Source organism: Hemiscyllium ocellatum, chromosome 38, assembly GCF_020745735.1.
Source record: "Hemiscyllium ocellatum isolate sHemOce1 chromosome 38, sHemOce1.pat.X.cur, whole genome shotgun sequence".
NCBI classification, from domain to species: domain Eukaryota; kingdom Metazoa; phylum Chordata; class Chondrichthyes; order Orectolobiformes; family Hemiscylliidae; genus Hemiscyllium; species Hemiscyllium ocellatum.
In genome coordinates this window covers 19,405,775-19,549,953 of record NC_083438.1, presented here as the reverse complement: position 1 = coordinate 19,549,953, position 144,179 = coordinate 19,405,775, and positions in this window count along the sequence as shown.

Sequence of the window (144,179 nt, the reverse complement as noted above, 5' to 3'; positions counted from 1 at the left end):
TTGTATAATTGCAGGTCTATTGCATTCAATCTTGGAAGTTATAACTTTGATGGTAATTTATTTTCTGTTAGTCATTGCTGGATTCAAATTGTGGCATTTCCAAAAGAAAGAAAATGTAGAGAGGTGCCTATACAAAATGGAGTGCAACGATCTAGAACGTGACTCTGGATAAGGGTTTTAAGAGAAACTGGAAAGAGGCATAATGTGATTAACTCACTACTATTGACTAATGTTGTTGTAGCGCGAAGAAGCGTGACTGAAGGGAGGAATTTAAAAAAAAATAGTTTCAAGCATTAGAAATAAAGTTGATAAACCAGGTAACTCCGAACAAAAATTAATATTTCAAATGGCCATGTCTGAGAAGTGACTATCACAACTTTTCAGATGGCAATCCACTCGAGTAGCTTGCCATGTCTCTTTGTGCGATAGATTTAGTAAATATCATAGCCAACAATACCACATAATGTAGCATAACTGAAACTTCGAAGTTAAGACAAATGCAAACTAATGCACAGAGACAAAATATCCAAGATGTATGTAAACCTTTGAGTTGTAACAGAAAGGATGTGAATGTGTATTTACTTTAATTTGCATCTGTAAAAAGTGTAATTCTGCAAAACACGTGTATATGTCCAAATGTTAATGACCTAATGGGCTAATTTGAAGTAATATCGTTAACATCATACACTTAAGTGACTTGTATCATGCCTGCTGATCATGAATTCTGACATTTATTTATTCAAAGAAATAAAGACATGTTGCTCCAATACTCCTTTACAAATATTTTTAAACATCTGAAGTAATATTTGTGGCAGGTTTCTGCATACTTATCCTGATATTGTTGGATATTCCAAGTTTCAGGACAATAATTTCCGAACAAGCAGTCGAAGTATTTCTTTAAATATTTGAGTTATATTTTGTACTATTTCAGGATAATATGCATGTTTTCTCAGTTACATCTTCCAATAAGTACTGAAGTATGCTGAAGACGTTGGTTTTCCGATGAGTTCAAGATTTGCTTCAATTTGCAAACTTAAGATACTCACTCCAATAATTCTGAACATTCATTGCATTTATCGTTATTTGTGGTATTTCATTTTAGATTTATCATGAACCTTGGTCCTTAAAAGGATTTTGGCTGCATCAAACCACAGTGGGCGCAGTAATGAAGCATCTGGGAAAAAAACTGACTTTTCAGCAAAACATGAATTGTATGTGGGACATAATTAGCTGATAAAAAAAAATCTTCAATAAAAATGCAAGAAATGCGAAGCTGGAATTCGGCGAGAGTTATTCTCCGCAGTCGTCGATGGAAAGGTGTACATTAGGATCTGCGTTTTTTTTAACCGTATTTATCTATTTCTGCCTTTACATCTACGACAAGGAAAACAAAAAACAACCTAAAATCTTTAGTAAGCACATACTCGACTAAAAAAAAACTTGTCAACTTTATCCATTAGGGTATTTGAGTTTCGTTTACTCTTTCTTTCACGGAATCAAATGCATAGGCGTTGGTATCACTATACCTCCATGTGCCCTTATTCTTCTATGGGTTTCTGGTCAGTGATAATGAGGAATTCCTTGATCAGTTTTGTTTTGCCTTAATAATGTACATAGCCAAGAGAAAGGTGTCCTAGTGACATCAATTTAAAATGATATATTGGTCTGCCGTTTTTTTTTACTTAGACTTATAACGTATCCATGTCTTATGTTTGCCAGTAAAACATGATGGAAATAAATTTGGTTTGCAAATTGTGCATGCGATTCAAGATACTTATACTAAGTGAAATACATTCTGAATGATGCTCGCCGATTACACACGATCCAGTCCATAACAGTGATTGAGAAATGTACATAAATGCACAAGTATGTTAATTCATTTAGGATATGTTTCTCATTGATTCTGCATTTTTGTATGAATAGGCAGGGATTGGAAGTATATGGTCCGGTTGCTGGTTGGTGGGACTAGATTGCGTTGGGATACTGGTAGACATGGACGAGTTGAATGAAACGTTTTGTTTCTGTGCTGTACATCTCTATGATTCTATGACTATGTAGGCTGCTCGTAAGAAATCTCTGAAAGGTACCTATTTGGAGAAGGAATTGGTGCAGGCAAAATGACCGACACTGACCTGGAGAGCAGGCCTTCAGAGGAAGATACAAAGTAATAATTCGACATCTGGCCGGTTTTGAAATTTGAATATTTCTGTAAACCGTAATGCAGGTGGAGGAGTTTATAAGACTTTATTTTTGCAAGTATTTTTCATTGGATTGCAGCATGAGTTCCTGCACTGAATACGTTCAGTGTTGCAGTTTTATATTAGCAGGGGACTTTGTGGTCGTGGTTTGATCTGTTTTAGACAGATTTGAATTGATTCGGTGTTATGATAGATTCCAGAAGAATTATAAACGTGTCAGTGTCCCAAATCAATAAATAAAACTTAGGTTAGTCAAATTGTTTAATTTTGGTGATTTTTGGTCGATTAAATTAAAAGTGAGGAAATTGACTCATAAAATTGATAAAGAGGTTCTGGAATTTGAAGATGACTTTGACGTTTGCCAAGAAAGTTTAAAAAATAAACGAAAAATAAGGCCATAGCTTTAGAATTAGCAAATTAGATAGTTTTGGCTTTAAATTGGACAAAAGTGAAATTGTAAGGTAATTACATAAACAAAAACTTACGTTGATTGGAGAAAAGAAAAAGTGCACTAGAGGTAGAAAAAAATTACAATTGTGGAAAATGTTGTTAGAAGAGACACAAACCGACAGGGAAAGAGAACGAGGCAGAGAGAAACAGGAACAGAGTGACAAAACAGAGAACGAGAGACAAAAATAGTGAGAGAGAAGCTTCTTACATGAGAAAATAGAGAGAAGAAAGAGAGATCGAAAGTGAGAGTGAAGAAAGAAAAGAGAAAGGGAGAGAAGAAATGGAGAGAGAAAAGGCAGAATTAGAAGTTGAGAAATTAAGCCTTAGTTAGTAATGTCAGGTTAACAGAATGGATTTTATAATATAATGTAGGGACATGCACAAAAATATCAAAAAGCTGCCACATTGTATTGAGAAAGCTGTTGAAGCCTTCCGTGTTTCACTTGAAAAAATGGCTCGGTAGATGGAGTTGTCGGACGATTTATGGGTAATGCTTGTTCATTCTAAACTTGCAGGCAGAGCTAGTGAGGTATTTGCAGCACTGTCAGATGAGGCGTCAAGCGATTAGGAAGAGGGTAATCAGGCTATTTTATTTACTTTTGAGTTAGTACCAGTAACATACAGACAGCTGTTCAGGAACATTAATAAGGAACCAGGTCAGACTTATAGTTAGCTGTAAGAACTACACATAATCATTTTGATAAATGTGTCCGTGCTGTCAATAGAGATAAGAACGGTCATCCACTTAGAGAGATTATCCTGCCAGAGGAGCCTAAAATCTTACTTACTCGGATAGTAAAAATTCACTTGATGACATAAGAATTTCAAGACGTAAGACGGGGCAGCTCAATTAGCAGATGAATATATGTTGGTGCATAAGAAGATTCTAGCCAGAATTCTGTCCTGTGAGAAGTTGGGAAAAGGGGCGATCCTATGCTATGTAAGCAAAATTAAAGAACACTGGTAAGAATTTCTCACAGTTTTAAAAATACCAAAAGGCTGGAAAGGAGGTGAAAAGCCTCAGGTGTTTACACTATGATGAAGTAGGGCACGTGATGTCAGAACTTTTTATAATTAAAGAAATGCACGGTAGGAAAACAATTGGTATAAGACGATAAGCAAGATGAATTAGTGAAGTTAGTAAAAGAGATGCAAAGAAGAGCCGAGGTGCTGCAGGAGAGTGTACAGGGGCTGGGTATGGAGTTAGTACTTGAACTCGACAAGGGATTTGCATCTGTGAGTAAAGTTTACTCTGAAATAACAGGGCACACAGGTAAGAAGTCATAATTTTGAGAGATACAAGATTTAACCAGTCGCAGATACTAAGGGATGAGCGAATATGCACCTTTTTTTTTTATCTGTTACCGGAAAGTATGGCAATTTGAGTGAAAAGGTAGGCAGAAATATAAGGTTCCCTTATGTAAGATCAGGTTGGAATGCCAACTCATGACTGGTGAAGTAACAGTGGAAGTGACAGTCCCAGTGTCAGATTCCAGGAATTCAGTGTGTTCTTGGGAATGATTTGGCAGGATCTAAGTTGGGAGTACAACGACTTCTTGTGGAAAAGCCCAAGGAAGACCAGGAAACTGACAAACATCTTCACAATTTTCCAGATTAAGAAGTAACCAGATCTCACGACCATAAATCACAGCACAAAGGGAAAAGTAAACAAAGACATGAAGGAGTTGTGTTTCATTTAGTGAACACCCAGTTTGACGTAATGGTACACGAAACCATGAACAGGTAGCGTGAAAGCACGTGTTTAGTCCTGAAAGTCTAAGGGAATTTCAACAGCAAGGCAATCTGATAAAAGATTTATATTTGAATGCATTCTCCAAGAACGACGTACAGAATATTCCAGAGTTTTGTTTTATCTGAAATAAATAATCCTCAGCCAGAACTTGAGATCACGGCATGTGATTGTAGAGGATAAAATGGACTGAAGTGCGCCAAACTGTGTTGCTGCTACCATACAGATAGCAGGTTATGGTTAGCACATGAACGATCTGTAGGAGGTAATCTAGCGGTAGGAAAGACACAAGCTAAGTTACAAAATCATTTTTTATTGATCTGGAATGCACAAGGATAAGGATGTGGTTAACTTTTGCTGCACCTGTATTAGCCAATGGTAGGTGAACCACTGACGGCAATATACCCAGCATATTTGTCACCTCTTACTGGATTTGAAGAACCATTCACGAGGTTTATACATGATTGTGTAGGTCCCCTCCCGAGAACTAAAAGTGGGAAGCAGTACTTGTTAACAAAACATGATTTGGCTACTAGGCTTCCGCAGGCAATTTCATTGTGGAGTATCAAGGTAAAGAAGTTGTCGGAAGAGTTAATAATCTTCTTCACATGGTATGGGCAACGCAGAGAGAATAAGTCAGAAAAAGGATCGATATTTAATGTTAGCATGATTAATGAGTTATGGATTACTTATGCATATAGCACTTGAAATCCTTTGTGTGCTGTCCTGAATCCCAAGGAATTATAGAAAGTTGGCTTCCGAGCTTGAAGACATGTTCAGTGCATACTGTCAGGATTAGCCAAATGATTGTGATACAGTTATCCAATTCGTATTGTTTGCCATCAGAGATGCCCCAGCCGATTTTCCTCAGTTCATTCCCTTTGAGTTAGTATTGGGCATGAAGTGAGAGGTCCTTCGAAAATATTTAAAGAAAAAATGACAGAACCAAATTCCGAAATCTCACACGTATATTATGTACTGGATCTCATGCAGAGACTAAGTCGAATTATTTAAAAAATATCTAAAGAGAGCATAGTATACAATGTATCAGGTGGCAGATAAAATCCCTGAGACTCGTACGAGTGGATGACCTGTTAATACTTTTACCCGTGATTGGTGTCCCTATCAAACTGAAAAAAAAATGTTAAATCAGAACTTTCTAGTAAAGATGCCAGATATAAACAAACAAGTTATTGGGGTTGCCGTGGGTACATGTTGACACCGTGTTAAATTAGAGAGAAATAACTGAAGATACAGGTTTAAGTTACTGCCCCTCAGAGTGAGGAATCAAATCCACATGAAGTGCATTTTGACATGCCTCAAGAAATGATTAAATATGAAGAAGTGGGATAGATCAATAATCTGACTGAGGAGCATAGAACAGAGTTTTAAAATCTGTTACTGCAGTGAAAGGACATATGTAAGAGTCAGGTAGGAGGAATAATGCTATTGTACATGAGGTAGACGCAGTGAGTACTGCTCTGATAAAACAACACCAATATTGCTTTAATCCGTTCAAAGCCAGACAGGTCCAAATGGATGTGGAGTCCGTGCTCGACGCTGGCATCGACAAAGAAAGCCAGAACGAGTGAAGTTCGCTGACCGTCTTCATTCCCAAACTGGATGGACTCAATGGACTTATCAGAAGGTGAACACTGTTCCAAAATTAGACTCATATTCATGGACAAGATTGGAGGACTGCATTGAGAAAGTCGGTAAAGGCATTTACATCACCAAGTTGGACTTAATGCGCAGGAACTGGCAGATGCCTTTTCAGAGATGGTGAAAGAAATTCCTGCATTTCGAACCCCAAATGAGCTATAAAATTGTAACGCATGGCCCTTTCGAAGGAAGAATGCACCTACTACATTTTAAAGACGAATGAATAGAGTTGTGGTTTGATTGACAAATTCTGAAGTACGATATAGTGCTCTTTAGTAAGTCCTGCAAAGATCACAAGTAACAGTTATCAGAACTCTTTAAATGGCTACGCGAAGAAGGAAAAAAAGAACGGCTTATAAACTTAGAGTCGTCGAGTCATAGAAATGTACAGCAAGGAAACAAATCCTTCAGTCCAATCCGTCCATGCTGACCAGATATCCCAGCCCAATCTCGTCCCACTGCCAGCACCCGAAACATATCCATCCAAACCCTTCCTATTCATATACCCATCCAAATGCCTCTTTAATGTTGCAATTGTACCAGTCTCCACCACATCTTCTGGCAGCTCATCCCGTACACGTACCAACCTCTGCGTGAAACAGTTGCTACTTAGGTCTCTTTTATATCTTCCCCCTCTCACCCTAAAGCTATGCCCTTTTGTTCTGGACGACCCGACCCCAGTAAAAACGACTTTGTCTATTTATCCTATCCATGCGGCTCATAGGTAACCCTCAGCATCCGATGTTCCAGGGAAAACAGCTCCAGTCTGTTCAGACTCTCCCTGTAGCTCAGATTCTCCAACCCTGGCAACATCCTTGTAAATCTTTTCTGAACCCTTTCACGTTTCTTAAATAAAACTGAATTCGCAAAATCAGAGGCGAAGTTCTTGGGACGTAACATCGTTCATGGAAGTTCGACCCGTGGATCGCAAAAAACAAATGCTATCAAGGAATTTCCACCACGAAGAAAGATGTGTTTCGATTCTTAGGACTCAGCGGATTCTGTTGGTAGTTTCCTCCAAACATCAACAGTGGAGTACTTAAAAGATGCACTGAGGAAGCACATCCATTTTCGATGGACAGAACCATGTCAGGAGGTATTCGAACGTTTTAAAGCAGTAATAACCATCAATCCCGTTTTAGCTACACCAAACTTTTTAAAACGTTTTAAAGTGGCCATCGACGCTAGTGACTTAGTAGTTGGATCTGTGCCGCTACAGGAAGAAGGGAATGGAATTGAACTGCCAGGTGACTGCACTTGGAAGATCATCATTCATCAGAGAAAATACTCCACTATCGAAAAAGAGCTGTTGAGTTTTGTACTGGCCTTACAACAGTTTGAAATGTATGTCACAAACAATGTGTTACACGGATCACAAGCCTATTATATCCTCAGAAAGCTTTAAAGACAAGAATATGAGACGATTTCATTAGAGTCTTACGTTACAGACTTTTAATGAGAAAAAAAATCGTATATGTTGTGTGTTGTAAGAATGTAACCACAGGTACGTTAAGGTGAACTTAGTCTAAAGTCGTCCGTATGGTAAGAGCAATGTGTTTGGAGAAAAGAAAAATTGAAACCATTGTTTCATTATGTCGGTTCGTTTTTCTTCGAGAGAGTTGTTATGGAGGTGTGAACGTGTACTGTACTTTTGCAAAAGTTAAAAGCTGGCAGAACTGCATGACAGCACCAGAAGTACTGACCAAGATACAGTATAACTTTTTGATCAAACAGCTAGAGTTACAGGTTGCCTGGAGACAAAACAAAAATCGAATTAATCCAATAAATTTAAATTATACCCTCAATAATCAGAATCTCCAATCAAGTTTGAATTTTGTATGTTGACAACATTAAAAACCAATGACACAATCCGATACTTTGAGATATAAAGCCGAAGCAAAATTGAACAGTTGGGGGACAAATTCCGAAGGGCCAAAACACGCAGGCTGCTCGTCATAACTATCTGAAAGGTACCCTCTGGAGAAGGTGCTTGCTGAGAAATAAATGATTGACACCGACCTGGAGAGCACAGCAAGATACCAAGAGAAGATTCAACAACTGGCTGCTTCTGAAAAGTCAATTTTTGCATAGAACTTAATCGGGGTGATTTATCGATCCAGTATTGTAGAGGAGAAAGTAAAACATCAATCTAGGTAAATGAGTTGCAAACAGGGGTTATTTAGTTACCCTGTGTTCGACTTTAAAAATAAGTAACTTCTTAATTTAATGAGTGACTATTGAGATAGATCTCTGCCTCTCAAATTTTAACAGTTCACAGTAGGGGTAAGATAATTTCTATGTTGCAGGTTTAAATTAGCAGAAAGGGGGTTACACCGTATCATAGGAGTTTTACACCCTGTTGTAACAATCTCGCATATGGGAATATTATAATCCATGTCTTGTATGGGTAAAACTCCTGATCACTAAACGTTGGATGAATAGAATCTGGATTTAGTTCTCAAAGGTTTCCTGGAACAGTATGTCATAAGTCACTTCGAGGGCTACTAAGACTAGGTCTTACGAATTGTCAAAAACTACCCGTCATTGACATTCTTTGTTTTACAATATTAAGCAATTAATGATTATGACATGAGAGAAGATTGCACTATGACTTAAAATTAGCTGAATAATTATGGAAAACATACTCAGTACATTTGTTTGTTAATTATCAAGGACAAAGACTAAAAGTATCTGACTATTTCTATTAAAACACATTAAACTCTGTGCCAATCAGTGTACAACGGATCTACATTAAATAACGGTTGCATGTAATGTTGTAAAGCTTTCACTATATAACTTATGTTACGATTCAAGAGGAGAGGGCAAAACAATGTATAGATAGAATATCTGTCCTCCTTGCATCTCTATTAGAAAAATACTCCAGGTTAAATACGACATGACTGTATCGTGGAAGACAACAATCTGCTTGGACATAATCAGCATCAATTTGCGCTTGAGAGATTATGTCTGACGCACTTGTTTTTGGTTTTTGATTTGAATATATTAGGAACACCTGCTAATGGAGACTCGCTGAATCTGGCATACATAGCTCTTCAGATATTTTTTTCTAATGTGCCCGAGTTTTGGCTACTTTGAAAAAAATTCAAACTAAAATACATCTTAACAGTGCTCAGGTATGACTGATCATTGTTTACTAACATATGGGAAACAGAGAAATAGGGTTAATCAGTCATTACGAAGGTGAAGACTGTCGCAATTGAGTTTCCACAAAAGAATGTTATTTGTTGCCATTTGTTGAAAATTGCTATGATAATTTTGGATTTTTGGTAAAAATGTGATATCCCCATATTTCCTGTTTATACACATTCAGTGGAGGTTTTTGTTTGTTTAATTGATTCTTTGAGTTTTCCAAAGATTTGAACAGACTCAATGAATGCACAGCTGAATCGGAAATTGATCATAATATCGGAACATTTGCATGTAATCTTCCATGAAATGAATGACAAAAGGATGTACTGACATAATCCAACTGGAGTTCTGAAATCATGAGAGATTCTACATGAGCGTTATAAAGGGAGTTTTAAGAATGCAAACTGAAGATTCGCTAAAGGCTAACATGCTCTTGCAGAAATATATCAGCCAGGCTACTCGAATGTACGAAATTATAATTTATGGATTTGTATAGAGGAGTGGTGGATTGTTGTCCCGATTCCATCAGAACGTCGCTACACTTCATAGGAGGCACCATGGGAAATTTTGGCCTCTTTATTTCAGGAAAATATGTCCTCGTGGTTTGCAATTAATTTTCAACAGATTTTCTAATCAGAGCAGTGAGCAACCTGGAATCGGACAATCGATATACTGGATCTGAATTTCTGGAATCTCGACTAATGAGAAGTATTCTGATTAAACTTATAACTTTGAAAATGGATAGATAGCATCCATATTCTAAAGTATGTGGATTATAAAATGAGAAGATATAAATGCGCATATTGTGATTAGTTATTGTGTCTCAGATAGTTGATGCTTCTATTTACTCAACAGAGTGTGCATGTTGAAATTCTCATGTGATGGAAAATTAAATTTGTCTTGTTCTAAAGGAGAGAGACGTATATTGGTTTTCAGTGGTGTAAAACATTATAAAAATTGCGTGGGCAAGAGGCATTCATAGCTTCAATCAACCCTGGTTCGTCAAATTCTCAGTCAGGCTTGTCACTGCATTAAATGTTTCTGTTCCTTTATTTATTCTGAATATTCACATCAAGTAAGTGGTGTCAATTGCACTCTGAAAATGGTCACAGTTTCTTTATTTTTCCCAGTGTGAATTTTTATAAGAATGACAGTACATAATGAAGAGTATTTTTTTAATCCATACTGTCGAAATTTATCAAGACATTAAACAGATAAGCTTTAAATGAAAATATTCGGATATAATGTGACTCCAATATAATATGTCTTTTATGTCACTCTCTGTATGCAAGACAGTTGCAGTCATATTTCTGCGTCGAATTAATTGTCAATCAACATAATGCCAACTCTCTCTGATGATCAAATTGTTCACCCAGGATTTACTATCTTTGTAGTTGCATTTAGATTAGATTAGATTACTTACAGTGTGGAAACAGGCCCTTCGGCCCAACAAGTCCACACCGACCCACCGAAGCGCAACCCACCCATACCCCTACATATACCCCTTACCTAACACTACGGGCAATTTGACATGGCCAATTCACCTGACTGTGGGAGGAAACCGGAGCACCCGGAGGAAACCCCGCAGACACGGGGAGAACGTGCAAACTCCACACAGTCAGTCACCTGAGGCGGGAATTGAACCCACGCTGTGAGGCAGCAGTGCTAACCACTGTGCCACCATGCCACCCCAACGTAGGGCCTTACTTTACACAAGTTAGCAATGCTAAGCACTGTGGAGAACGTGGGCTATGTTGTGACAATCAAGGACCATTAAAAAAATATTATCCCGTTCTTATACTGGCGTTGCTTTGCACCTTCATTTGTCAACAGAAAGAATGTGTTCAGAAACTTTACCTTCTTTACACTTCTTAAATTCTGTATTGCATGGAAGAAAGAAAAATAACAGTCATTTCCTTATTATTGCTCTAAAGCGATACGAAATTCATCATTCTACTTTGATTAGGTTGAAAATAACTGTGGCATTTATTTTTCATGTGCCAATGTCATTTCATGCCTTTAGAAGCAAAACTGAAGAGATTGTGTGAGCGCAGCACTGTTCAATACTCAAAAGAAACCCTCTAACTCAATGTTCAAGTATTAATGTCAGCGAGGGGCAAGCTTGTAACTCTTTGTATGTTACTAAAACCCGTCAGATGTTTGTACTTCAGTTGTTCGAAATATCCCCTCTCTCCAAATTAATTATTGAAATTCAGAGAAATAAAGCTATGTTAAATATGTCATATCAGATTAGATTACTTACAGTGTGGAAACAGGCCCTTCGGCCCAACAAGTCCACACCGACCCGCCGAAGCGCAACCCACCCATACCAATACCCATACCCATACATATACCCCTTACCTAACACCTGGCCCGCACATCTTTGGACTGTGGGAGGAAACCGGAGCACCCGGAGGAAACCCACGCAGACACGGGGAGAACGTGCAAACTCCACACAGTCAGTCACCTGAGGCGGGAATTGAACCCAGGTCCCTGGCGCTGTGAGGCAGCAGTGCTAACCACTGTGCCACCGTGCCACCCTAAATACAGGCATACAATTTTAATCTTTATCCTTTGTACCAATAATCGTCAATGGAGTATTTTCCTTTACTATGGTGTGACGTCCAAGTTTCATAAATGTATTTTTTGGAGGAGGAAGAACAAGTTTTGCTTATGCTGCCCACAAGCTGTAACAACGGCATCAGCTCACATCTGAAACTGTTTTCGCACTTGTTACATTTGGAGAAAGCAACCAAAAGCTAATGCTTCAAGCATGTCATTAACGTGTTATGCTTATAACATTAATAATGTGATTATCAAATCCTTTGCCATTTGTTTACAGCAGAGATTTCAGAGACCTAACTGGCCGATTTTTGGAAATATCTCACACTTGCTGAGGATCATAAACCATTTGCATTCACAAATATGAACTGGATCTATTGATGTCCTCTAGCCTCATTCAAACTTACATTCTACTTCTGTTCACACAATGAATTTGCCTGCACGTTTATTATTGAAATTTTGATCAATGCTCCATTGGAATTACCGATGTTATTTGTATTCTGATTTTTTTTCCTATTGGAGAATGTTCATAACACAAACGAGCACATCTTACTTTTCTCAGCTTTATTCCCAAAAACGATATTTAATTCATAATTAAGTTTTTAGTTTTGAACAAGAGGTTTTGCTTTTTCTTAGTTTGAAATATGTTGAGAACGATGGTTGAATTTTGATTTTGGAACTGACGTGGAATGTTCATGCAGTTTGTCAATTGCTGTGAGAACAATTGCTCTGGACCAGGCCGAGCCCCCTCAAAACATACCAAGAAAGTAACTCAGCCGCTAAATTGGCTAATTGTTTTAAGAATGCGTACATGGATATTCAGGGAGGGATGGATTTGATCAAACTACTTAGTTTTAAACAAAACAATTTGATACAACATTATCGAATGAAATGCAAACAAAAGAGAACAAAATGCTGATTAATATAACAGACTGGAAAATCCAGTCAATCGTCCCTACTTAATTATGCTATTACAAATATTTGTAACAATCCCCATAACCATTTCTTAGCTCAAATGGCCAAAAATCAAACAGTCAGAATCTTCCAGGAGAGATGTCAGAGAGAGTGAACACGAATGGACTTGTTTCCTTGGGTCCAGAATCTTCTCCAACTGTGTGACTGCTTGCCATGAACATATCAACATATCAAACCAAAGAAAAGCTAAGCTGACAGAACTGGCCATTCTCTTTTCATTGCACAAATTATTCTTATTTTAAACATAAACGTTTTTTAACTGAAGCAGTATCAGTTAAGTGTAATTAAATTGGCGCTAAATCATGCCAACCCAGACTTTTCAGAATATGTGCCTTTTTGGCCTCTTTGAAAGAAGCGCCGGGAACAACATAAACTTGTTAAAGAAGGAGCATCATTACAAATTGTCAACGATCGGTTGCATACTCAGCATCTGGCAGCTGGATTGATTTTTAAGTTCGTGAATCAATATCAGAGAAGTGTTGGTATATCAAGCATAAGACTTTTGATAAATCAATAAATACCCAAATTCAACGGCTGAGCTATATCTGACTGGATCAGATTTTTTTTTTTGCGAGAGGTTTTTGATTTGTGTTAAGAAGTGCTAGATATGGCATTTGTTACGTTTTCCTCCCCTTCATTGTTCTCGCCATTTGTTCTACAGTTTTCGACATCTTAGACGTTCTGAGAAAAATAATCCTGTATAATAAATTTTTTAAAAAGTCTCTGCAGTCATTGGCAGAAGCTGTTTTAATTGACCATTAGCTTCATATATCAAGCAAGATATACTGTTGTAAATGACTTAAGCAGAAAACTTTGACAAATAATTTCATGTAGAAGTTACATTATTCGTTGAAGCAGGAATAACAATTGCAAATTGCTGTTATACTAATTTTCTACTTGGAAATTGTCGCTTACTTGGGCCTTTCTGGATGTATGTGAGTGAGAAGTTTATTTCAATAAACATATAAAATAATAAACATTTCGTAAACGTCAAAATGATTGTCTTCTAAATTTTCTGTGTTCTTGTAAGATTATGTTCTTAATGTTTTCTTGATCCGGTTCTTCAAAAAGATAAAATTGGTGTTCAAAATTTGATATTTGCAATGTTTGGTTTGCAACAATTAAAGATATGATCACTGCACTGTCAGTCCAGTGATGTCAGCTGATTTTGTTTGTGTTCCCATTCCTTTCATGTTACGATGGAATCATTGAGAAATCCAACACAATATCTTCATTCTTTTTCAATCATAATCAATTGGGTCAGACCTGCAATGCAAATATAACGTAACACATATGTTCTGGTGTGGGGGCACATGGTGCCAATTCAGTTTGTTTGCATGGGGGCTAGAGTGCTGGATGCATGACATGTCAGAAAGCAGAAAGGAAAACTAATGAGTGGACTGTTTGAGTAGATTTGAAGTATTTGACAGGTATCATATCACGTTGTGTCCTTGGGAATGATGTTGCATCCAGGGCACTGTGAGTTACATTCCTGGGTAGTGCGTCTAACGCTTGACTTTTGTGGCCAGTTGTATGTTAGGATTTTTTTTTTCTTTGTTCGAGGGGGCTTTCTTGAAACCTGATGAAGGATAACGGATTGGATTTAGCTGCAGATTTCTGGTCGATCTTAATTATTTGGGCCAGCATGTTTGCTTTGAGTCTGTTTGAGGCTAAGTTTGTCGAATGATCTATGCGTGTGGTGGAAGTCAAATTAAAACCAATGGCAGTAATTTCCAGTGAATCAACCTGTCGTGTTCTTCCACTCTGTTTCATGTTTCACACAAGTCAACTCTTTTCTAATTCTAACTCTTTCTCAACTCTATTTTTTTTCATTTTGCAAACATTCAAAAGTCATGTGGACCTGACTTGATACACTGAATGGACATGAACACAGTTTAAGTCGTAAATACATTAAGAAAATATTATTGAGCAAACTTACAATCATCATGTCGTTGTTTACAGTGAATAACAGTTGATTTGTCTCCAAAACTGTATTTTGTTTTGTTATTGTGATCTATTTGGACTTCAGTAAGGCGTTGGACAAGGTTCCCTATGGGAGACTGATTAGCAAGGTTAGGTCTCATGGAATACAGGGAGAAGTAGCCATTTGGATACAGAACTGGCTCAAAGGTAGAAGACAGAGGGCGGTGGTGGAGGGTTGATTTTCAAACTGAAGGTCTGTGACCAGTGGAGTGCCACAAGGATCAGTGCTGGGCCCTCTACTTTTTGTCATTTGCATAAATGATTTGCATGTGAGCATAACAGGTACAGTTAGTAAGTTTGCAGATGACACCAAAATTGGAGGTGTAGTGGACAGTGAAGAAGGTTACCTCAGATTACAACAGGATCTAGACCCGATGGGCCAATGGGCTGAGAAGTGGCAGATGGAGTTTAATTCAGATAAATGCGAGGTGCTGCATTTTGGGAAAGCAAATCTTAGCAGCACTTACACACTTAACGGTAAGGTTCTAGGGAGTGTTGCTGAACAAAGAAACCTCAGAGTGCAGGATCATAACTCATTGAAAGGGGAGTCGCAGGTAGATAGGATAGTGAAGAAGGCGTTTGGTATGCTTTCCTTTAGTGGTCAGAGTATTGAGTACAGGAGTTGGGACGTCATATTGCGGTTGTACAGGACATTGGTTAGGCCACTGTTGGAATATTGTGTTCAATTCTGGTCTCCTTCCTATTGGAAAGATGTTGTGAAACTTGAAAGGGTTCAGAAAAGATTTACAACGATGTTGCCAGGTTTGGAGGATTTGATTTATAGGGAGAGGCTGAAGAGGCTGGTTCTGTTTTCCCTGGAGCATCGGAGGCTGAGGGGTGACCTGGTAGAGGTTTACAAAGTTATGAGGGGCATGGATAGGTTAAACAGGCATAGTATTTCCCCTGGGGTCGGGGAGTCCAGAACAAGAGGGCATAGGTTTCGGGTGAGATGGGAAAGATGTAAAAGAGACCTAAGGGACAACTTTTTCAGGCAGAGGTTGCTATCTGTATGGAATGAGCTGCCAGAGAACGTGGTAGAGGCTGGTACAATTGCAACAATTAAGAGGCATTTGGATATTTACATGAATAGGAAGGGTTTGGAGGGATATGGACCTGGTGCTGGCAGGTGGAAATAGATTGGGTTGGGATATCTGATCGACATGGACGGGTTGGACCGAAGGGCCTGTTTCCATGCTGTACATCTCTATGACTCTATAACTCTATTACACTAGCATTCTTTGAACTTGATAAGATTTCTTGCTGCAGTTAACTAAGGTAATATGTAAAAACATTGTGAAAATGCCAAAGTTATCAAGTTCAGAAAAAATAACAATCCTGCACTTAAGAATCCAAATTCACAGGAAATTAAGTAACATTTCAGTCTTCATAAATACTGAAAAGGCGGAGGTACAATTTGCAATTTGTTCAATTAGCTAAGGTGAACTGCATGAATGGGAAGTATCCTTCCCACACCCACCTCCATGCATCGTGACTCTGATTGTGACTCTGTCTGTCTCTCTCTTTAGCTGCCTCCCAGTGACACACACAAATGAGCACTGTGCATACACACACACACACACACACACACACACACACACACACACACACACACATAGAATCGGAGAGATACACGTGTTCAACTCCATTCCTGAATTTGTACCAACAGATACAACTATTTCACAGATTCATGTGTATCACTCTTACCTCTCCTGAGATTAAACTCTGTATTCATTTGTTTTTTATTGAAAGAACCTGGGCGTAATTTATGTTATTTGTTTTGCAAAAGTTCCAAAACCATCTTTGTTTAGGATTATTTAGGCTGTCTTTTATGGTTTCTGTGTCTGTCAAATTCTAGCTGAGTGCATGAGGATATGTGTCTTAGCACAGAAAAAAAATCAAAACTTACTATAATCATTTTTGTTCGAATACAAGTTTTATAAAGTTGCATTCTCTTTATTACAATCACAGCGTCAGCGAAAAAAGCAGATCTTTGTGTTGCCCTGTCCTTACTAAATGAAAATTTGAAATACATAGTTCTTAATGTGCATACCTGACTTTTCCTTGACAAGAGCTGCATGACAGATAATAATATTAACAACAATTCCCTTTGAAATGTACTGGGAGGAAACAAAATATCACAATGCGTAATTTGCAAAACAGAATGCATGTCATTCCAAGAGGACCAATCGAAACATACATTTTTTTTTCCAATTCTGACTTTGATACAATACTGCTCTTCCCCCTCTTTTTTGCTTCCCACACCTGACAAATACATTTACAAGGAAACAGTCACACTCAAATGTTCGATTTTAGTTGTTTTTTCTGCACGTTTTGTTTCATATATATTTTCATCAGTCCAAAAATTTTATTTTCGTTCTAAATGGAAGAGTTTTACACATCTGCTTCCTTTTTCATTTCTCGTAGAATTCTACTTTATCCAATTTCTTTAAATCTATTCATGTATCGTTATTCTTTATGTATGTGTAATCAGTTCTTCCTGTGCATCAAAATATGAATGTTATGCTGACTGTATAATTATTGTTAAATACTCATCCTGATAGCTGCGAGTTCCCCAGAAGAATATAACTCTGGGAATTTTAGTCACAAACAATCGACAACAATTATACATTTTTTAAGAATGCCAAGATACAGACTATTGCTCTAGATGAGATTGATTTTCATAAGGAGGATGTGTTAGCAATTCTGGAAAGTGTAAAAATAGATACGTTCCCCTGAGCGAGAATGGATTTAACCTAGGATCTTCTCGGATTCCAGACTGTAGATTACCGAGCCTTTTGTTTTGATCTTTACATTGTCTTATCTATAGGATTATTGTGTGCAGTTGGAGGAAAGCAAATGTTGGTCCATTGTTCAAGAAGGAAAGTACAGACATCCGTGGAAATTGAAGACCTATGAGCCTTCCTTCCGTTCTGGTTAAAATTTCGGAAAGGACATTATGTGATCAGTATATACAATTTCGAAAGAACAACATGGTTGGTGATAGTCAACACTATTTTGTGAACGGTATGTCGTGCCTCACGAACCATACTGAGTTCTTTGAGAAAGTGACCAATCAGGTGGATGAGGGTAAAGCGGTTCATGTAGATTATGTGAGTTTCAGTAAGGCGTTGATTAAGGTTCCCTACGGTTGGCCATTGCACAAAATACGGAGGCAAGAGATTGAGATTTGGATCAGAAATTGGTTGGCTTAAAAAAAGACAGAGTTTGGTGGTTGATGGGAAATATTCATTCTGGAGTTCAGTTACTAGTGGAGTACTGCACGGAGCTGTTTTGCGTGCTCTGCTGCATGTCATTTTTATAAACTACATCTGTAAGTGCTTACAAGGATGTGTTGTTAAATTTTTGGATGACACTAACGTCAGTAGATTTGTGGATATTGACGAGGGATGTTGTATGTTACAGAAGGACATAGGTAATGTAGAGCTGGGATGAGAGGTGTCAAATAGAGTTTAAAGTGAAAAAATATCAGGTGATTAACTTTGCTTACAGGCCCGTTAGTCTTACTGCGGTGGTAGGCAAAGTAATGGAAAGGGTACTGAGGAATAGGATTTACGAGTATCTGGAAAAACACTGCTTGATTCGGGACAGCCAGCACGGATTTGTGAGGGGTAGGTCTTGTCTTACCATTCTTATTGAATTCTTTGAGGAGGTGACGAAGCATGTGGATGAGGGTAGAGCAGTGGATGTCGTGTATATGGATTTTTGTAAGGCATTTGAGAATGTTCCCCATGGTGGGCTTACGCAGAAAGTCAGGGGGCATGGGATAGTGTGAAATTTGACCTTTTGTATAGAGAACTGGCTAACTGGTCAAAGTCAGTGTGTGGTAGTAGATGGTAAATATTCAGCCTGGAGCTCAGTTATACGTGGAGTTCCGCAGGGATCAGTTCTGGATCCTCTGCTGTTTGAAAGTTTTATTTATGATTTGGAAGAGGGAGTCGAATGGTGGGTCAGTAAACTTGCAGACGATACGAAGATTGGTAGAGTTGTGGATAGTGAGGGTGGCTGTTGTCGCCTGCAAAGGGACTCCGATACGATGCAGAGATGGGCTGAGGAGTCGCAGATGGAGTTCAACCCTGTCAATTGTGAAGTTGTCCATTTTGGAAGGACAAATAAGATTGAGGAATACAGGGTTAATGGTAGGGTTCTTAGTAAGGTGAAGGAGCAGAGGGATCTTGGGGCCTATGTTCATAGCTCTTTGAAAGTTGCCACTCAGGTGGATTCAGCTTTTAAGAAGGCCTATGATGTATTAGCGTTCATTAGCAGAGGTATTGAATTCAAGAGTCGTGAGATGATGTTGCAGCTGTACAGGACCTTGGTAAGGCCACATTTGGTATACAGTGTGTAGTTATGGTCGCAGCACTTTGGGAAAGATGCAGAAGCTTTGGAGAGGGTGCAGAGGTGATTTACCAGGATGTTGCCTGAAATGGAGACTAGGTTGTACGAGGATAGGTTAAGAGTGCTAGGCCATTTCTTATTGGAACGCCGAAAGAGGATGGGTGTCTTGATAGAGGTTTATAAGATGATCAGGGTAATAGATAGAGTAGACAGTCAGAGACATTTTCCCGGGTACAACAGAGTGTTATCAGGGGACATAAATTTCAGGTGAAGGGTGGAAGGTATGGGGGGATATTAGGGGTAGGTTATTTATCCAGAGAGGATAGGTTTTACGAGGAAAGGTTGTGGATCTTGAAGCTGTTTTCATTAGCCAGAAGAAGTTTGGCAGGTGTCTTAATTGAAATATATAAGATAATCAGAGAGTTAGATGAGTTATTCAGTGAGAGACATTTTATTGGCTGACGATGACTGGCACGAGTGGACATAACTTTAAACTGAGGAGAGATAGATTTAGGACAAGTGTCAGATGTAGTTTATTTACTCAAAGAGTCATAGAAGCTTGGAAGGCACTGCCTACAACAGTAGTAGACCTGCCAACATTCAGGGCATTTAAATGATCATCAGGTAGGCATATCAGCATGAATAGAATAATGTCGGTAGGATGGACTTCAGACTGGTTTCACAGGTCGGCGCAACATTGTGGGCCGAAGGGGCCTTTTGTTCGAGGTACAGCAAGAATAGAGTAATATTTGACAAGTCTTAACTATGAATTCATTTTCAAAAGCCAGCTTACGAAACGTAGACATTTGTTTGAGATTTGTCTCTGATATCCACCTCGAAACTAACAAAAAAAGTATTGATATTTAACCAAAATAAATCAACATCATCAGCTAGCTAATTTGATGTTAAATGACTTCCACTTTGCAGTGTTGCACACAATCTAGATGGAAAAACGGTTTTCTTTTGATATTGAGAGGACAATTGTAATAAACAAAGTCTCCACCATCGTTTAGATACATTTTTTTCTTCAAACTTGCTCATGTCCTGTGCGGGACAAAAATGTAGCTGGTCCAATGTACAGCCGAGTGATAAATATTAATCGGCAAGGACTTTTGATCATCAGCCGTGAATGAATGTTGATCATGAATTGTTTACTCTTTAACATTGCAGGAGAAATGAAGCATTCACATTCTTTGTACTTGTTAAGTACTATCAGAAATTTAGTTTTTTGTTGCAAAAGTTTGTTTATTTCTCCTCCATGACAAACGTCTCAAACCCAGTGGCTAATTATAATAAATCTACAAGTCCTTGCAGAACATGCATATTTTGAACAGTACAAGCGATCAGTGAATTTAATAGCAGAAACACTGCGTATCCTTAACGTCTTTCTTCCCCTCTCAACCATGTAGTTTTCGGTAGATTGTTGAATAGTATTTCGCTCTAATTTTAGTAATTGCTCATTTTGACGAACAAATATGTCCTCTAGAAATCCAAGGAAACTTTTTTTTGTTTCTGGTTAGTGATTCATTCAATGTATGTGAAGAAAACAATCGATACACTCAGAGCAGCATGGATATTATTGGCATTTTTTTCTTTCAAAGTACATTTCTCAACAGACCGAACCAGTCATGATGTCTGGTTATTTTTATGTTACAGTATTTGATCTCTGAAAGCAGGGCAGAGCTGTCTGCAAGTCTCAGAAATATCTCAGCAGGATAAGTAAATAGAATTGTCAGAAATACCGTGAGGCAGGAGTATCTTCAAATGTCCTAAATGCATCTTTCTCACGTATGACTTGTCAGTTCAGTAAGTTTATTGATTGCCAAATCTTTATCGCAGCATTTGAACAATCACAGTTATCCACAAGAGGCAAATGACATATATAAATAATATTTCATGGGAAATTCAGCCTGCAATGCGTAAATATTCAGAAAATAAAGGGAAAAAGTGGAGGAGACCAATGTCACGCAGACGCATAACATACGTTGAATTCAGTAATACCAAGACTACTTTCAACCTGGACATCGTGGACACAATAAAAGGTAAATCAAAATGAATACTGCGAGCAGCATCAGGTTGGAAGTTTCGACTCACATTCCTCACATTCTTGTTTAAGAAATGGCAAGCCAAGAAAATTCAAAGATCAATTCACATCGAGGGCCAGAAGAATGTTTATGGCTGGAAGTGGAGTCTACCAGTGCTGAATCTGACTTTAAACTTTCTAGATCATCTTGTTTGCTTCAAAAAACCGCTGTGACAGCCAACATACAGCAAATATTTTGCAAGGATTGAGTGGCAGATCGACTTAGAAAACGTGAAACATGTGTTATATGACAAAGTTCCGCTTATTTGTGGTTGCATTTAAATAAGTTAGTTCCTCAGTTTGAAAGTTAAAGTTTTCAGAGGATTGATATTTCTAGATGCTGATTGAGTGATCTGTACAGATTTCAGGCAGTGAGATTGGATTTGGATGCAGGGCAGTGCTTAGTGGATGTTAGTGATTGTAATTGTCAGGTCGACTTATGAACAAACAGATTGTCGGTCAGACATTTGTTTATCTTGTATATCTGCTCATTCGATGAGTGAAGTGGAAATTTAAAGTGGACTTCTGGAAAGTGGATGTGCCCATAACCTGACAAACGTGCAATCGCACATCTGTACTATGTGGAGATAGCAAGTCAGTTGTTGAGCAGTGATGTCACGTTATACATGAAGTGACATAGTTTCTGTGAAACGCTGGAATATTGTTCTAGAAAGTGCTACTGCACACCTGCTAGTTCTAGGAAGGTCCAACTAAGAGTGAGATTTCTGCAGCTTCCGAAAGACGTTATGAATCTCTGTCGAGTGTGGACGTATCACATTAATTGTGAGACTTGTGGTGACGTGTTCGAAACATCTATGCCTGCTGGTTTTTAACTCTTTGTGTGGACGTGCTTTCTGATGCCTCTGCGGGAAATATTACATTTTGGGTAAATGCCGATTCACAACAGCAACTCGCAAGGGTTGTAATGTTGGGTCCTATCTTGACAGCTTGAGTGTAGAGATTTTCGTGAACTGCACACTTTTGGAGAGTTAGTCCTTGTGCTATTTCATAAATATATTCCTTTAACTTTCGTGGTTTGTAACTAAATCAAATGTTCGTGTTAATTGACTTGTTCCCTATCTGGGAGCATTTGTGAAGGATAATTGGATCTCCGTTTAGCGTGATGAACGTCCTTTGGATGATTACAGGTGATATTGTTCATAACGAGTATTAACTTATACTGTAAAATATCATTCTGTAGAGCCCCTAAACCAGCCCTAGGTTTCTTTCTGTAGGCATTCAATGCACTCTTAAAGTTTCAGAGGATTTTCATACTTCTTGAGCAATTCCAATTCAGTGGGTGTGACACAACTGGAATGTTATCCTGAAGCAAAGTTAATCACTGTTCGAATGATGTTTCTTTTTTCATTCTTTTTTGTATTCCTGTATGAGGTGCACTGACAAACATAGAGTCACAGAGATGTATAGCACGGAAACAGAACCCTCCGGTCCAGCCCGTCTATGCCAAACAGATATCACAACCTAATCTAGTCCCACCTACCAGTACCAGGCCCATATCCTTCCTATCCATCCTCTTCATATAATGTTGCAATTGTACTAGCCTCCACCACCTCGTTTAGCAGCTCATTCCACACACATACTACCCACAACGAGATAATGTTATCCCTTAGTTCTCTTTTATATCTTTCCTCTCTGACCCTAAATCCATTCCCTCAAGTTCAGGACTCCATTACACCACGGAGAAACTTCTATTTATGCTATCCATGCCCATCATGATTTCGTAAATCTCGGAAATGTCACCCATCAGCCTCCAACACTCTAGGGAAAGCAGCAACAGTGTGTACAGCTGATCCCTCGAGTTCAAATACATCAACACTGACAACATCCTTGTTAGTATTTCCAGAAACCTTTCAAGTTTCATAAAATACTTCTGATAAGAAGGAGAACAGAATTCCAAAAGTGGCCTAATCCATGTCCAGTGCAGTCGCAACATGTCATCGCAACTCCTGTACTCAATACTCTGACCAAGAAAGGACATCCAAACAAACGCCTTCTTCACTATCCTATCTATCTGTAGATCTACTTTCAAGCAGCTATGAATCTGTACTCCAAGGTCTCTTTGTTCAGTAACACTTCCTCGGACCTTACCATTAAGTCCTGCTAAGATTTGCTTTCCTAAAATGCAGCACCTCGCATTTATCCAAATTAAACCCCATCTGCCACTTCTTGGCCCATTGCCTATCTGATCAAAATCCTATTGTAATCTAATGTAATCTTCTTACCTCTCAACTACATCTCCAATTTTGGGGTCATCTGCAAACTTACTAACGACACTTCTTATGCTTACATCAAAATCATTTGTATAAACGACAAAAAGAAGTGGACACAACATCGATTTTTGTGACATTCCACTGAACTCAAACATTCAGTCTGAAAAACAACCCTCCACCATTACCCTCTGTCTTCTGCCTTTGAGCCAATTCTGTATCCAAATTCCTAATTCTCCCTGTATTCCATGAAATCTGACCTTGGTAAATAGTCTCTCTAACGGGAACCTTGTCGAACGCCTCACTATAGTCCATATAGATCACATCTACGGCTCTGCCCTCATCAACATTGAAAATATTCAGCCAAGTTTGTGAGACATCATTTTCCGTGCACACAACCATGTTGACTACCACTAACCAGTCCTTGCGTTTCCAAACACGCGTACCTTCGGCCCTCTGAGGATCTAAACCCGGGATTTAGGTTATTGCCAGAACCAATACATCTACGTTAGATTTTATTAACCACAAAATGTTTTTTTTTCCAAAATGCAGTAACATAGCAAAATGGCTTCAGGATTGATACGGTGCTAAAATGGTTGGAAGATGCATTCCTGCTTTGCTGAGCTAGCTGAATTAAAAGATAAAGCATAAAAATAACTCTTCATAAAATTAATCATAAGACATTAACTGACCACCCTGAATAACTTTGAGCCCTAAGCACGAGAGGGTAATGTGCATAAGACAACACTGTTTCCCTGGATATATAATTGGATTAAACTTCTGGCTATTATGTAACCTTGGTTTTCCGTTGTAATTAAGATTGTACAGTGTCTGAGGAAACATATGAACATGGTATATTGCTCAAATTCAATTGCACAGTTTTCTCCATGTACACAGAAGCTGTTAACCTCGGTGTTGCTGGACAAACCTGTGTCCGGTGTTGGAATAACGTGTTGAACCTTGCTGAAGCAAACTGCACATCTAGTGATTCTTTTCACCGATCATGGAAACGAGAGGTCCATCCCGAGTGTCTAGATCTGCACCTCAGGATACACTCCAACAGGTTGACCACCACGGACATCAGACTTACTGGTCTATAGTTCCCTGGCCTGTTCTTATCTCCTCACATTTGTCAACATTCAGTCGTTTGGCAATTCATCAATCACTTCGCTAGACTCCCACTGATTTCCAGGGAACACCAGATCAGGTCTTGGGGATTTATCTACATTTATGCGTTTCAAGACATCCAACATATCCTTCTCTGTAATATTGTCATTTTTCAAGTTGTCATCATCAGCTTCCATACATTCTATGTCTTCTGTGACATTTATTTTTAATGAACTGTCACACAAAGTCGTCATTGATGTCAACACCTTGGCACGTTGGTGAGCATGTCGCTAAAAAAAAACGATATCTGTTTTCCTACAGATCAAAGCGTTTTATAAAACTAACCATATCTCTTTGCTTGTGTTTTTTTTGGGAAATCTTCTCCACTAAAAACCCTACTTTCTCCCTTAATTTAAAAAAAATGACGATATCTTAGTCTCCATGTGTCTAATTTTGGGAAAATCTACCACTACCCAAAACGTATCCTTCTCGAACATGTCAATGATCAGTTCATGCTGTGTGACTCCGGACTATCTTATTACACTTTGAACACATGCGTTTATTCACGACCTCCCAGTCCCATTTAACAGTCATGATTTTTCAAATTTCCTGTCAATGATTGATTCGATCTGAATTGTGTACCTTGTGGTATGCTTCACACAAACATTATAGAACATAGAAAAATACAGCGCAGTACAGGCCCTTCGGCCCTCAATGTTGCGCCGACCGAATCCTACCTAACCTACACTAGCCCAATAACTTCCAAATGCCTATCCAATGCCCGCTTAAATGACCATAAAGAGGGAGAGTTCACCACTGCTACTGGCAGGGCATTCCATGAACTCACAACCCGCTGTGTAAAGAATCTACCCCTAACATCTGTCCTATACCTTCCACCCCTTAATTTAAAGCTGTGTCCCCTTGTAACAGCTGACTCCATTAGCGGTAAAAGGTTCTCAGTGTCTACCCTATCTAAACCCCTAATCATCTTGTACACCTCTATCAAATCTCCCCTAAACCTTCTTTTCTCCAATGAGAACAGCCCCAAGTGCCTCAGTCTTTCCTCATACGATTTTCCTACCATACCAGGCAACATCCTGGTAAACCTCCTCTGCACTCGTTCCAATGCCTCCACATCCTTCCTATAGCATGGCGACCAAAACTGCACACAATACTCCAGATGAGGCCGCACCAGAGTCTTATACAACTGCAACATGTCCTCAGGACTCCGGAACTCAATTCCTCTGCCAATAAAGTCCAGTACACCATATGCCTTCCTCACAGTACTATTTACCTGGGTGGAAACTTTCAGAGATCTGTGTACATGGACACCAAGATCCCTCTGCTCATCCACACTACCAATTAGCCTACCATTAGCCCAGTAATCCATCTTCTTGTTACTCCTACCAAAGTGAATGACTTCATTCTTAGCTACATTGAATTCCATTTGCCACCTTTCTGCCCAGCTTTGCAACTTGTCTATATCCCGCTGTAACCTGCCACATCCTTCCTCACTATCCACAACTCCACTGACTTTTGTGTCATTCGCAAACTTACTCATCCAGCTTTCAAGCCCCTCCTCTAGATCATTTATAAAGATAACAAAAAGCAATGGTCCCAAAACAGATCCTTGAGGTACACCGCTAGTAACTGCACTCCAAGATGAACCTATACCATCAACTACTACCATCTGTCTCCTTCCAGCCAGCCAATTTCTAATCCAAACCTCTAATGCACCCTCAATGCTATACCTCCGTAGTTTTTGCATTAGCCTACCATGGGGTACCTTATCGAATGCCTTACTAAAATCCATATACACAACATCTACTGCTTTACCCTCGTCCACCTCCTTAGTCACCTGCTCAAAGAACTCAATAAGGTTTGTGAGGCACGACCTGCCCTTCACAAAACCATGCTGACTATCCTTGATCACGTTATTCCTATCCAGATGTTCATAAATCTTATCCCTTACAATTCTCTCTAAGACTTTGCCCACCACAGAAGTCAGACTCACTGGCCTATAGTTACTCGGGCTATCCCTACTCCCCTTCTTGAACAAGGGGACCAAATTCGCCATCCTCCAGTCTTCTGGTACTATCCCCGTTGACAATGACAACATAAAAATCCAGGCCAATGGCTCTGCTATCTCCTCCCTAGCCTCCCAGAGGATCCTAGGATAAATGCCATCAGGCCCAGGAGACTTATCTATTTTCATCCTTTCCAGTATTCCCAAAACCTCTTCCCTACATACTTCAATGCCATCCATTCTAATCACTTGTGAATCAATATTCACACCAGCAACAGTGTCCTGTTCCTGAGTGAATACTGACGAAAAGTATTGATTTAGTGTCTCTCCAATCTCCTCCGCCTCCACGCACAACTTCCCACTACTATCCTTGACTGGACCGATACCTACCCTAGTCATCCTTTTATTCCTGACATACCTATAGAAAGCCTTTGGATTTTTCCTAATCCTACCAGCTAAGGACTTTTCATGTCCCCTTCTCGCTGTTCTTAGCTCTCTCTTTAGATCCTTCCTGGCTACCTTATAACTCTCAATTGCCCCAACTGAACCTTCACGTCTCATCTTTACATATGCCGCCGTCTTCCCTTTCACAAGGGATTCCAATTCCTTATTAAACCACGGCTCCCTCACAAGATCCTTAACTCCATGCCTGACTGGTACATACTTATCAAGGACACTCAGTAGCTGTTCCTTGAACAATCTCCACATATCATTAGTATTCTTCTCTTGAAGCCTGTTTTTCCAATCCACACATCCTAAGTCATGCCTCACCGCATCATAATTTCCCTGCCCCCAGCTATAACTCTTGCCGTGCAGTGCACACTTATCCCTCTCCATCACTAAAGTAAAAGTCACCGAGTTGTGGTCACTGTCTCCGAAGTACTCACCTACCTCCAAGTCTAACACCTGGCCTGGTTCATGACCTAGAACCAAATCCAGTATAGCCTCACCTCTTGTTGGCCTGTCTACATATTGTGTCAGGAAACCCTCCTGCACACATTGGACCAACATCAACCCATCTAACGAACTCGAGCTATAGCTTTCCCAGTCAATATCTGGGAAGTTAAAGTCCCCCATAACAACCACCCTGCTACTTTCACTCTTCTCCTGAATCATCCTCGCAATACTATCCTCTACTTCTCTCGGACTATTAGGAGGCCTGTAGAAAACACCTAACAGGGTGACCTCACCTTTCCTATTTCTAACCTCAGCCCAAACTACCTCAGATGGCAAGTCTTCCTCCATCGTCCTTTCCACTGCTGTAACACTATCCTTGACAAGTAATGCCACACCTCCCCCTCTTTTACCCCCATGTCTGACCCTACTAAAACATTTAAACCCTGGAACCTGCAACAGCCATTCTTGCCCCTGTTCTACCCACGTCTCTGTAATGGCCACAACATCGAAGTCCCATTGAATTATGTTTGATTGCTTTGAATAAGAATGAACAGTACTCAGTCTGTGAGTCATGCTACGAACTTTAGTGCAGTAGCACCTATTAGTTTTGCGCTCCCCATTGGCATTTTGCAAAAGTATTTGTGGATTATCTAGCAGTCAGAATTATTTGCTTAACGTTTTTGTAAAGTTGATCTTTAAGGCTCAATCTTTCAGATTAATGATGTTTCATGTTTTTGTTTCTTCTGATGGAACTGTGTGCTGTTTCTGTGGTGTATCTGCTGCATTTCCTGTTTCTATTTTGTTATGAGTATGAAACTTCACTTTTCTGTTTGCTTATGGATGGTGTGTCCACGTCACTCAACAATAATTTTAACACTATCGCCATTCCACACAATCACTTCTCTCTCTTTCTCTCTCTCTGTCTCTCTCTCTCGCACGTTCTCTCTCGTTCTCTATGTCGCTGCCTTTCTCTCTTGAATGAAGTTAAAGCAAAGTATTGCACAGCACAACATTCAAAAACACTCTTGCTATTATCATCTCATCTGTACCTACCGATTTGTTCCTTCACCAGATCTGAAGGTGGAAGCCAAATTATAATTTCTAATACAGCCGATATCAACTCTAAATCATAGCAAATTCAAAATCACGCCAGTACTAACGATACAGAAAGAAAAACGGTAGAGTAACAAAATGTATTTATTCCTTCGACATAACAATTCTAAAAACGTGTTACTATAACGCCTACTTCTGAAACAACTCAAAAATATTCCACATGTCCAGCAATTCATGTTTCATTTCTTTATCTACCTGGTACACAACTAAGTTCTAGTTAGCATACATAAAGTTACACTTGGAGCTTGTTATTGTAAAACAAACCAGGCACATTTATCATAGCAATCTGGCCACTGCTGTGAGCATGTGTTCATTGACTTTAAATAAATTGTGACATATCCATAAGAGAAAAATATTAAAGCTCCAACCTTCTTTGCTCTTCTTTAAATCTGTAACAATGTGATGCATAAACAGTACAAATATTTTTCCATTGTTTTCAAATGCACAATTCATATTTCTCCTTCGCATCTGTCACAAAATCATCGGCACAACTTTGATTCATTATCATCGGAAACTGAACAGGAAATGATACTGTTAAATCTAAATAATCACACTGTGCATGGCTCCTGAAAGCGGCATGCTTTAAAATTACTTGCATTTCTTTTTCACTAACACAGAAATGAGATTCAGAGATTCCCTCCACATTACATTGAGGGATCACACTTTCGTTCATTGGTTGTGTTTGAGGAAATATAACATTAACTTTCCTGTCACCTACACCAACGGCGAGCTTAGTACATTTCTAATAAAACAAAGTATATTTCTTCAGGGGACGTATCACTTGCAAACGGTTGCGAAAATACAGGTGGAAATGGAAATAATATTTGTTTCTTGTACTGACTGAGATAATCTCCCTAATGGGAATTCAAATTGTGGAGGTGTTCACACTTAATGTACTGCTGTCAGACAATATCTAAGAGCATGCAAGTGCACATGAAGCAAACATAAGCCATAGCAGATGACAATGAATAGTGAAACTTAAGTAATAAATTCTGAAATGGCTTCCAGTAATGTCATTTAGTTGACACAAACATAAGGCGTTTTTGCATGTGCATGTGTTTGTCTGAGTGTCTGCGTGTGTGAGGGTGTGTGCACGTATGTTTATGTGTGCGTGCGTGCACACATGCACATTTCAGTTTGTCTATTTGCAATGGAGTGAGTGTTTTTGAGTGTTTGTTTTTAATATCTGCGAATAGCCCTGTCTTGCTCTTTGCCTGTTCTCAACACAGACGAGTTATGCATCTTCGAGAATGTATGAGTGAATTGCATTGCAAGTCTGACAACATTGAATTCATTGCCAGTGTATTTGGTAGGGTAGTGTATGTAAACAATGTGAATGCTGAAAAGAAATCTACTGTTGATCAATGTCTACAAATAAGACAGAAATATCTGGAGGAAGGTGGGGCATTTTTCTCAATGTATTTTTACCAATAACGAAGATTTGCTTCCAAAATGTGCCTATGTTCATCCATGCATTTTGGAAATGCAAAACAATTGTGACAGTACTTTTATGTCAGAAGCATGAGTTGAATGCCGCTCATGCAATAAGTTTGCCTGTAGTTTGCCTGTGTGCTGTTTAATTTATTTTTTTTCGAGGACGCCTCAAGCTATCCTTAATATGTCCAACATCTAGAACAAATATCAGGTTATCTCCAATTCTATGCTGGAACGTATTAATTCTAAATAAGGAGGCCACACCTTAGCTTTGCAATCTGCAATGCAATAACATTGCTTCACATATTCTTTTGTCTGTTTTGCATACACTCAAAATTCTGGATTTGAACATAAGAAGCCTCATTAAGAGTGTCACGCATAGTTTCCCTTGTGGAATCGTTCGCAATTCTCCGTGTCATTACTTAAATTTTCAAAGTGCTTTGTTCTATCCTACTGAATGGCAACTAAAATGTCCTCTGATCTGTTAAAGGTGAACTTACGTGCATTGTATTTTTTTTAACTCTTAGTCGGTAATTATTAACAAATATATTCACTTTAGTTACTTTAGATAATCTTTAAAGATGAAAAACATGCCAATTGAAATGCAAACTCCGCAAAGGATTTAGAAGGAAACCAAATGGCATCTGCTGACCTATCAGATTTCTAATCTTAATGGGACTATTGTTATGAAGATGAAGGCGTGTACATTAAATAGAGATTGAATGCCGCTTTTTTTTAACTAAGCGCTGACAAGCACTCGTCATATAATTGTCTAGAAGTCTCAGAGTTGACTGCAAAATGGAAAATATGCAACATTTCGCTTTGAAAAGAGATGTGAGATGGATTCTGTTTTAGCAGCAATTCGAATCTAAGCAATCAGTTCAAATCTTGTCGCACGATACCGAATCCTTTTGGAGTCTGAATTTATTGTTTTTAAACATCAAACCAATGAAACAATCCAATACTAAAGGGATAAATAAGGCCAGCACTTCGAACGTCAGGCAGAGTAACTGCATTGAAAGAGCAATTACCATGGAGATTAACTGCCCGTCGAAACACACACAAACACTCTCTATACAATTTACCTTTAGATACGAAAATATTCACGGTAAAAGAGGAGAAATAACGACCCAGAGGAGAACTTCAGCTATAGGAAGAAAGCATCAACGATGACAGCCGTTATATAGATGATGTAATTCTACTAAGATCTTTATTAGAAGAATATATTGTTATACAAGGTGGCAGATAATAAGCAATTAAAAGTAAAGGCCATTAAGAGTTATGAATAATAGTTTATTGTTCACGTTTAGAGTTAAACAGCGAATTAATATTATTTTCGTTGCGTAATGAAACTTGGGATCTCTCTGTTACTCAGATATTTTTAGCAGTTATGGGGCGAGGGGAGCTTATCTGGGTGTTTTGTTCAACTAACAGAGGGGATCCCCGCTGTGCCATAACATTTTCGGGGCTCCAGTCCCTGATTTACACAAGTTTAAACAGATCCACTCTGTGACTTAGACAAATTTGAATAGGTTTGCGGTACTAAAAATCCCAGAAGATTTGAACACTTGTCACTTAGTGCCAGATATGTTTAATTAAAACGAAGGTGAGCCAATTTGTGTAATTTTGATTATTTGCGAATGTAGAATGTAAAAGAGAGAGGAATGTAGTTTACAAATATAACAGAGTTTCTGGAATTTTAAGATGATTCCCAAATTTGTTAAGAAAGTTTAGAAAGGCAAAACAAGTCCAGATTTGTAGAATAAGCAGAAAGGTTAGAATAGGTTCTAACCATGAACAAAAGGAAAGTTAAAATTGCAAGAAATTTAGTCACGCATGTAGGTGTATCACAGAAACCGACAGGTGCAGTAGATGTAGTAAATTACAATCGAAGCAAATCGAGTCAGAAGATAAAGAATGGGAAAGAAAAGTCATGAGAGAAGGGAGAGAGAAAGAAAGAGAGGAAGAGGCAAAGAGAAAGAAAGAGGAGGACAGAGTGGAAAAAGAAAGAGACAGAAAATGTTCTGCTAAGCAAATACAGCGAGGAAAAAGACAAAGAGAAAGGGAGAGAGAATTTGATATTCAGATGTTGCGAATTAATCAAGAAAGCCAATCTAACCAGAGGGAGAAGAAATTAGAAGGTGGTGATGTATGCTAATATTTGCCACATTTTCATGAAAGATTTGTCAAAGCCTTCTTTATTGCATTTCAAGAATCAGCAGGGCAGATGGATTGGTAAGAACACTTGTGGGTAATGTTATTTCTGATGAACCTGGCAGAGAGAGAGAGAGAGAGCTATTTGCAGCGCTGTCAGATGAGGGGTCAAGTGATAATGGAGATGTGATAATAAAAGATTATTTTCGGTGCCGCTGAATTGGATCCAGAAACATATATACAACGTTCAGAAAAAAAAGGGCAGAAAAAAAACAGGTTAGACTTATGTTGAATTAGAAAGGACAAAGCATAATAATATTGATAAATGTTTGTGGGATATTTTAATAAAAGACTGTTGGTCTGCAGGAGGAGTTATAAAATCTCATTTCCAGTGATGATAATAATTCAACTGAATGAACAGAAAGCTCCAGAAGTGAGAAGAGCAGCAGAGATTGAAGATGAATATGCACGAGTGCATCAGGCAAAATTTAGCATATGGCAATAATATTTTACTGTGAGGGATAGACATTGAAAGAAGAGTAGATCATACAGTACCAAACAAAACAGGATTACTCATGGAGGACTTTAGCCAGAAATGTCGATATTCGTGCTTCTGGGATGCTGCCAGACCTGCTGTGCTTTTCCAGCACCACACTCTTGGCTCTAATCTCCACCATCTGTGGTATTCAACTTTCACATGGTTGATAGAGTATCAGTTCGAGGAATAATGTTTGTTATTTGGAACGATTTAATAGGATTCAACGTGCTTTTTTTTGTTGGGGAGAGCAAAAGGAAGACTACGGAACTGAGAGATAAAAGAACTTTTCCAGACCACAAACCACATTCCAAACAACCAAATAAAACAAATAAGGTGAGGTTCAGTTGGAGGACATACTATTTGATGTAAAGGCACAGAAAAATCCTCAACAGGCAGAGAGTAAGGCAGAGCCACTTAGTCCTGAAAGGCTAATGGCTTTAAAGCAGGAAGTCCAGGCATATATGTGTGTGTGTGTGTGTGTGTGTGTGTGTGTGTGTGTGTGTGTGTGTGTGTGTGTGTGTGTGTGTGTGTGTGTGTGTGTGTGCGCATAACTGCCGTTAGCATGCAGACAGTAGGTGTCACAGTGGTACGTGATTTACCAATAGGAGGTCACCTGAGGGAGACTCTGGCTAAGGTACAAACTAGTTTCATTGGCATGAAATGCACAAGAATGTGGTTAAGTTTTGCTCAATAGATGCCAAATGGTAGGTAAGCGACATGAAATAATGAAACTTGCACTTCTGTTGCCAATTCCCGCATTCAAAGAAAGTTTCACGAGGATTCTGCTTGATTGTTTGTTCCACTTCCGAAACGTTAAAAGGGGGAATCAGTACGTACTACCCTTAACGCATGTACCTACCAGATTTCCGTAGGGAAGTCATTTATGGATTATTAAGGTAAAAAGTATGATTGTGCATTTATTAGTTTTCTTCACGCAGTATGGACAACCCAGAGATATTTAGTCAGACTAAGGCTATTATTTTACTGATATGCTGTTTAATGACGTCATGGATAGTTGAGGCACATAAAACTTTTAATCAAGTGCACACCATCCTGAATCGCAGTGATCTTTGGAAATTGACATCAGATCCTGAATGTTAAGAGCATACTGTCAAGTTTAGCATAACTATTGGGATAAAGGTATCCCATTCGTATTGCTTGCCATTAGAAATGCTGCAAACATATCAAATCTGATTAATCCCTTTCAGTCAACATTCGGTTAATGAAGTGAGACGGCCTGTGAAATTAATTCAAGTGAATTTTACAGGCTTGAATTCAGAGATCTCACATTTTATTATGCATCAGAAATGATCGAGAGATTAATTAAGGTAGTTAAGTTTAATAAATAGCAACTGAATGTAACACATCATAGAATGTAGCAGGTTCAAAGTTTGTGCGAAGATTTGTAGCTCGGGTGCTTGTTGTAGTGGTTCTGTTCGCTGAGCTGGAAGTTTTTGTTGCGAACGTTTCGTCCCCTGGCTAGGAGACATCATCAGTGCTCTGAAGCCTCCTGCGAAGTTCTTCTTTGATGTTTCTTCCGGTATTTATAGTGGTCTGTCCTTGCCGCTTACGGGTGTCAGTTTCAACTGTCCGCTGGTTGGTATTTTGGGTCCAGGTCGATGTGTTTGTTGATGGAGTTTGTGGATGAATGCCATGCATCTAGGAATTCCCTGGTTGTTCTCTGTCTGGCTTGCCCTATGATAGTAGTGTTTTCCCAGTGGAATTCATGTTGCTTGTTGTCTGAGTGTGTGGCTACTAGGGATAGCTGGTCGTGTCGTTTCGTGGCTAGTTGGTGTTCATGTAAGCGGATTGTTAGCTGTCTTCCTGTTTGTCATATATAGTGTTTTGTGCAGTCCTTGCATGGTATTTTATAAACTACATTAGTTTTGCTCATGTTGGGTGTCGGCTCCTTTGTTCTGGTAAGTTGTTGTCTGAACGTGGCTGTTGGTTTGTGTGCCGTTATGAGTCCGAAGGGTCGCAGTAGTCTGGCTGTCAGTTCTGAAACGCTCCTGATTTATGGTAGTGTGGCTAGTCCTTTTGGTTGTGGCATGTTCTCCTTCCGTGGTCTATCTCTTAGGCATCAGATGCGTTTCAGAACTGACAGCCAGACTACTGCGACCCTTAGGACTCATAACGGCACACAAACCAACAGCCACGCTCAGACAACAACTTACCAGAACAAAGGAGCCGACACCCAACATGAGCAAAACTAATGTAGTTTATAAAATACCATGCAAGGACTGCATAAAACACTATATATGACAGACAGGAAGACAGCTAACAATCCGCATACATGAACACCAACTAGTCACGAAACGACACGACCAGCTATCCCTAGTAGCCACACACTCAGACAACAAGCAACATGAATTCGACTGGGAAAACACTACTATCATAGGGCAAGCCAGACAGAGAACAGCCAGGGAATTCCTAGAGGAATGGCATTCATCCACAAACTCCATCAACAAACACATCGACCTGGACCCAATATACCAACCACTACAGCGGACAGCTGAAACTGACACCCGGAAGCGGCAAGGACAGACGACTATAAATACCGGAAGAAACATCAAAGAAGCGCTTCGCAGGAGGCTCCAGAGCACTGATGATGTCTCCTAGCCAGGGGACGAAACGTTTGCAACAAAAACTTCCAGCTCGGCGAACAGAACCACTACAATGTAGCAGGTCGCAGATAATAACTCCAGATTTCGGATTTTCCCACATGGTCGAAATATTGACATTGTTATCAGTGTTACAAGACACCTTCAAAGCCAGTTTTAGTGGACCCTATCAAATTGAGAAAAAATAAATAGGGTACATTGTCTATTGAAGATGTTGGACATGAAAGAAAGATATGTATCGGCTATGTCATGGGAATACGTTGAAACTTAACTTTTTAGTAGATTTATGGAACTGGAGAAACAGATGTTAGACACTGTCCCGCAGAGTGAGGAATCAAATCCAGATTTCGTGGAGTTTTACGTACCTCAAAATACGTTGAACAATGAGAAAGCCCCTGAGGAGTGCAATAATTTAATGGACTATCTGTCTCAGGAGCAAAACAAAAAGACCAGTTGAAAGGTTTATCGCAACAGTATGAGGTCATATGCAGGAGTAAGATGTAGAAACATCATGCTATTGTACATGAGGTAAAAGTAGGGAATGCTGCTCCCAAAAAAGGACACCCTAAAAGACTGACTCCTTTCACATCTACACAGATCCGGAACGATCCAGAACAAAGATTATATTGTGCTTTGTCCATGTGAGTGAATTTCGCCAATCGTATTAGTTCTCAAACCTGATGGGCCTCAACGATTTGCGTGGACTATAAGGAGATCATCACGATAACACAATTGCATTCACACCAAGGTCAAGATTGTAAGACTGTACAGAGAAATTTGGACAAGTCAGTTACAACATAAGTTGGAATTACAGTGTGCTTATTGGCAGTTAGCTTTATTAGAGAAAGTGAAAGACGTTTCTGCGTTTGTAACCTCAAATGGGTCATACTAAAGTAAAGTGAAGCCCATTGGAATGAGGTACACACCAGCCACTTTCCAAATACTCATGAACAGAGTTGTGGCTGAGTTAACAAACTGAGCAGTTAATCAGAATGACGTAGTGATCTTTAGCGAGTCATAAGAAGGTCACATCGTACAGTTGGCAGACATCACAGAATATTTATGTGAAGCAAATCTTGTATAAACTTAGGAAAAAACAGAATTTGTGAAGGCAGAAGTGACATTCTTCGGACATAACATCGGTCACAGAAGGGTGACCGGAAGGACTGCCAAGATGAATAACATCAATGAATTTCCACAGTTATCCTCAAAGAATGAGGTGTTCATTTTTGGGACTACGCAGATTCTGCTGGAGGTTTGTTCCAAACTTCAGCAATAAAGTTGCACATTCAACAGATTTATTGAAGAAGAACATAAGTTGTTGGTGGACAGAAGAATGCCAGGAGGCATTTGTAAATGTGAAATCACTTTTAAGCACTTTTAAGCTATTCACATTGTTTTTTTTTGTTGAAACACTTCAAAGATGCAATAGATGCTGGCAGTATAGGAGCAGGAATATGATACGACAGTTGAACAGCAAATTGGCAGATGTTAAAAGAAACCCAGCACGTGCCAGAGAAAATACTTTACCATCGAGAAGGATACATTGATTTTGGTACTGACCTTACAATACATTGACAAAAAGAAAACATACCAGGGACAGATAGGTGCATTGATCACAATCCATTTATATTCATGTGTCACAAGGCTACTCCCTTTTTTTTTGCCAAGAGCTATTCCTTGGTTAAAGTTTTCACTATCCTTGATTGTTTTCAGAGGGAAAATAAACCAGACCATGTTCTGATCAGTCTGGTTTCGTGCAGAAAGCAAATGGGTTTTGGGAGATCTTTTTTTATACGTACACCAACAAGACTCCAGGCCAAAGTGGTCATATTTTACAAATTATTTATAAAAAGATGGGAGTGTCCACCTCTCTTGCTGAGATGAGCAACTCAGTTTAATCTTGAACTAGTCAGAAGTTCAACAGTGAGATGTGTGTAAACTCTCTCTCTTTCTGCACTTCAACTTCAACCTGCAATCATGTGTTCAATTTACACAGGGTTTAGATAGAGTTGCTTTTGCGAGTGTTGTGTAAATTAGCAACAGCATAATTACGCTACGTACGCATAAATTGAGGTCTGTAGGGGTTCTTTATTCTGTCCCCTATGTTTCATTGTGTAATTTCGTGAATAATGTTTTGTCTGTTTCAAACTCGAAGCATCAACCTAATTAACTTACTCCGGGTAATGTTCACTGCACACTTACTGAAACAAATTGCAAAGTTATTGTCTGGGCCTGCCTGCTTAAGAATATTTTGAACAGTTGGCCTTGTCCAAACACTTGGAATGATTTAAAGACAAAATATAATATGATCTCCTTGCCATCAAATTGCCCGGATATTTACTTTCTAAATAGAACATTTTACGATTTGCAAATATGTGATACAAATGTGACATTGCAGATTTGAACAGTAAAGTGTAGATACAATTGGACATATACCGATGTTACGTATGTGCGTATAGAACTTAAGATGAGCACAGACTAATGAACTATATATCTCATCGTAAGAATCAGAATAGAAATGAACCAGTCTTTTGAATTTAATGCTATATGCTTCTCTTAAGTGGGAGGTGATATGAATTTGAAGGTCTATATCATACCTTTAATACAGAATTCTCTGAGAACTTGCAAGTCTTTGTCAAATGCCTAACTTGCAGTCTCAGATTGTACTGAAAAATTGAAAATATGTATCGTTTCGTTGTGAAATAGATTCCTGAGATTGTTGCTGGTTTGACAACAATTCGAATGCAATAAGTCAATTTAAATTTTGCCCAGGATATTAAAACCCAATAGAGTTTGAATTTAGTGATTTGCCAACAGTAACCAATGAGACGATCCACAAAAAAGGCAATCATTTTGAAATCAGACAAAGTAACAGCCGTGGAAATAGTAAATACAATCAAAGCGTAACTGACATGGAAAGTAGTTGTCATCGAGTCATATCCAAACATTGTCTATCAAACCTAGCTTTTCATGTAATAAATATGAATCTAAAGAAAGAAGACGATCCAGGGAGATTTTCAGCGGCAATAAGACAGATACTGACGTCGAATGCCGCTGTATGCTTTTGAAATTAATTTGATGCGATTTTAATAAGTTCTTCATGTGGAATGAGCTCTTTCTGATGAAGAGGTTATGCTCGAAATGTCAAAACTCATGCTTCTCAGATGCTACCTGACTGGCTCTGCTTTTCGAGCATCGCAATCTTCGACTCTGATTTCCTGCATATGCAGTGCTCACTTTTTCTCAATAGTTGTTTGTTGTTTACTTCTAGAGCTGAAGAATGAATTGATCATTTTTAGTTAAAATAAGAAATTTGAGAGTTCTCTGCGACTCATTTACTTTATCAGATTACGAGGTGAAGATTGCTTTGCTGGACGTTTAACTTAATTAACACATGCCTTCCCATCTGTGTCGTAGCATTGTGCATTGTCGGTTGACCGTTGGTATGATTCTAATTTCATTTCCATTTAAATTATGATTCCCTGAGCTCGTATATGTAGCATGTTTAACTACCTTGTGAATCTTTTCAGTAATGCAGGTAAAGATACGAACTAACTCCGATCTTGATGCCGACATCTCTTACTATCTCTTCAGCCAATTTATTCCCTTGTCTAATGCATGATTTGGCAGTGCAGCATAAATGTTCCCTAATCGTTTCTGAAATTGGTGCCATGCCATTCCTTTCCATAAACATTTCAGCAGCTCTCTTTTGTCCCAAAGGTTACACGATTTCTGACGTAACTGACATTTCTTATACTTTTCTCTGCACATATCTCCCGATTATCGGTCAGGTGACACACTGTTAAATGATGACATTCACACAAGTTTCATTCTTTACACACACAACATTTCTTAGTCAACCTTGCTTGACACGATTCTTCATATACTTCTCATGTTCCAAATTAACTAATGTGGATGCCTTGCTTTTCTTCCTGATCGAGTTTTCCAATTGTCTTGGCTTTGCCTTTTTCAAAGTATTTTTCTTGTGCCTTCCTTTGAAAGATGATAATATTACTTGTTTTGTGACAAAACAAGGATTTCTTGTCCGTCAAAGAACACGTGGACATATGTGAACTTTTTGAATGACAGATTAGTTTAATTGTCTTACATATCCTAACCTCCTTGTCAACCAATGTTTCTAAACAGAAAACCGGAAACCACATAGTCAGGAAGGAGCACGTATAAAGATTAAAATATTGCAATTATCCTTACCAGATTGTTCCCTTGCAAGAACTGCGTGGCAAAAGCAATTGTTATTCTTCTTTTGTAAGCAACTTCTTAGTTAAAGCAATTTCATTTTTTTAAAAAAAATGTAATGGAAGCAATCTCAGATGGATAGATCGTGGATCAATTGACTGTCACATTTGGTAGATTGATTTATTATCAAACACTTTGAATAAAGTAGAACAATAATGAAATCACAGTTATCCTACATTATCTTAATAATATATGGAACTTGCAATCATGTTTGTCTGTCTGTCTGTCTATATATCTATTCACCTGTCTATCTATTTATCATCTGTCTATCTATCCATCCGTCTATCTATCCATTCGTCCGTCTATCCATCCATCCGTCTATCCATCCATCCGTCTATCTATCTAGTTTGTGTATGTACACACACACGTGTTTATGTGTATGTGATGCAGAAGTAAATAAGCATACTCAGAACTTAACTTCATATGATCACAATTCATTACTATCTAATTCATCATGAGTCCTGTTGGAAATAATTTAAACACGGTTCGTTTGATTTGGAGATGTTTATAATTATTACGTTGAATCCCACACCTGCTTTTAAGTTCTTTATAAGTTTGCTGATGACCCTAAAATGGCGACTTCATGAGTGCAGTAGAGAAGGAGGAAACGTGCTAAACGTTCACACTTCTGTGAAAGTGCAGTCAATAGTAGAGAGAGTAGTGAAAAAGGTTTTTGGCACACTGGCCTTAATCAGTAAGAGCAGTGAGTATAGACGTAGGGAAGTTGTACTGCAGTTATTAGGACGTTTTTGAGGCTGAATTACGGGGTTTTTTTCACTTTAGGTCATCTTGCTATATGAGAGATGCTACAGAAACATGTTAGAAAAAGATACTCGAATGTTGCTTGGACTCAGTCATCTGAGTTTTAGGGAGAGTTTATACAATTTAGATGTTTTGATCAGATTTGGAAGATTGAGGAAAGATCTTACAGAGGGGTATAAGATGTTGAGAGGCATGGATATGGTGAATGCACTAAGTGATTTTTCAAGCATTGTGGAATCGAAGACATGAGGACATCAGTTTAAGGCTAGTGGGAAAAGTATTTGAGCTCAGAATTCTACATGAATTTATGCAGATTTAGAGCTGCATATATTCATGTAGAACTCTGAGCTCAAAAACTGCATGACTTTATGTAAAACTCTGTTATCTCACTTTTTAGATTAGAATCAATCAAAACATCAGGTCATAGACAGAGAACACAGCGGGCTAACACCTTCAACATATTGTCCAGATATCACCATTGTTAACAGCTAATCCGAGAATGCAACTTTACAAAAAATGGGTTTTGTGACTTACACATGAAAGAAGTGAAACTATTACTGTATTCAAACAGGTGAAAGGCTGAACAGACAATCAAATTTTCAATGTATAATTTCAGTTACATCACACTGCAATTTTTTGCTATAAATTCTTTGTTATGATCGAGCCCTCCACAATCACCTGATGAAGGTACTTCGCTCCGAAAGCTTGTGTGCTCACTCTCTCGGCCAAGCAGATAAGGGCTGTTCGGCGGTGTCTCTTTGCAGACGTGGTTCCATTTTTTTAATGGTTTCAATTTAAAAGGTTTTTTTTTAAAGAAGTGCGGAGCAGACCAGGAAGAAGGTGTAGCGCAAGCTTACCTGGGTAGGTTTTTCCTATAAAGGCGCGCAGGAGAGGAACCCGAGGCACTAAAGGGGTAGTGCCTCTCACATGCCCTCCTCCTCTAACCTAATAATAAGAACTGTTGTGGTAAGCAGGTAAGTGCTGCGTTTTGCTTGTTCTATTCTTTAGAGGGATGGCAGTGAAGGCAGTGCAATATTCCTCCTGCAACTTGTTTGAGGTGAGGGATGCCATAGTCGTCCCTGCTGATTACACTTGCAGGAAGTGCACTCATCTCCAGCTCTTCCAAGACCATGTTAGGGAACTGGAGCAGGAGTTGGAGGAACTTAGGATCATTCGTGAGGCAGAGGGGGTCATAGATCGGAGCTTTAGGGAAGTAGTAACTCCAAAGATTGCAGACAGATTGGTGACAGTGAGGGGGACTGGGAGGAAGCTGCCAGTGCAGGGCCACCCTGTGGTCGTTCACCTCAAGAACAAGTATACCGTTTTAGATAATTGTGTGTGTGGGTGGGGGGGGGGACTTACCAGGGGTAGGAAATGGGGTTCAGGCCTCTGGCATGGAGCCTGTCCCCGTTGCTCAGAATACAAGTTTGGAGAAGAGCAGAGCAATAGTTATTGGAACTCGATAGTTCGGGGCACTGATAGGTGGTTTTGCGGGGGTGAGAGAGACTCACGATTGGTATGTTTCCTCCCAGGTGAAAGGGTACAAGAGGTCTATGATCGTGTTTTTCTGGGTCCTTAACGGGGAGGAGGAGCAGCCCAAAGTCGTGGTCCATATTGGCAACAACGACATAGGTAGGAAGAGGGATGAGGGTGTTAGGCAGGCTTTTATGGAGCTAGGTTGGAAGGTCAGTTAGAAAAAAGTTGTTGTCTCTGGTTTGTTACCAGTGTCACGTGATAGAGAGTCGATGAATAGGGAGAGAGAACAGTTACAGTCGTGGCTACAGGGACGGTGCAGGAGGGAGAGATTTGAGTATCTGGATAACTGGGGTTCTTTCTGGGGAAGGTGGGACCTCGATAAACAGGATGGTCTACACCTGAACCTGAGGGGCACCAGTATCCTTGGGGGGAGGGTTGCTAGTACTCTTTTGAGGGTTTAAACTAACTCTACAGGGGCATGGCAACCTAGACTGTAGCTTTAGGGTGCAGGAACTTGAGTGTATGGAGGTTATGAACATGGAATCCATCTCGAAGGAGGTTGCCTGTAAACAGGAAGGTGGCTTGAAGCGTGTATACTTCAATGCGAGAAGTATATGAAATAAGGCAGGTGAACTTGCAACGTGGGTTGGTACCTGAGATGTTGGTGGTGTGGCTATTACGGAGACATGGGCAGAATAGGGACAGGAATGGCTGTTGAGGTTCCAGGGTTAAAATGTTTTATTAGGGTCAGTGGTGGGGGTAAAAAATGGGGAGGTGTGGCATTGCTTATCAAGGACAGTAATACAGCGGTCGAAAGGACGATGGATAAAGACTCGCCATCTGAGGTAGTTTGTACTGAGGTTAGAAATACGACAGGTGAGGTCAAACTGTTATGAATTTTCTACAGGCCTGCTAATATTCCTTGAGACGTAGAAGAAAGGATTGCGAGAATGATTCATGAGAAGTGAAAGTGATTCAGGAGAAAGGGAAAGGGTGGTTGTTATGGGGGACTTTAACTTTCCAGGTACTGACTGGGAAAGCTATAGCTCGAGTATGTTAGATGGGTGGGGTTTTGTCCAATGTGTGGAGGAGGGTTTCCTGACACAATATGTAGACAGGCCAACAAGAGGTGAGGCCATACTGGTATTGGTTCTTGGTGACGAACCAGGCGAGGTGTTAGAATTGGAAGTAAGTGAGCAATTTGGGGACAGTGACCACAATTCGGTGACTTTTACCCTCGTGGTGGAGAGAGATAAGTGCACACTGCAGGGCAAGAGTTATGGCTGGGGGCAGGGAAATTATGATGCGGTGAGGCATGACTTAGGATGCGTGGCTTGGAAAAGTAAGCTTCAAGGGAAGGGTGCAATCGATATGTGGAGCTTGTTCAAGGAGCAACTCTTGACTGCCCTTGATAAGTATATATCTGACAGGCAGGGAGGAAAGGTTCGTGTGAGGGAGCCTTGGTTTAATAAGGAATTGGAATCCCTTGTTAAAGGGAAGAGGATGGCCTATGTAAAGATGAAGGTTCAATTGGGGCGATTGAGAGTTATAAGGCAGCCAGGAAGGATCTAAAGAGAGCTAATAGAAGCAAGGAGGGGACATGAAAATTCCTTGGTTGGTAGGATTAGGGGAAACCCAAAGGCTTTCTATAGGTATGTCAGGAATAAAAGAATGACTAGGGTAAGAATAGGTAGGAATAGTTCAATGTAGGTAAGTGTGAAGTGATTCCCTTTGGTCAGAGTAACAAGAAGATGGAGAACTGGGCTAATGGTCGGATACGAGGTAGTGTGGATGAGCAGAGGGATCTTGGTGTCCATGTACACGGATCTCTGAAAGTTACCACCCAGGTAAATAGTGTTGTGAAGAAGGCATATGGCGTACTTGCTTTTATTGGTAGAGGAATTGAGTTCTGGAGTCGTAAGGTCATGCTGCAATTGTGAAAGACTCTGGTATGGCCGCATCTGGAGTATTGTATGCAGTTTTGGTCGCCATATTATAGGAAGGATGTGGAGGCACTGGAACTGGTGCAGAGGAGGTTTACCAGGATGTTGCCTGGTATGGTAGGAAGATTGTATGAGGAAAGGCTGAGGCACTTCGGGCTGTTTTCATTGGCGAAAAAAAGGTTTAGGGGTGACTTGATAGAGGTGTAAAAGATGATTAGGGGTTGAAATATGGTTGACAATGAGAACCTTTTTTCCACGTATGGAGTCAGCTATTACGAGGGGGCATAGCTTTAAAATAAGGGGAGGTAGGTAAAGGACAGATGTTAGGGGTAGATTCTTTAATCAGCGAGTCGTGAGTGCATGGAATGCCCTGCCAGTAGCATTGGTGGACTCTCCCTCTTTATGGGCATTTAAACGGGCATTGGATAGGCATATAGAGGATAGCGGGTTAGCGTAGGTTAGGTATGCTTGGGTCGACACAACATCAAGGGCCAAAGGGCCTGTTCTGTGCTGTATTTTTCTATGTTCTAAACCTGTTGGACTATAACCTGGTGTTTTGATTTTTAACTTTGTACACCCCAGGCAAACACCGGCATCTAAATCATGTCTCGAAAGTAGAAGGCATAGCACTCTTTTTAAGTGTTCTTACCCTCTTGGTACTTCGAAAGATCTGGTTTGGGAACAAGTACTGGTCAATTGTCGTTTCCTGCACACATATCAGTGCTCATCCGTATTGAGCAAACAGGGGATTTATGTTCATCAACCAATGCATATCTGATATCTCGTTTTCCATTTTTTTCAGACACCAACTAAATAACGCATGCAATTTATGATCGGGCATTATTTTCTGTCTTTATCATACAGCCAATCCCTCTACTCATTTGTGCATTCATCAATCTCACTGGGGAAAGTAATTGTCTGTCAAAATGCTGGCATATTCATTCTTCATTGCGGTCCCAATGCAATAATTGAGTAATCATCCTAATGGTAATTTTGTCCATATCCATAGACGCATTTGTTAGAGTTCTCACCTCCTTTATATTTCCTGAGATCTGAAGGATGAAAAGGGAAAATCATTGAACTGTGAATTGTAGCACAAATTTCCGTAATCAAGAGGGGTTAGTGGGGCATGAGGTTTTGACGTTTGTAATTGTGAAATCTTCACAAACATCCTGTTCTGAAAGGAATTTCCAGAAGGAAAAAAAAAATTATTGTAGACTCACGCTTGTTCTGGACTGAGTTCTAAACGTTTCCACCAATTCTTATTAAATTTGCCTCACATGTATTTCCAATGACTGTGAAGCTCACATCCATTTCAGAGTTGTGGACACCCTCTAAGTTGATTAGCAAATAATCTGTTCATGACCATCGCAATTCATTGAAGGAGAAAACTTTAATTCAACATCGTCATTGACATATTTGGTTTGAGGGAAGGTCTACATTTTACATGCAACACATTTCTGATGCTGTTCGTCTCTTCATCATTATCCTTGTTGATTCACCTGTATTAGGGATGATCTTGCTGTTGTCATAATTTTTCAATTTCTTAAAAGACCTTAAAGCAATATCCACCCGTTATTATTTCTTATTGCCGTATTTCCAGAAAAGTGTCAGACAGCAGGAGTAATCTATGGCTATATGAAGCATTTCTCGGTACTTGCACGCAACATTATGCGAATAGGCAGCGACATTCCTTGTAGCATTTATGTTTTTTTTTTACCTATAACAAAGTCTACTGACGGCATCAAATATTTTGATTCATCATTCAATAACGTACGTTCGTTTTCCTGGTGGTTGTTCCAGCATGTCACTAAGATCATTCAGCTGCAGTACTGCAATTATCTAAAAATTGCTTCTCTTTCAATTTTTATCTGTGGTATGTTTATATCTTTTCCTGCATGGTTTATTCATTATCGTGTCTTTGATCCTCAATGTCCGTCTCCCGCTGCCCTAGAAGGGTTTGCTTTAAAATAAGTTATTTCGCAGATATTCACACCTTATCAGAGACTCAATAATGATGTCATCTCGCAAGAAACCGAAACGTTTCAAGAAAAAATACACTGGCTAAATGAAAAAAATCACAACATCTTTCAAACTTTCTCGATAAATTGTCATGATGACGAAATAATATTTCGTCCTGCTCCATTGAAATGTAAGCACTGAATATGAAAACCTTGTGGTAATTCCTGTTTTGGACACGTCTGCTAACACCTTGATAATGATTTTCTCTTTACCTGCTTGGTGCTTCGCTAGATCTGCAGGACAAAGTAGACCTTGATGAAAAAATCTATATCTGAAATTCACAAACGAAATAAGGCAATGCTAAGCACGCAAAAATTGAGAAATGAAAGAATGCATTCGTGTCTGAAACTTTAAGTATATTAATCGACAAATTTTACGTTGTTTTCCCTTGCCAAAAAAATCGTTATCAGGAATATGCATCGTAATGTCTATTTGACTTCAATTTTGCAGCATCTCTTAGGTTAGAAGTGTAGTGGTCGTTTGTTATTCCCCACGTACTTCCTTTGATTGAAGCTGAATTTTCCTTGAAGATGTAAATCAGCACTGACTAGATTAATCATTGCAATTGACATATGTCTCTTTCTAACATTTGAAGTATGTTAACTCCACGTGAACATTGAGCTTTTATTTATAAACGCTCACCTTCTTTGCATTTCGTAAGTTCTGAAAGGCCAGAATGGAAAAAGTAAGCATTCAACGTTATTTGAACATCATTTTCCAAATGACAACGTCATCTTGATGAGTTGCAACGACTTCGGAAATAGTTTGATCTACACAATACAAGTATAACAATAAAGACATCCAATGACATCAGCTGAGAGTCATGAAAAGTAAATCAATTATGAAAATTCGTTCACCTTCTCGGAAAAAAAATGTAAAATAAAGGAGAATGCACAAAATACTGAAGTGTACTATTTAATCACTCATTCTGTGCACCAAAAGAGGTCAAAGCAACAGAACGTTCCATATATGAGGTAACAATTGATTTGAAAGTGAGAAACATAAAATAAAATAGTTTCAAACAATGTGAATTAACATGATATTTGTTGTGCCAGGAAAAAGCAGCATTTCAAAATTTTGTACGCCAAAATATTGGCGAGATTGAATGGTAGCTTTTTCACCCTGTTAAAAAAAAGAACCTATTCCTGACTGAAGATTGTTTAGTTAAGTTCAAAATTAGACCTCTGAAAAGAAGATTTTAATTTAGTAGATTTCACATTAACCCATGACTGGCTGTAGCTAGCCAGGATATCTGAATAATTTCGATTTGGAACCATTCTATGAAAGAGATGAAAAATGTGGCGATGGAAAATCAAAACAGTTCGGGCAGCATCCGTGCAGCAGGAGAATCGACATTTCGGGAAGAAGCAATTCACTGGGAAGTTAGGGGAGGGATAGGAGACTGAGAGTAAATAGGAGAGTGAATGTGGAGTTTGATGGATAGTACCTGGGGGGAAAAAAAAGTTAAATAGATGCAGGTGGGCCATGATGGTGACAGTTCGGAGGAGAAGGTAGAGTGAATAGTTTTGAAGTAAGGGGGACAAGTAGGACAAGGCCTTGTCCACTGCCAAAACCAAGCCTCCAGATGCCAGGAGAAACAATGCTTCAACAAATTCCTTGATAAAACACGAGGTATAAAACGTGCACACAGACCTCCCTCCTCAGCACCATCCAAGCCACAAAGGATGTTTCCGCGTCCATCAGAGGTTTTGCTGCACAAGCAGAGACCTAATATACTGTGCCAAAAGCTCTATATTTGGTCTCCAATCCAGTGAGGAGACAGGATGCCAATTGGCTGACCATTTCAGGGAATATCTCTGGGACACACGCACGAAACAACTCCAACTCACTGTGACTGATTACTTCAACAGCTCCGACCAATCCGACAAGAAGATGCATGTCCTGGGCTTCCTTCACGCCAACTTTAAGTCACGAATCATTTGGGGGAGGAAGGCCTCATCTTCCATTCTGTGACTCTCCAACCACTCGATATCACTGTCGATTTCACCATTTTGCTTCTCCCCTCTACCCACCTCACGCAGATCCAGCCATCCAACATGTAACTGCCATCATGAAATGTCCTCACTCCTCATCTTCCTTATCACGCATGGCCCATCGTCCAATCTGATCTATTGCCAACCCCCACCTGAATCAATCTCACGCCTTCCCAGCCCCACGTTCACCATCCTTTTTCTCTCAGCCACATTAATTACTCACATTCTTGAAGAGCTTACAACTGAAACTTCAATTCTCATGGGTTCTTGAATGCTGCCTGAACTGGTGTTCTTTAAAACACCACATTTCTTTGACTACGATCGCCAACATCTGCTCTCCTCAGTTCCACCCTCCATGCTACGAAAGCCAACTGTTCTTCAACTAAAGGGAGTCAAATTCAGAAAATACTGTCTTTTGTAATAGCTCCAAAATGGACAAAAGTTAGAATGTTAAGGGTTAGAATTGAAATGACCTGGGGAATTAAAAGTAAGGTTATAAATTTTCCATTTAAACAGAGTGAATCGGCTATTCTTATTTGGGACGACCCACATTGGCAGTGGAGTTATCAGAAGAGTGAGATAGAAAGAAATGTTCTCATGAAATTGCGGGTTAATGTTAGCAATATGTGGTATCACAACAGAAAAGATCAACTTTCTGGAAATTAAAAAAAATGTTTAAAGTCTTTACCTTTTGAAGGTTGTTTTTGGAATTCTATGTGCAATCATAGAAAAATAGAATCCCTGTTTTCTTTTTTTTTATTCATTCACGGGATTAGAGCATCACTGTCTTGCCAGCATTTATTGATTATCCCTACCTGCCTGGAGGTGAGTGAATAGTTAACAATATTGCTAGCTAACTGGAGTCGCATGGAGGCCAAACCTGATAATAACAGCAGTTTCCATTCATCAAGGACATTGGTGAATCAGTTGCATATCGTTGGCATGTGACAAGGCCATCATTAGACTCTTAATCCTAGTTTGTGCCTTTGTTTGTTTTCTTAGAAAGGAAAACCGTTTCACAACAGGAAAAACACATCGAAAACAATCTCTGCTTCGCACTATTTCCTGAAGTAACTGTAGTTACTGACGTTAAGGCGTTTTCTTTTTTTTTGACAATAAACTTTTATGAAAAGCATGCAATCGCAACATTTGACATTCTCATTAAAAACAAAGTTAAATTCATCCAGAACTGCAAAGAATTATGAATCCAGAACGGGAAACAATTCCATATTGCACGTTATTTTTAAACAAATTAAATTTCAAAAAGTTAATTAAATATTAACTTGCAAATCATTAAATATATGGATTGTATTAATTCAGTTGAAATAAAATTTGATTACATAGTTTACTAATATTAAATTGATGAACATAGGCTTATGCTTTGTCAATTGAAATACAATAATTTTATGTATGGCAGGGGAAGTCCTCCCATTTTGGGAAGAAAGGACTAAAGCCAAAACGGAGAAAATAATGCTCATTACGAGCGGCAGTGGTAGATTCACCTGTGTCAACATGGAGTCATAAAGGGTAGAGAAAAAGAACATGCATCGATCCATCAAGTGAATTCAGAACAAAGAAGCACACAAAACATCGACTTACATATTTGAGACGAAAAATCCAAAAAAATACAAACTATAATTAAAATACTATTCTTTTGAAGTGGAAAAGCTAGCTTGTAATCTTTAGTAATTTTTTTTTAAAAAAGCAACTTTTTTGGAATGTACGTTGTGTCAGGGAGACAATGAAGGAACCCAGATACTGAGAGATCAACAAGACTCTTCTGGTTGAACAATGTGGCGTTTTTATCACGTTTCAACAGTGGTTCGAATCAACAGCTTCAGAGCCAAATGTCGATTGTGAATGTTGTTGACATACCATGATTGCCAGAGAAGATAAAACACAGGCAGCTAATTATTTTTTTTGAAGAAGGGAGTAACCTGAAGCCTGCACCTGCAATTATTTTAGGATTTGTTTGAAGCAAAATTAGGATGAACTTTCGGAAAATTGCAACCAAATAACTGAAGATACATGCGACACCTAAACACGTGTGTATTGTAATCCGTGTAATAAAAAAAAACAAAACAACAAGAATAGAGAACATAATTTTATACAGAAGTGGAAGAATGAACGAAGTAGATCAATGACTTTGAGCGAAATTGATCGTAAATTCGAAGAACCTGAAACGGTATTGTTGACAGAGAATAAAATTAGTGCTCACCCTGTGAGTAATGGAAATTAGTCCACATAATTTGCAGCGCACTATTACACCTTTTGAAGTGTTAACATGGAAAAGTGGTCCTTAATTATGGCACAACTGATGTTGTAATACATTAGAGAGACACTTTTGCAGAAAGAAAGTACGAACTGTAAGATGAGCATTGACCATTTGGCTAAATGGGAACAAACCTGGCAGATGAACATTTATTCAACGAAATTTGTCAGAAAAAAACATGGTAAGAGAATGCAATGTTTACTGGAGTAGATGGTCAGAAAGCCCTTGGTAGAATTATAGTTACATAGCAGTTGAAGCAGAAGTAGGATAAATGGCTCTTCAAACCTTCTCCACTATTCATTAAGGTCATGGCTGATCTATACAAATTATGGTCTAAATCCTAAATCCTCTGACATGCAAAATCTCATTCTATGGTGTCGTGAATATGTCTAATGGAGCTGTCTCCACTGCCCCCTTGGGCAGCGAATTCTATGCATTCACTCCTTTCTGAAAAAAAAAGGTCTTTCCAAATATCTGTCGTAAATGTATTTCACCTAACCTTAAAGTCATATTCCCTCTCCTAGTTATACAATCCAGCGAAGTGGAGGGGTGGGGATGGGGGATGGGGGGCAGCGGGAGAAGACGTGCCTGGCTATTTCTATATATCCTTCTCATGAGGTTATATATTTGAAAAGATCCCCATTCATTCTTGAATGGAATTCCCAAGCAGCTCAACTTCTCCTCACAGGGTCAACCCCTCATCTCGGAATCAGACTGGTGAACCTCCTTGGCTCCACTTCCAAAGCCAGTGTATACTTCCTCCAGTACGGAGAACTGAACTTTTCACCATACTGCAGTGCAGCCTAAACAACACCTCGAACAATTTCAGCAGAAACATCCTGCCGTAAATTCAATCCCCTTAGCAATGAACATCAATAATCCGGTCGTATTACAGGTTGCCTGTTGCTCCTGCAAATCAACTTTTATTGATTCATGTAAATGCATTCGTAAGTCCCTCCTCAGAAAAACATGCTGTAATCTTTCAGCATTTATACAATTCTCTGATCTACAACTTTTACTTCGAAAGTAGATCACCTCACAATTGCCAACATTGTACTCCAACTACATAACTAATCACTTAACCAATTACATTATCTTTGCAGACACTCGGCATTCGCTTCACAGTTTATCTTTGCACTTAGTTTAGTGTCATCAGCAAACTTGTCGACGTTATACTCGGTCTCCTCTTCCAAACAATGAATGTATATCATGACCAATGGGACTAATACCAAACAGTGCAGCACGCCGATCGCCACTGTTCTCCAAATAGAAAAATACAATTTTAATCATTGTTTTTTTCGGGTTTCTATTGATTCACCAGTCTTCTGACCATGTTAGTACATTCCCTGCAACTTCATGTGTTCATTTTTATGGATGATTCTTTTTTACGTGGCACCTTATGGAATTCCTTCTGAAAATCCAGATATAAAACAGGCACCTGTTCCACTCCATCGCTGCGCTTCAAATGCTCAAAGAGTTCCAGGAAGTTTGTTGAACACGACCTTCTCTTCCTGAATCTAATCTGTGTCTGCATGTTGGAAACATTCCCAGACAGATGGCTCTTTTTTTTAAAATGATATCTTCCAGCTTTTCCCCGATAAGAGGATTTCAATCACGTACATGATTCTCTGATGGTGGCCAGGTACGTCGAAACCTTTGGTAAGAAAGCATTTTGGATAACCGGATTTATAAAAAGAGGCGTGGAGCATCAAGCAAGTAAGCGTTGCATAAGTCCAAAATAATTTATCAGACCACATTTGCTGTTTTATGGACATTATTTTTCAAGAAATATGAGAGAGTTCAAAGGAAATGCATAGAGTGATAAACGTATGAGATGAATAACACAAGAACACTTATAAAATATGGACTTTTAGAGCTCGAAACAAGCAGAAGGTTTGAATCGAAATTCCATGAGTTGTCTTTTACTGGTGAAAGTACGAAAAAGAAACTGACCTTGCGCAGCATCGAATAAATTCAATGATTATGAAGACAATTGTGTGTGTTTTGTTTTCTAAAAAAGGTCGAACCATGTGGCAAAGAACACATGATTGAAAGGCATATCGTGAGCTAATTTCTGGCATTGTATCTCTTAAATACAACAAAAGGATTAAACCTCAGATTACAAGGTGAAGATTTGCAAGTTAAATAGCTCCAGAAATTTGAATGACATTTTTATCGGAAAATAATTAAATAATCACAGTTACGGGAGTGTTCTGCAAACTCACGAGCTTTGTATAGTGCAAACAATTGCAAAGGAACATGGGGAAATCACAGAACTAGAATAGTAAAACACAGACCAGATCTTCAGCCGTTGATGTTGTGTCAATCTTCTATCCTACTTCAAAACACAGCTAACCGACAATCCGTTCACTTCACTTTAATTCACTTCCCTTTCCAAGAGTCATTTAGAGGTTCTTAACCTATACGACACTACTATCAGTGTTAACAATGCATGCCAAGCACCCATCACTCACTGTGTAAAGAATCTAGCTCTAAAATCTCCCCTAAACACGCCTCGAATTACCTTGAAATTTTGCCTCAGACTGATAGGTTTTCCAATCTGCGGTTAAACAAAACTCTTTGCCCATCCACTCTTTTTACGCCTTTCATTGTCTTGTGCACACCTATAACATTACATGAACTCCTTAGTCGCTTCATTGAGAAAGTGCCTCGCTCCCCCAACCTTTCTTCATAAGACAAGTTCTCCAGACCAGGCAGTACCCTGACAACATTACACTGCATCTTATCGGAAGCTTCCACATCCTTTCTAAAATGAGGTGATCAGAACTGAAAACAATATTCCAAGAATAGTGTAACGAGGGCATTTTTGGAACTGCAACCGCGGCTGTGAAACTCTCTCTCTCTTAATGAAAGTCAAAACTTCTACACGAACCTATCAAATTGGGTGGCAACTTGAAGGATCAAAGTTCCAAAGGCTCCTTCGGTTCATCTATACTACCAAGAATCATGCCTTCAACCCTGTAATGTGCATTCAAATTCCACCTTCCTAAATGAATTACTTCACACTTTTCCAGGCTGAAGTTCACTTGCTCCTTGTCAGCCCAGTTTTGCATCCTGTCAATGTTCTGTTGCAAACTACAACAGTTTTCCTCCCTACCCACAACTCCAGCAAGCTACGTGTCATCGGCAAACTTACTCACCCACTCTTCCACTTCTTTATTGATCATAAAGAGCAAATGTTGTGTACTCCACACTCTCTGCTCTACCTTTAGCAATATGTTTTGTTACCTCCTCAAAAATTCTATAAGGCTTGTGAGGCATGACCTGCTGACCATCTCTAATCAAAATATATTTTCCGAGTAATAATCAATGCTGCTTCTCAGATTTATCTCCGATGATTTCCTGACTACAGACATAAAAGTGATCTTCTGTAATTCTCAGAACAACGGAGTAACATTTCCCACCCCAAACGTCTGATATTACTCCAGTGGTCTGTGAAGACGCAACACTCTTCAGCAAAGGCGCAGCAATCTCTTCTCTAACTAGCTGTAATAATCTTGGCTATATATTGCCGGCTCAGGGGGCTTCCTTCTCTTCATGTTTTTCAAATTTCCAGCACCTCCTCCTACTTAACTTCAAACTGTGCGAGCATGTCAGCCTGTTTCACGCTGTCCTTTCAAAGGCCAAAAACCCTCTTGCGAGTGAATACTGAAGCAAAATATACATAAAAGATTTTTTCTACTGCCAGTGATTCCAAGCGCAGGTCCCCTCCACTATTCCTCATCAGGCTTATGTTCACTCTGGCCATCCTCGTGCTCCTCACATAAGTGTAGAATACCTTACTGTTTTGCTTAATCCTACTCGCCAAGATTTTTTGATGCCCCATTCTAGCTCGACTATGTTAATTCCTACGTTCCTTTCTGGCTGCATTGGAACCCACCAGAGACCTGTCTGATCCTCATGTTCTCATTTTTTAGTAAACTTGTGTTACCCACTTTGTTAGATATTACACATCTATACTCAGCCAACGTTTCTTCAACTTCTGTTCCCTGCCTTGGACAAACGTACCCAGCGCTCGCAGCAACTGCACTCCAAAAACCTCAGCATTGCTGTCATGTGCATTTCTCTCAAAATGCCTGTTTCCAATCCACGCTCCTCAGTTCCTGCCTAATTGCAGTGTAATGTCAGTTATCCCAACTAAATGCTTTCCCCGAAAATATGTTCGTATTCTGCTCCATGATTACAGTAAAGTTCAGGGAGTTGTGATCAACACCAACGAAATGCTCTCCCATTGAGGGATTCCACACCTGACATACTTCTTTGCAAGGCACCGAGTCAAGTATAACCTCACAACCAGTTGTCCTATCTACATCGAGAGTCAGGACTCCAAACTGGACAAGCCTGACAAATCTGGTTCAAGTAAACTATTTGCACTAAGGAGGTTCCAATCTATATTGGGAAGTCGGAATCATCCAAGACAATAACAGTTACGCCTGCATCTTTCTAAAGTCTGCCACGGAATCTGCCATCCAATCTACTCCCCCATGTCTCCCATAACCCTGAATAATTTGGTTGTCGTTTTCCTGTTTTTGACTTCCGCCCATGAGAAAAAAAATTCTGGTCGACGACCTCCCTTTCGAAACACACGCAGAGAAATATTTTGTCAGTGGACAATAGTTGAGATTTCGTCCTGATACCTCTGACAGTTCACAAGTAAATAACAAGATCATCAGTCAAAAAGTAGGATATCAATCGGGAATCAAATCCTCGATGATCTGAGGCTATGTTTTCAATTCGCTTGGATCATAAAAGGCCATTCCCTAAAAAACAAAATTCATTCCTTATGAATTGTTATAAACGAGAATGACTGAACAACATCAAAAACATCCCGCATTCTTTCACCATCTCCGAACTTCTTCCTTTCTTTCCATTTCTGTCTCCAACTCTGACTTCCTCTGTTGCTCTGCCGCCCTCTGGAGGTTCTTCTCTGTCTGTCTCACCATTTCTTTCCAATCTCACTTCTTTCTACTTCTCCTTTTCTCTATATTTGTCTATTTATTTGTCTGTCTGTTTCTGTCTCATTCATATACGTACAAAGCCCTTGCCTCTGTCTTCGATCTTAACCTCTGTCTTGAACTCACTTTGCAAAAGTCTCTACCTCTCTGTCTCAATGGCTTACACATTCCCTCTCTGTCTCAAACTCTGCCTGTCTCTCTGGATCTGTCTGTCTATCTTATGCATCTCACAGGCTTATACGCCATTACACATGCACTTTTCCACTTGCACATACGCAAACAGACATTGTCTCACTTGTACACATTCACTCACACTCACTCGCATACTGTCTCACTCTTTCCCTCTTTCACTTCTCTCTATCTCTTTCTTTTTGCGTCTTTGTCTGACTGACGTCTGATCCTCACTTTCTTTCCATCACTTTTTCAATCCCTATTTCTCCTTGGTTCTCTGTATCTCACTGTCTGTTTGTAGCCTTGCTGCCTGTCTGTGTTTGGCAGTCTCCCATTGTGTCTTTCTCACTTATTATTGTTTACTTTGTTATTGTCTGCCTCTTGATCTCACTCTCTCTCTCTTCTCTCTCCCCCTCTCCCCCAGCCCCTCTGTTCGTTGGAACAGAAGCCACATTGATTCTTTGTGAGTCTGGTCCACACCGAAAAATGTTGAAGATGTAATTTCCCTGACCTGCTTGTTCTTTCGCATGAACTGAAACATGAAATAAAACATAATTGAAAATTGTCACCGCATGTCGATCACCATGTATTTTACTTCCACATAACAGCAGCTGGATTATATTCTATCCCTCACCTTCCTTATATTTCTTCATATATAAAGAATAAAACAGAATCCGTAAAGGGATAATTTACCCACTTCAAACATGAACAGCCGTTCACTAAGGAGCTACTCAGAGAATGTCATGACTCTACATGCTGGACAGTCAGAGAAATGTTGTGTGGCCCTGGAAAAGCATAGCAGATCCGTCAGCATCCGAGAAGTAGAACAGTCGAATGTGAGATCATAACCCATCATCATGAATGTGGACGGTGAAAGGGGCTCAGAATTAAGCTGGAGGATGTGGGTGTGGCTTGGTGAAGGTCGGCTTTGAAGAAAACAGGTGGATGTAGACATATGCAATAACAACCTCAGCAATCTGGAGCCGAGCACTTCAACTCCCCGTCCAACTCCACCAAGGATATGCAAGTCCTGGTCATTCTCCAAAGCCCCATCAAAGCCATCTGCAAACTGGAGGAACAACGCTTTATCTAAAGCATTGGGAACGTTCAATCACAGAGCATCACCATCGACATCACTAATTTCATAGTCTCCCCTCCCGAACTCATCTCACATCCAACCCTCCAACTTGGCACCGTCCTTTTGACCCGTCATACCTTTCCATCTTCCTTACAAACTATGTGCTTCACCCTCCTCAACGACCTATCACAATTACCCCTCAAATAGCATTCAACTATCGCCTTCACAGACATTTTTCTCGCAGTCCCAAAGCTATCTGCTCTGACACACTCAGCCCTTTTCCCACTCCACGTTACTGTTTAAGGGGTTTTGCAACTAAATTCGACTCTCCTTCTCCTCGCATGCAACCTGACCTACTGGGCTTTGCCACTGGCACACTTTTCAACACGAAGGAAGGCCGGATCAATATGATGGAAACGTGATAAAAACTGCCATTTTTTTCTCGTAATCGATTTTCCTTTTGTCTCCAATTTGAAAAGATTTACTAATGTAGTAAACTTCCCAACAATTTTCCATCATTGTTTTGGAGACATGATCTGCTGCAGCATCCCAGGCACTTCCAATGCATTCCCATTTATGACTATTTGAAATTGCCTGCCAACATATCTTCATTAATTTGAACTGCTTATTATTAAAGTCTTGAGGCACCAGTATAGGTAGTTAGTATATGCTTTTCTCCATTGCTTGTGAGATTGAATTCTCCCTGGGTTATATTCGTGGCAAGTTAAAATAGAATGTGAAATATGTGTTTGTGATCTGCAGTTAATTGACTGCAAATGTGAGATGTCAAGCTATGAAAGCAATAATTTAAATGAAAATGAACCGTTGAAGATCTGAGCCCTCGGGGAAACAGCTATTGGTTCCGTCATTGGTCAGTGAAGACACCTGCAAACGATTCTTTGTCAATCACACAAGTAATCATTTATTCTATGATACAGCGCTGGGTTGTTAGAAGGTGATTTGCCCAGAAGTATGAACATTCGGTGGCGATCAAAGGAATCCAACAACTGAATAGTGTTGAATAAGATGTATATACATTGTTCATAGTCAGACATGAAGACGATCGCCAACTAATACATGATATCGCTTCGTTGATCATTGCTTAAACCAATGATTTTGATTGAGAACAATTTAAGTCCTAATGGTTATGTCGTCTTTACAAAGACTTGCACCTTGCTGACTGTAGTTAGCATTTCCTCATCTTATTGGTCAATGTCTGCATGCTGGTGGTTCTAGTGGTTAGTTACTTATAAGGCTTTAGAGACGACAAAGTGAACCATGTTGTCTATCTAATTTAGCAATACCGAAGAAATTTTGGTTGATCCCTCAGATATTTTGTCCTTCCTCCCAGAGACCCACATCTGCATTGCCCCGATTGATCGCTTTGTGATCACTAAAAAGGAAGGATAATTCATTCAAATGCCTTAACTCTCTTTCAGCCATCAACATCCTCCAGAGTGGCACAACCATCTTAACCTCTCACCTGGTCACATTTGTCATCACCATTAACCCATGCGAGTGAGCCATCGGATCACAAAAGGAGCATCTTCTGGAGCTAGTCTATATCACTGAAGGAACTTACAAGCTTAGTAATGAAACACTTAACAATACTAACACTGTCGAATAGACAGAACAGACAGATAGCAAAAATGATGAGCGAAATGTGTCAGTAGCCCAATGCCCGATTTCCCCAACTGGTCCCTTCAGTCATTCCGTCAGGAAACACCTGGACCTCAGCTTGCATTTTAGTGATATTGCCAACGTATTTGGGAATGCCCATTATGTATTAACCTTGGACAATTGTGCAGGCTCCATCTTCTTGGGTTAGGATACAGTCTAAGGTGTACCGATTCTGCATAGAGTTAAATTGCAGATTTGATAATCCCAGCTTAATCTGTTCCAGGGCTTCTTTGGTCTTAATTCTTCGAATGACCAGGCCGCATGTGGTCATTGCGTTTCTTTGGCTTATTACCTCTGCTGAGCCTACCAAACTCATGGAACCCAGTATTCTCCAACAAACTGAGTGTCCTGAATTGTCTGTTAGATGCCTTCGACTTGGAGCAAAATTCAACTGGGAGTGACCACTGCATTCTCTTCAGGTGATGGTTACATTACGTTGTCTTCTGGTTAGGATAAGGCAGTATTGTGGGAACAAGAATTCTGGTAGCAACCTTCTGGGAAATATCTTTGCCTTCAAGAATACGGGAATGGGTAGCTTTACCTTGGCTGAAGAATGTATAGCTTGTTTTGTTCTATATGAGAGAGGGTTTGTTAAACCATATTAGTGAAATATTACAGCAGGGTTTCTGGTCAGGTCTACAGAAGTAAAGGGCCGACATTTTGCAAGAGGCATCGTGAGCACTATAAAAAGTTGTCAAAATGGCTGTTGTCCGTTTCCTCTGTATGGAGGACAATGGTCCTCAGAATTTTGTTCCCATCGGGCTCGCCCTTAGCTCTATTGCACATGGTCTTGGCAATGATATCAGGTTCTGAAAATAGAAAAGGCCTATAAATGTGCAAAGGAAAAGTTCCATTCTGAGACCGAACATTGAGATGGGGACAATTACTTATGGCCTGCTGTCCCCTAGCCAGAAGAACGAAAGCTGTTTGTATACATGAGCAGGAGGCTTATGGACTCGATATCTGACAAGAGTGAGCGGAGATAAGTCTCAAATAGGCAGGACATGTTATGTGGAACATGAAAAATTGCGCACCCATAGTCAGTTCCATTAAAATAATTCGCAAACGACACTTCAATTGAGTTAAACAATCTCAGTAGACATATGGAGGAGGGTAAAGACAGTACGGGATAGTGATATTTCTCTTCAGAGCGTAGATGGTGAGCATCCTGATAAAAAGATTGGGATCAGAGAAGTAAGTCATCTACTAATAGAAAGGAGTAACATACTACTGAGTCGAGGGTGAGGAATGTCCTCTGGGCCTGTATAAATAAGTTGTTTACGGATTGAGGAGTTTTCCTCTCGGGTTTCTATTTTCTCCAGAAGGCCAGTAGTGCAAAAATGGGTGGTGTTCAAGAGTCTCCTTAAAACATTTACAATATTAACCGGTTGACAAGTTCTGTCCTCACTTGGCTCACATCTGCAGGTAAAATCAAAAATATAGATTTGGCTCTGACGTCGTAATTTCCATTGATTTCTACTGTTCAGACAGACCATACAATATTTTTGATGTAAAAGGCCATTGCAATAATCAATATTTTTCACTGTCCATGCGGTAAAAACCTCCAGTCTGGTGTGCGGGGCATCACGTCGGCATAGGTGGTAGATAATCTTGGAATGAGCAAGATCACATCGATGTTTAGTGGCTTTTCCTTCAGGATGTCGTACGTAATCAAGCAAGTCAGTAAGTACTTGATACCCAAACTGTTTGACCTCTTGGTTCAAGTATCTATCATAAGAACAGCATTAAAACAACAGCAAAACTCAGAAACACAAATGAACAGGATTTCGGTTTCCTCAGATTCCCGTATTGTGCCCTATTCTCCCGCTTTATGTTTGACACGTCTAATCAATTTACAAAAATGCAGTTGACCCAAGCCGAGCGACGAGCGACATTGACTGCCGTCGGTACGGTAAGTAAGACCTGAAAAAGGGCCTTCCCAAAGTGGTTGGAGCTCCTTGTGAGTTCAGATCTTGGCAACACAAACGAACCAGGCTCCACCCATGATTAGACTGAAAGGGTGAGAGCATCACTGTAGAATGCACGCACCTGAGAATGAAAGGCACGCACACAGTTAGATAGATCAAGAACATTACGAATCCTTTCTTCGATCTTAAGTGGAAGTGCACTGAAGAGGGAGTCGAATCATCCCAAGGAGTACAGAAAGGGCGGCAGTGGAGAATCTCATCTGGGGATAGTCCTTATAGATCAAGCCATGGTCACTGAAATTCTGAGCCAATAAAAGTAAGGCACTGACCGCTCTGGCTCGAGAACGAGCAGTGCAATGAGCTCATTCAATAATCCAGAGAACAAGATCATCAGACATCCAAGTTTGACCTGTAGGAGTAGCCCAGAGTTGGGCGTCAGGGTCATACTAACAGCTTAACATTACCAGTGGCATCCCCCTGAAGTTTAACGACATAGTGGATTGTTGACACTAATTGATCCGAAGTAGACTGTTTTTTTTTTGGAATTTGTAAGCTGTCTCATCATTCTGGTCACAATCATAAGATTCAGTTCAGAAGCTGTTTTCGATGGCGCAATTGCCAAATGGTTGCCAACATCAACTAAAACTTCGCTATTACTATGGGCAGTACATTTAAAAATATGTACAGAACACAGAAAATACAACAGTACAGCACAGAACAGGCCCTTCAGCACACGATGTTGTGCCGACCATTGATCCTCAAGTAAGTTAAACCTAATGTACAATCCAGCAAATTTTTGTGACCATATGCATTTAAGCAGTCTCTTAAATATCCCCAAATGACCTCGCTTCCACAACTACTGCTGGCAATGCATTCCATGCTCTCTCAACTCTCTGCATAAAGAACTGGTCTATGACATCCCCTCTATAATTTCCGCCAAACAGCTTAAAACTATGACACCTCGCTTTAACAATTTATGCCCTGGGAAAAAGTATCTGGCTATCAACTCTCTCTATGCCTCTCATTATCTTGCACACCTCAAATAGGTCCCCTCTGTTCCTTCTTTTTTCCAATGAAAAAATAAATTCTGAGCTCAGTCAACCCCTCTTCGTATGATAAGCACTCCATTCCAGGCAGCATCCTGGTAAAACTCCTCTGAATCCTCTCCAAAGCATCCATGTCTTTCCTATAATAGGGCGACCAGAACTGGACACAAGTATTACAAGTGTGGTCGAACCAAAGTTTTATGGACCTGCAACAAGATCTCACGGCTGTTAAACTCAATCCCCCTGTTAGTGAAAGCCAAAACACCATATGCTTTCTGAACAACCCTGTCTACTTTTATGGTAATTCTAAGGGATCTGTTTACCTGTATACCAAGGCCCAGCTGTTCCTCCGCACTGCCAAGAATCCTGTCTTTAATCCTGCACTCAAATTTCAAGTTCAACCTTCCAAAATGCACCACTTTGCATTTATCCAGTTTGAACTTCATATTCCACCTCTCAGCCCATCTCTTTATCCTGTCAATGTAATGCTGTAGACTACAACAGTCCTCTATGATGTCAAAGACACCTCCAACCTTAGTAACGTCTGCAAAATTGCTAACCTATCCTTCAATCTTCTCATCCAACTCATTAATAAAAGAAATACTCAGAGTCGAGACCCATGAACAGAGCCCTGTGGAACACCACTCAACACTGACTTCCAGGCAGAATACTTTCCTTCCACTACGACTCGTTGCCTTCTGTCAACCAGAGAATTCTGTATCCAGACAGCTAAATTTCCATGTATCCCATTCCGCCTGACCTTCTGAACGAGCCTACCATAGGACCGTATTCAAATTCCTTGCTGAAGACCTTATGCACTATATTCGCTGCGCGACCCTCATCAACTTGACTAGTAAATCCTCAAAGAACTCAATAAGATATATGAGGCATGATCTGCCTCTCAAAAAGCCATGCTAACCGCATTTAATCAAGCCATACTCTTCCAGATGGTCATAAATCCTATCCCTCAGAATCCTTTCTAACACCTTAGAGACAACGGACGTGAATTTCCCAATTTCCTTTCTTGAAGAGAGGAATTACACTTGTCTCCCTCCACTCCTTAGACATAACTCCGGTGAAGAGCGAGGATGCAATGATCTTTGAAAACAGCGAAGCAATCACATTTCTCGCTTCCAGAGCAGCCGAGAACAAATCCGGTCTGGCCCTGGTCTTGTGAATATTAATGTTTGTTAAAGTTTTCACCACATCAGCTTCCTCAATCTCTATCTGTTCTAGCAAGCTGACCTGTTCCTCAATGGTTTCATTCACTGCAAGGTCATTTTCTTTATTAAAGAAAGATAAAAAAAAATTCGCTTAGTGCGCCCCTACCTCCTCAGACTCTATATACAATTTCCCCATGCATTCCCTCATCGGCCCTACTCTTTCTTTGATCGTTCTCTTATTCCTTTCATACGTGTAAAATGCCCTTGGATTCTCCCTAATCCTTCCTTCCAAGCCTTTGTGTGCCCCCTCCTGGCTCTTCTGAGACCATTTCTGAGCTCCTTCCTCTCCTGCCTGTAATCCTGTAAAGCTGAGCAAAACGCTTGCTTCCTCCACCTTACATAAGCTGCCTTATTTCTTTTGACGAGAAGCCCCTCTGCTCTGGTCATTCGAGGCTCCTTTACCTTACCCCTTCTTGCCTGTCTAAGCGGAACACATTAATGCATCACTCGCAACATCTGCTCCTTAAATAGTCTCCACATGTATATAGTGCCTTTTCCATGGATCAATTGCCTCTAGTCCATGTTTACCATCCCACATCTGATAGCATCATAGTTTCCTATTCCCCATTTTAATATCCGCCCATTGTGTCTGCTTCTCTCCTTCTCCATGGCTATTTAGAATGTGAGGCAGCTGTGGTCACTGTCACCAAAATGCTCTCCCACCGCAAGATCTGACACCTTTCCCGGCTAATTGCGGAGCACCAATTCCAAAATGGCCTCTCCCCTCGACGGCCTGTCAACATACTGAGTTAGGAAACTCTCCTGAACGCACCTTACAAAAACAGCTCCTTCCAAACCAATTGCTCTAAGGAGGTTCCAATCAATATTGGGAAAGTTAAGGTCACCCATTACAACAACCCTACTACTTTCACACTTTCCCAAAATCTGCTGATATATGCTTTCTTCAATATTCCTTCTGCTATTCGGGGCCTGTAGTGAACCCCTAAACAGGTGACTGCTCCCGTAATGTTCCTATGTCCAACGAATCTGACTTAGTCGGCAGACCCTCCTCGACAATTGTAACTTCTGTAGCTGTGATAACTCTGATTAGCAGTGCTACACCGCCTCCTCTTTCCACCCTCTATCCATTTTAAATGTTCTAAACCCTGGAACATCCAGCAACCATTCCTGCTCCTGAGAAACCCACCACTCTATTATGGCCACAACAGCATAGCACCAGGTACTGATCCATGTTCTAAGTTCATCACTTTTATTCCTGATATTCTTTGCATTAAAGCAAACACACTTTAACCGATCCCTTAATTCTTTCCCAGGTAATTTCTGTCCACTGGCTGCGTTACCTTTCGCTATTGCCTCATCTCCATCAACTCTCACCACTGGTATATAGATCAGGTTGCCACCCCACTGCCATATTAGTTTCAACCCTTCTGAACCACTCGACCAAACCTTCCATCCAGGACATTTGTCACCTTCCATTTCAGGAGTAACCCGTCCTTCATGTACACGTCCCATCTTCCCATAAGGCTTCCCAATTACCTACATATCTGAAGCCCTCCCTCCTACACCAGCTACGCAGCCACGTGTTAAGCTGCGCCCGCTCCCTGTTCCTCGCCTCGCTATCTCGTGGCACTGGTAGTAAACCCGAGAACACTACTCTGTTGGTCCTGCTCTGGAGCTTCCACCCTAACTCTCTGAAATCACTTTATATATCAACGATCCTTTTCCTGGCTATATCATTGGTGCCAATATGTAATACGATTACTGGCTGTTTGTCCTCCCCTTTCAGAATCTGAAAAACCTGATCGGAGACGTCCTGAACCCTGGCACAAGGGAGGTAACATCCCTTCCAGGAATCTCAATCCTGACCACAAAATCTCCTGTCAAATCTCCTAACGATCGAGTTTCCTATCAGAAGCGCTTTTTCTACTCTGCCCCTTCCCTTCTGCGCCACTGTGTCAGGCTCAGTACCATTGAACTGACAACTATGGCTTTCCTCTGGTAGGTCATCCCCCCAGCAGTATCCAAAACGATATACTTCTTGCTGAGGGGAATGTCCACAGGGGATCTCTGCATTTTCTGTCAGTCCCCTTTCCTCCCTCTGACTGTAACCCATCTATCATTATCCTGATGCTCAGGAGTGACCAACTGCGGTAACTCCTCTCAATATCTCCCAAGCCTCCCGAATGATCTGCAGTTCATCCAGCTCCAGCTCCAATTTCCTAGCATGGTTTTCAAGGATCTGGAGTTGGGTGCACTTCCCACAGATGTAGCCAGCAGAGACATGTGTCATGTCTCTCACTTGCTTTATTCTGCAGGAGTAGCAAGCAACTGCCCTAGCATCCATACTATATTTATCTGAACGCCCACATAATACTAATCAAGAAAGCTTAATTCAATTGTTATAAAGTCATGCAATAAACTTATATTCTATCAACGACGTTTAGAAATGAACCTTACCTTATTAACTTGTTTCGAGAAGGAGGGCGGGTGGGAAACATTACAGTTGCAGTGCCTTGGAATTAGCCGCATTGCTAATATATGTGTTCACTTAATTTCCTTCCCGGCAGCCCCTCTGAGCCGCGTCACTTCCGCCGCTGCTCCCGCTCCTTCTGTGGAGGAAAATCACCGCTGGCCACTACCGGCAAGTATGTTTTAAAACAATCTCCCTTACCTTAGCTGGAGCCTTCCTTGTTCGCCATACCTCCGCTGCTGTTCCCAATCAAAAAGTTCGCTGGCGTCAAAGGTTAAGTACTTACGCTCACTCCTTTCCTTCCCAGCAGCCCCTCTGGTCCGCGTCATTTCCGCCGCTGCTACCGCTCATCCTCCGCTGCTGCTCACACTCAAATTTTATCTGCTATAAAATTTGTTAATGCGAAACGTTTGATCTGTCTTCCTTTCCTTTTTTTTATTTGGTAACATTCTACTTTGCTCCTTCCAACGTCTCCTACCTCTTATACTGCAAGACTACTATTCCAAAATCCATTGTTGGCTGCCCCAGAATTTCTTCAAGTCAAACTTTGGAAATTTTAAGCGATCATCCACTGTCAGGCTGCAATTCTTATCTTGGTACTGGTTGAATTTTGAACTGACGTCCCAGATTCATATCCTCCCTATCAGAGGTTTTCTTACTTGCGAATCTGCATCTTTTTACGCAATTTGTCACTGAAGCTGCAGGACATTATATCGTTGTCACTTGCAGACTTGACTGCTTTGATGCTTTCTTGGATATGATCTCACCTCAGCAGTGAGTCCTAGTTGACGACCGACAGTAATCCCACTGAACTACGTTTTCTTTTGACTTAATCGAATTTGTTGGGACTTTCCCCGCAGATTGATTTCCCCCTTTATGAGTTATTGATATCCAATAACTAAGAATGTCTCCCAAGATAATTTATGGCCAACCACTGAACTGCGCAGTTCTTTCATATTGTCATTATATTTACATAGAGCTCTCTCAGATTGTAACCTTTTCTCATGTACATATTTCTTTTTAAGAACTTCAGCCGATTTAAGAATACTCTTCTCGGTCAATTTGACGCCCAATTTCGAGCATTTTCATACCAATAATGTAGTGAAGAATTATGTTTAAATTCCTGACAATATTGACGTCAAAGTCCAATTAATTCTTTCGTTGTTTTGAGCCCATTATTTTTCGCCAGCTTTGCTCTTGGCTGACGTTACCACGCCTGAATTCATCAGCCCTCCAAATGACCATTGTTCATGACCCAATTGTTTTTTTTTTGGGTGGCCAGAACGCTGTCTAAAGCTTTCGGCTTTTTCTGAATATTTGTCATATAACTCCCACTTTTAGAATTTCCTATAATTTCTTATCTTCAAAACATTTTACAACATATGAATATTTTAACATATAAGCCAACACAATATTAAAGGACACTTTAAAGAGAATTTAGATCTTTAAAATACAATTTGCAAGTAAAACTCAAATATCTAAATCATAATTTGTTTAATCAAGACAGTTATTTTACGTTTGGAGCTCCAGAGAACAATACATACACATTCAGACAATATTAAACAAATATTCATTACAACCAGACAAGAATGAGTGACATTTCTGCTGGCTGAATGGGAACAAACTGCTCTCTCTCTCTCTCTCTCTCTCTCTCTCTCTCTCTCTCTCTCTCTCTCGCTTTCTCTTACATTAACAGACGAGCACACACTCTCTAACTTTTTATTCGTTTGCTATACAATTTAGGAAAAGTTTTTAATGCCATTTCAATAGTCTGTGACACAGAAAAATATACGTGGAATTTGTTTTAACTGTATGCCCATCCCAACATTTTCTGCACGATTTGTTTTGTTATTAATTTAAATTGTTATTCAATTATATATGTATATCCTTGGGATGTACAAATTTTACAGTATATTCGTATTAGACCAACTAACTCAGTCACTGCAAAATTTTCTCATGACAATCAGCCTTTAGTGAAAAAAATCATAAAATTCTCAGTCATTTCCATTATGATCAATTAATCACAGAGTCAGTGTCCCGTCATTATTCCATTTTGGAACCTAAACCGCTGACCAGTGTCCTGTCAGACTTACTTTTCGGAACCAAACACAACTTTTGTATCATAGAAGGATACAGCGCAGTACAGGCCCTTCGGCCCTCGATGTTGCGCCGACCGAGTCCTACCTAACCTATACTAGCCCAATAACTTCCAAATGCCTATCCAATGCCCGCTTAAATGAACATAAAGAAGGAGAGTTCACCACTGATACGGGCAGGGCATTCCATGAACTCACAACCCGCTGTGTGAAGAATCTACCCCTAACATCTGTCCTATACCTACCACCCCTTAATTTAAAGCTATGTCCCCTAGTAACACCTGACTCCATTAGCGGTAAAAGGTTCTTAGTATCTACCCTATCTAAACCCCTAATCATCTTATACACTTCTATCAGATCTCCCCTAAACCTTCTCTTCTCCAATGAGAACAGCCCCAAGTGCCTCAGCCTTTCCTCATACGATCTTCCTACCATTCCAGGCAACATCCTGGTAAACCTCCTCTGCACTCGTTCTAAAGCTTCCACATCCTTCCTATAGTATGGCGACCAAAACTGCACACAATACTCCAGATGAGGCCTCACCAGAGTCTTATACAACTGCAACATGACCTCAGGACTCCGGAACTCAATTCCTCTGCCAATAAAGCCCAGTACACCATATGCCTTCCTCACAGCACTATTTACCTGGGTGGCAACTTTCAGAGATCTGTGTACATAGACACCAAGATCCCTCTGCTCATCTACACTACCAAGTAGCCTACCATTAGCCCAGTAATCCATCATCTTGTTATTCCTACCAAAGTGAACGACTTCGCACTTAGCTACATTGAATTCCATTTGCCACATTTCCGCCCAGCTCTGCAACTTATCTATATCCCGCTGTAACCTACCACTTCCTTCCTCACTATCCACAACTCCACCGACTTTCGTGTCATCCGCAAACTTGCTTACCCAGCTTTCAAGTCCTTCCTCTAGATCATTTATAAAGATAACAAAAAGCAATGGTCCCAAAACAGATCCTTGTGGTACACCGCTAGTAACTGCACTCCAAGATGAACATAATCCATCAACTACTACCCTCTGTCTCCTTCCAGCCAGCCAATTCCTAATCCAAACCTCTAATGTATCCTCAATGCCATACCTCTGAAGTTTTAGCATTAGCCTACCATGGGGAACCTTATCGAACGCCTTACTAAAATCCATATACACAACATCTACTGCTTTACCCTCATCCACTTCCTTAGTCACCTTCTCAAAGAACTCAATAAGGTTTGTGAGGCACGACCTGCCCTTCACAAAACCATGCTGGCTATCCCTGATCACGTTATTCCTACCCAGATGTTCATAAATCTTATCCCTTACCATTCTCTCTAAGACTTTGCCCACCACTGAAGTCAGACTCACTGGCCTATAGTTACTAGGGCTATCCCTACTCCCTTTCTTGAACAATGGGACCACATTCGCTATCCTCCAGTCCTCTGGTACTATTCCCGTTGACAATGATGACATAAAAATCCAGGCCAATGGCTCTGCTATCTCCTCCCTAGCTTCCCATAGGATCCTGGGGTAAATGCCATCAGGCCCAGGAGACTTATCTATATTCATCCTTTCCAATATTCCCAAAACCTCTTCCCTGCATATTTCCAGGGCATCCATTCTAATTATTTGTGATTCCATATTCACATCAGCAACAGTGTCCTGTTCCTGAGTGAATACTGATGAAAAGTACTGATTTAATGTCTCTCCAATCTCCTCCGCCTCCACACACAACTTCTCACTACTATCCTTGACTGGACCGATACCTACCCTAGTCATCCTTTTATTCTTGACATACCTATAGAAAGCCTTTGGGTTTTCCCTAATCCTACCAGCTAAAGACTTTTCATGTCCCCATCTCGCTTTTCTTAGCTCCCTCTTTAGCTCCTTCCTGGCTACCTTATAACTCTCAATCGCCCCTACTGAACCTTCACGCCTCATCTTTACATATGCCGCCTTCTTCCCTTTCACAAGGGACTCCAATTCCTTACTAAACCACGGCTGCCTCACAAGGCCCTTTACACCATGCCTGACTGGTACATACCTATCGAGGACACGCAGTAGCTGCTCCTTGAACAATCCCCACATCTCATTAGTGTTCTTCTCTTGAAACCTGTTTTTCCAATCCACACAACCTAAGTCATGCCTCACTGCATCATAATTTCCCTGCCCCCAGCTATAGCTCTTGCCCTGCGGCGCACGATTATCCCTCTCCATCACTAAAGTAAAAGTCACCGAGTTGTGGTCACTGTCCCCGAAGTGCTCAAAAATGTATCATACATTTTTACATAATCTCTCAGTTTATCATAGAGTCAGGATCGCATCAACATTCCATTGCAGAACCTGAACCACCAACCGGTGTATCATTAGACTTTCAACTCAGAATGAAACTTCCTTTTGATAATCTCTCAGTTTATCAAACAGATACAATTTCTCCTCTCACACAATAATTTAAAACCCATTTTTCACAAAATCAGTGTTCCGTCTGTATTCCATTTCTGAATCTGAATCACTGACCAGTGTCCCATCGGACTTCCAACTTGGAACCAGAACCACTCTGTTTATTGTCTGAATTTATCAGAGTCATTGTCCTGTCAACATTCCATTTTGGAAACTAAACCACCGACTGTTCCATCGGAATTCCGATTCAGAACCTGAACCACCTTTTCGAGTCTGAATTTAGACAACGTGCATAAATCCAAACTTGTAATATTTAAGCTTTTCGTTTTCTTTTGAACGGTTAACCGATATTCTGTGTCAAAATGCTTATACACATAGATTTCTGTGAAAGAGTATTTGTCATATTGGATCAAGACCAGAATCTGCAAATTGTCGAGCCTGCCCCGAAATAAGTGAGAGGGAAACGGAACAGAGATGGAAATACTCACGTCTGGGTGGCCAATTCCTCAACGCTTAATCAAGTCATTTTCACCACTGTTAATGGTCGGTCCACAGCGAGTCCAATTACGGCTGCCATTCTGAAAAAGAACATTTTATCCCAACTCTCTGCCTTCTGTCAGACAGCTAATCCTCAATCTATGCCGGTAGCTCACCTCGAACACCATGGGTCCTCTTCTTACTCAGCAGCCTCCCGTGTGACACCTTATCAAAGGACTTTTGGAAGTCTAGATAGACCACATCCACTGGTTTCCCTGGTCTAAACTACTTGTAACTTCGTCAAAGAATTCTAACAGGTCTTTCAGGCACGACCCCGCCCCCCTTACTAAATCCATATTGACTTGTTCTAATCCGACCCTGCTCTTCCAAGAATTTTGAAATCTCACCTTCAATGATGGATTCTTGAATTTTACCAAAAACCGAGGTAAGGCTGATTGGCCTATAATTTTCCATATTTTGTCTTGATCTTTTCTTGAACAAGGGGTTTCCAACAGCGATATTCAAATCATCCGGGACATTCCCTGACTCCAGTGACTTTTGAAAGATCTCAACCAACGCCTCCACTATTTCCTCAGCCACCTCCCTCAAAACTCTAGGATGTAGCCCATTGGGGCCAGGAGATTTGTCCATTTTAAGACATGTTCGCTTTTCTAGCACTTTCTCCTACGGATACCTAATATCGTCACTGGAGCTGGGGATATAGTTTCATTGGTGACTATTCCTCCCGTGTGGTTGTTGGGGGTGATGCGTCTTCGTGACTTCTCAGGGTAGATTTTCCCATTTCCTTAGAGTTTCCATCCGGATGGGGACAGCTTCGTGCACAATGTCTCTTTACTGCAATTTTCACTTTTAAATACGGGATCTTGTCCTCTGCCTGTCACGTGTTTTCACCTTCTCTACGAGTCCCGACCTCCATTGTCTTCAAAGGGACGTTGCAGTTCCTTAGGGCAAGCCCTTTCTTTCTCTTCATGTTGCCTTACCTTTTCATGGGAAGGACACCCTACTTCTGCTTACTCCCAACATGATCTCATGCGCAGCATTCCATCATGTCTCAAATTCTAATTGTTCATTGGGGCCCTTTGGTTTATACCTGGCAGATAAAGCTTCAAGCAGAAAGCTGTCAAGTGTTTAAAACTGACACTGGTACAATAAATGGCATGTGGCTAGCTTTGCCACAGGTCAGGTCAGTTCTGTTCGGCGGTGAGCAGAATCAAGGATCTGATTAAAATTGAACGCTGTGTCCCTCGTTCTGCCCTTCTGACCTCGGCACCTGTAACCTTTTTTGTGTCATCTTTATTCATTGTGCTAAGTGGTTTGTTTATTCGGATTGTTGGAAGTATTTTAAACAAGCATCATTAAGACAGAATGGCCAGTTGGGTTTTGATAGGATACATTTTTCGGGAAATGTACTTTCGTTTCGTTGTGCTTCAATCTATAATTATGTACATAAGGTTAGTTTGTTTACGTCTCTGCAGTGTCACAAACTGATTCACTGCAGGAATATTCACAACACAATTACTTGAAACAAACAACAAAGTTACGCTCAGGACTGCCTTTTTAAAAATGTTTTGATGTGTCGGTCTGGTCAATACCATCCGCCATGACTCTGCAGTGCAGAAGGCTATATGAGTATAGGCAGATTATAGTTCACTCCTGCTCTCTATCAACATCTAATTTGTTGACCATCCTTTGCTGGCTGACTGCTCAGAACGATTTCTTTGGGTCATCTACAATTTGATTTAGCGAGACTTCAAACATCAAGATGTGTACTGTCTGAATCCCTAATTACTGAAATTCTGGCTTTTGCACTCTTAATTACGGATCAGGTTAATACTAAGTGTACCAGTTTCGTCATTCAGCTTCATATGACACATGTGTCACTTCTGATCGAAAGATTATTTACAGAGACTCATAGTTCGGTTGTTAGTTTTCATCCCGAGCTGTTGGCTTGTCATAGATGTTTCGAGACTGTGCTTTGTGATATAATCGTTGGTATTTACATGAGGCGTTGCTGTTCTACTCTGACCATAAGATCTGGTATGTCAATGTGGATATGATAATTTTGTGTATTTCCCTGATAGACAACATGACTGGTGCAACAGATTTGCATTCTGCTCGCACATCCCTTTCTTGATATATTAGTTGTCTTTGCTGAATTATTTTTTCCTCCCACTGGACTCAAGTACGATTCATATTTGTTACAGATAACTACTCTTTTTCTTTGTATTTGCTGTATCATGTTCGCTCTCTCACTTCCCTTCCTTTTTGACATACCATCCTGTCAAATGCTGAATGATAATGTAATTTTACGTCTCACTAATATGGGAGTAACTGTCTCTGTGAATTTGCATATTATGAATTTGAAGGCAACGTTGTCTTCCATAACTTTGATTAGAAATTATTAAAAGTCCTGAGAACATCTCAATGGCAACGTTATCAAGCTGCACACTAAATGTAACAATTTCACAAACATGCACATAAATATCTGAAATATGATATCATATATGTACTTGCCAGCTTGTTCTTTTGCCAATTCTGCAGGAAAATGCAAAGCATTATGAAAGTCATCTCCCAGGTAAAAATGATATTAAAATCAATTAAAAGGACAGGACTTTATTTGAAAAATGAGTGTTTTCACAAAACAAACATCGCTCTACCTATACCTCATTTGTGTTTTTCCCGCTTTCATTTCTTATCCCATTAGCGAGTGGCATGCACTAAAACACTGCTTCTTACCGATACTTTTCAATACTGCGCAACTCTTCCCAATTTAAGAATCCCTCGGATTAGGCGCCGTTTTGCCTTTATCAGTGATGTTTCTTTCATTTGAGAAACAATATTGACCACATCAAATGCATTAAGCAGCACCATACCAAAGGGGAACAGTGATGAAATGTTAGACCACACCGAATAATCTTCCACGAGATCATACGTTAGTCTTTTTTTTTCACAACTCCTCCATTGCTTGCAGTTCTTGAGAACTGAAGGGCACAAACCAAATTAACCGTCAGAGTATATTAATTGTTGACAATATTATAAAGCCAATCAGTGACAATATGTTGGAAATTAACGCAATTTGAATGCATATTATATTGCATTATACCTCAAATAACCTTAAAAAGGATGATGCTGGTTTAGGTTGTGGTGATTCACTAGTGCACTTCCTGTAGTTCAATGGTTTGGCTACCACTCTTTCTTTTCAGCAATTAAAATGATCTCTTTAAGAATAATCGTCATTTCGAAGCCTTCAAAATTTGATTGCCAAAAATGCCTAGTAATGACATAAGTCATGCCATTCAGGCATAATGTGCAGAATCATCAACAGTCACAGAGTCCTAAAGCATAGAAACATGCACTTTAGCTCGCCATGTATATGTTAAACAACGATCGCGAAGTACAGTAATCACATTTACATGCCCTTGGTGCAAGCATGCGATATCTTGCCATTTTCAGGCTAAATCCAAACTTTTTTCTGTAGTGTTACAAGCGATTCTGCAGTACACATTCAGTTGGCACTTTCTTCATAGCTACAATGATCAGGTGAAAATTCTCTTCTAATATCTCCTTAATTTCTCCGTACATAAAACTGATGCTCTGTGGTGTTGGGCCTCCCTGCTGTGAGAAATAAATTCGCAGTACCTCCCCTCTGTATGCATCTCATTATTTCGAATGCCACATTCTAATCCCCAGTTCACCCTCATCTTTTGCCAAGGAAAAATGGAGAAACACAGCCCTATGTAATCTCTTCTCAAAACTTACGTATTTCTCCGCAAGGAGAACCAGTTACCTCTCCTTTTCACCCTCTTCAGTGCAATCACTCACGTACAATGACAACTAGAATGGCACACTTAATTCCGACTGAGTCCTGCCCATTTATTTATCAAATTGCAACAAATCTTCCGAGCTTCAATATTAAGCATCCGAGTTCACGAGTGAAAACATCCTGCCTGACTTCTTTGTAACCAGCATACCTGTTCTCACAGCTTCTATGGTCTATGCACTTACACACCATATCCATTTTATTTCTCAGTCTTCCATATAAAACTATCATTCATTGGGTGCGTCATTCCCTCATCAAGATCTCGCATGATGCATCACATTACAGTTATTGGGAATAACCCTCATCTGCCATTGCTTTGACCAGTTTGCCAGTGGACAGAAAGCAGAGTGTGCTCGGACTTTTTCCATACATGCAAAACCACTTATTTTGTGTCATTTTTAGATTAGATTAGATTATGTACAGTGTGGAAACAGGCCGTTCGGCCCAACAAGTCCACACCGACCCGCCAAAGCGCAACCCACCCATACCGTACATTTACCCCTGACCTAACACTACGGGCAATTTAGCATGGCAAATTCACCTGACCCGCACATCTTTGGACTGTGGGAGGAAACCGGAGCACCCGGAGGAAACCCACACATGTACAATCTTACTCAATATATTTTCATCATCGGTATCAAACATTAATCTAAGTAATGAGAGCAGCAGCCCTGATAGAGTACTGGTCACAATTACCAACTGCAGAAGAAAACGATCACTATGAAAGGTCTTCTCCAATTTTTCAGCTAATTAACGTGGAATTTCATGGGTTTTGAAATTACAGAGCAGTTCACCATGTGTAACCTTGTCAAAAGTCCTTAGTTTGGTTTTGCAGTGAAATAATTTTCAAAAGGAGAAAAGTTAAATCCCATTTCCACATGACAATCAAAGTAAACTATCTGCTGTACGTTTACAATTATTCATTTATAGTTCTCAAATATTCAAATAATTGAATCAAAAATGTTCACTCTTAGCCTATTGAAACTCTTACTTAATTCTGGTTCTCCTCGAGCATAATTTATAAACAGTATAATCTTCGTTTTATTCTCAAGTTCATGCACACAACATTTCTTCAGCTATTTCAAACGTATTGAAGTCCAGTATACCACAACGTTAATGAACACTGTTCCTACTGTTTTTCGTGTCTTCGCCAGTATGTAGTACACAGCCAAATGCAAAGTTCCGTCTTTGCGATGCTTATATCTTCATCTTTAATTATATTTAATCGCATTGTGTTTTTCAATCAAAATGCGAAAGGCATTTTGAACTTCACTGACGAAAGTCTATTTTTAATTATTCCATTTCTGCTTTCTGCAGTTATGTTGTTAGTCTGAACATATCTAAACTTATATGTAACTGTGACTCCAATATGATCCTTTAAACTCTAATACTCTTCTGCAAATAGTTTTGAATGAATGTGTTGCAAATAAAAGACACGCATGTATGCACACACATGAGCAAAAAAAATGCATGCACAGACAGACTGACACACACACACACACACACACCATTCTTTTCAAATTAATGAGATTTTCCAGTCGTGGTAAAACATTTTAAAAGATATTGTAACCATCGGTATTGATATATGAACTCCTCAGTCTACAAATTACGTGCGTTTGAATTCTGCTACGTGCTCTTCTATTTTCCATTATTTGAGCACATGACTGACTTTTTAGACTTCAAGAATCATTGGCCTTCCAATTCGGCGATTGAATATTACCAATGACTTGTGCTTTCACACCGTTCAGTCAACTGTGGTGATCCAAATATCTGCAGTTTGTATCTTCATCAAAGCTATGTTGACACAAGTATACACTGTATCGCTCATTTGAATGAGAATATATATGACATCTTTAAATGGCACCTGTGATGATGTGTCTGAGATATATTGAATGTGATGAGATTATTTAATAATATTATTGTAGACACAGGCAATAGCCTCCCCCCACCCAACGACTCTCAGCGGCCATGAATATACATGATGGGGCAATTATTTTTGAGAATATTACACAGGGCGTATTTGTAATGATTGGAATTTTCATGTTGTAGAGCTATTAGCATTGCAGACTTAAAAAACCTTTATTTTGTGTTCTGAATTTTTTCCACGTGGGGAGATTAGATTTTCGGTTAAAATTTTAACATTGACTTCCTAAGTAAAATGCAATTGTTTATGAGACATTTTCATCTGTTTCTTTTTTTTTTGCAGAGCATTGTGAGCTTTTGTGACTCATTTAAATCCTTAGACAGCATTGAATGTATAAAAATAATTAATCTATCCTTTTTAAACTGTGTGTTTCCTCACATCAGGCTCAACAAGATTAGTTTATTGACGCAGTGGATCAGCACTCAACCAAGTTGAAACGCAGTACCTTTGCAATATGTTAAATTTAAAAGTCGGGGAAATACCCTGAAATCTTCAAATAGCATAATAAGACTCTGAAATAATTTTCATATGCATAATGTTGAGAGGGAGGTCGACTGTATGTTCATGGTTCGATAATTCTAAATGCCGAAAATTAGAAATATTAATATCACTTCAAAATTCTACCTACTTTCCTCCACCATTCAAATTTTCCATTTTGATTGAAACTAAACGTGTGATAACCAATCATATTTTCCATTGTTTCAATTATGTTTGAGTCATACACAATGATGGAAATGCGCTTGGTTTCCAATAACAACATTTTTAGTCAACTTTTAAGAAGTTCAAAATTTATGAATTATTAAATCAAGTTTAAAATGGCACACATATTTATTGGATCGAGCAGCCTTCCTTGCATCCTATCAACGCACATTTCAACCCATGATATGTTTTCAAAAAAAAACATCCAGCAAATTTAGCATTGCAACGTATGTTTCTCACTTGCAAAGAATGCACTTTCATTGTGAACAGATGCACTCCGATTATGGTTTATGTTTGTTTTCGAATACAAATTACGTTCCATTTTACAACGACTCGTTTATTTCTGCTTTCTGACTGCAAACTAATAATCTGTATAATACATTTTATGTGATTGGTTGCTGGCTTATTGTTTATTGACCTTCTGATTCGCATATCAATGAATGCATTCTGAAAATGTAATTTATTCAGTTGTAGATATGGCACATAAACAAGCAACCGTAGCATGAACCAGCTTCAACACTGCTTTTATTCCTTTGGACTAGAATGCCTTCTATATTGACTTCCATCTAAAGCATTATTTTAGTTTTCTGGAATTCTAATAATAAAACTTTTGCAAAGCATTGACTTCAAAATAAGAAGACGCTCATTTTCTGTTTTCTGTCAACGACCCATTTAAAAAAGCATGTTTGCCTTTAGTACTGCTTTGGACAGGACATATGTGGGATTACATAGGACGACGGCCAATGCTCTTATTTTTCAATAACACCATCTAAACATTTTCAGATCATTGTCACTGGAGATAACACATATCAATGGAAATTCTATGCTTATTCACTAATTTTCTTTTTCTACTCTGTTTCTACAATCACAAAAAAAATCAACACTAATCGGTTGAAGTGATCTTAAAGAAATGCTACTTTTGGTCTAATTATCTTGTATACACCAGAAGCAGAGTGAGTTTGTTCAGATAAATAATTCCACTTCCTCGGCACAAATTATATTTCGTGATCGTATACATGTTAGTCATTGTCTTGTAATCCATTACATATTTTCTGGGTTGTCAATTGCGTATTTTTCTTTTAAGTGAGACCATTTTTATTTCTGTTTTACAACAGTTTACATATCTTGACATTCTGGAAGAGTTTGATGTCTATTTTCCCTCCATTTACAAATTCATTTTTCTTATACACGATTTGGCAGATCTTCACGTAATGGCTGTCATTCAACTATCATGCCTTAATTCACACAGTCTGTTTTTAGTAATACAGCAGAGGCACGCATACGTTTTCACACAGCTGATTGGAAAAAAAATAAATTGAGAAACAAATACAACAGATCAAAAACTCCCAATTATGGGACAGTGCCAGTGACTCGACCCCAGGATATGGAGGCCCAGATACCGTCCAATTGCTTCAGATATGTGTAATTACATTTCAGATCTATCTCTAGGTCGAATTAGATAGCGGTTGAGATTCATCACAGTAGAGCCCTAAGTGAGAGGAACAGAGTCACAAAAACTGTACATGGGAACTCTGCAAGACCCCCTGCCTCATAGAATCAAAGAAGAGCATTGCAAAGATGTTGCTGAGAGGCATTATGGCAGACAGCACTGTAGTCACCACGACTGATCTGAGCATTGCAAAGGGACTACTGTCACGTGGTGATAAACAGTTCCTCCCTCACTCCTCTTCTAACCAAAAAAGGACATTTCGGGTTGGATAGGAAAGAATTGTCTTCTCCGTGCAACCATGCTAAGCGATTGTGCCATGTGAGCAGAATTGATGAGGCATTGTATTGAGAAACTTGTGTGAGACGGAGCTGCAGCAAGGCTCATTCAGGTTTTTACTTTCTCTTTTTTTGAGTCGTTACAATGAAGGATAGATCTGTTTCGTGTTCCTTTTGCCAAATATTGGCGGTCAAAGTCGCTACTAGTGTCCCTACTGACTTTACCTGCGACAAGTACGCATAGATGCAGCTCCACACAAATTGCATTGCGGAATTAGAGCAGGGTGACTTCGGATCATTTGGGAGTTTAAGTGTGCTAGAGAGGAGTTGCAGGAAGATAGTAGAACTTAGGTTAGAGTAAGAAAGAAGCTGGATGACAGTGAGGTACTGGGTTTGCTACAATTTAGAAGAATGGAAGGAGATCTTGCAGAAGCCAACAAATATACGAAAATGATAAACAAGATAATGGCGGGTAAGTGTTTATTTTTCGACTGGTTGATGGGATTAGTACTAGCGGATATAGCCTGAAGTGATGCGGAGGAACTATTTTCCCTAAGGAGTACTGAAGCTCTGGAATCCACTGTCCAATGAAGGAATAGAAGCAGCTTCATTACATATATACAATACGACTTTTGATGGGTCTTGAATGGCAGGGGAATTAAGGATTATGGTGATAAGGCACGTGGGAGGAGCTAAGATGTTGGATAATTCAGCCGTGTTATTAATAAATGGAAGACTCTGATCGAGGGGCCAAATGGCTTACTCCTTCTACTGTTACTATGGTACTATGAGAATGATGATTAGAAAAGTAGATTAAAATTTAAAAAGAACAACAACAACATGATAAGTAGTTATTTTCCTACTTTTTGAACATTGGGCACAAATTAATGCCTCAACCTCTTCAGAGCTATGTCATGACATTTGTGAACGTGCTTAACTAAAAAAAAACGGACGGAGTTTAGAAATCAGATTGTCTGCGGCTGGGAATAAAGTACCAACGTCAGTGGTTCGCGTCTATTTTTGACTTCAACGATTTTGTTTCAACCAGTGATCTTGCGTTTTTACATTATGCAACATTAACGGCACATTAAGATGATAACAAGTAGAAACAGAACAGGAAAATGTAGTCATTTAATTGAGCATCTGCCATTCAATAAAAACACTATTGATCTGTCAATCCTTCAATCTTCTCCTCTCATATTTAGAAATCTTAATGAGTTGAATATCTGTGAAACCATTGAATATCCGTTTCAACCATACTTCAGCTACACTCCATAGTTGTGAATTCTGTAGACTCACTATCCTGAAAGTAAGAATGTGTACATTATCCACTGTATTGGGGGATTGGAAAGAGCCGAATGTCTTCCTCTTTTCAAAAAAGGGTAATAAGGAAATCTCTGGCAATTGCAGACCAGCCAATCTGACGTCTATAGTCAGGAAAATGTTGGGAAAAAAAGTATCAGGGGCAGGATCTATGACTTTGGCAAAGCAGAATGTGATTAAAGACAGTCAGCATGGCTTTGTGAGTGGAAGGTCATGCCTTACAAACCTTATTGCTTTCTTCAAGAAGGTAACAAGGCAGGTCGACGAAGGTCGAGCAGTGGATATGGTGTATATGGACCTCACTCAGGCATTTGATAAGGACCCCATGGTAGGATCATTCATAAAATTAGGAAGTATGCAATACAGCAGTATTTGTCTATCTGGATTCAGAATTCGTGGGTTGACAGAAGGCAGAGAGTTGTTGTAAATAGAACAAATATGCTGCCTTGAGGTCAGTGTTGAGTAGGGTCCCGCATGGCTCTGTTCTTGGGCCTCTGCTCTTTACAGTTTTTACAAACGACATGGACGAGGAAGTTGAGTGGTGGGTTAGTAAATTTGCAGATGACACAAAGATTGCATGTGTCGAGGTATATTGCAGGCTGCAGCGCGACATAGACAGGGTGCAGAGCTGGGCTGAGAATTGGCAGATGGAGTTCAACCTGGATAAATGCGAAGTGATGCATTTTGGAAAGTCGAACTCGAATGCTGAATATAGGATTGAAGACAGGATTTTTGATAGTGTGAAGGAAACAGAGGGATCTGGTTGTGCAAGTACATAGATCAAAGTTGCCACACATGATAGTGTTATTAAGAAAGCATATTGTATTTTGGCTTTCATTAATGGGGAATCGGGTTTAAGGGCTGTTGAGGTTTTGCCACAGTTCTGCAAGTCCCTGGTGAGACCACATGTGGAAGATTGTTTCCGGTTCTGGTCGACCTGCTTTAGGATAGATACAGAGGCTTTAGTGGGGTGTAAGTAAGGTTTACCAGGATGCTGACTGTACTGGAGGTCTTGCCTGATTAAGAATCATTAATAAAGTTCGGACTTTTCTCTCTGTTGAGAAAGAGGAAGAGAAGAGACCTGATCGAGATATACAAGATCATGAGAGGAATAGATGTAGTCAACAGCCAGAGACCTTTCCCCAGGGCAGGATTGACAGGTACGAGGAGTCATAGTTTTAAGATATTCGGGGAAAGATATAGAGGAGAAGTCAGAGTTAGATTCTTTACACAGATAGCTGTGAATGCATGGAATGCATTGCCAGCAGAGACGGTGAAAGCGGGGTCATTAGGTACATTGAAGCAACTGTTGGACATATACATGGGAAGCAGTGAGTTGAGTGGTGCGTAGGTTAAGTTATAATATTTTACATTGTATTAAACCACTGCACAAAAACGTAGGCAAAAGGGGCTGTTCTGTGTTGTGCGTTTCTGAGTTCTATGTTCTATCTTTATATCAACGTTCACAAACTTATCTCTTCGAATATGCTTACCATTCATATTTTCACAGTTCAGGAATTTTTTTTTCCCCAATAGCGCACTTGTATTCAGCATATATACCTGTGATTATCTTCATCTTAGTATGCATGTGACACTACTGAAAGATTATCTATGGCTCGGGTTTGGAGTCCGTGGGAATGCCTCATACAACAATTTGCATCTTTTAATTTCTATTATTTCCATTCTATCTACGTTTAGAAATAATTTTCTCTTCAGCATTTATGTGCTGTCCATCATTGTTGGACTCTATCACATGTTCAATTTGATATTCTTCCTTCCGAGCTCACCTATATGCTTTAATGCTGAGTTGTATTATTTCTAAGTCACTCGCACCCTGCAACTGATCAAGAAAAGTACTGTACCATTTGACATTGATTTTTCTCCTTTGTTTTTTTGGGAAACAATGATTATATGTTTCTCTTTATGGGATTCATGTCTGCTTCTGATTTGGGGACGTACAAAAGTTTCATCATCACTCACAACAAAGTGATCCTCTTTAGTAGATCTAAGTGTTATTCATTTTCCCTTCGCTCCTTATCAGTGTGCACATCTGTATCAGTCTCAAAAGTCTTGGTTCTATCCCTGCAGTAAAATAGAGATCACATACATCATGATATTGCATTAAAGGGGAAAGTAATGTGTCACATTGATGATTAAAAGGCCAATATTTGGCGACAATACTTTCCCCATATCTTTTTGAGTTTTCACCAGCAATCAGTTAGGCACATATTTTGCGAGTTTTACATAATAATACGTGCTAACTCTGCCCATCTTTATTTTCCCCTTTATAAGATGTTCAAAGTAAGACCAGGATGATGAAAAAATCCAAAACAGAATTAAACAAACTTACATTCAAGACTGACGTTTAACAACAACAACAACAAAAAAACACAGTTTTGGGCAAAAGTCGTTTTGCTTAACCAATATATCTCCCCTATATCCATTATTCTGTATTGCTTGCAAACAGTTTATGACAAAACATCACCATACTTACGCCTTTTTTAATGAAAATACACATATTCATGTCTTTCATTCCAGGAATTATATTTGTAATTCCTACTGGCGTGCGTAGAAATTATTGCACGTGTGAGTTTGTACAATAAAATGTTTTCTATCAATAAATCACAATGAATGGATTTTTATGATTAGAATTATTTCGTTAAATTTGAGAATATCTTAATTTAATTTCATATCGTCACAGATTGGTGTGTGAAATTCTCCATCTTCAATTAATTTAATATGATCTCTGGGGCACAACCAGAAATCAGTGAGTTCCAGCTATTGATCTCTTGGCCACATATCTTTGTTGAAAATGTGTAAGTCAGAAGTTTATGTATACAATTTGGTTACTGCTTGAGTCATTGCATGGTATGCATTTTTTTCTGGTAAAAAACTTAGATTAGAAAAAGGAACAAAAGCAGCACACAAATTGATTTTGTCTGAAAAACTGCCCTTCCTCTTATCTTCCTGAAATGACTATAATTAAATTATTCATTCATTTAAGACACTAAAAGATGACCAAGTTAACTAACTTGACACCTCCTCCAACTTATTTCGTGTTTGTTCATAGCAAATAAAAATGTTGAACTCAGATGATACACATTGTGTGGATGACACCTTAATTTAAATGCCAAATAGGTTTCTTGAACAACATGATGTTTTAAAGAACATGTTCAGGCTTAAGTTTATTTTGTTGTCGTCTGTGGAGAAGTTAACTGAACTGTTAACAGTCGAATGCAACTATTTCGTTCCACTCTCGAAATAGTGTATCTTTATGTTTTTGGTGCAGTACAACATCATCTTATAAACTGGACACACGCTCCATGTGGTATGCTTATACCAATACATGATCGATACACTTTTGTTTTCTATTATCTGTGACTCTAAGACTGCGAAAACAATGAGCAGCAATTAGCACTTTAAGAGGATATATGTCACTTGCAGCAAAGCTTATCCAGAAACTTTATTTATCTAGTTCACTGTAAACTGCTTTCAGTTCCTATATTTGTTATGCAATAATTTCAAATTGGTATTTTTTCCAATAATATGATCAAGCGTTTTTGTTGCTGATGTTACCTTCTGTAATAATTCTACAACTGACACAAAATAAGAGGATTGCACAATGCAACCTAGATAAAATCAACGACCGTCTTTATGAGAATATGACCAAATAATTTCTCACCAAATAATTCTGATCATCAGGAATAACTGAGTTACAAATAAATAATAATGGTGGGCTATGATTGCAATCTTGCTGGAACCATTTTATGAGTGAAATTAATGGAAATCATCAAGCCTGATCTCCTATATGCACATGATAAAGGAGTAAGGAAGTATTCATTAACGAAGGCATGGTAGATGCTGAAATGAAGCAATATGATCAATTACTAGATTAGAAAAGGAGCAGTGAAGATGTTGGCTAAATTAAACGAAATCCGAATTCTACATCGACTGAGAGAACTTGCAGACTGTAGATGCTGCTGAGTCAGAGTTGAAAAGTCTGTCACTGGGAAGGCACAACAAGTCGACATTTTGAAGTATATAACCTTTTCATGTGGAATGTAGGGCGTTGTGGGGAAGTGATATGAGAGATTAATAGGAGGGTGAGGCTTTGGAAACGCTGCTGGGAAAGTGATACTTGTATGATATGGGGTTAATTATGATAGGTCGGTGGGAAGAGTGGAGTGGAGAGATATAAAGAACACTGTACAGTTGAGACAGTACAAGAGGTCTTTGCTAAGTTGGAAGGTTGGCTTTGGGATCAGGTGAGGGTGGGGTGATTTAGAAACTAAAGAAGTAGACTTTGTTCCCGTGATGATTAGGACAGACTGGATCAGCCAGGGGACTTCAGGGTAGAGGAGTTAAAATTGGGAGGCCTTGGATCCAAACTATATCTCCTCCAATCCCCGCCATTAAAAACACAAATGTTTACTCCCAATTCCTCTGCCTCCGTAGTATCTCCTCACAGGAGGAATAATGCCACTCCAGGACATCACAGAGGGCCTCTATTTTCAGGACTATAATATGCCATTTATCTGGATCAACAATGCCCTCCAGCGCATCTCCTCGGCTTTCTGCCCCCATGCATGTAAACGTCCTCTTTCCAACCACAACAAGGATAGAACACCACAGTCTTCAACTTCCACCCCAGAAGTATTAAGATTCAACGCATTATCCTCCACCATTTCCAGCATCTTCAATCAGACTCCACCACCAGAGACATATTTCCCTCCCACGGCTATATGCATTCCAGAGAGACAATTCACTACATTGGTTAAGTCCAAGATCACAACATCCTATTATCCACACCCAACACTTTCTGCTGCTGTCATAAGAGGTGTAAAACCTGCCCCCACACCTCCCTGCCACACCCAAACAATGCCCCAAAGATCCTTTTATGTCTGCTGTTCTAGCCTCCTTCAGCGCCAAATCCAAGCCACCACACTATCTAGAGGAAGAATGTCTCATTGTGTCTGATGGGACACTTCAACCACACTGCATTAACCTCTTTCACGAGATTAAAATCTTGCCCTCCCAGAAGATCATCCCAGATTCAGCTCTCAAACTCTTTAGTATCTACTTCATCTGTCCCATCTGCTGATATTGCTGCCCTTCTATCTGCATCAGCCTGACTACCAACTGATCACAATCAGCCCCCAAACTTAGTCTAACTAACAACTTCCCAGCTACCTTCTGGTCAACGCAACCCATACCCTCCTATTTATCTCCCAGAACCCTTCCTCCCCACCCAAACTCCAATTGAGGAGTTTGTGTCCGATGCGTTCACTCTCTTGCTCCCCTGATGTTGCCTGGTCTACTGTGTTTTTCAATGCAACACATTTCGACTCCAAATTCTAAGCTATATTGACAGTGATGTGGATGGAATGAGACATCAAACTATCATGTATCAAACAAAAGTGAATGGTCCTGGTTTAACAACTATCATACACTACCGTTAAATGTGGCTTCTACAATTCATTTTAATTTTTTGCGGCAGATTAGACAATTTAACGGCTCATTCAAATGGCATGGTCGAGCTATAATTTCCAAAAGGTTGATAATTTAAGGGCACTCATTTCAGAGATGACATTGAAATTGGTGAAGGGGGATTGAGAAAACATCTGTGTTTTACACGAAATTAAGTGCTGATATTGACATATCTGACCTGTCCCTGAAACTTGTTTTTTTTTGTTTGTTTGACCAGCTTCTGGTGATTGATAAGTCATTTTCAAAATATTTGCTGAAAAGGGTAGAAGAAGCAGCTTTGCTGAATTTTTTAAACAATGCTGTTTTAACATGATCAGATTTCAAATTTGCTATAATTTTGCCTGAAGATCAATAATCTATAAAATGGGAATCCTGACTGCAGATAAGCGATGAAATATGTGGCATTTAAATCATATTCCACATGCACATCTGCAGTTAAAATCTTCAGGCTGGGCAAATTTGACTCACAGTTACTCAGCTTTATGTCAGTGGATTTGTTTTCCCCTCGCCAGCAATGGAAGAGCGGTCAGTTAACAGTTTATCATCAGGTCATTAGATTTGTATTTTTTATATGTGTATGTTCAATGGTGATGCACATTAACGTTTAACAGTAACAAAAAATGAACTACCATTAGGATATACACATTAAAGCCGCCAAGCAATTGTGTCATGTTTAAAGACATCAGTTGTAAAGGGAAGAGCAGAAAAAGTAAGTACTGACTAAAAATGTATTTTCACAGGATATGACAAGTTTTCTGAAGACATGCCACAGAACAGCAGAATTCGGTTTACCTTCCCAGTGCAGCCTTTTGGACATGTCTAGTTGCAAAGTCCTGTCATCAGCCTAGAAATGGTAACTGTGGTTTTTGTTGCAGAGTTGCTGCCAGTCGTCTCACTTTTATTCAGGACTTGCCATTTGACTGAGGGCATTCATCGTGGATGGAGGGAGACTTCAATTTTGACAGAGTAAATTCAGACACGCACATCACGGGGAAATAAATGTTATTACTGAAATCAGTATAACATTTCCTTTGATTACTGATTGAGGATGATCAGCCATGATCATAATGATTGGTGCTGCAAGCTCGAAGGCCAGAATGGCCTACTCCTGCACCTATTGTCTATTGATTGTTGAACAAATTAGACTGAAAAAAAATTTCAGAAGCTCAACGAAAATTGACTTCTGAAACAACGTTTATTTCAATATATGATATTTCAACGTGTAAATTTATTTTTCAGATCATTCTTTCCAGCAAGAGTATTTTTTCCTATGATGACCCATGTTATCTCTACACAAAAATAAACCTGCTGGAACTACGGACATAAACTAGGTCTTCAAATGTGCCCTTTCATTTGAATTTTTGTAGTTTAGTTGAAAATGGAAACAAGTTTCTGGCCAATTCTTAAATTCAGGATTTAGTTGTGCTTTTAAGTAATTGGGTAAATTGTGGTCTACTAGAAGTTCAATGTGCCTTGGTTAACTGATATTAAGTAATCATTAATCAAAGGAGTATTACAATATCGTTCATGTCCAGCACAGCAGGACAGAAAGGTGAAACAATGTGTTTCCGTTAGGCACGTTGTAACAGGAATATTGGTAGCATACAGATGAAAAGTGTACTCTCCTTTGTGAGCAAAGCATTGGGAAAAAATGTGATAAAATGTGAGCAATAAGTGTGATGATTTATTTAAATCTGTTCTTTGCAAAATACAATTAATAACAGGAGATGAGTGGTAGTTAATAAATAACGGAAGATTGCAAGTATTTTGTGGAGGCTGGCATAACCTAAGTGTAGATCTTAGAATACATTCGATGCAAAACATTATTAGGTATGGATCTAGCTTCCACTTTTCATGAATGGCAGTTATCAATTTAAATCAACAAAATGAAGAGTTGCTCAACTCAGATGAGAATAGTTTATGTGATTCGTCATAAATAAAATGAAGCATCGACTATTTTCTTGAGAAGACTATGATGGAACTTGTGACAAGAAGCAATGTGATATATATTGCATACTTAATCTTCGATATGGTCAGGAGAGTTAAACTGTCCAATGAGCTCTCAGCTGTTGGCTTTTTAATCCTTGGTTTACGGAATTGACTTTGGGAAATTCGTTGGTCAATCAGTTATAAGTTACATAAAATGACATACCATGAAATGAAATAGGATTAAAAGATTTTGTAGTTAAGGATCCTGCAGTAATTTATGACTCTCAATGACATCGAATTGATTTTTTTCAGTTTTATATCGTTTTATCAGAACAATATACCATACAAAACGTTTTTTTTAAAAAAACGCAGCCTTCAAGGTATCAGTCATGAATTGAGAAACATTTATTTCCTGAAAGGACAAATTGAAAACCTTTTGACGTACAAACCTTCAGATACACAAGTCAAAGGTTCTTTGATGTCGATTAAGCTGAAAGGCCGTGGTAAGATTGTAAGTGATCATTGTGGAATAACAAAATAAAATCAAAAGTTCATATTCTTGCGATAAAAGATTGAAATGTTAGATAGTTGGATGTGTTTTACAGTCCAGTAATGTGCTATAAATCAGAATTGAAAATTAACAGCAATATTTCAAACGGCCAAAAGATTAAAAACGCATTCATGACCTCGTATCACTATACAATCAGGAAGATATGAGTCAAAGTGAGTAAGGCTTTGGAGACAGTGAAAATGATCTTTCATTATATGAAATGAGAACTATCTTTAACAGAGGAAGAGAAACGTTCTGTCTGCCATTGTTCCAGAAGACACATTTTTCATTCCTGATTGAGATATGCACAAATTGGCGAAAACACATTGTCAAAGATTAGATTTGATTCCAGATAGTGTGGAAACTGGCCCTTCTGGACAGCAAATCCACACAGACCCTCGGTAGAGTAACCCTCCCACACCCATTGCCCCCTGACTAATGCACATAATTTTAAGGGCAATTTAACATGGCCAATTCACCTTTTCTGCACATCTTTGGACTGTGGGAGGAAACCAGAGCACGCAGAGGAAACACATGCTGACATGGAGGGAATGCACAAATTTCACAGAAATGTCGACCAAGGCAGGAATTAAACTCAAGTCCCTGGTTCTGTGAGGTTGCAGTGCTAATCACTGAGCCACCATGCCACTTCGCAAACAGCGTGACTGTTAATTTAGACAAGTAAAATTCCAAATTTCTGTAATTTGTGCTTTGCTGATCGACCATCATTTATTATTCATTTCCTGTTGCCACTCAGAAAGTGATGGGGAGCTGCCTCCTAATACCTCTGCCATCCACCTGCTGTGGGATGACTCACAATGATGTTCCAAAGGGAATTCCAGGATTTTGTTCCAACTACAGTAAAGACATAGTTCTATGTGAGAAGTGTGAGCAGCTTGAACAGGAATTTGAATCCTTGTGCAGGAGTTCCCTTATATCTGCTGCTCTTATCCTTACAGATGGAAGTCGTCATGGTTCTTCGAAATTGCTGTCTGAGGACCTTTGGTTAATTTATCCATTGCATTCATAGTACACACTGCTGCTAAATTTTGTGTATTCATCGGCGAACATTTCCACTTTCGTCCTTTTGGTGGAAGGAAGGTCATTGATGAAGAAGCTAAAGATAGTTGGACCTAGGACACTAGTCTGATGAACTCTCGCACTTGTGTCATGGAGCTGAGAAAACTGATCTCCAATAATCTCCTAGTTGTCAAATATAACTCCGATTGATGTGCACTTTGATCTTGGAATGGATTGATTCAAGTTTGCATCATGATTCTTGATGTCACACTTGTTCGAATGCAGCCTTGATGTCAAGCGTTGCCGCTCACACCTCATTTATGGAAGTCAGCATTTTTTTTGTATACGCTTGAACAAAACTTGTTATAAGGTCAGTTGCTGAGTGGCCATGGTGGAACCAAAGTTCATACTTTCTGAACAGGGCATTGCTGAGTAGGTTCTGCTTCCAGTCACCTTATATGTTGATGACACCTTCAAGGAAATTACTGATGATCAATATTAGATGTATGGGTTCAGTAATTAACCGGGGTAGATATGCCCTGTTTTGTCTGTAAAGGGCATACTTTACATCCAATCGGCAATTCGGGCAGAATATTGCTGTGAATGTTTCGGAATTATCCTTTGCACTGATGTTCTGAGCTCTTCCATCATTGAGGACAGGAATATTGGTGGACCCTCCAGTGTGTTAATTTATTGGCCACCATCATTCTTAACTGAATTTGTCAGGACGCTGGAGCTTAAATCTAATCCATTGATTGTGGGATCGCTTGCTTTTCACTTGCTGTTAACACTTTTGGCATCTATGTTGACATGTTTATTGGCTTCATTGAACTATCACATCGTCTTCATTAACCCTTGTAGCTATTCCTCCTGTACTCTCCACTGAACCTGGGTTGAACACCCAGCTTGATGTTAATGGTTGCGTGTTGTATATGTGCCAGGTCATGAGGTTGCAGATTGTGCTGGAGTACAGTTCTGCAACTATTGATAAACTGCAGTGCCTCATGGATGTCCAGTCTTGAGTTGCTAAGTCTGTTCAAAGACTGTCACATGTAGAATGTTGATACTGTCAAACGACACGATGGAAAAAATCTCAATGTGAAGGCGGGACTTCGTCTTCACAAGGACCCTGCAGTGGTCACTGTTACTAAAGCGATCTTGGAGGCTTTCATCAGTACCTGGCAGCTTAGTAAGTGTTAGTTTTTGCATGCCAACACCTGCTGCAGCCAGAGTCTTGCTGCTCTGTCTTTGAGGATCCCACTGGCTTGTTGCCCAGTCCCCCTTGGTGGTGGGTAATCAAACCCATCTCCCAAACTTCGTTTTGTGACATTTACGCCCTCATTTTCCTTATGCATTGTTCAAGATGGAAGAGTGTTGATTCATCATATGAGGGATGACTAATTTATTAGTCAGAAAGCGAAAGTATTGCCGCATTTTATGGGACGAAGACCAACAAGAACCTTGAAACTGCCCGCCTTTTCTCTCTAGTTCTAAAATAAGATACTGCAGAGATAGCAAGTGTGTTAGATATGAATTAATGTATTCCATGGCTCATGTACACTTCAGTAGGTCGGAAATTTGTACACGTCACATTGATTTCGAAGATATCAGGACAAAGGAACTCTGGGAGCAACAGAGCCATTTTCCATTTGTCCATTGTTGGGAATGTGGTGCAATTAATTACCTCGGACTAATTGACATACGAATAAGTTAAATTAATCAGTATCCCTCTTTTTTTCAAAAATAGTGGGTGTCTTAAGAAATTCTTTAGAGTTGAATTTCAAAAAGTAACGTGTTGCAGTTGTATTACGAACCAGCAGATGTTTGTGTTATAGACATAGAGTCCTACAACACGGAGAGAGGCCATTTGGCACAAACCCCTTGCAGATCAAAATGTCCATCCATGCTGAACACATTTCTTTGCACGTAGCCCATATCATTCTAAACTTAGTATTTATATGTTCGTCCAAAAGCATATTAAATGTTGTTCTTGCAACTGCCACAACCACTGTCACTACAGCTCATTCCACATGCATACTACTCTCGGTGTAAGAGTTGTTCCTCAGGTTCCCTTTTATTCTTTTGCATAGAACCTTAAAGTGATGCTTTGTAGATCTCGATTCCACAACTCATTAAAAAAAATCAGCATGATAACCTGATTCATGCCCTTCATAATCTTCTGCACATCCATAAGTCGCCCCTCGTGCACCCCCAGTCTCCTAAGATCTAAGTCCGAGCTTGTCCAAAATCTTTCTATAACTCACACCATTGAGTCTTTGAAACATCTTACACACTTTCACTTGAATTTTTTCCAGTTTAATAACATCCTTCCCATAACATTCTGATCAAAACTGAACACAATATTCCAAGTGCAGCATCATCAACATCGTGTACAACTGTAATATAACTTCTCAAATTTGATACGAAATGCACTGGCTGATGAATATCTGTATGTCAAAAGCATTTTTCACTGCCCTGTCTACTGCGAATTCGGTTACAGAGAGCTCTGAATTTAAACTTTTAGATACCTAATTTCCATTATAATCTTCAAGGCCCTGCCATTCAGCATGAAACAGTTACTTTGGTTTCACTGCCCAAAGTGCAAGACCGCAAACCTATCTGTATTAGACTCCATTTGTCATTTCTCAGTCCACCTCCCCAGTTGATCAAGGTTTTGTTACAATTTCTGACAATTTTTTTTACATTCACGATACCAGCTAATATAGGAACAACTGCAAATATGCCAATGACGTGTTGTGTTATTTTGTTCAAATTATTTATATAGAAAACAAACAATGATAGTTCCACCACCGACCCCTGGGACACACCATCAGTCATAGGCCTCCAGTCCGACAAGCATTCTTCCATGATAACCCTCTGTTTCCTACCATCAAGTCAATTATGTATCCAATTTGTTAATTCCACAAGGATTCCATTCAATCTAAACATCCAGCGCAGCCTAACATGTGGAACCTTATAAAAGGACGTAATGCAATTTACTAAGATTGCTTTAACTGTTGTGCCCCAATCAACCTTCCTGGTCACTTAATCAAACAACTTTGATAAATTTGCGATACATTACCTCTCATTCACAAATCCATGCTGACTAATCATAATCAAACTCTGTTTTTTCACGTGGTTGTAAAGGTTACCACTCAGGACCTTCTCAAGTTACCCATAACACTTGTTGAACTTGCTGGTCTATTGTTCCAAGGATTTTCATGGCAGTCTTTCGTGAATAATGGAACAGAATTCGCTGCACCTCAGTCTTCAAGGACCTCATACATGGTTAATAATGATGCTAAAATATCAGCCAGACACCCCAGAATTTTCTTTTACCCTCTTGCAATGCTCATGGATATATCTGGTCAAGACAAGGAGATTTATCCACCTTCACACACATTCTACTGTTTCTCTACTGTAATATGGATGTCCACAAGGTATCTTCCCAAGTTCCCAAGTTTTCATGTCTTTTTAGATGGTAAGCACAGAGGAGAAATATTGATTGAGAGCTTCTCTCATCTCCTATGGTTCTATAAATACATGTCCAATTTGCCCTTGAGGAGGCATATTCTCTCTCCAGATCTTCTTTTTCCTTTAATGTAATTAAAGTATCTATTTAAATAGATGTCACTCCAATGTCCTCAGCCAAGGCTATCTCATTCTCATTTTCACCCTCCTGATTCCTTCTTTAGTAAACTTCTGTATTCCCTGTATGCATCTAAGAATCACCTTGATCCTATCTGTCTGTACGTGACACACACACCTTTCTGGTCAAAACCTCAATATCTATTATCGTCCAAGCTTTACTGTTCCTGCAAACCTTGTCGTTCACCCTCACAGAAACATATAGTTTGAAAGTAAGTTGTCTCAGTATTAAAGGAGTTCTCGTCCTCAGAGTTCCATTGGCCTGCAAACAAACAATTTTAATCAACTCCACCAACACTAATTCTAATTCCATCAAAAATCACCATACCCCAATTCATAACCTGAACGTGTGAACCAATTTTGTCCGTCTCCATAGATTTTAAAATAAAATTAATAGCTCTTTGGTCACCGATCCAAAAGTGCTCCCCCACCATCAGCTCCGTCATCTATTCAGCGCCATTTCCTTAGAGTATTTTGTGTTTTGCCCCTTCTACTTACTGCTTGAAATAATCATTGAATTAGTCAGCGTGCAAATAAACTCTTCATGCTACCAAGTCCACTCAGAACACTTTACTGAAAATACTAACTAATTCCAACCCTTTTGATCACTTAAAGCTCTGACAGTCCCAATCTCTGTTAGGAAAATTGAAATCCACTACTCTGGCAACTTATTTCTCTTGCAAGTCTCTCATTCGCCCTGTATATTTGTTCCTCTCATTGTCTTTGAGTATTTGGGGAGATATAGTATAAGCCCAATAATGTTAGGAATCACTTATATTTTTGCTCCACACAGAAAGCTTCACTAGATAATCGTTAAGTTATTTCATCTTTGTCTACTGCAGTAGTACTTGACTTAATTAATATATCAACTCCTCCTCGTCGCCTTCCACACCTCTATTCCGCCTGAAGAAGTTTGCCCTGGTACATTAAAATGCCAGTAATGTACCACGCATATCCACTTTACCATAATGCCTTCAATATCCCCGTCCTAATTAACAGTCCTCGCACTAAGTTCATAATTCTTACCTGTCGGCCCTCCTGCTTTAAAATAGATGTAATTTAATCCAACAGAAATTTATTGCTCCCTGTCGTTTTCTAGTTCGATCTATCTCGTCAAATTATTATTTATGATTACTGTGTCTTGTTCAATATTGGCATTTGCCTCCCTGCTTGATCCCACTCTCTGCTAATCTAATTGAAATCTTCGCTTGTTGTGGGACTAAAACTGGCCTCAAAGAAATTGGTCCACTGCCAGTTTAGGTGCAAACCGTTCCTCTTGAGCAGCTCATCTCTGCCCCTGGCAAGTCCACAACAATCTGCAAATCTGAATTCCGAATTGCCCTCCGTTTGTTCATTAGCGCTACATTACTCCATGTATTTCTATTCGGAAACTGACTAGCACGAGATCGTGGAATTAATAGAAAGATCATCCCAACGACGTCCTGGCTTTCTCTTTTTATTCCCTACCTCTTTATATTAATTCTCCAGGAATTCATTCCTGTTTCTAACTATGCCATTTGTGTCAGCGTATATAATTACTTCTGGCTGTTCGCCCTCTCCCTTGGAAACGTTCTGCAGCTTCTTTGAGACAGTCTAGAACCTGGTGCCTGGAAGGCGACACACCACCCTGGAGTCACTTTTGCGACCACAGAACCGCTAGTCTGTCTTGTTAACTATCAAATTTCCCATAGCTAACGACCTATTTAGTTACACATTCCCGCTGAGCTCCAGAGCCATTCTTAGTGCTACCAACTTGAACGTTTATCCCCCAACTGTATCCGAAACGGTATTGTTGTTCCAGAGAGCAATGGCCGTAAAGGATTCCGACTGTCTTGGCCTACTGCCTTTGTCTTTCCCGATAGTTATCCAGGTGCTCTCTGCCTGCACTGTAGGTGTTACGACCTCACTGAAATTATTATCTACGAAACGTGCACGGCTGCCACTGAATTACAATGATTAAAGAACAAAATAAACGCTTCAGTAGGAGAGAATGTTGGAAATAACATATTGTGAGAAAAAAATTTTTTTGAATTCTGGAAAGGTGATCAGTAACCACCCACCCCATTCCCTACCAAATTGATATCACTCATCTGTCTAGTGTCACAAGGTCAGTATTTAAGCCTAGTCATTTGTCTTGTGCCTTCGTGAATTTAGTGAAGTAAGGAGAAATCGCTGTACTGTGTTTGTTTTTAGAGAATAATGTTGACTGTCAAGTTAATCTATGGGAAGCATCAAAGAAGAGTACAAGAATTGAATTATGACAACAGGTACCTATACTTCAGAAGAATGTGCAGTGCTTAACAATCACAATTAAGACTTTTGAAATAAGTGAAGATTGAAAGTTCCTATTTTCAAAGTGATTGACTGTATTTCTGCAAGATCAGCCATGAAGTTCTCTGTCAAATTAAACCAAGCAATGAAGAAGATGAGTAGCATTTAATTCACAATTGTGTTCTGACAATTTTGCATGAATAATCCAAAATTGTCACATGATTACCTTCATTTCGAAAGACCACTTGTGCTGTGTGCACATTTTCTGAATTTTGAGAATATTGAATCACACTTTCTGGAATTTTAAAGAGTGAAATTCAATGCGATCCATAGTAAATCAAACAATTCGAATGTAGTCGTGTAAGTGTTCAAAAACTGTTTGAACGTATAAGGAAATCTTAAATTCCCAAATACAATGCATGGATACTGAAGCGATAAATTAGAATAGGGTTGAGAAAACACTTCAAGAATTCCCAAGCAATCGAAAAATCTGCCTCTGATCATTGAAGACTCCGGTGATGAGGGACACTCTGCTCTGACGTAAAGATTACCAAGCCTAACAGAATGTAAGTTAGTAAGAGGATGGATAACAAAATGGTGGCAGGGTATAATATTACTCCAGAAGGCGTTGAATATTGACAGTAGATCGATTGACGGGTTCGATAATTAATGATCCAACAGAAAATATTGAGTTCTCTTCTCAGGTCCTTTAATAATTTCTGCTCCAAATTTTTGCCTACACTACCAGGAGAACATCAGAAATCGATAACAATACGACTGTACCTGCATTAAACTGCCACATCTATCATATTTCCTCATCCATATTAACGTTATGAACTTGGATCTCTAAAGAACCCGTGACTTTGCTGTGTGGAACTGGAAATCAGCAAGCAGGGGTAATCATGGACTTAAAAATGAACACCTTCAAGTGGTTATTTTTCGTCAGTTTGTGTAGTACAAAAAAGATGCATAGTCAACATTACAGAATTGTAACCGACTGCAGAACTGTGTCAATGTATTTATAACTGTCTTTGCCTAAACATAGAACAGAGTAGAAAGTGTTGTATCGTTAATGTGAATTTTCCAACAGTATAATCGAGAAGTAGAAATGTAATGATATTTATCAATTTACTCATGCATGCCAACAGTGTTTGGATTGTCTAACGACCTGTCTTCAACTTTCCCCAACGATCCCGGGCCTCTCCCAACTCATTTTCTCATTTTCCTACAGTGTCATTGCGTATTCGTCTGCTCGTAGATGAAAATGCTTCTGCTTTGTTGTTGTCCTTTGCTTCAACTTGCTCTCACATCATCATGACTTCCATTTATTTTTTAAAGCATTGTTTAACATAACCTGACATTTTCACATTCTGTATCACATTATTTTTCCCGATTGCTATCTGCATCAAGGAATGAACATTTATGTATCTGTCGGTTTTAAGTTCAAAGGTTTCACTCTCGCCATTGACGCTTGCAGAAAATGACACATTCAATCCGATTTCCCTTGTAATAAATTCTGAAAGACACTGATGCTGATTGATGGGAATTTGGTGGTGTAATCAGAGTAAATTACGTTCAGCTCAACTTCCCTGTATTTCTTCTAATCTTTTCAGCGTGAAAGAAGTAAATTAATCGTCGTGTATATTTTCTCGTTTATAATGTGGCAGATTAACGATGATTTCATCCAATGCAGAATTTAAAAAAAACATATTTGAATAGATTTGCAATGAGAATCATGTAGTTTAGAAAGTAATTATACTTTTAAAAACACGAACAAATGTATCCTGATTTACAAGTAAATTTCACCTGCTTAAAGTGCAAAGTCACCTTTCTTAATGGCAATTCTCTTGACAGACCAAGAGTGAATTATGCTGTTAGAGTTCGAGACACTTTAGTGCAAACTTTGGCGGGGATCCGAACCTCATTTTCCACAGTTGCCACTTCAATTCAAGTACTGGACTGGCCATAAGGCCATAACTTCAGAGATCCTAATCTAAATGTCGTTTGTATATCACAGCGCAGCATGTTTCATTATCAAACGTAAATATAAGTTCAGGTGACTTCACCCAAAAATTTGTTGAAAGAAAATACAATGTTTATAAACGGCACAACAAAATCTGTGAACAATTTCTTTCACGTATTCATCAAGGCTTCATCGAACAATCAACGACTTCAGTTTGAAAATTTCATAACATTGATCCTGATTATACTGGCATTTCAACGTAAGTAATTCAGAACTTCATCCTTTAGCACAGGGCATGCTGAGACATCAATACTCAGCTTGCTGTAATATGGAAATCAACCATAATGATATGTAACATTAAAAAAAAATCCTACCATACAAACGTTTCAATCAAAAGTTTGCATTTCCAACTTTTGAAGCAAAAGTGTATTACAAGGTAATCTTTCTCTTCATCCATCTCGCTTCCTGTTCTTTTTCTCTCTCTGTCCCTAACAACCTCTCTTTTGATGCATACATAAAATGCTAACTCTAACCAATGCATAATGACAGAATGAAGCAAAATATTTGCCTGGTTATAAGACTCATTCTTTATAATCTTGACGCTGTTTCTTCAGACGAAAATTGCAATTCGTCTTCTACAAGTTGCAATTGTACCATTGATTCAAAGTATGTTGAATGTGATCCTTTCATTAATTCTGTTTGTTATGGATTTGATCTGTCCCCTAAAAATATGTTGACAAAGATGTGCAATGCCGTGACTTTTGCTCATTTTAATGCTAAATGTCAGGGGCACTATCACCAATGTAATTCGACTCATCAAACTATTTGACGTTAAGCAAACTACAATGCATTCAAACACTACAGTAAAGACACAAAAAAGAAAGAAGAACGCGAATACCTTAACTCTATTCGAAAACTTGATAGAAAGGCAGATAGAACAAACATAATGTGTAAAATACTCTAGCAAAGCAGCATTACCTTCTCAATTTCTTGGCAACACGCAAGTTAAAAAAAACATTTTCTTGCATGCAGCTTTCCAATCTTGGAGGAGAGAAAACTAAAAGGCGATTCTGAAGGGAGAATATAGCTACTGGAAGAGATTTACTATTGTCTGCACTTGCTCAGCAACAATTACAGAAATCTAACTGAAGATACTGAATCTGTGTAAGCAACTCCAAACTCAGTTAGGTTACATATAGTTTTCACGAGAAAAAATGAAGCACATGGCCTCACAAGTTATTTATCTTCTCATAGTCTGCTCTCACGTGTCTCCCAATTTCTCTCCAAAGGATCCGGGGGGAACATTCACCTCTTAACGTCACAGCATCGTCACACCTTGCCTCTTAAAAACAAGAATGCTTGCGTTCTGATGGAACGATTCACCTCACACAATTTCCTTGTTTGATCTGTTTTCCAATCCTTCTCCACTTACAAAAATTACATTTATTGATCCATTCAAACTCTATGCAAGTTTGATCAGGACCCCCCTTTATATTGCTGAATCACTGTTTAGAGGCGTCTGATACTAGCTCATATGCACTTTGGATATCATATTTCACATCCCAGTTCTCCCCAGACATTTCGTTTGATAGTTTAATATAATCTTTACTCTGTGGGCACTCGCCATTATGACCAGCATGTCCACATATAACCTCCATTGAGAAACCCACTCAGACCCATTCCCCTGTCCTCTGACTAACACACATAAATAAAGCTTATGTGCAATTTAGCATGACCAATTCACACAGCCAGCACATCTTCGGATTGTGCAGGAAACCTGATCAACCTGAGGCAACATATGCAGGCACGTGGACAATATGCAAATGCTGCACAGACTGTCGGCCTCGCCTGGAATTGAAGTCAGGTCTCTTGCACTGTGAGGCAACAGTTTTAAACACTGAGCCACCCAGTGATGGAATTCCTCACATAGATCTGCCTATAATTTTCTTTGCATCAGCAATACCCACATTGTCATCACCTGTTTTAATTGTTCAGTCATTTCTTCAAACTGTAAAGGAGGTTTTCTACATTCTTCTCTTTGCACTTAGTTAATAGTTCAACATACATAAAATGATCCCAGCTGATTTTTGAATTTGCACTGTAGTTGCCAAGTAATGAAGATCAAATTCTCACAAGTTCTCCGTCTTTTTCTCTCTTCCTACTTTCATCTCTCCTTCTCCTTTGCATCTACTTTTGAGCGTTCTCTTTTTCCCCCTGCTTTCCTTTGCTATGTTTATTCTGTCCCTTCCTTTGCCTCTAATTAAAGTTGTTTCGTTTGCAATCGCATTCTTAGCATTTCTCAAATATTGCAATGGCATTACTTGTAATTGAAAATGTTGCACTATTACCACAAATATCTCAATTTTCTTTGCAGATGAGGCAAGCCTATCTCCCGCTTTCCTGCCATTTCCATAGGCAATTTTGGGCAAGGGTGTTTTGAAGTCAGGTGAAATTCATTGTCTTGCCACGCTCCTGTCGTTACAACAATATCTGCTGAAAGCTACCCGTAACTCCTGCATCTCTGGGAGCCGAACAAACATACGCAGGCTGCTTTATTTATTCCAACATTACATATAAAAAAGACTTGGTATTTTGTTTATCTTCGAACAGATTGCTCAGTGCCTGACCCCAGTGTCTCTCAGGAAGAAAACAGCACAAAACTCACCTCTTAAAACTACAGCATCGTCGCATACTTTCCAACACCCTCAGTCCGTCAACCCTTCTCTGCACTTTGCATTTGTCACTCACTCTCTCCGCTACTGCTCACCACCACTTTTTGAATAGTTTCATCGCTTTCTGTAACTGTGGTGAAATGACATTTTCCTTCACCAACAAACTCTTAATGACTAAAGGATTATTTTTACACGTGCACAACTTACTTACACCAATCCAGTTTAACACCCGGACTAAAAGACACCATCACTTACCACATTTGAATCCAATAATCTTAAACCAAACTGAAATAGGAGAATACAATCTCTCTATGACTTCGGATTTGCTATTGGCCAGGTCAACCAACTTCAAAAAATATGAAGAGGACATCCGAGATCTTTTTCTTCCTCATTTCAGAAGTTAACACCAGGTCTTGTGTTTCATTTGACAATCAATTGGTCAACTACTCGACGTTCATTGAAACTTTTTTAAATTCAAATATGATAGTTGTAATGCAGCCATGCATGAGTAACTGAGACTAAATTAATTTCAGTGAAAAAAAATCACAGAATAATATATTATGTGACTATTGCGAATTAACTACTCCAATGTTTTACCATCTTTTAAACATAAACTCAGCCAAAGTTAAATTCAGACAACAGATCATATGATGTGCAGTCCTTGAATTCAGGAGGAAAACATATTAAAATACATCATCTGAGAACAGTGTGTTGATGCCAGCAGGTAGTTATTGCCTTCGCACACTGCACCACAACAACTGATGAAAAATAATTAACAATCCTGTAAATTTTAGTTTGACCACATTCACTCAGGCAGTTCATAAATATTTTTTCAAATGAAAACATGCCGTCACAAGTTGTTGATCTTCTTATAAACGGTTCTGTACCTGTGTCGGTCTCTCACTTTAAAAAAACAATATGCAACACTCTATGCCACAATATCGTGACATTTTTTCCAACACTCACAATCCGTCAGCTCTTCGTTGCATCTTCCTGTTAACTATGTTTCAGCACTCCCTCTCCACTCCTGTAATTCGACATTTATTTGTGCCAACAGTTTAAACAGATTTTGCAATGGCTAGACAGATGTTCTTTCATTCCTGAAGACTTGTTGGATGTTATGGATGAGGCCCTTGCAGAAAGGACATAGTGGCAGACTGGGAATTAAATTCATGTGAAACTGAAGATTCAGGAAGCAAAATTTGAAAGTTACATATCTTCGAAAAACATTCCACATAAATTGGAGCATGTGGAGTGTTCCAACGAACAGAAATACAGAGGTATTCCTTAGCACATTGGCAGTAAAATATCTCAATGACAACTGCTAAGAAATGCTCGAACCCAATAACCTAAACTCTGTCAAAACATTCAGCTGAGTTTCTGGCTTATCCGACACTATACACTTACTCCATACACAGGATTCAACAACAGACTCTGGCCATAAATGAACAAGATTGAAAATTTCACCGGTACACAGAGTACATGACAAATGTCTATGAGACAAATACAGCTTCTCCACTGTCCGATGCAATAGTGCTTACCATCAATCGAGTTATTGTTCACAAGATCCTGAAGTCACAATATAAACGATTGAATTGCAATTAAATGTCATTTGCATTTCATTTTATCCGATGAATGCATTTATCTTTCAATTGTTGAGCGTTTTCTGCTGTATTCAGACTAGCTCTCAATTGTACCGCATCACTGGTATCATTCAGTGCAATCAAGATCACAATTTCTAGCAAGTTAATCATTTGGAAGGTCTGTATTTCTATTTCCATGCAAAATAATATGTGTCAATTACAAATGTGCATTTATTGTTTAAATGTAATCGTTTGCTGCAACTGTATTCATTCAAAATACTTTTAATCAGATTGTTTGATATCAATGGTGTCTAAAGCGCACTGACACTTCTTTTTATTTCACTTCAATTTAAGAAAATCTTTTTTGATAAACATGTGACATACGCTTTTACAAGTTTTTTTTGGCTGTTTCTAGATGTCCCAGTACAAACTGTCTTTCCACAGACAAAATATTACTTTTCTGATAAAAGCTTTCGAAATTCTGGTCTATTTGTGAAAACGAGTCTCATCATAGTCAGATTGTTAGTATTATGTCTTCCTTCCCTGTTAGTTCCTTTTCAAAAGTAAATGAATCCACGCAATTATGTTTCTTTATTATTGCGAGTTCCAAATTTAAGAATGAATAAATGACGATTTTCTCTTTTTTTATTATTCTAGGAATTATTGCCACTAGTTTTAATTTTATTCTGCAATACAATTCTTCCTTACTATATTTGAGTTTGATCAAGGGAGACTTCCCTTCTCAATACATTACATTGCCTGTTTTAGAGAGTAAGATCATAGCATATAGCAGCAGAAATTAGGCAATTCAGCCCATAAAATCTACTCTATTATTCACTTGCTCTGAATAGTTTCGTAAGCACTCTACCATTTTTTTACCTGTAACCCTTGATCTCATTACTATTCAGGAACTAATTTATCTCCGTCTTGATTATAATCAATGACCTGGCCTCTACAGTTTTCTGGGGCAGGGAGTTCCATAAATTCACAACTTCCTGCTTCAAGTATTTTCTACATATGTCAGATTTTTAAAAAAGTATTCTCTTTACTCTGCAGTCATGCTCTTGTCCCTCCTCCCAGTAAAAACAACTGCAAAACATCTACTTTTCTTACAAGCAATTATCTGTTCTCGAAATTTCAGTTAGATCTCAACTCATCCTTCTGAAATCCATCGAGTACAATAAAGGGATCTTTAAGTTCGTCATATGTTAAGCCTTTTATTTCTGACACCATACTACTAAACCTCTTTTGAACACGATCCAAGGCCAATTAATTCTTCCTGAAATATGAGGCCTAGAAGTGCGCAGAATACTCTAAACGTAGCCTGACCAGAGCCTTATACAGCCTCGGAAGTACTTCCCAGTTTTTATATTCAAGTCTTCACTAAATAAATACCACCTTTGCAGTTTCCTTCCTAACTACTGTTTCAGTCTAAAAGTTAGCTTGAGTGAATGCTTGATTAGAACTCCTCAATCTCATTACAACTTTTTCATCTGAATTTACTTCTCGTTCAGAAAACGTTCCACGCTTCCAATCTTCTTACCAAGGAGTACGACTACAAATTTACCACGTTGTCTTCCATCTATCACTTCTTTACCCAATCGCCTCACCTGTCCAAATTCTTCTGCAGCCTCCCACCCTACTCAATACTACCCCAAGCTTCAACTATCTTTGTATCGTCTTGAAATCTAGCTAAGATACACTCAGTTCCTTAATTTAGATCACTAACGTATAAACTGAAAAGTTGCTGTCAATATTGACCCTTGCGGAACATCATTTGTCAACAACTGCCAGCTGCCAAAGACGGTTTTATCCAACACCCAAAAGTTTCTGCCAGTCAACAAATCATCTATGCATGCTAGTAAACTCCAACTAAAACCATGGATCTTGACTTTGTTCAGCACCTTCCGTGTGACCCATTCTCAAATTTCTTGGTGTCCTGCTCACTACTAGCCCTTGGCTCTCCTTAGTCTCAACTGTTCGTTACTTCATCAAAGAATTGTAGCAAATTTGCCAGTCATGACCTCCTCCCCCCCCACCTTGATGACACCATGCTGTTTTCCCCCTATTTTAACAGAAACTTTCAAATAATCAGAAATTTCCTACTTCAAAATATAGTCTAAAATCCTACCCATGACGGAGGTTAGTTTAACTGACTTGCAATGTTCATTCTTTTGCCTTATTCCCTTCGAAATTTGGGATGTAACGTTATCAATTTTACAATCGTCTGAGACCATCCTTGACTCTAAAGATTCCTCAAAGATCACAGAGTATGTGGAGTAACGACTCAAATATCTCTTCAGTTGTTTCCTTTACACTCTGGGGATATAGTCTATCAGTCCCAGTGATTGATCCACCTTCAGGCCGTTCAAGTTTTCTAGCACTTTCTCCTTGGTGATGCCCCCGACTTTTTTGAATATTTGGCATATTACACGGGCATTCCATCGTGAAGAATGTTGTGAAGCAATTATTCAGTTCCTCAGCCATTTACCTGTTCCCCATTGCTATCTCTCCAGCGTCATTTTCCAGAAGTCTAATGTCCAAACGTGCCTCTGTTTTTTGTTAACCATTTTTGTATCTAATGAAACTATAACAGTCCTCATTTGTGTTACTGGCTAGCTTAGTTTCAAATTTAACTTTCTGCATCTTTATTTCATGTTTGTTGCCCTCTGTTGGTCTACGTAGGCTAATCAATGCATTGGTTTCCGACTAACTGTCGCCACATTATGTACTTCCTCTTTTGCTCTTATACTACCTCTGACTTCCCTGGACATTAATGGTTGGCTAATCCTACGTATACCATGGCATTTTTCTTCGCGATGACGTTTTCTGTATATCTTGAATCACTCATAGAAACTGCTATCATTGCTGTATCGTTGTCTTTCCTCGCTCCTCTCCACATCAATTCGCCCCACACCCTCCCACATGCCTCGGTAGTTGCCTTTAATCAGATGCAATACTATTTGTTCTGATTCTATCTTTTCCCTCTCAAATTGCATGAGTAAATTATGAGCACAGCCCCCGAACGTTTCCTTAACGTTAACGTCCCGTATCACATCTGCCTCAGCGCACAACAATAAATCCAGTACTCCCGTTCACTAGTGGTGCTCTGAAAGCCATCTCAAAGACATTCTAAAATTTCGTTTCTTTGTAATCCACTCTAAAACTGATATACAGAGTCCACTGATATACTGATATCCCCCATGACCTTTTGTATCCTGGTATAACTTGCACCCCAGCTCCTGACTACTATTTTGGAAGCCAGTACGTAACTCTAACTACGTTTTTTGTTTAACCTTTGTGGTTCTTCAATTCTACCCATATGTAGTCTATATCATCTGATCGCACTTCGTTTAATGCTAGTGCGTTTTTTTCTAAAATTTAGTATTAACTTATTTTAACTTTAACTTTATTTAATTTTATTTTAATCTAATTTTCTTACTAAGGAAGCAATTCCACCATCTCTGGTCAACTGTCTATCTTTTCGATACGATGTATATCCCTGTATATTCAAATCCCAATCCTAATCATCTTGCAGCTGTATCTCCATGATGCACAATGCATCATAAATACCAATTTGCTCTGCACCATAAGCTCAATTATCTTATTGCTTATATCGCATTCTTTCAGACACATCACCTTCAGTCCTGTGATAATCGTCCCTCTTTTCATTGTCACTCATTTGTCCAGTGTGCTTTAAGTTTGATTGTTAACCCTTTCCAAACACTACATATCAATTTGGTCTGTGCAGGAGACTTTAATAATCTCTGCAAAGTTCTGCTTTCCTATCATTTCTTTCATATTTGAACACTCCGATAAATCCATCCCTATGGATATATCCTGTTGCTCTGTTTTCAGTACCTCCAAGTTTAACGTCCTGTTGACCAAACTATTTGAAGTCTGAACTGAAAGATTGGCTCCAGCTCTGTTTAGGTAGAGAGCATTCCAACAGTCAGATCACTCATGTTCCATCGCAGCTGTCAGTGATCCATAAAAGTAAAGCACTCTTTCCCACATTAGACTTTAAACCATTTGTTTACTTGCCTTATTCTCGTATCCCCATGCCGCCTTGCTCGTGGATCGGGCAGAAATCCACAGATGATAATCCTAAAGGATCTGTCCTATAATTTGGCCCCTTTGTTCTGAAAATCCGCGAACATCAGCTATTGCCTGGTTTTAACTATGTTGACCTCAACGTGGGCCACAACAATGGGATCCTCACCCCCCCTTTACAATGTCATTTCAAGCCAGTCAGTGATTGAGACATATAAGATTATTGTCTGATTGAGACATATAAGATTGTTAAAGGATTGGACACTCTGGAGGCAGGAAACATGTTTCCATTGATAGGTGAGTGCCGAACCAGAGGGCACAGATTAGAAATACAAGGTAGACCTTTTAGGACAGAGATGAGGAGATACTTCTTCACGCAGAGAATGGTGGCTGTGTGGAATGCTCTGCCCCAGAGGGAAGTGCAGGCCCAGTCTCTGGATTCATTTAAGAAAGAGTTGGATAGAGCTCTCAAGGATAGTGGAATCAAGGGTTATGACGATAAGGCAGGAACAGGATGCTGATGACGGAAGATCAGCCATGATCATATTGAATGGTGGTATAGGCTCGAAGGGCAGGATGGCCTACTCCTGCAACTATTGTCTATTGTCTATTCGTTAGCCTGGCACAAGGTAGGCACTACACTAAGCGTAACTCATCATCCCTTTTAAAAAGGAAATGATAACGCCTTTAATTATAGAATCCACGGCAACTAAAATGTTTCATTTTGCTTGCCACCCTTGAATGGCGTCTTGATCCATGGTGCAAAACTCAGTTGCCTCATTCTCAATATGGCCCTTTTCTTCATCCACATAGGTAGCAATTGTTTTATAGGTACTGTAAAAGGTCAAGAATTGAGGCTTCCTTGATACTGATTGCAGGATTCATCTACCTGTCACCGTTCCAGTCAAACGCTGCTGGCTCTGGCCACTGACTAAATGTGGAACACTAAATCGATCAGGTGTGATGTTCTGTGAGGTAGCAACGTCTTCTGAGAAAATAATTGTTTCAATCATTAACAATATATCGCTGATGCCTTTTGTTTAAAGAAAAAGCAGCACTGACAGCGCTGCAGTAATATTTTTACTCGTCCCTAGGCCTTGGTCAAATACTCACCTTGTTTGAAAATCTTCAGCCCTATGAGTAACGGTACAGCAACGATTATCTGTCATTCTTTGCAAGTTGTCATTCGTCTGGCTAATTAATTTATGTCAGTGATGGCAACACAGAATTATAATGTAAAAATTCAGAAGTAGCAGAATTTTAAACTATTTTTGCTAATTTGAAAATGTATATGAAAAATTCAAGTTGTGTCATTAAAAGTGAATGCACTGCAACAGGACATTTCACATTATCTTCCTAAACACTACTATTGTTAATTCCATCCACAAACCCGCTCAATCACTGTTATTATTTTAAGAAAGACGTTTTTTCTTTCTTCACCCTGTAATTGCAATGGAAGTTCTATTGTGGGGGTGCCGGGAAGGGATGGGGTGATATAAAACTTCCCCACAGAGATAAATATATAGTCTTCATTGCTTTCCACAACATCCGCACTTGCACCATCATAGTTTTACTACGTTTAAGTGAGCTGAACCTCCGACTCTTATGTGCTTTTTTTTGACAGTTTTTCAGCCTAAAATTCACATATGCATTTTTATAGGCTCCGCACGATTCCTGAAAAAACGGCTCCACTATTGTCGATTTCATAATCGATGTAAATGTGTGGCTGTACTCCCAATCATAACCTTTAGAAGGAACTGACTTCAAAAACGTCAATTTTTATCTTTGTTCCCTCTATTATGACCGAAGTCTCGAATTGGAATTGCAGTCTTATTTTGGATTGCTGTATCTTTTTCTCTCCGTATGAACTTACATCTCAAATTGTATGTCCGCAACATCCAAATGTTTCCACTTCATTTTTTATAATGTTTGCATAGGTCTTTAAATGTTACGTTTGAAGGAAATGTAAAAGTTTATCTTGACTTATTATTGCGTATATTCTCTTGTTACATTACTTTCATTCCAAGATAGCAATCTTTTCGTCTTCTACGGTGTCTTCAACCTTCCATCTGTTGGTATCCCTCGATCTTCTTTATTAGTGCACGTATATTTTACAGGAAATGTACCTTTGATCGAGAGTGCCTTCTAATTTCGTTGAGAGCACGATATTAAATAGGCAGTTAGCTGTCCAGCTCTACCAGCAGTTGGTTTGCTCTTTAGTAACAGTTGCTCTTTTCAATACATATCTAAACGCCCTGATTACATACACTCCAACATTATGCCCCATCTTTGGTCTAATATTGTCAATACTCAGACTCGACTTGGTCTTCCTATCCTGAGCATAATATAAAGTGATTGATTCAATTTGAAATTGCTGTCAAATTGCAATGAAAAAGCATGTATCAGTTTAACAGCCAGTTATCAATTCTGGAACATCTGGTCGCCTAGTCTTTCCATTCGGGTGCGGAGACAGAACCTAAATTTTACTTCATTGTTCAGAAACAATCTGTAATTTAAACTGAACATAAACTCTATAGAAATCGTAAGTACGTAGTGGCAATTTTCTGATTAGAGTTGAGCAAATGTAATGCATTATGGTCGAAAACGCTTCATGCAATCATATCAACATGGTTGAAAGTAACGTGTGTAATACATGCCTACTTGCTCCTTTGCAAGATCTGCCAAAATAGTTAAAAAAGGCAGAAATTATACAATGATTTTGCTTTAATCTTTACTCTAAACTGTTACCATATTGAAGAATAAATAGTGTGATTGTACCAATCCTCACCCTCTTTGCATTTCTTCAGATCATCAGGCCACAAAAACATAAACAAATAAATAAATATATACAAAGTACATAATCAGATAAATAAGTGTCATCTCCAAAGATTCATAGCCTGTTCAAACGTATTTTCTTTGCAACATCAATCCCTTATTGAAGGCATAAAGCTTCACAAACCATTGAATAATCATATATTTCTAATATCAATCAGGTTAAAAATCATAGGCTAAGAACAACAATTACACCTTGAAATAGCAAAGCGAACTCTTACACAGCATATCTGTGCTGGATCTGACAGTGAATAGCAAGAAGTAACTTGGTACATTTAAACATAGACACTGAACAATACCTTGCTTGACTTGACTGATCAAACCCCACCTCAAAGTTATGAGGTATGAAAGTGGATACAATTAACATTTATATACCAATATCTTTTCTAACAGAGGTGGAAGTAAATTCAGGTTTTTTTTTGTTTTTGCTTCGGGAGGGAATGGGTTTTCTTTTTAAAAAAAATATGCTATACTGCAACATTCTATTTCCTGCAATTGCGAGTTAGAATGCAGCTGTAACGTGACACTGCTCGAAATATAAAATGCTTTTGTCACATAATTCTTGAAAGAAAACGAATTCCATCTAAATTTAGATGTTCAACCTTTTGTGACAGCAGTGTGTTTTTTCTACAGTAATTTTTCTAATCTCGTCTATTACTCCATTGCATTTTGTTCACGATCCGTCTTGACTGGAGAGTCGGTATAATCACTAGTTGGAGAAATATAAGGAGTAATTGAATGATGGTGCCGGGGTATGCTTTACAGATACCTGTCACATCCTTGCATCATCTAACTGTGGCATACAACCTGAACGTTTCTCTCTTTATCAGTTGGACCACATTGTGCCATCTAGCAAAGAAAAATGTCGAGACATCTGCGTTCTAATCAAAACGTCGTTGTCTTTTTGATTGTACGCCACTGCAAGTAACTTATCTCCGAACCTAGAATATCAAAAAGCAAAGTGTTGTTTCTTATGTTCCAGACCAGCGTTTAATTCTGTTACCCTGACAGCAGTTTACATTTTGCCTCATGAGGAGAGAGAAACCAACTTTATGCATTATTAACCACCGTAAATCCCTTGAGATGGAATACCCAGCCGCTTTGTTCATCATAGCTGATAAGATGAACCAGTCCAATCTCATCAGCGTGATCCTCAGATACCATCGATATATCTCATTATCGTCACACACCTAAACATTATTACCATTGCAGCATAACAATCAATGAAATGTTATTTCATTTCCTGAAAGCGTTTTGTTTAATCAGGCCATAAGGTGGTGCTTCTTCTTCAGGCTTCAACCTGACGCGTGAGACTCTGGCATAGACATTTGTATAGCGCTTGCTTGAGGTAACAGATGAGCTTCTACCTGACTGATTAAAGTCAGTGGACTGATCCTTATTCAATAATGCAGGGGAAATTAAATGAATATATCATTGTCCTCACAGCTTTCATCAATATGTTTTCAGTCGCCTGCGTGTGAGGGAAGTAAGTCCTTGTTTCCCAATCTGAAACCATGGATGATCCGCATGATTAGAATTTATAATTTGCAATTAGATTTATACACAAGTACTGGAATACATGATTCAAGAAAGTTGAACAATGGTGCTACTTCCTCAAACAGTCAAGGAAACTCACCTATCCACAACGACTTTTGCCAATTTTTATCGATGGAGCATATAAAACATATTAGCCATTTGAATCGCAGCTTCAAATGGAAACTGCTCTGCACAAGACCAGAAGAAAATGCAGAGAGTTATGACAACAGTAAAGTCGATCACAAAAATCCGTCTTCCTTCTCTTGACTCTGCCTATTTATTTCATTGACTCAGGAATGCAGACAAAGTAATCAACCACACTTCTCACACCGGTTATACTCTATTTCATTTTCTTCCATAAAGCAGAAGATATAAAAGTTTGAAAACACTTATCAACAGGTTTAAGAACAGTTTCTTTCCCGTTGTTGAATTGTTGTGAATTAAATTATGTCCTTTAAGAAGTATTTAAGAAATTAATACATTGCAAAGTGTAATGTTTTGCCATACTCATCGCCATTCTGACATACAGAAGATATTCAGACACAGGAATAAAATTAAAATATAGGACTTAAATATAAAGAAAATCAAAGCTAATCTTCCCCCATTCGCCTGTTGTTCTTGGCATCAGACTCAATGACTTCCACAATGGGCTCCCAGTCTGCAAATGTGTTCGCATCACATTCGATTCCCATAACATCAGTTTCCATATGTTGCATCGTTGCACCTGACGCCCAACCCCTACGAATCCGAAGCCGAGGAAGAACACAGACGTTGTTTTCTCTGCTTACATCGCCATCTCAACCACAGTGAAGCACCATCTTTTAACACAAGGCTTTCCTCACCGACGTTGCCTCCTCCGATGTAAAAGCCATTCATGCCTATTGCGTTCTGTCCCCTCCATCGCCATCTTACCAAAATCTTATGTGACCTGTCTGCGCAATGCCCACTTACACCCCCATTTATCTGAATCGGGTCCACGTTGACCACACTCACATACATGCTGGCTCAGTCAAGCCCATGTTAAACCCACTTGAATTGGGCGTGCTAATGTCCACACCTGGCTCTGTCTCGAACATAAATGTAATCCTTGCTGCAAATCTCTTTCCAGAAAATTAGTATACAAGAAAGCAGGGCAAGAATAGTGAAAATATTAGAGACGAAATGGGAAAAAAAAATCTGCGTGAGTAGATGAGGTCCGATTTCGGGAAGTCTACACTGCTACCATCTTGGAGAGGTATCAGACAAATGAATGCACTTCTTATCCACTAGAGGGGACTAATTTTTGCATTTTCTCTGCAGTTAAAACATGATATTTTGCATTCTGTTCAATTAAAATGATGCAATTATGTAAGTTATGATCATCTATATTATGCAAAACAATACTTTTTCAGCATATGTTTTGCAAGAATACGTAGATTTTACATACATCCTACTCACTCATACCGATTAGCACAGCGAGTTTCTTTGCAGTCGTGACGATTTCCATGCAAACAAGTGTTATTTGAAGTAATCAGTAAATGAATGCCAGTGCAATGTCGGTAATCTAACGAAATAATTGATCTGTTCTACCTGCATGGTTATCCAAATTTAACACTTGATCGGTGGGTGAGAAATCAGTCAACAGAAGTAATCAATTCCAATACAGATGGCTGCAAATTTACTAACCTTCACATAGAAAAAAAAACTTTAACTTTTATTTGGTCTCTTTTAAACAATTTTCAAGAATACAATGTCCTCATAACTACGAAGCACTGCATGCAGATGGATGAGCATGCATGTCTTCTATAAAATTTGTAAATTATAAAAAAAGTTCTTAACATTTATCTCTATAAACGGCATCTGTTACCTGGCATACAAATATTGTTGCTTATGCATAGTAGGTAGTAGATGACTGAGTGTCAATATTTTTTTCTTAACTCCTGAGTATCCTGTTACTCCAGTGCCGCTGTTCCAGTCTATTTGGCATATTCCTATTTCTCAAAACACAGACTTTTCTACGTAAATGACAGAGGCAAAAATTAAAGTCTTTCAATGCGTAAAATCTTGACACTGTTTCATTCTTCGTTGTTGTATTCTGTCACTATCTTTCTCTCACACACACACAAATGGAATCTGTAAACAGATGTTTGTATTTTTGCATTCATGTCATTTCTCTTCTAATATTTCGCTAATAGTCACACGTTTCAAATAGACCACTAATTGGAAGCTGACACAGTTGTCGAAGGTCTCCAGTGGAGATTCCCGACCGGGGTTGACTCCATAATGCTAGACCGTGTTGGTGGAGTGTGTTCGTCCTTTTGATTTTTGGAACGAGACCCAAGCTGCCATATGCCTGTTAAGTTGTCAACAATTATCCGGTGTGCATCTTCCACAATTGCAAGTACTTAAGCATCATCTGTGCACTGCAGCTCGATGACACTGTTTGGGGTGTGTCGGTTTAGCTTGACGTCAGAGGAGATTGAAAATATTCCTGCAGTTTCTGCAATTTCGGTCCACTCCAGCAGGGAGCTTCTCGGAGGAGAATCGTTTCATTGAGGAAGAGTGAGATAACCTGGTCTACTATAATAGCATAAGACGCATAAAACACGACTTCAAATGTACGCTGTGGTAGACAATAAAACAGATTCACTAACTTTTGAGGGAAGAATTACATCCTCATTGTCGACTAAATATGTGACCTATGTATCTTGCTTATTGATAAGGATACCAATTATAAGAAATAGAATGGAATTGATGCTTGATTCCTGCAATGAGTTGGCTTTCATTTAGAATAAGTGAATGAAAATAAAATGTGTGAAATCATCATTTATTTAGCTACACCTTCATGCTTCAGTTCAGCTTGCTATATGAATGCAGTAGTCATAGTTTAACAGCACCATAATTTACCGCTGTGCGATAGAATGGTGGTGCTGTAAATGAGAGTGAGTAAGTCTCAGGCCAATGGCTAGATTGGGATTATGGGACCTTCATGATAACCTTGCAGTTTACGGAATTTATTTAATTCTGTTGGGGTTACTCCATATCGGGAACTAACTAGACAGTTAAGCAATCAACAACATTGGAAGTGCAAGCACAAACTGGCAATATACGTTTTTTAAAAAAAAACGTAATTGCCTTACTTTTAGCGAATAAAATGGAGGAAAAAAGTGTTCTCTACTTCATTGAAGAAGTGACTTGATAAAACATTTAAGACAGCATATGAAAAGGAAATATTAAATATTAATTTAGAGATGGGTATATAGTCAGGCAGTTGAATGTGTATCATTAAATTTTGAGCATTGAATTTCTATTGGATTTCATCGAAGTTACATTTCTCCCTTGCCTTGCAGAGAAGGCATCAGAGCTGTTCACATCCATACAATGTGACAACGAGAACTGCTTTGTCCAGACAGGTGCAGGACCCAGGTGAGATCGACAAGCTATTAAAGTGATGAAAGTGCAAGTGTACAGTGTACCACATCGAATGCACATCTGAGTCAACCTCTGCTCGATGTGCAATAAACTTCTGAGTAATTAGGCAAAACATGAGGCTTCAAACATGCATCATTCTCCATACGTCTCCCAGCTAGAAGCTTTCGAATTTTGGATGGACAATAAAATTCTCAACATGGTGAAAAGTAGAATCTTCACTCATAAATTTCAAAAAATTCCATTTTTCAAAAGCAAACTGAAAAAAAAAATCTATATTTTTTTCTTATTTCTCATTTCGGACTGAAATGAATAATATGTTGCACATTTGTTTGCAATGTTGAGGACAGATAGCTGGACAAACTCCTTCTCAGATCTTTTTGTCTTATTAGATACCTTCTTTCTGTCTGCTTTTCATTTTTCTGTTTTGTCTCGTGATTGCATCAATTTCACCTGTTTCATTTTTTCGATTTAATCCATTTCAATGACTGGTATAGAACAAACGTTTGTCTCAAGCAAGTCATACTCCTGTGTACATTTCGTATGCTATGCCTGAAGAAATATTCAACTTTTGCAAGTATAACAAATTCAGTTAACAATTGACTTTCGAACCGACTGCTTGGAAAGAAAACTTGCATATCATTTTAGCTATAAGAATTCTGAAATTTTAGTCCAATAATTAATTCAACCGATGTATTTTAAATTCTCTTTGGGTCACTTGGTTTTATCCGATTTCTCTTGGCTAATTAGTGATATTAAAATGTGCAGCGTAATTCACCGGTGTATAAGGTGTATTCATTTCATCACGACATATAAATTGGCAGGTTTTCGATTTCACTCTCAAAATATATGTGATGACCTTCATGTACTTCATGACCTGTATCTACTTTTATCTACCAAGGCGTACATGTCTATTGCCCGCCTTTTCAATATATTTGATTAGTTATTGTTCTTGAGCTGCGGTGCATTTCCATTTCACTGTTTCCATGGACCATATCTGCTGGTCTCCCTTTGTGTTGATTTACAAGCTTTCATCTCAGTTATCAATGTTACAATAATATAAATTTATACAGTCAGTTCATTATCCACGTATTCTCCTTTCTGATTTCATTTCTGATTTGTGCTTCTGTCTTTTCACATTATGTCTCTGCCAGTACTTTCACTTCTCTTTCATTTACCCTGAGAACTCACCTTTCTCTTACCAGTCCCGCGTGTAGAATTTGATCCACACAGTCATATTTCCATATCAATTATTATCAATCAATCTCATGGTTGTGAACAAGCTGACCTCAATTTCATTGCAGATCTTGATGAAGTGCAAATAATGTAATTGGCTCATTAATGGAGTGATTCCCCTTCATTATTTGACAGTTTCTTTCTAATAGCTGCATTTTGTTTTCAACTGAGTATTGCACTTCCCTTTTATGAGTTAACATTAAAATGGAATAAATTATCTGTCCCAAAACAAAAATCAAGCGAAGCAATATATTGAGTTCCCGGGTAAATTGTACACGTAAGTGGAGGTTATTCCATCAAATGCCTGACTTCTGCTTCAAAGATGTTTGACACATTTTGTTGAAATTCTCATTACACGATCCTTAGGTTTTATAATCATATTATTGTGATTGCATATGTATCATTAGTCTAGTTCATCATCCGATAAATGATAGCAACATGTTGAGAGGTCTGTTTGCATTGCTGGAAAAAAAAATCAAAGAAAGTCAGCTATACTTCCTCTTATTTAGGATTTCTATGGCGTCGCATTTGTATGAAGTAGATTTTCCTTATCCAATTTTGTGTCCAAGTCTGAATATTGTTTTTTTTTTAGATTAGACTTACAGTGTGGAAACAGGCCCTTCGGCCCAACAAGTCCACACCGACCCGCCGAAGCGCAACCCACCCATACCCCTACATTTACCCCTTACCTAACACTATGGGCAATTTAGCATGGCCAATTCACCTGACCCGCACATCTTTGTGACTGTGGGAGGAAACCGGAGCACCCGGAGGAAACCCACGCAGACACGGGGAGAACGTGCAAACTCCACACAGTCAGTCGCCTGAGTCGGGAATTGAACCCGGGTCTACAGGCGCTGTGAGGCAGCAGTGCTAACCACTGTGCCACCGTGCCGCCCACAATGTTGAATTTGTGTTTTTTTTTTGTGTGTATGCAGGGTATACTTGGGCATCTCTACATTTTCTGCTACTTCCCAACTTTAAAAGTGTACTCTAACTGTTCCGGCTGGAGAGTCGATCATATATTCTGAATGAAAAAATGCAAGCTTTACGATGGGAATTCAGGTAAATTTAATCAGAAATATGTTAACAATATGCCCTCATCTGTTCCTAGATGTCATGCCAAATGAACCTAAATAAATACTGGCAACGGCAAGATTGGAATCTCTGGGGAGACAGAACGTTTTGTTTTTTTAAAAACTTCTGACTGTAGATTGCAAAAGAATTTTCATTCTTATCGTTTACACCAATGCATTGGGTACCCTACTGTTGAAGGCTGAGATATTTGTGGAAACTCCGACTGCAACTGGTTGATTTATCCACCAGTTTTCACAACCAGACGCAAAACAACTGAGAAAAAAAGTTATTGATCACTGAACACCAGCTTTAGACGCAGCAGTTTTATTTGGAACCACAAGCTTTCATAGTGCTGATCCTTCTCAGGTCGTTGTGAACAAGTAACGTAAGACGCATAATATATCACAGAAGATGGAAGTGTCATTTAACTGAAATGATATATGTAACAAACCTAAATTTTCATTACGTATCTCAACCCAGGTTACAGGTTTTGTTTCAGTCATGATCTGAAGATAACTTGTTTTTTTATATAAAGCAAGTGACATGTCAGCTCCAGTATTGCATTACATTTATAAGGGCAGTGTAAGCCTTTATCACAAACTTGAATCAAAGTATCTCTATTTCCAATGTGGAATTTACAAAATGCTATATGGATTTACTGTCTGCATTGACAGCCTCCAGGTTGTGAATTTTCCACCAAAATGGGATGTATCTGTAAATATAATTCTGCAAATACAAATTCACTACATAAATTTATATGTATGTGCGTGTGCAGAAGAGAATGTGAGAAATTGAGAGATAGTTAGTTGAGGGTGGAGAGAACATGAGTGCACATGAGTGTGAGTACTCGTGAGAGAGTGTGTGTTGCGTGTGTGCAAGGTGTATAAAGTGTCCGTGTATGTGTGACGTGGTCTAAGCCTGTGAGAGTGTGGGGGCATGCGTGTGAGTGTTTTGGTGTATGTATGTGTGCGTTTTTAATGAGAGACAACGTGAGTATGAGAAAGAGTCTGCATAATTGTGTGTCTATAAGAGTCTGTGAGTATGTGTGTTTGTATATGCTTGTTTCTGAGTCCGTATATATTACGTTGGTGTCACTTGACATGATAAAATATCCCGGCTGAGGCCAAACTTATGGGTACCAACAAAGTCGAGCAGAGGTTTACAGCAAGGTTCGGTACCCATGAGTAAGACCTCAACTGGAACCTCGGGTTACTGTGATACCACAAGTGATACCACAATACCACACAATCTTACATTCTCACACGCTCACGCAAACCATTTGTCATACATGTGCTCTCTCTTATGCATATACTCATAAATAAATCCCCCCACACTCACAGCCACAAGCGCACTCTCTCACAGGCTTATACCCGTCACAGTCACACACGCACTTTACCAAGCTTTCACACACGCAAACACTACTAAGGATACTGGTCATGTCGTTTCGAGGCTAGTTGGTGTTCAAGGATGCAGATCGTTAGCTGTCTTCCTGTTTGTCCTATGTATTGTTTTATGCAGCCTTTGCAAGGGATGTTGTACACTACATTGATTTTGCTCATGCTGGGTATCGGGTCTTTTGTCCTGGTGAATTGTTGTCTGAGAGTGGCTGTTTGTTTGTGTGCTGTTATGAGTCCTAGTGGTCGCGGTAGTTTGGCTGTCAGTTCGGAAATGATTTTGATGTGTGGTAGTGTGGCTGGTCCTTTGGGTTGTGGCATGTCCTCATTTCGTTTTCTCTCCCTTAGGCATCTGTTGATGAAATTGCTGGGGTATCCGTTTTTGGTGAATACATTGTATAGGTGCTCTTCTTCCTGCTTTTTGCAGTTCTGGTGTATTGTGCATTATGGCCCTTTTGAACAGTGTCTTGATGCAACTTCTCTTGTGTGTGTTCGGGTGTTAGCTTTCGTAGTTTAGAACTTGGTCTATGTGTGTGGCTTTCCTATATACCTTTGTGGTGATTTGTGGCGAAGAGAGGAAGAAAAGGACAAACAAGTCGCATTCCTACAAGTGACAGTACAGAGAACACCGAATGGAGAATTCACCGTAATAGGAAACAGGAAAGCCACACACACAGACCAAGTCCTAAACTACGTAAGCTACCACCCCAACAGACCTAAAAGACGTTGCATCAAGATAGACACCTATACAATGTATTCGCCAAAAATGGATACCCCCGCAATTTCATCAACAAATGCCTAAGGGAGAGAAAATGGAATGTGGATATGCCACAACCCAAAGGACTAGCCACACTAACATACATCAAAAACATTTCCAAAATCCCATGCAAAGACTGTACAAAACACTACATAGGAAAAACATGAAGACAGCTATCGATCCGCATCCATGAACACCAACTAGCCACGAAGCGACATGACCAGCTATTTTTAGGAGCCACACATTCAGATGACAAGCAACATGAAATCGACTGGGGCAACACTACTATTAAAGGACAAGCCAAACAGAGAACAGCCAGGGAATTCCTAGAGGCATGGCACTCATCCACTGATTCAATCAACGAGCACATCGACTTGGACCCAATATACCTGTCACTGAAGCGGATATCTGGGACCGACAAGCGCAAGTGGCAGGTACAAATCATTACTTATGCCGGAGGAAACATCACAAAAGCGCTTCACAGGAGGCTCCCAAGGACTGAGAATGCCACCTAGACAGGAGACTAAATGTCTGCAACATAAATTCCCAGCTCGGCGAACAGAACAACAGCAATGAGCACCCGAGCTACAAATATTCTCCCAAACTTTGAATTATTATGGCGCATTTTGGCACAAGTTATGTTAGGTTCCGTGAGTATAACTGTGTCGGACAGTTTTCTGCCAACTCTATGAGATAGCTCAGGTCCTTTTCGTATTAGTCGTTGGAAGTTGAAAGGAGGACGTTGCAGGATCAAGCAGGTCCCCCATTCTCCTTTCTGATGCAGTACCTGTTTCCAGGATTTCTGTACGCATATTTGTTTTGCAGTTTGTTAATTTTTATCATCAAGTGATACAAATCGATTTTGCCCGGAAAAGGGCCAATTAAATGTCAACTGTACTGTTGTTTATCTTGAATTAAACATCCGCTAAAGTTAGAAAGTGTGTTTTCTACCCTGAAGGGCAATAGTAAAGTCTATGGTTTATTTTAGAAAGTAAATCGGGCATTTTTGTTCACCACATAATGATATGTTAATACTAATTTTCTTTCTTTACTGAGTTGTAATTCTAATATTTATCAACATGGAATTTGAAGCATTGTAGTAAAATACAATGTGACTTACTGAAATAATGGTTTCAGAGAGATGGCCGCGTAAGTCAAGCTATCACTCCCACACCCTGTCAAATTTCTAATGTCAAAAAGAATGATAGACTGCCAAATGATTTTCTTGATGCTCTGAATTAACACTGGATATGTCTCAATATGACCATCACCAACACGTATCACTGATACAAGGTAGAATGATACTAGAAAAGTATGCCGTATTGGAGATGATCATTGTGGGGCATTAATTTTATTTGCTACTTCTTAGCCCAACAGTTGTTAGTTTCTCAAACATTGTTGGATTGAATATGGACTGTGTAAACGTCTGAGGTTTTGAAACTCTAAACAAACATTGTGCAAACATGAGTGAGTATCTTCTCTTTCGTTTCTGTGAAGGATAACGTCATTTGTGAAACAGTTGAAGATGTTGGCCTGACGACATTGTCCTATGGAACTCCAGCAGGGATGCCCTGCAGTTGAGGTAGCTGAACATCAACAATCATAACCATCTTATTTTGTGATGGATTTGTCTCCAAACAGCGCAAAGTCTGCCCCAGATACAATTTGATTCTGGTTTTGCCCAGACTCCGAGATGCCCCACTCAATCAAACGCGGCCTGGATGTTATAGCTGCCACTGTCGCCTCACAACTGGTATCAACTCAATTCTCCATGTATAGATCTCGGCTATAATGACGCCAGGAGCCCAATGTACTTGGAGGAATCTAGATTGCGCATCACTAAGTAGGTTGTTGCTGAGGAGGTGCTTTTTCACAACAGAGCTAAAATGTCCAAATCTTGTTTGATGCAACATAATTATAATGAAGCAGAGTCATTTTCTTTTTCATGTTGAAATACTTCCATGTAATTGAGCGCATTCCATCTTTACTCGAAAATTAATGAGTGGCATGGTGGCTCAGTTGTTAGCACTGCTGCCTCACAGCATCATGGTCTTAGGTTCAATTCCAACCTCGGGTAACTGTCCGTGTGGAGTTTGCATATTCTCCCGATGTCTGCGTCGGTTTCATCCCACAGTCCAAAGATGTGCAGTTCTGGTGAATTGGCCATGCTAAATTGCCAGTAGTGTTTGGTGCATGAGTCGGAGGGAAACGTGGTGGGTGGTATAGTGTTTGGAGGGATGGTGTGGACTTGTTGGGCTAAAGGATGTGTTTCCACACTGTAGGGGATCTATTAGAGAGAGTATTGAAGGTTGCACTCTGCGATATGATGCGTGTCAGCACGTCCTCAGTGAGCACAGTAGGCATATTCCTGAGGGAAGGTTTTCGTGTTCTTGTTTTGCCCTTTCATACATACCAGGTATGAAAATGATATAAAGCAGCACCACATCACAAGGGCTACATTAAATTTTCTGTCCATGCATTAACGGAATGAGAGCATCGCTGGCCTTTCCAGCATTTATTTACAGTCTTGAAGTGTCTTGATGGCAGTTAAAGGTTAACCGTATTGCTATGAAACTGGGTTTGTTCTAGGCCATAGCGGGTAATTATGGCAGGTTCATACCTAATTGCACGTTAGAGAAGCAGGTCAGGTTTTCCAATCATCATCAAATAATATTAATCATTATTACAATCCAATTCCAATCAAGTATTGATTTCAAATTCACTACACCGAGAACACGACCTGGTCTGTGGCTGAACATCAATAATACCACAAGTCCATTATTTCCTCATTAAAGCTAAAATATTATTTAGTCATGATAGCAATGTGCTGCTATTGGAGGAGCGGGTTCACATGACATCTACAAATATGAAGTGGGTTGATTCCAGATCTACTTCCGGTTCGCTTGATTGAGTAACATCTTCTGCCTCCAGTGTGTTCAAAACTACGATGTGCACCGTTTAATTACATAATTGATTATCTTCAGCCATTAAATGTGTTTTGTTTTTCAATACAATTTGTGTTAATGGTGAAAGGACCGTTTTTATTCATGATAACAGCTATTCATGCAATTTCTGCCTCTGAAGTTTTATATGATCAGACAAAGAAGATTCTTGTGATGAGACTATGCCTTTGAGGGGGGCATTATTAATTTTATCTCTTGCAGGCGTGGGTGCTATCACTAAAGTGAAGAAATGGTTACTTCAAACAGGCATTTGTTAAACATTTTTTTAGATTCCTTCTGGAAAGTTGTGAGAAAATTTGTCACTCAGGCTAAGGTTCTGTACGTAGGTTTGCTTGCTGGCATGGAAGCTTCATTTCGTCACACTTCCAATAACATTTTCTGGACCTCTTGGCGAAGCATTGATGATAATTCCTGCTTTCAATTTATACGTTTGGGTTTCTCTGGGTTGCTGATGTCATTTCCCTTGGTGACATGAATTCCTAGGATGATGTCATTTCCTGTTCTTTTTCTCAGGGAGTGATACATGGGGGTCTAACTCGATTTGTTTGTTGGTAGAGTTTCAACAAAAAAAAACACATCGATTTAGACCCCGTCCACCACCCCGAGGAGAAGAACTGGAAATGACATCACCACGGGAAATCATATCACCACATGAAATGACATCATTAAATCAAAGACACCCACAAATGTAAATAGAAAGCCGGAATTATGAACCAGAGGCCCACTGAAGATGTTGCACAGTTGGTTGATAAAACGTCTGTCAATGAACCTTCCAGCTCAATGAGCAAGACTACATCCAGGTTCTTTCTGTTTTGTTTTTAAAAATGAGGCAAAAGAATCATAATTGGACGGAGTCAAAGCAAAGGAAAGTTTTTGATTTCCCTTTCATTTAGCTGACTTTTTTTCCTGGACTTCAGGCAGTAAGGCTACCAATTACAAATCAAAAGGGCATAATTGTCGTTTTTTTTTCTTGACTAGAGAGACACAGAAAGTAAGAATCATAATTTTTTGGAAGGATTTTGTACTTTTGCCAAATGATGCGTTATCTATTTCAAACAGAGTTAGTTTATGTCAATTTCCTCTTTTTTGTGCGCTTTAACGGTATTGTAGTAATAAAGAATGTAAAAACCCTTGAATTCGACAACATTTGCAACATTCCAACATTAGAGTTTGTCCTAATACACACGAGAAAATTGCAAATCCTGATCACAAACATGCACTCTTTTTGGAATTTTAGAATGGAAGTAAGTGATTCTTTAGACGAAGTTTATTTTGTAAGAACGTTTAAGTTGAAAATTACACGTGACGGAATGACAATTCGAAACGGTGGCACCTTCTCACGACTTTGATGAAGGATAGCAAAGGTATTTTGTGACGAAAGACGTGTACTGAGATGGAATGCAGTGTTGAATCTTTGCAGGTTTCTGTCTCATCACAAGAGTATTCTTCGTTGGCTCATCTGTAAAACCAGAGACAGAGATTTTGTTAAAAACCCTTATATTTAATGAACCCTTCCATACGTGGATAATATGTAGCTTTGTATATTTGTGATTCATTGCATCAGTTGTGACGACAAGAAGGTTTTTTTTAAATCTTTTTTTTTCAGACGGCTGTTGTAAGTCTGAGGGTGAGCTGAATGCCGTATGAAAAACCGCAAGTAAAATACAATAGAAGCATGAGTGGTTACAATTAGGTTCATGTAGAATCTTTTCGAGTTAAAACTGCAACATATAGCTCACTCTGATTCCAGATTCCTTTTGACATGTTCCATCTCCTCAACAGAGGAGAAGGCAAGTCAGTAAAATCTGATTCCCTGAATTTGCCTTTGTCAAGATGTGCTTTTGGAATGCTGCTTTAGTGGATCAATTGATGCATAGTGGTCAGATAATTTAATATTTTTGAAGTACTGAGCGATTATTGAAGTTATGCAAATTATTGTTTTATTGCTTTTTTATAATGTTCATTATGGTGGTCTTTTTTTTTGTTTTAAACTCAGTCACATGAAGAAAGCAACCACATCTGCAACGCATTACGTTACATTTATCTCTGAAATATAGATAAAAAATAATATCTCAGTATTCTGTTAGATACATTTTGGGAAGGTATGGTTTGTTTCAAAACAAAACCCCAAACTACAACGCAAGATCTAACTTAATTAGTTACCTGAGCAAATGTTGCTATTTAATATCATTTTGACAAATTATTTCTTCAGTTTCTTCTTTGCCAATCATCTCTGTTTATTTATTGATTATTAACATTATTTACTTTCTAAATTAACATTTTTAATTTGTGTCTGACATGATGATTATAACTTATCAATCTGTGGTCCACTCTTATGAATGGGTACAAACAAACACTGCCCTCAAATGCAAACGTTTTCATGAAGGTTAATCCCTGCCATAACAGTTCATTCATGCCATTTTGTTATGCATACACGTTCGAAAATCGTAGGTGTACAAAATGCGAGAGAGTGTGATGCTGAAGCAAGTCATGCAGTATCCGAGTAGGACAAGAAGTGAAGTTTTTGGCATGTGCTCCGGATGAAGGGCTCCTGCCCAAAGCATCGATTCTCCTGCTGCTTGCATGTTGCATGAACTGCTGTGCTTTTCCTGCAGCACACACACTCGACTCTGATCTCCAGCATCTGCAGTCCTCACTTTGTCTGAGTTGTACAGGATGGTCTGATTTCCTCGCAAATAAGAGATATTAGAAATGACCAACACACTTCTGAAAATGAGTAGTTCTTTAAATGTTAAAGTCTGCTCCTGTGTGACAACTCAATTCTTCGAGTGTGAAGTTGACTTTGTCGACAATTGGTTGTGTTACAAACATTTGTGCACGTAATTACCCCTCAGTAAAACTGAAATAAATCTCTTTTTGTGCAAGTTGTTCACTCATATCTGTTAATGTCATTACAAATGTATCCTTTCTGGTCAAAAGCAAAATATGTTCCGCATCAATCGAATGTGCAGATTAGTTGAAAAGGGAAATTAATACTTGTAATTGCCATATCATGATTTATGTTTGACTCTTGGTTTATAAATACCAGATGATCATTGCAAGCTGAGGTCCTATCACCTTTCGGTAAAAGGTTAAACGGGTTATTTTGCTACTATATTTCAATAGTTGGGTTCATTGCTCTTATTTAGGGTAAAGTGCATTCGACATCGAAGCATGTTCTTTCCGGAAGAAATGAGCATTGTGGTAAAGCTTTTGAGTTTCAATGCATTGCCAGTTATATAGACTTTTAAGATGACAGAAACTGTCAATTCGACTCGCAAAGTACGTCACATTGGCAGTTGGCAGTGAGCATGATGCTGATCAAACACATAAAAGAAAATGAAGTTATTGAGAAAGGCAGCATGTCTGACAACACACGTGTGAACAGAAACACTGCTCAAGGTTTAAATCTGGAATGAGTCTTCTTCCGTTTTCATCATCGAAATACATGTCACAGAGACTGTGGGTGAACAGACCTGCTTCATTCACTCTATACAAATGTTGGCATTGCTGCTGTGTTTCCCCAGAATATATAGATCATTTTTATTAGTTTTCAGGTGTTCGCAGCAATTTGTGCTTCATTTCCTAATACTACACAACAATTCGACACTGGCAAAGTTTGCGAAGTGTAGCGGTCAATTGATGTAACTGTGCATTGGGAAACAAGGGGGGCTAAATGCAAATATGGCAAACGATTGCATCGACCAACTATTTACGATTGTTATTTGCCATTGGAACCTTGTGCACTGATGTTTTGTATACGCAAACTATTACATTTTATTCACCTATTTCTCTTGCACGCATTGAAAATTCATTGCATCATTAAAATCACCGCTTCTTTTCTTTTTTGGGCCGGGTTGGAGATGAGTGGGATGGATGGAGAAGCTATATCTTGACGATACAGTGGTAATAAAGTCAATGCAAAATGGTAAAAGAATTCAAGCTACTGAATACGTTCAAAATCGAGTGATTGCCAGACTACTGTTTCTACTTGCTCATCAAATAACCGTTATCGTAAACAAATTGTGTTTCTACATCTCATAGATTGTTATGATCGAGAAATGTCCTGTGGAGTGAAGTATGAAAGGAAAATATGTTTTTTGTTTTGCAGTACCGACGTTCTGTTTTAGAATAGGAAAGTTTTACGTTGATTGGTTCTATGCATTGCACATATCTATCAGATAGGGATATGGCTTAGTGTAATTTCTCCTATCGAGAGGTAAATATATGACCTTCCCCTATCTTGAAGACTGCATATTCGTTTCCTCCCAGCGAGTTGTGCATCGGACAGATTTCCAAGTAAAACTTTCAGATATATTTTTATTTCTGTGCTGCCGATCGGCCGAGGAATCCCTCTTGTTTCCCAAAAAGGCAAAAGTACATTTGATTTGTAATCAAAATAGGGATTAAACTTATGTCTAATGTTTCATGTACATAAGAGAATGAATGAAAGTTAAAATAAACAATCGTGTGATAAATTCTAGTATAAATATCAATGAGCACGTAAAATATCGAAATCAGAACGCAGAAACTCTATGCTTAATTTGTTGTAAAGTGTAAGATCTGGAGGGAAATGCACTCTTACATTTTAAAATGATGCAAAACAAATTTCAACATCCAACTTATTTAAATTTGAATATAATCGCAACTTTACAACCCAAGTTTCGTTCTGGTTAATTTCACATTTTCGCTTTTGACACTGAACTGTGTTGCAATTAATATTTGTTTTTTTTTGCTAAGAATTGTGAGGGAGGAGCGAAGGACTGCTGGGAAGGTGATTCTATCTGTTTCAAACACTTACCTCAGGCTTCGGGGACTCCATTTGCTAAGAGGTGCGAGGGAGGAGCGAAGGACGGAATGCTGGGAAGATTTTAGGTGGGTATGACCTAAACCCGAGACTCTAAACCTTAGGACCGCCCTCCCACCCACCTCCTCTGACCTCACAAAGACTTTGTAAACTCGGTAAGTTTTCAGGTTTCTTTTATTTTTCTTCTCTTCTTTTGTTTTATCCTGTGTGGGCTTTATGAGTAGCGGGATATGGATGTTATGTCAGTTGTATTCTCCTCCTGCAGAATGTGGCAGATGAGAGAGTTGTCACATGTCTCTGCTGACTACAACTGCGGGAAGTGCACCCAAATACAACCCCTCTAAAATCGAGTTAGAAAATTGAGGTGGAGGTGGATGAACTTCAGATCATCCGGGAGGATAAGGTAGAAATTAACAGGATGTACATGGAGGTGGTCACTCCCCAGACACAGGATAAGGACAGCTGAGTTACAGGCAGAGGCAGGAAAGGGGACTGATGGTCAGAGCAGGGATCCCCTGTGGTCATTCCCCTCAACAATAAGTATAACATTTTGGATACTGCTGGTGTGTACTGCCTACCGGGGAAAGCCATGGTTATCTGCTCTCTGGCACTGAGCCTGGCACTGTGGCTCAGAACGGACGGGGGAGAATAGAAAAACGCAAGTGTTAAAGGACCTAATGGTTAGATGGATTGACAGGAGACTTAATGTTCAGGAACAGGACTCCCGGAAGTTATGTTGCCTCCCTGGTAACAGGGTCCAGGATGTAGCCAATCGGGTTTCCACGATTCTGGAGGGGTGGTGGGAGAGAAACCAGAAATCGTGGTACATATTGGCACCAATGATATAGCCAGGAAAGCGATTGAGAATCTGAGAAGTTACTACAGAGAGTTAGGTAGGAAGCTGAAGAGCAGGATGAGAAGTCTGCGAGGGTGGTGCATGAGGGAAGGCTTCAGATACCTAGACTATTGGGATACCTTCTGAGGAAAGTGAGGCCTGTACATGAAGAACGGGTTGCACCTGAACTCGAGGAGCACAAATGTCCTCACTGAGAGAGTTCCTTGTGTAATTCAAGAGTCTTTAAATTACTTTTGCATGGGGTGGGAATCAGAGCCACAGGCAGTGGCAGAATGCAGTGAAACTAGCGGGAACGTTTCTCATGTGATGAAACTAATGGATTTGTTAAACTGTGTCTCCACCAATGCAAGAATTGTCAGAAACATGAATAAAGGACTTAGACCATGGAACAATACTGGGGAATACAATACTGTGGTCATGACGGAGAGATGGGTTTCACAGGAGCAGGACTGGTTGCTTGATGTTCCAGCGTATATAACGTTTAAAAAGAACAGAGAGGATGGAAAACTAGGAGGGGGTGCAGCATTGCTAGGCAGAGTGTGCACCATAGATACAGCAACGAAGGTTTTTGAGGAATGTCTGTCTGCTGGGTAGACGTCAGGAACAGCAAGAGAGCAGCCACTGCATTGGGGGGTTTCTATCGATCACCTAATAGCAGTAGACTGATTGAAGAACACAGAGGCGGGCAGATTCTGAAAAAAAAAGCAGAGGGAGCATGATTGAAGTTATGAGTGATTTCAACTTTCCCAATATCGACTGGAACCTCCGAAGTGAGATGGTTTGGAGGACGCCGTTTTTTTTGGTAGGTGTGTCCAGGAGGATTTCCTTACTTAATATGTAGACAGAACGACGAGGGGAGAGGCCATTTAGGATTGGTGCTCAGAAATGTGTCAGGGCAGGTTTCAGATCTCGTGTTGGGAGAACACTTTGGTAACAGTAATCACAACTGCCTAAAATTTAAAACAACCTGAGAGAGGGGAAGGAGCAGTTACTGACAGAAGATATTTAATAGTGGAAAAGGAAGTTATCACTATCAGACAGGAGTTTGGAATTACAGACCTGGAGCAATTGTTCGATAGAAAGGACACAGCAGATACGTGGAGACTGTTTAAGGAGTAGTTGTTGTGAGTGTTGCACGCATTTATTCCTCTGAGACTAGTAAGAAAGGGTAAGATTAGGGAACCTTGGATGACGAGAAAAGAGGAGCTTCTCGTCAAAAGAAAGAAGGTAGTCTACGTTTGGTGACGCAATCAAGGATTTAGCATAGTTTTAGAGGATTACAGGCTTACTGGAAAGGACCTCAGAAATGGACAGAGGAGAGCCAGAAGGGGACCCGAAGAAGGGTCGACAAATAGGATTAGGCAGAACGCAAAGCCATTCTACTCATATGTGAGGAATAAAACAATGATAAGGGAGCAGGTAGCGTCGATGAGGATAGCGTGGTGAACTTGTGCGTGGAGTCTGAGCAGATAGGTGAAGCCCTAAATTTGTATATTGCTTCAGTTTTCTCGAAAGGAACGGGACCATGTTGTGAATGAGAACTTTGAGGAGCTGGGATGTAGGTATGACAAGATAAAGTTTGATGAAGTTTATGTGATGTACACTTTGGAAAACATTAAGATTGATAAGCCCCCTGGCCCAGACCAGATTTATCCTAGGCCTCTCTCAGAAGCGAGAAAGGAGGTTGTTAATCCGCTGTCGAAAATCATTGCCTCCTCACTCTCCACGGGTGTCGCACTGTACGATAGGAAGGAGGAAAATGATGCTTCTCTTTTCAAGAAGACTAATAGGCAAATTCCAGGCAATGACAGATTAGTCAGTGTTACTTCTGTGGTCAGCAAATCTTTGGAAAGAATTCTGAGGGATAGGTTCTTTGACTATTTGGCAAAACATAGCGTGATTAAATACATCAGCATGGCTATGTGAGGGGTGGGTCATTCCTAACGAATATTATTGTGTTCTTTCAGGAGGTGACAAGAGAGTTGGATGAAGGTCGAGCAGTGGATGTGGTGTTTATGGACTTGAGCAAGGCATTTGATAATGTTTCCCAAGACAGGCTCTTTTATTACGTCAGGATATATGGGATACAGGGAGATTTGACTTCCTGGATTCAGAATTGGTAAAATGACAGAAGGCAGACAGTGGTTGTAAATCGAAAGTATTCTGCCTGAAGGTCAGTGCTGAGTGTGATCCGCAGGGCTCTGTTCTTTTGCCTCTGCTCTTCGTAGACTTTTATAAAAGACATAGAGGAGGAGGTTGCGGGGTGGGTTAGTACATTTGCAGATGACACAAAGTTTGCAAATGTTGTCGATAGTATCGAGGGCTATTGCAGTCTGAAGTGCGACATAGACGTGATGCAGAGCTGGGCTGCTAAATTGCAGATGTTGTTCAACCTGGATAAATGCGAAGTGATGCATTTTGGAAGTTTCAACTCGAATGCTGAATATAGAATTAAAGGCGAGATTCTTGATAGTGAGGAGTAACAGAGGGATCTGGGTGTGCAAGTAAATAGATCCCTCAATGTTGCTGCTCAGGTGGATAGGGTTGTTAAGAAAGCATATGGTGTTTTGGCTTTCATTAATATGGGGATTAGAGCTTAAAAGCCGTGTGGTTTGCTACATCTCTAGCAGTCCTGGTGAGACCACACTTGGAAGATTGCGCCCAGTTCTGGTCGTCCTATTATAGACAGGATACAGAGGCTTTGGAGAGGGTGCAAAGAATGTTTACAAGGATGTTGCCTGGACTGGAGGGCTTGCATTATAAAGAAAGTTTGAAAAAGCTCATACTTTTTTTTCGCTGGAGTGAAGAAGGAAGAGAGCTGACCTGTTCGAGGACTACGAGATAATGAGAGGAATAGATAGAGTCAATAGCCAGAGACTTTTACCCGGGGCACGGATTGACTGATACAAGTGGTCATAGTTTTAAGATATTAGGGGAAAGATATAGAGGAGACGTCAGCGGCAGGTTCTTTTTGCAGAGAGTTGTGAATGCACGGGATGCATTTTCAGCGGTACTGGTGGTAGCAGTGTCATGAGGGACATTGAAGCGACTGCTGGACAGGCACATGGATAGCAGTGAGTTGAGGGTGAGTAGGTTACGTTATTATATTTTCTATGTAAACCTCAGCACAACATCGTTGGCCAAAGGACCTGTTTTGTGTTGTATTTTTATATGTTCTATGTTCTTAGTAGGCTTTTGTTTTTCTTTTATCAATCACAGCTGAACCACCTTTAAGATTTATGTGTTATGATCAAAATTACTTTCTGCAGGAAATTGCACACAGCGGATTCTAAACGGTTTTGCATTAACCTGAGTTAAACACTTGATTTTTAAAATAAATGGTAACATATATTAATAACAAACTTGCAGGTATTCGGTTATTCTAATTATCAGCAGGAAATACAGGAGGAAATATGGGAGGAAATACGTCGGGAGAGCACGGATACTGTAAAAGATGTGTGAAGTTTGTAATAGTTTGAGTTTATACATCTCAAAAAGTAATCACGGACTGCCACCTTTCTAAGGGCCTGTACGTGAAGGAATTTGTTTATTGTTTCCAGAAAACATTTTCAATCAATGTTAACATTGCCTTAGCAGTTCAGTGACAAATCTCAGTCTGCTTCTGGGAAATAAAGCGGGTAGGTGGCAGTGGTGTTAGTAATGGATCACTTTGGGAATAATGGGTATAACGTTAACAGTTGTAAATAAAACTATGGTAAAAGATAATTCCTTTCCACATGTTAACATTCTAAACTGAGGCAAGACAATTTTTGATATGTTGGACAGGAATCTCCAAAGGTTATTGCGGAGACTGTTCGCAATTATTCGGACATCTGGCATTTAATAAATTTTCAAAACCGACATAACCACAAGTGAGATGCTGAAAGACTGGATTTGGCTAAATGTATGTCTTCTTAAAGAGGAAATAAGTTTTGTGCATAAATAAATGCAACAAGTAAATAAAGAAATGCGCAGACACATATATACATTCATCGAAGGCAAACAATGATTTAACCGAAGATCACTTACTTTCCACTCAGAAGATGGAGGGAAAGGCTAACATGCATTTATACAATAATTAATCCAGAGGATTATGTAACACTTCTGCAGATTGACTTACATTAAAGAAGAAGACTGCCAATGTAGAAAGGCTTTGCATTCTTATTTTGCTGATTAGAAAAATACTCATAAATCATAATTGTCCATCATAAGTACAATGTTCGAATTACAAATTGATCAGTGCTTAGCCAATTTTAAATTAGGATGAAAACTTGGCTTTACACCAAGAAATCCTGTCTCCTGAGCGTTGACAGGTTTGCCAAAAGCATTGTGAATTCCTGTTCATTAAAAGGAAAAAAAAAGCCTTTCTGCTCATAATTTCTTCAAACGTCAAGTTTTGTTCTGTAATATTCAGATTTTTAAATTAGATGTGCATAAAAATTGTTCATTTACCTGATCTCTTGCGCAATCCCACAGCCTGTGTATTTATTTAATCACCTTGAAAGGCTAAACTAATTGTAAGTGTCAATGGCTGAACAATGCATCAATTCTTCAGATATAACAAATCTCATTGATTGCCAGAAATCACCAGTGTTTAAGAGCAAAAACTAAAAATTGCAGTGGGTTCTGTTGGATGGGATATTGGGATCTTACAATGTTTAACTTGGGCAAAATTCAAACTTGTTGCAATAATAGATGACTTATTTGATTCCAATTCCAGACGACGGCTATTTATTTCAGGACAAGTAAACTGCCTGCAGTAGCCATCATATTAGCTCATCCTTGTTATTTCAAAATAGAAATGCAATTTGTTATTTACTCAAAATATAACTAATTAACCGTACACTTTGGACTCTTTTTTTGGTGAGAGTACTGAATGAGGATTCCAAGATTTTAGTATTGCTTACTCACAAGAAAACTGACCAAGCTGAAACTTTGGTGGAACACCCCATGGGAGCATTTTGCGTTTATCTTGCTTATTTACCTATTCTGTCACGTATGGGAATATGAACAGAAATATCTGATCATTCGTGATGTGGTATCAAAAACAAGTAGTGTATCGCATTTTCACAATAGAAAAGATCATCACTGCTAAACAATCTTTGTGCCTTACTTTTTGCAAAATTGAATTTGAGAATTTGTTGCTGACTGCAAGAAATCGTTCAACCAATATATGTAAATGTGTTTTTTTTGGCATTTAATTTATCATTTTGTTCATTTTATCATGGAACAGCAAACTTTCTGTTGAATAGGTTGATCCATCTGTTTATTTACCTTTTTTGTACACATTCATCAACGTAGATGCACTTCTGCCATTATTCTGTGGACATTGGAGCAGCACCACGAATTTGGTCGACTCTGTTTCAATTGGTTAGTTGCGAATACTGGTATTTCTTTCAAAGTTGAAGTGGAATGATAACACTAACACTCATCATTTCCTCATTTTCCTTAAAAATGCTTCAGTGCTGATAAAATTGTAAATCACATATTATCTTTCGCTGTTTCATAGTTAATGGGTCATTTCTGTCGATAAACCTCACTGCCTGTGTTCATCGTGATTGCAAAGTAAAGTCGAAATTATGTAACATAATCTCTATTATTTTCTGTATGAAAATTAAACTGTCACCCTGAAGGAAGTGAAATATGAAAACACTATTTCTAATGACTGGCTCATCTCATGGCTCAAGCTTTCAAGGGAGGTTACAGTGTTTGCGAACTCATATAGGCTATGTTCATTTCCTATATTAAATAAATCTTATAGCATATAAAAAGGATCACTCGCAAAGTGGCAAGTTGTCTAATGTAAGCAAATAATTAAAAACAATGAAAGTCCAAGACAAGTTTAGAGAGGCAAAAAAGACATGCAAACAACATAACAAATGTGCCTTTAGAAATTTACATTTGATTGATGTGTTACTATTTCCATTGAAAATGTTTGTTGATTAAGCTAACAGAAATTATCGAGGTTTCTATTGTATTCATTGCCAAGAAAAATTACCAAATATACGTCATAGAAATGTAAATTCTTCGGGCATGGGACTGACGTGTCACTCACTTTTCTTATTTTGTTTGTTCGTTAGAATATGAAAGGTCTCCCACCATCCGCTGTCGCTCTGTCTCTTTCCATCTTCCCAAGTCTTCTTCATTTCCTGCCTCTACCCCACAACCTCCTTCACCTCATTCTTAACTGTATAATACATCAACATTGTCTCATCAAATCTATTTTTCTTTAACTTAGCCTCTGCCTCTCTTCATTCTATTGCTCATCGTGGAAACAATACCAAAATTAGTGACACTCTCTCCACATTTTAGTCAGTCTACAGTCTCGCTGACTGATACAATATGATTCTATAAGTGAATTTATTCTGGGCTCAATTATGTTGAGCCATTATGTTTTGTGACCCAATCACTTCTAAACCATTTCGCTGAGAACTACAGTGAACACACTGCCATTGCCAAATAAGCGTGCATTTGGTAATCAGAAAATGTGGTGAAACTTTTGTTGCCAACTGTGACACACAAAATAAAATAGATTTTTGTTTCCATTCTTGAAGGATAATTAAACCCCTTTCTTCTGCACGCTTGCACAAAGTAGCTGACCCTCGCGTAGAAATATGTAATAGTTTTAGCATCCTTACTTTCTTTGCAATTTTTCAAATCTGAAGGATAGAATGGAAACAATTGACACACTTTTTAAAAAAAATGTAAATATACTACAAACTAAGACAGAAAAGCCACTGATCGACTTCCAATTCAGTCAGAATTCATAACAAACGCAAATCTTTCAAGTCTGGGAACAGATTCAAAAATTCTGGACAGCTGTGACACCTGAAGCTTTAACTTCTCCAGCTACTGATGTGACCTGTCTTGCTGTGCTCTTCAAGCTTCCTTCTTGTAGGTAAAATTCAAGGAACGACGTGTCCAAGAATAGGGGAGAAACATGTCATTATTGAATTTGTTATGAACGAGAACAAACAACTTCAAAACATCATAAGAATGCTGCGTAGACTCTCACGTTTTCTTATTTTAAATGGAGATGTGAAGTTTATGTTCCAGATCCGATGTGTCTGTCAAACATCTCGACTTTCTGAAGAACGCAATTTTTTTTCAGCAAAATGTTCAAATACGAAAAATTGAAAGAGGAATTTCGAATAGATTAACTCTTGCAAAACTTTACTGTTTATGAGATGTAGCATCTATTGCTAATTAAATGTTCCAATCGGCTAAAATTTCAGAAATAAAATCCTTTGAACAAAGGTAAATTCACCATATATTTTTGCATGTATTTCTCCACTTTGGGAGATAACAGTATGTTGCCTTTTAAATCTTTTCCCTCTCGTTCTAAGCCCATACCGTCGGGACTGGACTCCCCATACCCAGGGAAAAGACCTTGCCTATTTATTCTTTTGAAGTTTTTTTTCATAGGATTTGGAGAAGCAATCCTTCTAGAATGACTTAGGTAACAAACTCACATGGTAGGAATTGATTATGGAGGTTCTGGCGTTGGACTGGTGTGTATGAAGTTAGAAATCACTCAATAACAGGTTATAGTAATACAGGCCTATTTGGAAGCACTTCAAATAAGCATGTTATTCTCTCATCTGCTGTTGTGTGACATTTCACATATTAGGAATTGATTTGTTTTGTGTCTCCCGAGAAACCAGCCTGTGGCAATAAAGCTCGAAGTATTTAGTTTTCCTTTCATTATGTTTAGCATTACTGTTTACAGTGAAAACAAGATTATTTTTTGAATCATTTTACGTTTCTCAAACATACGAAAAATTTTGGAAATAATCTCTCAAGCATTCAATGCAAATACCTTTTCCAGTTGGGAAGCAGTTACAAATGGAGCATGACAAAGGCATTGTGTAAGCATTTGTTTGTCACAAAGTTCGAGGAAACTATATTGTCGACATGGAGTTAAAATACAATGCATTATTTCCGGTTAAAATTCCGGGGAAGTCATGTGTCTGACCACACACAGTTCAGAGAATGAGATCCAAGTCTGTGTGTAAGTAAAAATCTCAGTGATACTTCTTGATTTTGATATTGGCCTTCATGAGCTCGCACTCGAAATGGTTTTTCCTCTTTTTTTTCTCCTGTTCTTAATGTCAATATGAAAATATTTTGAACACGGTTACTTCGGCAATATGATCATATTAATCACAATGTATAACTAATACACAATCAACGAACTGTATCAGATATCATGCCTCAAATAATTAATTTAGAAATGCATCTCTCCAATTGTTTTTTTTCCTCCATCCCAGAGTAAGTGCTTTTAGTTATTATTTATGAACGTTTGCTGCGAATCTTTCTTCTTATCATCAGTTTCACTAAAGTATTCGCCATGTCTCATGAAGATGCGATGAAAGGAATTTTTTTTATTCTTACCCTCCTGTTCTTCTCTCAGACCTTTTCGGAAGAAGGGAATAATCTGCCACAATTTGGAACATAGCTTTTTTATGCAACTTTAAATTGCGTAGCCATACGCCAGCCAAATATAATGTAGTACCAGTCGTTGAGTTACCCTCGAGTTATGCTTATTCCCAGGCTTCATTCGCTAATGAGTCAAGGCCATTTAATGCACGTCAGCTGACTGTGACATCACACCTTCTTTAAAGGGAATTAATGAACCAGGTTGGTCATTCATATCGTATCCATTGCAGATTTAGATTTAATGGGTGGTAGCATTAGTTCATGGAGTCATAAACATATGCAACAGGGAAACAGACATTTTGGTCCAACTTGTCCATATTAATTAGGTATCTTAAATTAATTTGCTCTGCTTTGCAAACAAATTGCACAAATCACTCTAAATCCCTCCAATTTATAAACACACCCAGATGCCTTTTAAATGTTGGCATTATACTAACCTACAACACTTCTTCAGGCATCTCATTCCATGCTCGTACCACACTTTGCATGAAAAAGCAGTCATCAGGTGACTTTCAATTCTATCCCCTCTCACCTTAAAGCTTACCCTTTGAACACTCCCAAAACAGGTAAAAGACATTGTCTCTTTACATACCATGCTCCTGATGATTAATTAAACAGCCATAGGTTTCTGGACTTGTGACACAGGGTGGTTCCAAAATCATACTTCAATAGTTCGGTTTAAAAATAAATTTAAGGAAATCCATATGAAGGCAAATACTTTAACATCGTGGACTGGTAACAAACTGGAAAATGGAATACCCAAAACAAAGTTCACCAGTATTACTGACAATTCCAATTGACATTACATTTAGGTAGATATATGTTAACTTTTCTTCCCTGCAGAATAGTAGGAAAACCGCTTAATTATCATTTTAAAGATTTGGATGACTAGAATCCACCAAATCAGCAAGGATTGCTGAAAAAAAACAATTGTATGAAGCTCGAACATACCTTAATTGGAAGATGACAAGTGAATGCCAATGAATATATTTCTTTCTAATGCTAATATGATTTTACTTTTCTTTTATTTATGAATGTCCGCAAAACTTTGACCTATCATTTCGGCGTATTCAATGCATACGTCTGAAGTGAAGTTGTACTGAATTCTAAATGTTTGTGCTGTTTCTGGTTGTACAGTGCTTGGCTTCTATATTCATTGTTTCTCGCTTAAAGTACTTCTCTGTTATTGTTGGGAACCACAAATTTTTTTTGTAGCAACCAATTTAATAGCCTGCATCACTTGAAAATATCATCCCCAGTGCTATTTGTTTCAAATGCACAACGTTCATTAGATACTGTAAGTGGAAAGTGTGCCACGAGAAAAGCACAGCTGGTCAGAAAGAAGTAGAATCGATGAGCATAAGCACTTCATAATTTGTTCCTGATGAAGGCTGGTGCTAGAAGCGACAATTCTGCTGCCCCTTTCACTGCTGCCTGATTGGCTCAACTTTTCCAGCAGCACACTTTTTGATTCTGATTTGCGCTATCTAAATCCCCGTTTTCTCTGAGATACTGGAGTTAAACAGGTTGCAGCTTCCAGACTGTCTTTAATTTTAATTGGTCAAAATAATTACAAATGGATGGAGTTAGGCTCATAAAGATCAAGGCCCTTAATTTTGATTTCAGTCCGGATTTTAGCCATTGAAGTTGAGAGATACATCTGTTTACATGCTACAACCACAAAGTGAATTCTCCTTCAATTGCTGGATTGCTTCTTTCGATGTTTCTTGCGATTGGCCTGTAAGGCAGATAGCAGGAAAACGTGATTGGTGAATTTTCCTTTGCCAACGTTTACATAATGCAGTTTTATTGAAACAGGTGTAATTAGCACTCAATTAGTGTTTATTTAGTAAGTACTTCAACTGATTTAGAGTTATGCCAATTATTCTACTTTCTGTTTAGTTTTAACTGTGTGGTCTGGGAAATACGTGTTTTATTCAAATGTTCAGCAATATACCAAGCGAATGGTATGTGAAAGACAGTACTTTCCACTTGCCTCTAAATGAAGTACAACTTATGATCTACACTCAGAACTTGATGTACTTTGATGGAATTTGGTCTAGTCCGTTTGAAGTTTTATTTGTTTTTAGTAATATTTTAAGCATTTATTTTGTGTATATGGATCCCAATACTCACAATTAATAGGCTTACGTGATTATTACTTGTTTCTTTCTCAATGGAGCACTTCATTCGGTATGCATATTTCCTTCCTCCTCTTCATTTGTAATGTTTATTTCCATTGTTAAAAGAGTTACCAAATTTGTTTTATTTATTGCATCTTATTCACATTTATGTATCACTGGCATTCGTAGCTCTACTCTGCAGTGTTTTGATAGGAAGAGAATGATTTATCATCTATTCCGAACATTGTGTGGTTATGTGAGCAAGTGCCGTGCTCACCAGCAATTACATTGATATATGCAATCTTATGTCGCCGAAAGAAATTGCTTAACTTCACAACTCTAAGGGAACTGTTCGGATTAGTTATAAGTCAGGAAAAAAAAGAAAGTCATGTTCCTATTTTGAGACTTGGTGAGAGGAAAGCAACAAAGAATGTAACAACGACTCGTACTTCGGGCCAAGTGACACCACTGAATGACAGAAAATCCATTCTTTATTTCAACTTCGAAATTTTCTAAATTCCACTTTATACATGCCATTTAAAGGTTGCATTCGTTTACATGCTTTAACTCAGATTCTGCTGGAAGCTGCAGATTCGATCCCTCAGCAATAAGCAATCTGCATTCTACATTTCTGAAAAGGAGGAGAGTGTGCATGTTATGTATAGAATTCCGCTGATATAGATGAAATACGCTTTCTGGAACCGGGGGCTTGATCGCAGGATATCTCGTCCTGTTTCAAATTCAATATACATCGTAGAAACAGTGGTAGATCATTCAAGCCCTGAAGCCCGGACGATCATCCATAGAGATTGCAATTTAAGTCAATGCCTGCGTCTTTGCCTAATCGCTTAATGCAAACACATTATAACTTTTGATTAATGATTAATTATGTTCCTCAGATTTAAAGTAAACAACTGACTCAGCGTGCAGGCATGTTTATCAAAGATAGGTCCAAACATCTACCACCACTTTCAGTAGAATTATTTCCTATGAACTGTTCTGAACAGCTTGGCTCAACGTCTTAAATGATATTAAGTGCTTCTCAGGTTTCGAATCATCAAGAAATCGATTGTTTTTTTTTGCTTTAATTCGCAGTTCTTTTCCTGTCAATATCTTTAAGGCTTCAATCAGATACCAACTTAACCTCCGACGTTCTGGAGGAAAAGTGGTCTTTCATGCACAACCTGTGTCCATACCTTCATCACTTGAGCTCACGTAGTATTCTTGCAAAATAAGGTTGTATTCGTTCTTAGGCCAATGTATCAATTCTACAATGTTATGCAAACGTCTGCTTCCAGTACCTATGCACTAACATAAGTTTTGAGATATAGATCTATAGGATTTCCGTTCAAATCGAACTGTGCAGTAATGCAAGGATTCCAATCCACCTCATATTTTCATTCAGTTGTTCCCCTGCTGCATTTGTAATTTGGATAGCTAATTAAGAATGAAATCCAAGAGATTTTTTTTAACTTAACTACAGATTATTTATGCGATATAAGGATATAACGTAGATTTTGTAGTTTCGAAGTGAAACGTTTTTGTTCTATATACTTGCACCAGTCAATGTGCTTTGATTTTTCATTGCTCCTTGCCCAGTTAGACAGTTCAATTACTTTTGCCAACTCAAGCTCGCGCTAAGCTAATGATCAACGCACATTTGTACAGTAAGCAAATTTTGCTACATATCTGTTATTAATTGCAAATCTGAAAATCTGCAAAACTGTGGTCACTATCGCAGACAATCCTTCAACATTCCTTCCTTAATACTGTAATGGGCTAACAATATTGTTTGTTCTCATTCGTTTATCAAAATTAAATTGCATTACGCATCTCATGCATTTCACATCACATCGCAGAGCACTCACATCACTCGGCTCTCTCAACACCTAGATAATGCTATGTCGATAACCAACAATTTTGTTTTTTTCTATTTTATAAGGATTGAAGAACAAAACATAATTCGAATCAGGAACGACTGTTGTTGACACTGGTGTAGCTTTGGTCATCAAATCGTTTGTTCTGTTTAGTGTTGTCTATGCTTAGTCCCGATCATCTTGAAATCAAGCCAATCATTATCAGGATGACCTTTTAGTTGGTTTAAATAAGATATCAGTAGTTTTGTCGTGCTATGCAAAGTAGGAAAACTTAGTATTTATATTCTGTTTGTTCACTGTGCGGTTTTTTTGGTAAGACATCCTTTTGCACTTGACTTTTCAAGTATAAGGAAAAGAGAAATTCGGCTTTTAATTTGTTAAGTAAAGTGGATAAAACATGAATATGTGTTAAGAAAATATCAGCTGAAGTACAGATACGTGGATAGCAAGAAGGACTTAGTGTATGACAGGCAGTCGTACCAGTTCTAATAATGGTTAGTGTCTTTTGATTATTTATCAATTAGTATAAAATAACATTTTCATTTTAAATTAGATGATGATGAAGATAGCCGCCAATGTGACCAATTGAATTAATATTAGAACATTTGTATGAAGTAGTTTGAAAGGTACGAACCATTGTCGTTCAATCCTTCTATGGATCTCCGGTGTCTTTGCTCCAGTTCTGTTGAAGACAAGTATCATGTAAACAGATTGTGGAACACTTTACTCTGTTTGAAATGGAAAGTAGTCAACTACTTTCAAGTCTGTATCAAAACGGCATTGAATCAAATATGAATCTGTAGCTCTGTTATCCAGTAACATACCTGGCAGCAAGAAATCTTCTGATGAGTTGCAATTGAATAGTACTATTCCAAGTGAACAACTGTAAAGTCTCTGGTGTGGATGGAAACGCTTTGTATTTTTTTTAAGTAAGGAAACGAAATAGTAGAGGCATCACTGGAGAAAACGGAAAAATCATATTGTGAATCGGTTCATTATTTCTGAAGCAAGTATTTATGAATGAGACAGATAAGTTCTTGAATGTTAAGAAGATCAAGGGTTAAGGGGAGAAGGCAAGAGAATGGGGATGAAAAACGTACCAGCCATGACTTAATGGCAGAGCAGACTCGATTGGCTGAATGGCCTAATTTCTGCTCCGATATCTTATGGTCTTATACAGTATAGAAGAAAGTGAGGTCTGAAGATGCTGAAGGTCAGAGCTAAAAATGTGTTGCTGGAAAAGCGCAGCAGGACAGGCAGCATCCAAGGAACAGGAGAATCGACGTTTCGGGCATAAGCTCTTCTTCAGGACACTCCTGAAGAAGGGCTTATGCCCGAAACGTCCATTCTGTTCCTTGGATGCTGCCTGACCTGCTGCGCTTTTCCAGCAACGCATATTTAGCTCTTATACAGTATAGTAAATTTTGACACGAAGAAGGCAATACGTGCACAGTGCTATTGCATCAGCTATTTTGATGTTCTTACGAAGAGAAGAGAGGATTTCCTCGAGAAGGGCAGATGATTGAAAGAAAATTCATATCATATTAAAATATGAACACATCAAATTTTAGGGTCTATTGGAGTAAAACTTCATTGTCAATCATTCTGATCCATTGTTCAGCAAATAGTCATCAGAAAAAAGCATAACACTCTTGCCCAAATACATTGTTACTTCTCTGTTCGTGCTGCAGAGTAATGGAACAAGTAGTACAACTCGCAGACATGAGACAGGTTGGAGCATTAATTCGTGATGAGCTTCAAAATAAAAAAATACGTAAACGATATATACAGTAAAGGACTGCCTCACTGTGTAAAACAAGCTGCTTCATAAAAATTAATCCAAACACATATAATAATCAATACATGGAAAGAATATCGCTGTCCACACAAGATATACACTACAAACAATTGCAGACGCAAAAGCACGCTCAAACTGCATGGATGTAAATATATCTTTTTTTCATGGCTCCCTCTACGAATGCCATAATGATGCAACTAGACTGATAGAAGATGGAAACTTTTTATTTGGTAATACACTTGCCCAAGGAACAATGTTTATCAGCATTTAAGAAATATTGTATCCATATTTTCTAATGTGCAAAACTGTACAAAAATGCTAATTCAAACGCAAAATAAAATTGTATATTCCATACATAATTAGAATATCGTATGATGAAAGAAAAAGAATGAATGATATAGATTCCATTTCTCTCAAACAAAATTCGATCAAGCAGTTCCAGACTCGGAGCTTTCTTTTATGTTAAAGGATTATTAATCAATCACACTTTAAGAAACAGATATCCAGGAAATCTCAATCAAATAAATTACTATTCCAAACGTTATATGAAGATCTGTACGTCTTCATTTCTGTTTATTGCTGCACCTATTCATAAATAACATGAGAGATGACATTTTCCCGACGTGAATCCGCATAGTCTGAAACATCTCAATCAGATCGAGTCAAGATCATTGCCGCACAATAACACAGGTGGCGCATTATGAGTTATATCTTTTTGTGGCAAGTTGTTTTCCATGTACATTGATGGCTAGTTTTGTGCCTGTTTGTTCAATGAAGTGTTTGTTACAGTTCTTGCAAGGTATTTGTAAATGAGGTTTTCTTCATGTTTATCACTGACAATTTTGCAACTCACCATCACTCTTTTTGGTGAAATATCAATGGGTTGCTTATCTTGCTTATCGATGTACTGTCCAAAATCTCAACGTCACTTCATTATTCCATGAAATCGATTATAATTACATTGTTCAGAATCACATCTTTAATTTTTACTTCTGGAAGATGATTCCAGAACAGGTTGAGCATTCTTTTGTTAATATTCTGCATCATATGTTTGTACACAAGGGGAAAAATGACTTATAATTCCATTGTATAACTGTTTACACGCACCTGACCGAATTCCAGTTGCTATTGTTCGTTAAGTGCAGGGATTGTTTCGTTGGACAGCGCCTCTATCTCAGCGTGCTAACATGTGCCAACGAAGTTCAGTCCAAGTTGAAGCTGTACAAACTCAGCATCTGCTTCGGGACTCAACACTTGCTAGACTTTTCATTAAGTTGAACAACTTGATATGTTTTGGGCGATGGGCCAAGAAGTGGTAAGTGGAGTTTAATTTAGATAAACGTAAGGAATAACATTTTGATAGAACAATTCTGGGCAGAGTATATAGATTTTTTTAAAAGAGTGATGGGACATGCTACACACCCGTTGGCATAAGTCCATACCGACCCGTATATGATTCTAAATTTGACATACCTGCCTGCTCACACATTTCAGTCCACGCTTTTCCGATTCAAGTAGTTGTCCAAATGTTTTTTACACGTTGCAATTGTATTCACATAATTTCACATGAGAAATTCTACGTCAAAAATTGCCCCTCATTTCTTTTATAAACCTCTGTCCTCTCGCCGTCATAGGGTGCCCCTAACCTTGAAATCCCGCAGGCGAGGCAAAAGAGAACCATCATTGGCTCTATCCGTGCCTCCCATGATCTGATAAGCTTCGTTCATATTTCCGCTCAACCTATGCCCCTTTGCAAAATCTCTCAGACACCTCCCCAATATTCCTTTATTATTCAGTCGTTTGAAATGTGAAACCATCCTTGAGAATCTTTTCTGAACCCTCCCTAGCTTAATAACATCCTCCCTACAACTGGGCGAACAGAACTGATTCTATCAAGCCTAAATGCAGCCTCTGCACCCGGAGATGAAGAAATTGGGAATATGGGATGACGTTGTTACAGGGGGCAGGGTGACAGGCCGCCTACTTGCGGAACACCTCTGGGACACCCAGACCAACCAACCCAACCACCCCATGGCTCAACACTTCATGCCCCCTCCCATGTCACCAAGGTCATGCAGGTCCTTGGACTCCTCCATTGCTAGACAATAGCAACACGATGGCTGGAGGAGGAACGCCTCACCTTCCACCTAGGAACCCTCCAACCACAATGGATGAACTGAGATTTCTCCAGTTTCCTCATTTCCCCTCCCCCACCTTGTCTCAGTCCCAACCCTCGAACTCAGTACCACCTTCCTAACCTGCAATATTTTTCCTGACCGAACCACCCGCACCCCCACTCCGGCCTATCACCTTCAACTTATCACTCTCACCTTAAGCTCCTTCCACCTATCGCATTTCCAACGCCAAGACTCTCCTCTCTACCTTTTATCTTAGCCTGATGGGCACACTTTCCTCATTTCTGAAGAAGGGCTCATGCCCAAAAGGCCGATTCTCATGCTCCTTGGATGCTGCCTGACCTGCTGCGCTTTTCTGGTAACACATTTTTAGCTGTGATCTCCAGAATCTGCAGTCCTCACTTTCTCCTAGAAGATTATGTCTCAGCTCCCGAACACAAAACTGGAAAAAAACAGTCTATTCTTAATTGACCAAATTCTTTCGAAGGTAAAGCTGTGTTGAATACTGTTTTTAGTTTCGAGACTCCAGCAATTTTATCAATATAATGACGAGAACTAAATGCTGACGAACTAGGATTACCTACAATGCGAACTGGAAAGTAAAAGCCTAATTTACCAACAGAAAACCGTATGCTTGAAATGTCCAAGGCTGAGTTTTTTGTATATATAAAATTAATGCCACTAACACTGTTTTGTCCATTGCCTGTGATTCCTCTTGGATTGATATTGTAAACTGCATTTCAAAGCCACGCTGTTCCATTTAGATTTTAATACATGTACATTACTCAGAACAGCAGGAATAAAATTGTGCTTCGAAATAATCAGACAAGATCGACTAACATCAATCGCACAACATTTGTGTTTTCAAAAGCAGCTTCCAAAAATTGCATTGTTTTTAGATCCATTATTTCCAAGATATGCCAAGTCAGATCTAATGAAGTTGGTTCAATTGATATCATGGGCTATTAAACCAATTTGAAATTATCGCAAGAAGCAGCAGCATATGTATGTATTCGCCTTTAGATGACTGAGTTGACCACTTTTGCTTCTGGTAAACATAAATCTAATGTACCAGCACACAAATAACAAGTAAATAAATAAAAGTGCTCATAATATTTTTCGTTGCTATATGAATTGGCAGAAATGTAGCAATAGTAATTCTACGTATTCAATATCTCAAAATCTATTCCATTGTAAATCAGTTTTCATAATCAGCGTGGACTGCTTATAATTTCAAGTAATGTTAAGGTTCACGTGAGTCATTCTACACATCTGACCAGATGCTTAATGAATAAAAAATACTTGAATTAAAGCAAACGAACACAAATAGCTATTAGATTCGTTGATATGCATGCTACATCAAAGAGAGAAACAGACGGATAACAGAGAGAGAAAGAGAAAGAGAGAGAGAGAAAGAGACGGCGAGAAAGGGAGATAAACAGAGAGAGAGAGAGAGAGAGAGAGAGAGAGAGAGAGACAGCATGAGGGGATGTCAAAAGAACGACACAATATTGTTGTAAATAGACATGATGAAAAGGAAATAAAGCAACTGACAAATTACAACAGAGTCCTCATTGAGAGAAAAAAAAATCTGTCGAATTGCAGATAATATAAAGGTGGAAGCTAATATCTTTGTCATGGTATTGTTGGAATGTCGACACAATGTAAACAAACTAATCAATAACAAGAATGGATGCGTCAAAATTGAACAGGCAAACGTGAGATAAAAAAAGTAGAAATTGGAACCACAATTGGAAGAATTCCAAAATCCTGATGAACGCATGGAAAATTGCTGATGATGCCATTAAGTTACTGCGATCCGAACTATGAGAGGCAGAGCGAGTCAGACTCAAACAAAGTCATTGTCCCCATGCTCCAAGCGGAAATAAGTACAGGCAAGACACAAGCTAATAAGATTGCTTTGTATTTCAGAAACAAACCAAAATTGAAGAGTGGGGACTTATGAAGCTGCTCTCTTTTGTCAAATTAAAAACGTGTAAAAATGCAGAACTGAATGTTGGATGTTTGTTGACTCTTCATCACAATTTGTCATTGAAGAATTGATATAACATATTACTGTATAACACATTTCAAATTGTACTTTTACTCCAGGCAGTGTTGTTTGATAAGTAATTGCAACAGGCAGGGTGCAAAACTGCATGAATTTCTTAAAGCTCTGATATGTCACTGGGCATTCCTCGGCAACAGAAACGACAAAAGTTCGAATACTTGACATTTAAAGACATGGACCTACCAACCCAAAATTGCACAAAACATCTGCATTGAACAGAATATCCCACGATTGGTAAACATTGGTATGTGGTATTATAAAGGAAACGTAAATCCATTTAACCCCTTGTAGCCTAGACTTCTAAAAGTCTAAACTGTGTATAAATACCGCCTTTGATGTCAGATCACAAGCATGAATGACCAGTATCGTGAATGATCTCTTTTCATTTAATTCTCAACGATGGTTATGTTTCACAGCAACCTCTGTCATCCATGCAAGATGAAGTGAATATAACAAACAGTGAATTCAAAATACACGAACAGAAACACTTTCAATGACAAATGCACAATAAGACAGGCAACACTTTATTGAACTTAATTCAAAATCACAGGAATTCTGCCTCTGTATTCCGTGGTCCTCGTTTATATCTTGATTAATCAAAATCTTAAATATTCAACAGGCCTACAGGAAGGACACACTTAGATTTCAATATGGTATGAGCAA